This window comes from Cibotium barometz, chromosome 2 (genome assembly GCF_041138505.1).
Source record: "Cibotium barometz isolate CiBa-2024 chromosome 2, ASM4113850v1, whole genome shotgun sequence".
NCBI classification, from domain to species: Eukaryota; Viridiplantae; Streptophyta; class Polypodiopsida; order Cyatheales; family Cibotiaceae; genus Cibotium; species Cibotium barometz.
Window position 1 is genome coordinate 9,860,242 of NC_141047.1, and position 144,179 is coordinate 10,004,420.

The 144,179-nt window shown below is 42.9% G+C and overlaps 1 protein-coding gene across 1 annotated transcript; it reads left to right on the forward strand.

The window, feature by feature from the left end:
• Window positions 1-36,610: 36,610 nt before the first annotated feature.
• LOC147640622 (uncharacterized) lies at window positions 36,611-102,493 on the forward strand. Its single transcript, XM_086813575.1, has 5 exons — window positions 36,611-36,722; window positions 93,826-93,868; window positions 94,009-94,050; window positions 94,139-94,391; window positions 101,743-102,493. Exons 1-5 carry the CDS (start codon window positions 36,715-36,717, stop codon window positions 102,162-102,164), a joined length of 768 nt encoding a protein of 255 aa, XP_086669701.1. The 5' UTR covers window positions 36,611-36,714; the 3' UTR covers window positions 102,165-102,493.
• The last annotated feature ends 41,686 nt before the right edge of the window (window positions 102,494-144,179 follow it).

A 144,179-nucleotide genomic window follows, 5' to 3' on the forward strand; every position in this document is an offset into this window, starting at 1 on the left:
GTGTCTAAAATGGTTTCCCTTGAAACAAAAATTCAAAAAGAACTTTCCAATGTGCAATTGGAATTAATTGAAAAGAAGTATAAAGGACCTTAGCCTAAGGGTCTAGATTTTCAGAAATTTTTGGATTATGGTCCAATTAAGGTTCCTATAGACCAATAGGATCAATCCAAGTGTGGGGAGGAGATAAATCCAATTTATAAAAGAAAAACCCCCAAAAATGAGTAAATGCTCACATAAGATGAAGAGTTGACTAAGGACAAGGTTTATTAGTTAAAAAACTATGAGTATTACTAAAAAAATGAGATATTTTGGGTATAATGATTCAATTTTGACACCTTGGTAAGAAGAAGGGAGCTCTTCAAGGAGGCGCCTATTTCACTTGTGTGGTGGAGTTTTAAACTCAAAAATATTATGATATTTTTCTCTCTCCTCTCTCCTAGATCAAACCAAATCAAAAGGGAGCCAAACTAGGTCCAAATCTTGTCCAAATTCAGCCAAACTGAACCTGGAAAATTCTAGAAACTAGTTGGACTTGTGGTTAGAGGCCTTCCTCACCTATAAATAGATCCTTAGCCCTTTGTAAAAAAAATATGAGAACTATACCATGCCAGTATTATACTGAAATAATGATATTTTCTATTATCCTAAAATCCTCTACAATTTGAAGAGATTGGAGCTTCTCCCTCTCTTCAATATTCCTTGGAGACTTCATCAACATACCAAACCAATTGATTGGCTGGGGAAATCAAGTAATTTAGGAGGTAAAGTGTGGATTCTTGTCTTCTTTTTCTTAAATCTCCAAATGTTTCTCTTCTCAACCCCTCTCAAGCTTGAGAAGCATTAATTTGAATGGCTTTTGAATACTATTGAAGTTCTTTAATGTATTGTAATGAAGAAATATATAAATTTTCATTTATGCTTAATTTATTAAGCATTTCTCTCTCTCCCCCAAAGAATGGTCATTCCTATGACCTATTCTCAATTCAAATCGAGCTTCTCATGAAGCATTACTCTAATCTAAAAGTAATTTCTATGCTTGTCTAATTGGAGGCCAAAATAATGGCTTTTAATACTTTTATGCTATTTAATTTATGGTAAAATTAAGAATCAATCCATAATTGGATAATGATCCAATTAGTGGTTATTCTAGTCACATGAATAATACTAAACTTTATTCTTTCAAATTTATTGAGAATTATCAGTAATAGCAACGAAGCTATGGTAAAATTTCTAAAAAATAAACACATAAATCATTTTCATTTATATTATCAAAAGAGGACTTCCTACCATAATCTAGGATTAATCATCCTAGATTAATTGAATGATTCTCATTAGAATCATGGAAATTTTAATTTTTATGTTTATGCATAAATAGTAATTAGCAAAGGAGAAATTTCTAGTAATTCATTTTTAATGTTAAAAGAGGAATTTCTATGACATTTGGAAATTCCATCATTGAGATGGAAAAAGAGAAATTCCTAGCATATTGGAATTAATGAGTATTTTAATTAAATTCAAAGATAAAATTTAGATACATTTATTTTATCTATAAGAAATATTTAAATATTAAAAGAGGAATTCCTATGACATTTGGAATTCCATCATTGAGATGGGAAAAGAGAAATTCCTAGCATATTGGAATTATTGGATAATTCATTTAAATTCAAAGATGAATTTTAGATAAATTTATTTTATCTATGAGAAATATTTAAATGTTAAAATAGGAATTCCTATGACATTTGGAATTCCATCATGGGAAAAGAGAAATTCCTAGCATATTGAAATAATGGATATTTTATTTTAGATGAATTTATTTTATGAGAAATACTTGACGAAAAAAGAGAAATTCCTATGACATTGGAATGCAAATAATCAAATGCAAAAAGAGGAATTCCCATGGTATTTGAGATCCAAGAAATTAAATGGGAAGAGGAGGAAATTTTAGTATAATTCAATTTATGATTATTTACCAAAAGTGGAAATATGGGTAGAATTGATTTCTACAAATCCCATGAATTCTTTAATTCAAAAGAGGAATATTGAATATAATTCAATTGAGGAATTGAGAAGGAATATGGAAATAGTCGAGAAAAAGAACCTTTGATTAGGCCAAACAATTGGTAGAAATTTAGAAAAAGTCCCATTATCGGTATCAAACTAGAAAAAGCTATTAAAAAGTAATAGCATGTGAATGGATGTGATAAGATGTGTATGGGATGTGATAGGATGTGAATGGATGTGATAAGATGTGTATGGGATGCGATAAGATGTGAATGAATGTGATAAGATGAAAATAGGATGTGATAAGATGTGATGTAATGAAATGGATGTGGATGTGAATAATGAGATGAGAGGATATGTGAAAGGGTGAGATGGGAAGTACATGGATGTATGGATGTGGATGTGAATAATGAGATGAGAGGATATGTGAAAGGGTGAGATGGGAAGTACATTGATGTGTATGTGGATGTATGGATGTGGATGTGTATGTGGAAGAATGAATGTGGATGTGTATGTGGAAGAATGGATGTGGATGTATGGATGTGGATGTGTATGTGGATGTATGAATGTGGATGTGTATGTGGAAGAATGGATGTGGATGTGTATGTAAAAGAATGGATGTGGATGTGCATGTGAGAGGATGTGACGTCGAATGTGAGTAAATGGATGAGATGTAATGTGATGTGAATCGGGATGTAAATGAATGAGATGTGATGTCATGTGAATTGGGATGTGAATGAATGATATGTGATGTGAATGGATGAGATATGATGTCATGTGAATCAGGATGTGAATGAATGATAGGGGATGTGAATGGATGAGATGTGATGTCATGTGAATTAGGATGTGAATGAATGATATGTGATGTGAATGGATGAGATGTGATGTCATGTGAATCAGGATGTGAATGAATGATAGGGGATGTGAATGGATGAGATGTGATGTCATGTGAATCAGGATGTGAATGAATGATAGGGGATGTGAATGAATGATAGGGGATGTGAATGGATGAGATGTCATGTCATGTGAATCAGGATGTGAATGAATGATATGTGATGTGAATGACTGAGATGTGATGTCATGTGAATCAAGATGTGAATGAATGATAGGAGATGTGAATGGATGAGATGTGATGTCATGTGAATCGGGATGTGAATTAATGAGATGTGATGTGAAATAGATGTGATGAGATGTGATGTAAATTGGGATAGATGTGAATGGATGATATGTGATGTGAATGAATGTGATGTGATGGGATGTGAATCGGGATAGATGTGTATGAATGGATAAGATGTGAATGAATGTGATATGATGAGATGTGAATATGGGTAGATGCGAGTGGATGAGATCTGATGAGGATAAATGAGAAAAGATGCGATGAGATGGAAAATGATGTGATTGGATGAGAATGGGAATACATATGAAATGGATGTGGATTAAGTAATGTGGATTGATGTGTAACAATGTGGAAAGACGAGAGTTCGTTATAGAAACTGTATTTATGATCTATTTTTAAATGACTGTTTTATGTCAAGAATGCTGGGGAAGCATTTTGACTGTCTTGTGATTAAGGTCGTGGAGACCTAACTAATAAAGTTGCAACAACAACTGACGTAGAGTTAACGGAGGACGTCTCGCATAGCAAGGTCGGCCGAGGTCTTGACCAGCCTCAGTTCGATTTAAATGGTGATCTTCCGGTACGGTGGATGAGGGACCAAGGAAGCGGCCTATGAGTGAAGCGCTAGGTCACCTACGAAGGATCCTAGAGGGTGCTGACCATACGGTGCTCGGGCTCTGGGTCGCCCGAAGATACCCACACGTGCGTCAGGGAAGATATTGGAACAAGGAGTAAGAGTTGTTTTCTAAAATCGGGCATGGATCTGGTTGATTGACCTTGTTGGTCCTCAACCGATGAGTCCATGGCTCTTTTATATGGAGCTGTTGGTTGATCTTACTGATCTTCAAAACGGAGATTCCATCTTGATTTTTATAAGTGATTATATTGTTGAGTACTATGAGCTAGGAACTATTGAAAAGGCCCCTGAGGGACAGGTTGTGAGCGTTCTAGTTGCCAATGATGCCATAGGTACACCGATGAAGGAATGATTGGAAATTAGGATTCAACCGGATATTTTGGAGGATTATGATCAGTGACACTATGGTTTCATTAAATAATTATTTTAAAGATAGCTGAATCTGTGAAGAAGGCAATTTTATATTGGGTGTGTAAGTGGTGTGACTAGCATTAAATTTGCATGAATATCCAGCTAGGGGGCCTAGGAACTCTTTTCCCTGGTACCCGGGAGACAAAACCTAACCAAATTCTTAATTGGATCCCATCACTACAGTGGTTGGACGGTTGGCTAACCCATGGGACTGGGTGGGGTTAGGCTGGACTGATGGATTCATAAAATGAGACTCAATTCTGTTATAGTACGATAGATGAAGTAAATCCCAGATAGTAATTGTTCTATGGAAAAAGAATCAACGATTGTGCCTCTTGATGGGAAAAAAAGCGTTGGTTTCTATGATCCAAGTGCAAGTTTCTTCCTTGATCTGACCAAGAGACAGGTTTGGTCGGATCAGTTTGGTCAGTAATGACCCTAACTACGTCGCCCATGCTTTTTGGGCGAGGGAAGTTTTTCCGGGTTCAGTTTTTGAAGAACCGAGGGATTAGTCTCTTGTTTGGATATCCATGGGCAAGGCCCCGCGAGTGAGGGATCCTGCCGTGCGCAAGGAGTGCTACTCCCGCTGCTAGCACCCCCGAATTCGATGCGCGGAGGGGGCAAGAATCTTTCAACCCACCCTTCCTTCAAGCCCATCACCTCCTCCTACCTCCAGTTCATACTACAGAGAAAGTACCCTCCTGGAAACAAATAGGTCATACATGGACTTAGCTTTCACCCAACATGCCTGCCCTCCCCCCTCCCCCAATTGAGAGATTTATTTGGATGTGTCAATGATGATGCTTGGTGTAGGTGCTTGCTATTGTAAGTGCCTATGTATGCAAGGCATGCTTGTGAAGTGCAAAGCCATTGTAAGTAAAGAAGCCTATCATGCATGGTCTCCTCCATGTAAATGCTCCAACTATGTGCTTGTGTGTAGCCTCCTCCATGTAAATGCTATGTGCTTTTTTTAACTCTTCTTTCTTTGACATTTTAGGGTGAAAAAAATGAGGGCCATTAGGGGAAATATGGACTACAAAAAGGGCCTTGTAAGGATTAGCTTAAGTTGCTAATTTTTTGGGTTTAGAATGCTAAACTTGCCTCCATACTAGGGGACAAGCTAATGAATACCCTACTTTGGGTCCCTTTATAGACTAGTAACTCCTAGATCCTCTCCTATTCTTACTCTAGGGTCCACTCACTTTCTCTTAGATCCTCTCCTATTCTTACTCTAGGGTCCCCTCACTTTTTAGAAAAGTTACCACTATATCTAGAGTCCATTCTCATTTTTGAAATTTTTATGTGTGAGATTCCTTGGACAACTTGCCTTTTTTATGTGGTCCTACACTTCTCTCTTCCCCAAATTTGAAAAACGCAGATAAAAGAGACCCTAAAATTAGGTTTTTTTTTAAAATTTTAAATTTTAACATTTTTTAATTAAAAAAGGTTCCCTCAATTATATGTAACCTCCAAAAGTACCTTTTCAAGGTCACTTTCAGTCAATAACTACCTCTTTAAGCCCCATACCTTTTCCATCATATCTCATGTATTTATATGTGGTCCCACACCTCTCTCTTCCCCAAATATAAAAAACGAGGGTATAAGGGACCCTAAAACTAGGGTTTTTTTGAAATTTTCAAATTTAACATTTTTTAATCAAAAAAGGGTCCCTCAATCATATGTTACCCTCAGAAGTACCTTTTAAAGGTCATTTTCAACAATAACTATCTCATTTTCTTTTAATCATTTTCATCTTACTCTAATCCTTCTTTCATTGCTGACCTTTGTCTAAACCATGCCTCCTTTAGAAGATATTACTAACATAAGAAAATGTAAGATAGATCTTCATATTCGTGTAGAAGATGAATATGCATCAATGAAACGTCCTTACGTAAATGCATTCACTTCTTTACTTAGGGCTCAGGGAAAGAAACATGTAGACTTATGGGTTGATGGTGCGCTCTATGCACGTGACCCACTAACCTTAGATAACCCACCATTCACTGATCCGCCGACTAGTTTAGTACGTTACATTGGTGATGGAGAAAATGGGCTTCTTGGATATTGTAAACGTCTAACAGTCTGTGGTGTGGCGTTCATGCAAAATATATACATATTAAATTTGCATCGTCAATCAAATATTAAAGATTTAACAAAACAAGTGCAAAATCTAGAGAATAAGAAAAAAGACTAGGAGATACAAATCAAGGAACAAGAGAAAGAATTAAATAAGCTTTGACTCAAATTAGATCATTTGAAGAAAACCCCAGTTGGTGTAAGGGAACGCCAAATAGAGCTATCAGAAATTGATAGGCTTGCAATAGGTGGTGGTGCAGGAAAAGGCAAATCATGGCAGCAAGGTGATTTAAAAAATTTGAGTATTGAATAATTTTAATAAGAGTTCTACAACTAACACTTTTCTTTAATGTTTATATTTCGAGAACTTTTTGATTGATGCATCGAAGGGGAATTCACCAACACATACCCTGAATCTTTTGAAAGCTTGCATTAGGAAGCAAGACATGTTGGCTATTGTTCTTCACTCCAATTACAAGGGATTTCGTGATGTTTTAATGAAAGATATCATGAAGGACATTGAGGGGATTTTCAGTGCAAATGATATTCAAAGTGCTTGTGATGAAGCAGGTATAAGTTGCAAAGGCTATGAGTCCATCCATGCCATCACAAAGGAGGCTCTTCACAAGCGAGCGATCAAAAGCCACTTACTTCCACCTCCGTACAAAGTTGCATTGGAAAAGAAGACAAACAATACACATGTAAGATCACTTGTCGGTGAGTATTTCCATGTGGAGGGAACAAACTTAATGAAGGAAAATCAAAGGGTGAAATCAAAGTAGATTACGATGCCTTCAACAACATTTTTATGGATTTAAAGAGACTTCAACAAGCAATGATCAAATTTTATAAAGTCTCTCATGAAGCTTAGTATGAATTAAACTTTCTTATTCATGGGGTGAAAAAACAAATAGCACATTTATCTAATCATGTGTTTCTTTATGATTATAGAGTCTATGGGAGTGGTCTCTTTCGTATTGAAGCTAGATGGGTATCAAATTGTCAAAGGGCACAAATTGGAAAGAATGGGACTTACACTCATGAATGAGGCAATGGCACATGCAAAGGACAAGGACAAGGTGCCTTCTTTCAGTGTTCAATCTGAAAAAGACAATTGGTGGTTAGGATCTTTTGAGGTGCCAAAGGAGAACCATGAAATCCTAGATTGGATGCTTCAAAGGTATCCTTGGATTGTTGAGGTCATCAAGAAACAAATAAATGGTGAACAACTTGAAGTTCCAAGTGTGGATACCTTTGTAGTGGAGGAGGAGATTTGAAAACAATCAAATGTATGCTTGGTTGTGACACAAGTGCTACCTCTTTACTTCCTTGCCCTCTATGCATGAAGAAATCAAAGCAAAAGTGCAAGAAGGAAGATGAATTGTGATGGATTAATGGAGTCATGTCAATCCGTGGAAGCCATTTCCAAAGTGGAGGATCTACTCAACTCTCTAGGGATGCATGGAGGCAACGTCAAAATAGTGAAGGATGCAAAGATGTCTGGAGATAATCACATTGTGGCGCAACAAGTATCAATGAGTGGAGCAAAGGCTAGGCTTTTTTGCACAACATGTCGAGGAAAAACTCCAAAGTAAGATGGGAGTTGTGGAAAGAGTTATGCGAGTGTACTATTGATTTGTGACAAGGATGCAAATCTTTGTAAAATAAGCGGGCAAAGGTTTGGGCTTTTTTTTACAAGATAGTGTTGATCATGCTGTTGAGTACTACCAACATTGAACAATGAAGCATATTCAAGACAACAGTCATTGAGTTTACTCAATTGGTCACTTTGAACTATGAATACACATAGTTATGAACATGGGTTCATTCAGGCCATGATCATCACTTTGTTTAGACAACATCTGCTCATACACTAAAGATACGCTACATATGTTTATGAGGAACCCAGCCCAGGGCGCACAAAAGATTTACAACTATCCTCTAAATCTTTAACTGATACAGTCCGAAACCTTACCCTCCTCAACTTGAATTAGCTAATCCTCTAAAATGTCTTCTTAGGTCCGATATGACTCTTAACAACCCTGACCTTTAACCTTATCTCCTCAACTAACCTTCTCTGACCTTTTGCTAACCTAAAACCTAAACTGACCACAACTGACTCTCAGCTGACCACTACCTGACTATAATTTGATTCAGCTAGCTGCTTCTGTGACCTTTGTTAGATTCTTGTCCTCTACACCCTCAAATTTTCCTCAAGAACCAGCAATCTTCAATCCTTAAATCTCTAGCTATAGGACCCTACTGAATATGTCAATTGTCCCCTCTACTGACTCTTATTTGACTCACGTCTTACTAAACTGATTTAGATCTCCTTACCTTTGTGTCCTTTGACACTCAGAGACCTTCAAACACTTCATATCCTACAAAGATTGAACTCTACAGTCTCTTACCTCACTTTAGCTGATCTTTAGCTATCCTCTAAATCTTTGCTGATACAGTCCAAGTAATAGTTTAGTCAACTTTAGTCAACTTTAAAAACTACACAACTGTTCACACACAAGAATGCATATACTCTCACACATAAAATCATTTGATATTATGGTTATAGTTAGTGAGATTATGGATGATATATCACATTGGTTTACAAGCTTTATGTGAAAGCCATTTTGGTTTAGTAGAGTAATACTTGCATCAACAAAAAATTACAGAGTTTCAACTTGCATTTGCTCATTTGAAACACTTGACTCTTGGGTTTTCCACTTGCGCCCCTGTATTTCTTGAGTTCTCAACCATTCAACATGTTTCTCGCTATACCTGATGAATTCTTAAATCGTGCCTTTCTAACCTCACATAATATGACTCTGTGTATTGCTTGTTATCCATTGGACATAGGTTTCTTCTCCTCTAACCTTATTACTATCTTTCTATACCACCATAGAAGTAATTGTTTCATTGGATTCACATCATAGATTCCACCTCCATGAGCAGTTGTCTTTTGGAAAGCACATCGTGCTTGCCAATGAGATCTCTCCATGCCCTCTGTAGACCATATCGCTAAACTTCCTTCATTTGCAAAAAGTAAGGACCATGAGCATGCAATATATGCTACATAATAAATAACGTAATCATAGTTAGTCTCTAAAACCATATAAATTAATTATAATGTCACACTTATTGTAATGCCACACTTACCATGTAATGTGTTATACTACTTAAGTCCAGGCTTCAACAAATGATTTATAGAATATACCAATCACCTCCTTAAACTCCCTGGAATCATCTGGTCCAAATATCATCTTCTACAAAAGCACTGTCAATTTGTTAAGAGCAATCCACACATTTGCTTCTGCTACTCTAGTCTTTCCTCCATCGCTTCGATCAGGAACGGCCATATGTAACTTTTTCCATGCTTCATATTTCTCTGATTGTTGTACTAGTAGATCTCCATTTTTATTTCGTGGTGTAGAGAGGAATTTCCTTGCTTATGAGCTGCCAAAGCAAGGCAGCTCATAAGATGGTACATTGCCACTTGCTCTGAACTTTTTTCATTCTTCTTTATTTCTACCTGGCCTCAATGTAAACCCATCCCAGATAATACTTCTTCCACCCTTTTACACGTTTCTTGGGCATTAGAAGCTGGCTGCATTTTATAAGTAGAACACACATATTCATTGTAAGATTCCTCCCCAGCCCCTCAAGATGTTCAGTATCTTCCCCTGTAATCAAATCCCTCTTCAGATATATAAAAGATCTTGTTTCTACCTATTTTGGCTTAGAGAGAGAAAATGTTTTAGAGAGAGATTATTCAGATTTTAGATATTTTTGGATGGAAAAATATCTCTTCTTATTAAAATAAATTCCTCCTCTTATACAGAAGTTCAAAAAGATTTTCAGACGGTGCATTACAAATCAATTATAATCTGTTCAAAAGGCCTTATCCTAGGGGTCCAGATTTTTTGAAATTTTTAAATTAAGGTTTTGAGGGGCCAATCAGATTTATCCAAATGTGTGGAGGAGATAAATAGAAGAAATAAAGAAAATCTCCCCAAAAATGAGTAAATACTCACATAAGATGAAGAGTGGACTAAGGACCAAAGGAAATACTAAAAAAATGAATTTTTGACACCTCAAGAGTGGGGATTTCCCCTCATGAAGGAGGCGCCTATTTCACATGTGTGGTGGAGTTTTAAATTCCCAAAAATTGAGATATTTCATCTCTCCTCTCTCCTAATTCAATTCTAGTTCCAAAAAGTAAGCTAAACAGACCCAAAAATGGTCAAAAATTGACCAAACTGATCTGGAAAATTCTAGAATCAGTTTGCTTTGGTAGAAGCTCACTTTTTCCTATAAATAGAAGCCTCTCCCTTTGTTGAAGCTTAATAGTGTTTTATGCACTGTTACTCTACTCCTCCCCAGAGCCAAAAACTATGAATTTCTTAATAATTCATTAGTTTTTGACCATTCCCTCTTCTAAAGAATTGGTGGCCACTCTTGTTGCAAACAAGAGTAGATCCCTCAAACCATCAAGCCAACAAAGGAACGCTCCCGGAATTTCATGTAAGTTAGAAATCCTACTTTTTCTTATTCTTTTAATGGTTTTCTAATTTTTTGTTATCTTTAAAATGATAATCTGATGCTATGCCTTGCTGGAAAGGCTTTTCCCCTCTCTCATTCTTAAATTCATCCCTTCTTTATCCTAGTTAAGTAATCAAATTGTTTGAATTAAACTTCTCATATTGTTTCTCTTTTAAAAGTGGAATTTGATTAGCTTAGGATGCTTTAAACCAATTGGGGATGCTTTAAACCAATTGGGGATAATTTTTAAGTAAATTAAGAATAGGAAAAAATAAAAAATGGTCAGCCATACAAAGGAGGTTATGGTAAAATTTTCTTAAATTTTGTGAAATAAGTATTACCTTTTATTATTCAAAAAGAGTAATCCCCATCGTTTGTGTATTCTAAAAGTGTTATTTTCATTCTAGGCATAGAAAAATGCATAGTAGAAATATTTTTATTATAAAAGAGTGATTTTTATTAGATTTAAATTCTATGCATACAAGGATGCATATTTTTTATTATTATAAAAGAGTGATTCTCATTAGATTTAAATTCTATGCATAGAAGGATGCATATTGGTTACTTTTTTTATTATAAAAGAGTGGTTTTCATTAGATTTAAACTCTATGCATAGAAAGATACATATTGATTATTAATTTTTTATAAAAGTGTGATTTTCATTAGATTTAAATTCTATGCATAGAAAGATGCATATTGGATATTTTTTTAATTATAAAAGTGTTACTTTCATCAATATTGATTTTTATGCATAAATAAATACATAAAAGAATATTTTTTTATTATTAAAGTGTTACTTTCATCAATATTAATTTTTATGCATAAATAGATGCATAAAAGAATTTTTTTTATTATAAAAGTGTTACTTTCATTAATATTGATTTTTATGCATAAATAGATGCATAAAAGAACTTTTTTTATTATAAAAGTGTTACTTCATCATTATTGATTTTTATACATAAATAGATGCATAAAAGAATTTTTATTATAAAAGTGTTACTTTCATCAAAATGGATTTTTATGCATAAACAGATGCATAAAAGAATTTTTTTATTATAAAAGTGTTACTTTCATCAATATTGATTTTTATGCATAAATAGATGCATAAAAGAATTTTTTTATTATAAAAGTGTTACTTTCATTAAAATTGATTTTTATGTATAAATAGATGCATAAAAGAATTTATTTTTTTTAAGTGTTACTTTCATCAAAATTGATTTTTTATGCATAAAAGGATTTTATTTTATATAAAAGTGTTATTTCCATAGAAGTTGGATTTTATGCATAAATAGATGCATACAGAATTTTTATATCAAAATAAGAGTTCTCTTTAATCCTATGTTTAAGTCCCATGAATATTGGAAAATGAATAAGTAAATACTCAGTGAAGGAAAATTATACCGTTTCATATTCTCTTGGATGGTAATGAGAAAATTCACAAAAACTATACCGTTTCATATTCTCTTGGAAAATTATACCGTTTCATATTCTCTTGGATGGTAATGAGAAAATTCACAAAAACTATCGAAGTCAAAATTTTAGATAAATGATTAATTTATTCCTCATAGAAACTCGTGAGTAACTAGTTTTGAATTCAGTTTTGAAATTCGTGAGTGACTAGTTTTGAATTCCTCATAGAAATTCGTGAGTGACTAGTTTTGAATTCAGTTAAGCAAAATACTCAATGAATAAAATTCAGTAAAGTAGTAATTCGTGAGTGACTAGTTTTGAATTCAGTTAAGCAAAATACTCAATGAATAAAATTCAGTAAAGTAGTAATTGAAATATTACCCTTCGAGAAAGATAGTTCAAGGAAAACCTTTCCAAACTCAAACCCTGAATCAGATTATGACCAAGACGTAACTCCTTTGTCAGTTTCAAGAAAAGACGATGTGACCAGTTCAGTAATCTACACTCAAATCACCCACCGAATCTGAAACTAAGTTGAGACCTTTGATTTTGATCTGAGGATCAAGAATTCAGAGTTCGAGGAATTCTGCTTGGGAATCCAGACCTGTGATCTAGAAGTCTTGGGATACGGATTTAAGATATACTCATTGTATTCAAAAGAAAATCAAAACTGAAAACTTGCATAGAAACCCTGTTTTCTTAAAGGACTGTCTTTACGCCAAAATGTTGGACGAAGCATTTGGTATATGTGTTTTCAAAGGGAAGTTCGGTTGCAACAGCTGGCGGCGGGGAGTGTCCAAAGGACGGTTCACGCGCGGCAAAAACCTACCCAGGTCTTGACCAGCCTGGGTATGGTGTAAAATGGTGTGCTTTCGGTACAATGGGCGAGGGCCGACGAAGCGGTCCTTGAGTGAAGTGCCAGGACACCTAAGGAGGATCCTAGAGGATTCTAACCAGACGATGCATGGGCTCGCGGTGCTTAGGACACCCATGCGTATGTCGTGGAAGATATATATATGTTTGATGGTGAGAAAATTATTGTAATCTGTATTACTGGATCTCGTTTGCTGACCTGCTGGTCTCAACGGATAGTCCAGAGGGATACTGTTTTGTGAGAAATAAGGATTGAATGAAAAATTTGAGTTATGACATCTATAACCAATAATTGTTTTTCAATGGATTGTTTTAAAAAATAAAGTTTAAAGAGGAGTGTGTGCGTATCTGTATTCTAAAGCAAAAGTTAAGAAAGGCATTCAATTATGGGTGGGTGAGTACTTGTCTGATTCTACCAATTCCAATGCTTGGGCGGTGGCTAACCCATGGGCCGGATGGGGTTAGGCTCGAATCAGTAGAGTTTTAATAATAAAATTGATCAATAGGAATACACTTAGAACTCGAATAGTTAAATAATAACTTGAAGACTTCTCAAATGAATAGATCAGCGGCTGTGCTTGATTCAATTAGGAAAAAAGCGTTGATTGCTTCAAGTTAAGTTTGTAATAGTTTCCCTTCTATCTGGTTTATTCAGATGAAGGTTAGTTCAGTAACTTGAACTCGTTAGAAAAATTCGTTAAGAAATTCAAAATGGTGGAATCGTCCCCGTTTTTCAGGCATGGGAAATTTTCCCGGTTTCGGTTTTAGGAATGACCACCAGCTTAGTCTCGTGCCTGAACATTCGAGGGCGATGCCCCGAGTGAGAAACCCTGCCCCGTGCAAGAGGGAGTTGCTTTCGCTCTGCCCATCCCACAGCAATCGGGGATCCAATGCATGGAGGGGACAGTGGGATCTCACAGTTGGTATCAGAGCGCTGTTGTAAATTTATGTAACAACATCAGAAATTGCTTAAAATTTTAAAGTCAATCTAGGAAATAATGTTTTCGCTTTTGTTAAATTTATGTTGAATGAACTTCAAAAATTGAAAACTCATAATTTGAATTGGAAATTTATAGATGGATACCCTGAATCTATCTGGCATTCCTGAACTCTCCCAGAGTCACGATATGATAGCCTTTGCATTCGAGCACCTCATCAACTCTGCTACAACCCGAGTAAGCAGAGTGAGACTCGCACGTCATTTTGAGAGTCTTTACTTTCCTGATCCTCTTGAGCAACGTCGGTATATGTGGTTCTGTGGAGGACGATGTATTAATGTTAGTACCAGTCAGCGTCAGAGGCTCAGGCAAAATATTTCCTTAGCCATGATTCTGATAAGTCTAGGGCTTGTTTAGCATGTTCAACTCTTTGATCATTCACCCATGAACTTCAGAATTTCATGCCAAGTTTTTAGGCTTCTTAGCCGCTTTATCCCTAGAAGTAGAATTACAGCACCTCTTTCTATAATGAATCGTGTGTACCATGGCATGTCTCCTTTACAGTTTCGCTGCTTTATGCGAATACGATTGAGGTAGTGATTTTGGGAGCCGTGATGCTCTATGTATATATCAAAAACTTTTGATAATAAACGATGTTTTACAAAAAAAAATATAAATTATTTTCATGATTATGAATGGTTAATAAAATTATCAGAGTAAGTCTTGTTTCATGAAGTATGATGAAATAATTATCTGTTTAAAGAATAAATTATAAAAATTTAATAATCATAAATCTATTGTCAAAGTTAAGTTAACGAAAATCTCGTTTTGTCAGTCATGAGGCGCGCGGCCCGTGCAAGGCAACCGGATTCTCTAACCGATGGACAAAGAGTTAGATCCGGATGTTCGAAAAGCTCTGCACAGATCCCAACCTGGTCCCTTCAAGGATGAAGGGGATGTTAGATTTGATAACTAAGCTATGAAGATTGATCAAAACATCCTCAAGGTGGATCAAAGATTGTACAAGACATCATGAATATGAGAGACAAAAAATGGTATATGCAAAAAATTGATATGAGATTAACACAATAAGACTCTAATTGTGATTAGACATGAACCAAACTTACATAATCACTTGATCATGACTTGTACCTTATTTAGAGACTCCTCTACCCTATTTTTAGTTGCATGAGTTGCATGAACAACATGCACCAACCATTTGTAGGCTTTACACACCAACCACTGACCACTAGCCTATCAACCACATTTAAATTGGACTAAGGAGTTGGGATTACATTTATCCAACAATCCCCCCTTAAGACCAACTTCTTACAAAACATGAATCAAGTCTAAGAAACCTCCTTAACACAATGAGTAAGAGTCCCCCCTGAACAACAACATAGGGTAGTGTACTCTCCTCTACAACTCGTCAAGTTGGAACAGCATAAGTCTTGACTCAACCACATACATGACATAATTTAAAAAGCATATTCCTCATCTACATCTTTTATACTGAGACTAGAACAAAGATTTGTTTCTTCTTATTGGTTGACTTCTTCAACCACATGTGCCTTTGCTTGCTTTTTATCTTTTTGGTAGCACTTTGAGGATGGATGATTCGTCTTTCCACAATATTCACAAGGATGTTTGGAGAAACAATCCTTAGTAAGATGATTTGTACGACCACAAATAGTACATTTCTTCTTTGCCGATGTCGTAGTAACAGTATATGCATAAGGATCTATCACATCCTTTATAATCTTCTTGTCTTCTTCATGCAAAGAATTTATGATACTTTCCAAAGAAGGGACTGGCTCCTTCTCTTTAAGCACCGTTACAATTTGTCTAAAGCTTGAAGGTAAGCTTTTAAGCAGGATAGCAATAGCATCTTCTTCAGGAACAAGAGATTTAACATAAACTAACTGTGTCATTAAGCTCTTCAACCTGTTAATCAAAGCTGCTAAATTTTCATTACTCTCCATGGTTAGATCAAAGAGTTGCATCTTCAAACTGATCTTGCAATGCTTTGCCTTTGCACCAAAAGTACGTTCTAATAATTCCCAAGCTTCCATAGCTGACTCAACATCATCAATATAATGAATAAAATCATCTTCTAAAGCAGTAATGATAATACCAAGTGCTTGCTCATCTTTTGCTTGAAGTGCGGCCGTTGTAGCTCTTGTAACTGCAGCAGAAATACCAGCTTCATCTTCAGTAAGTAGCTTGACCATTCTCCACAGATTTTTCTTCATGAGGTAGCCCTTCACCTTGATTTGCCAGGTATGGAACTCGGTTCCATTGAATTTGTCGGGGAACTTTGAACTCATGATGATAAAATATGACCCTTGATGTTGAAAAATTGCTCACATAGATGATTTAGACCCAAATAATAAGAATATCTTCAATAAAGATCAAAATAATCATCACCATGTTGAGGGAGCAGAAAAACTAGAAAATAGGCGTCTGCAAAAACAGCCCGTACAGCAGCATGCGTGGACGAAATTCTTCAAGATTTCGTATGCTAAACTCTCATATGATGGACTAACACCACCTAAAAGGAATTAGGTCAATTCCTCAAGACATGCCCGATTTTGCCTGATTAGCAGGTCGCCTGCTGCAGATTTCATGGCGACTGGAAATTTGCTTTGTACAGCTGCTACAGTGCACCAAATTGCACAAGATTTGAGATGCACAATCTTCACTTGATGGTCTTGCTACAGCTTGAAGGAATTGTCTCAATTCATACGGACGGCGACAAATGGTTCGAATTTGCAGAAAACAATTAGCGCTGATGGCAACGGCGAATTCTCCCTGCTGCGATGAAATTGAGCGAAGAGCTTCGTTGTAGAGGATGCGTGGGATCAAGGCAAGAAGGCTATATCATAATATTAGGGTTTCATCCACTCAGGTGCACACATGGAATCAATCTACAGCAAGGGGTTCAAAACAGAAAAACTGGCTATGGTGGGATTAGGGTTTTTGGCTAATAAACTAATCCTAAATTGATCATGCTCTGATACCAAATGTTAGATTTGATAACTAAGCTATGAAGATTGATCAAAACATCCTCAAGGTGGATCAAAGATTGTACAAGACATCATGAATATGAGAGACAAAAAAATGGTATATGTAGAAAATTGATATGAGATTAACACAATAAGACTCTAATTGTGATTAGACATGAACCAAACTTACATAATCACTTGATCACGACTTGTACCTTATTTAGAGACTCCTCTACCCTATTTTTAGTTGCATGAGTTGCATGAACAACATGCACCAACCATTTGTAGGCTTTACATACCAACCACTGACCACTAGCCTATCAACCACATTTAAATTGGACTAAGGAGTTGGGATTACATTTATCCAACAGGGGAGCAGTTAGGTGAAGTAGTGGAAAAGTGGATTGAGGCAATGGAGGAATACTTTGATGTAACTGGCTACAATGAGAGAAGCAAGATGGCTCTTGCCAGGTTTAAGATTGTGGAAACGGCCAGGGTTGCTTGGAGGAATCACTGCGAGACTAACCGTTTTGACCGGAATACCCAGACCTGGACCGATCTTAAAGCTTACCTTAGAAAGAGGTTTTGTCCTCTGGGCTTCCTTGAAACTAAAATGAATGAGTTCTTGGAACTAAAGCAGGATAGCCGGACAATTGAAGAGTACCATCAAGCTTTTGCCCTTCTCCTTAAATATTCGGCCAGATTCATTCGAGGAATGAACGAGCCATTGGACACCTTAGTAAAGAATGCCAAACCTATCTCAATGCCGAAGCAGTAAGAATGGCAAAGGACTTTGCCAAAGCCTTTGTAGTTAAGGTCCCACCGAAGCTTGCACCATCTAATTTTAAAAGATTCCAAACCTCGAGAAGTACTTCAAACTTTCCTCCCCCAAAGAGACAGCAAGGCCCAAATCAGAATCAGGATACCAGGAGATTCAGAAGTGAAGGAAGACCCTTTCCACATAACACTTTCTCAGGAGCCCCGCCTCTTTCAAGGATTCAGAGAGATGAGCTCAGAAGTGAGAACCATTGTTTTGGATGTCAAGGTTTTGGTCACCAGCTGAAAGATTGCCCGCCAACTCTTGCCATGTCAACAAGGAGGGGACATGGAAGTCAAGGACCGAGAGTACAGAGACCAGCCCCTTCCTATCAGTCAAATCAGGGTCCATCAAAATCAAAATCAAGGCAATCCCAGGAGAACTCCAGCTCAGCCCCATCTGCCTCTGTCCAGAGTAGCCTCATAACTCCTTCCCAGAACTGGGGCAACCAAAGAGAAAGAGTTCTGCCTCTCAGACTGCAACAGCCAGAGCAGTCACAATAGCAAAAGTAGTGGAAGAAGAAAGAGGATAGATTTATGCAGCAAAATTGAAAACCAAGGGCAAAATCGCCAATTCTCCGTCATCCATACTCCAACTGAGTATCAAGGTAAGCCTTTTAAGCTTTTGATTGATTCAGGCAATACTCATTCTTTCATTTCCTTGCGTAAGTTAGTCTTAGATCAGAAATCAGGGAAACCTATGTAAGTTGAATTGGCAAGTGGGAAGATTCTTTTCTCACCTTGAGACAAATCGTATTCAGTTCAATCTAGATGGGAATTTAACTGACTGCCAGTTTAGAGTTATACCTTTGGGAGTTTTTGACGGGATCCTTAGAAAATGGATTGGCTCCACAAAAATCAAGCGGACATTCACTGTCATAATGGAACCATTTCCTTCGTGTTACAAGGAGAAATCGGGACAACCGGTGTTTCAATACATGTTTTAGGAAGATCAACACAAGTAGTTTTGTAGGTGCTATCACAGCCACCTTTCCTTTCTTGAAGATTTTGTGTTGACTTCTTTTGCACCCACTGATATGGACAATCAATTGTGGCTTTTGGAATCTTTCTGAAACACTCTTTTACCCCTGTCAAAGCATGGCATTTTGGAAGCCAAATTGCTGTTGCACCCTCATAATAGCCTTGTGCTTTGAGCACATTTTTTGGGACCCATCGAGTAACAATCCGAGGTTTGGGCTTGGAAATGATGTGCTTCTTAAGAGGCTTAGCAACTGGACTAGATGGTACAAGTTTGTACGCATCTTTGGGTAGCCACATTGATAATTCCTTCTTACCTGGCCTTCTTTGAGCAGCAACTAGAGTAGTTGGAACATGCCAGCCATGGCCCTCACTTGAGTACTCATCAATTATCCACATCATTTGTTTTGGAGCTTCAAGAGCAGATTTTGATTGTGCTTTGTGTAAGGTAGAAACACTACTCTTTTTACAAGATAAAGCTCGTGGATTAGCAGAGACTTCCTCTACTTGCAGTGCTGTTGTGGATGCATTCCTATAGTACAAATCATCTAGAAGGTCACGTGGTTGTACCATTCGTATAGGAATAATGTCATATCCATCTGAGTCACAAAATTGAATTGGCTTCGGTAAAGCACATGTCGATAATGTTGTAAGGACATGACTCCATTCTAATGGATCAATTAAATGCTCAGGGAAGGGTTGTGGAATGTATGCCTCGTCTGATACACTTCGATTACCCTTAAGTCTCTCAGTGTTGAAATCCCTACATGAGGCTCCACACATCCACAGATCTTCTCGTCCATCAGACAATGTAACTCTTGAGCCCTCAGATGAAGCAGAATCAAACTCATCTATTGGAGACCTTGTTACATCACGATATGAGTGATTCCTTAGGTTGACCCTTGTGATGACAGAATCATGTCGGAGGTACAAATAATTGTATCCCCAATCTTGAATCATTTTAAATTGTCGCATGAATGGTCTACCCAATATCACTTCATAGTTTGGATGTTTTCCAAAATCCACTACTGCAAAGGTGTGTTCATATTCAACCCCACATGTGGTGACCAATATGTTCTCAAGCAGCCCAAGGGGATGTTCTAAGCTTCCATCTGCTAGCTGCAAGCGCATCTTGGTACTCCTAATAGCTGGTTTGCCCCACTTTTCCCAAATGGACCTTGTCACAATGCCCACTCCTGCGCCACTATCAAGTATTGCAGTTGAAGATACTTTTCGCACTTCTAATGGGAGGGTAGCATTTCCCTGATCGTCTTCACAAAATTTTCCTACTTTGTTGATAGGAACTGGCATTACATGCTTTGTTTCAGGGTGTATAGTACACTCATGGTGACCCTTTTGTAGCAATACCTGCTCTGACAAACATGTGGCAATATCATTCCACAACTCAGGTCGAATTTTTATCAAATCAAGCAAAGGTAAGGTACAAGCCACTGGTGCTGACAAAATAGCCTGCACCATACTCATATCTTTCTCCTTTGTCAACCTTTTATGCATGGAGGGTATCCTCAAGGTTTGAGAACAGTTCTCATATTCTCCCAGATATGATGGTAATGTTTTCATTGTATACTTACTTCTAGGAGAAACAATTGTTTGAACTTCCTCCTGGATGCTTGGGTGTCTAAATTTATTTTCCGTGCCCCTGGTAAAATCCACCTCAGAGAATGGAGGCGAACTAATAGAAGACATGTTCTCATTAACTTTCTCATGAACTGCAGCCCACATCTCATTTGCCATGTCCTCATTAGCATCAATAACTTCATCATTGCATGGGAAGACAAGGCTAGGTGGTGGCAGATTACCCCCTTTCAATTGGGTGTCAATTGGTGCAGACCTTTCGCTATGAGCTTGTGAAATGAGTTCACTTTTCATTTCCCGACTTGACGACACTTTTGGTATGGTTTCTAATGTTGGCTTAAGAGAGGTTGGGCCCCGAGGAATAGGTGGTGGTGGTCCCTCAAGTATTGACTGAGCTTCCCTAATGAGTTGCTGATGTACAGCTAGATTGATCTTCTCCCATCGAGGGTTTGGGTATTCTTGAAGCTTCTTGGGTAGCTCAGATAAAGCTGCAATGCGACTTCTATGAGCATCAATGATGGTCTCTAGAGTCTCATTCACTTTATCCACAAAAACAGAACCCCCAGAACTATCCTCAGTCGTACTAGCCTCATTTTGTTTAGCACTAGGCTCAGGTTGAGGTTGATGTTCCTCACGCACTTCCTGGGATGTAAAAGTTTTATCCCTTATGTTTTGTTTAGAGGTTTCCTGAGAACTAGTGGATGTACTTTTAGTTTGTTTGTTTCGGTTCTTCTTTCGCCGAGTGGTTTTTTTTCTACTGGACTGTAGGGTCTTGTCCACTAGATTTGTCTTTGCATCCCTAGTTCGAGGTGTCTCATCAGTCTGTATTTCTGCATTTCGTGTCTGTGATCTAGTCATGACTCTAAGTGGCACGACGTCCTTATTCTCAGATGAAGGTGGCGATGGAACTGTGCCTACAAGGTTGAGTGAGACCTTTGGTTGAGAGGTGCCTTCCTCATGTGGTTTCAGCAGACAGTCTTTTGGGAAGTGTTCTACACAACACCCTAGACAATATCTTTCAATCGGTGGAAACTGTTGTACTGTTGTATTTGACCGAGATGCTTGCCTTGAGCGATGTGGACAATCACGAGCCCAATGGGGTTCTCCGCACTCATAACAGGGGCCCATTGGTTTGGCCTCTACTTTCCTTGGCTGCCATTGACCTGAGGGGCCTGGAGTCCTAGGTTGGTAGCCGCCTAGCAACATTAAAGAGTTTTGTTCCCCTGGTTGAGCGTCCAGTGCTGGGCTTGGGTATGCGGGACTTTCAAAGATATTTTCCTTGGATGAATATGATACATATTCCTCCTCCACATAGCCTGGGTTTACCAATTCTCTACACATATTTGAATTGTCGTAGTCAACAACCCTCACAGGAGCAGTCCCTGGAGCAGGAGGTTGAGCACCAAGAACAGGTCGTGCTTGTTCTTGTGTCATCGGTGGCTTACGTTCAAAACTAGTATACTGTTGATACATTTGTGGAGCCACTCCACCCCTCGGCTGCTCACGTTCCTGTCTCATTCTCGCGATGCGAGTACATTCCTGTGTGGTGTGGGTAAAGTTCCAAGCACAGGCTTGGCACCACTTCTTTGTGGGTTGGTTTGTGACTAGAGGAGAAAAGGTATTACAGTCCTCTGTTTTATGGTCACCGCCACATGCTCCACAAAGATGAGGACCTGTAGGAAGTACACTCCTCATTCTCTGCTGCTGTTGTTGTGGCTGCATGGGTGGACGATAGGTCTGTCCCAATCTCCTTAGTACTAGGTTAGCTATCTGGTCTGGATTTACTAGCGCGCTAGACCCTGAACTTTGGTCGTCACCCCACTGATCTCGAGGTTTCACCTCTGGGCCAGAGCCATCTTGGAACTTGAAGTTATCGGTGAAATCCATAGCATCATGGCAACACTCATTGAAATTTGTATGTTTCTTCGCATAGAGATGTGTATGCAGTGTCGAATTTTTGAGTCCTTTTAAGAAGAGAGAAATTAATCGACTTTGGGCGGGCTTCTCATCTTCTGGGCAACGATTAATGTACTGCTTCATTCTATTTACACAGTCTCTAACACTCTCATTCTCGCCTTGTTTGAAAGAGTAGATGTGTGCTACCGTGTCATGTTGAATTCCCATCAAGGAAAAAGCAACAATGAATCTCTCTTCCAAAACTCGCAAAGAAGATTTGTCTGAAGCCTCTAATGCCTGAAACCAAGCCAGGGCTTTTCCCTCAAGAGTGAGTCCAAAGCCTTCAATTTGAGTATGCTTATCAGCCACTTGCTCAGCTCGAACTGCTTGCCTAAATGCTGCTACATGGTCGTATGGATCTCCCGACCCTTCATACTTCTTTACCAGTTTCTGAAGAGTTGATGGCCTTACTTGTCTTGAATACTCATCATAGGGCCTACAGCCTCTCATTCTCAGTGGGAATTGTTCCTCTCGTTGGAAAGATGGTCCACATGTTTCCAAAATTGGTGTGGGTACCCTATTACCAGCCTCACCAAACCCTTCCAAAGATCTTGTCACCCGCATTTCAGGAGGTGCATTTATGGGAGGCCGAGTTGGCTCCCCTATCCTCCGATTGTTATAGTGAGAAAGATGTTGGTGTGGTGTGACCTGTGGTCGCACATTTGGTGTAGGACGATATCTTGGTGCTAGAGTTGGGCTACTAGCTGTGGTCCACTTGGATGTTGAAGGTCCCTCTCTAGTGAACTCTCGTAGGGGAGGAGCAACAGTTTCTCCAAGAAAGGCTGTCTCTCCTGGTTTGGCTGTATTTGTTGAGAACACTTCCATAAATAATGGTTGTCCTTTCCACGTGAGTTCCCGAATCTCCTTCCAATCTAAGGTTCGGTATTCATTGGCCCATTTATCAATTATTCTGTTCATGTGTCCTGCAAGCTTCTCAACTACCACCACATGAGCTAGAGGAAGATCCAGCTGTGGCAATCTAGTTGTGGCATAATATCCCTCTAACGAGTCCTTATAGACCTCTTGAAGTGGGTCATCCTGTAAGACCTTTGTCACAGGAATTTGTCGTACAAACTCCCATTGGCTTTCAGCCCCCTGATCCATTTTACTCTTGCCTTTCCTATCCCTTTCCAAATTTAGATCTACAAGAAGTAAATCATCTATGGTGGATGGCTTTGAGGACTGGGCATTGGATGGTCCAGGCATGTCCGGCTCGATGAGCCAGCCATCTCTAGACACCCTTGCTCTAGAAAGTTCTGATAAGTCTAAGAACTCGGTTTTAGAGAGCTCCCCTAATTTGTCTACCTTTTTTGGATGGTAGGTGACATCGTAGCGAACACCATCTCCACCCATATACATGTTACCCTGGTCATTGACTAGAGGTGCTCTATCAAGTTCTGAGAAAATGTCTGCGATCTTAACAAGATACCGTTGTTGTGGATCCCTAAAGATCTCAGCTCCTTGAGCATTTGTGTAGACATATTGGAGTCTCACATTGAGTGTTAACCCCATGGTGTCGGCTTCAAATGGATTAAAGGATCTTGAGGGTGTCCTATTTGGGGCTACGGGATGACTATTTGTCGGTCCTAGATTGTCCATGGACACTGAACTAGTTGTTCTAGAGGAAAGGGTATCGGATTGGGATTCAGAAAGGTTTTCAGCAATATCTGCCAAATTTCCTACCGATTGGGTCCCACTTTCCTGCGTAGGTACTCTAGAAGGTGCCCTAGGCCCTATAGCAGAATCTACAAGACGTCCCGACCGCAAGTTCATAAGGTCAAATTTTTTTTGGTTTTTTATGTGTTTTTGTTTTGTTTTGTTTTTGTTTTTGTTTTTAAATAAAATATATATATATATATATATATATATATATATATATATATTTATTTAACTACCTAATCACTAAATGTAACTAAAAGGAGTATGTGTGGTGTACTATCTATCCTTTTTTTTATTATTTGTATTTTCTTTTTCTCTTTTTTTTAAAAAAATTAATAATGATTTTATGATTTTTATTTTTTTTTGTTTTTTTTAAATTTTACACAAAAATTATGAATCACATTAAAAAAATACTATTTATGTACAAAGGTACAAAAAATTAAAAAATACAAGAAAATACTAATTATGCAAAAAATTTAAATGAAGAATTACAAAATATGCACACAAAAAAAGACTCCTAAAAAAACACTTAATTTATTTTTATTTTTGTTTTATTTTTGTTTTTTTTAAACTAATAAATTACAAATATATATATATATATATATATATATATATATATATATATATATCTACTAATTATGCACGTAATTACAAAAATAAAAAATAAAAAATGCACGCTACTTTACTTATGCAAAAATTTAAACAAGGAACAATGGTTTCAAAAAATAAAAAATTGTTTTTTTTTCTTTTTCTTTTTTTTAAATTTCTTTTTCTTTTCTTTCTTTCTTTTTTTCTTTTTTAATCTCTTTTCTTTTTTTTTCTTTTTCTTCTTTTTTTTTTAATTTCTTTTTCTTTTCTTTCTTTCTTTTTCTTTTCTTTCTTTCTTTTTTTCTTTTTTAATCTCTTTTCTTTTTTTTTCTTTTTCTTCTTTTTTTTTCTTTTTCTTTTCTTTCTTTCTTTTTTTCTTTTTTAATCTCTTTTCTTTTTTTTCTTTTTCTTCTTTTTTTTAAATTTCTTTTTCTCTTCTTTTTTTTAATATTATTTTGTTGTTTTTATTTATTTTTTAAAAAAAATACAAAAATCATGAAAATTAAATAAAAAATAAAAAAAATAAAATAAAAAATCCACTAACCTTATCTCCACCACTCGCCGCTCCCTCCCGGATTCTGCGCCGATTCTTCAGAGGCCCTCCACGCTCGTCTTCAATGCTTCTTCTTCTTTTTCGCCGCCTCACAGCTGGCTACTGCTTCGCCCTTCGACTTCTTCTTTGCTGCGGGTGAGGCAGAGACGGCCAACCCCGTCAATGCCTGGGCCTCCCCGCCTTGCTTCTTTACTGCCGCCGCTCTCCCCTAGCCCCTTCTGCTTAGCTACCTTCGTTTCCACCTTCGCCTAAGCTTCTTCTTCTGGCTGCAGCGCTTCAACTCACACCTACAACTCCACGCAGCCCACACGCAACGACGTCCTCCTCTTCTGCTGCGCCCGATGAAGACACCCCCCACTGCGCCTCTCCAAGCTGCTTCTCCTTTAGTGTATATATATATATATATTTTTTTTTCTTTAACAGCCAGTGGCCACTCACAGTCAGGCTCTCCTTCACGTCTGCCACACAGCCACCTTCGCCTTCTTCCAGCCGCCTCTGCAGGCCGCGCCCGCTGTGCCTTCGCTTCCCTCTTCGACTTCTGCTGTGGCCCGCCACCACCGCCTTCGCACCGGCCAGTTCAAGTTTTTTTTTTAATTTTTTATTTTTCCTTCTGCGCTCGCTTTACCTCCACGCTAACCTTCACCACCTTTTCTGCGCCTTTGCAGCCACCTTCACCTCCACATTCAGCCGGCCGCCCGCACTGCAAGGTATAAGCCGGCCACCCACAGCTACAGCGCTTCTGCGAATAAATATATATTTATATATATATATATTTTGATTTCTTTGCTGCTGTTGCACAGTGTAAATATATATATATATTTTAAAAAGTCGCCTCCAATGTTCTACCTCCCACAAGCCTTCGCTATAAGCCGGCTGCCCAACCGCCTACAAGGTATATACATATGAATATATATATATATATATATATATATCTCTTTATTTTTCTTTGCGGTGCCTCCAACGACACACCTCTTACAGCCCCTACGTCGGAAAACACAAGAAAAACAGAAATCACTTGAACCTACTTAATGGCGGGATTACTCTACCGCAACGGGGTTTTAATTAATTTTGCTTCTAATAAAAAAAAACGAAAACACACAAGGCGCCCTTGAGATCACACACTCAATGCCCTTGCAAACTCTACTCTAATCTACCCTAATCCACGATTTTGCAATCAATGGAGCACTTAGTAAGAAGTAATGGTTAACACCCTTCACTAACTTAGGTGTGCGTTCCCCGGCAGCGGCGCCATTGTTTGGGACATCATAGCATAGCGGAGGCTACACTCCAACCCACACACTTGTCAATCCGTGAATGCAACCCGGTTAGCGCATAGAGGCTATCCCGAATGGGAGAAGAAGAGTTAACCACACACTAATGACCTCTAGTTCTACTCAATCCTTCTCAACACTCAAGCAATCAATCTTACATAATCAAAGCATCAAGATTAGGCTACACTTAAGCACACAAATGCAACTTATGCAAGGAACCTAATATGCAAAGAGCTATCACACAAGCCTCAACTACACATTATTTCAAGCACAAGCTTCATCACAAGCACTCTACAACTCACAAATCAAAACATCATTAAGAAATCTAGATTAGCAAGAGTGTAGACCAAAACCTCATATCATTGAAAATGTAAAGAATAGAAAGTACATGATTGAAACAAGAATGGAGATGGAGAGCCTTGGGAGAGCACTTGAGAAGGAGCTATGGAGCAAGCTCTCTCTATGAGCCTCTCAACCAAATGACCAAAGAGACCTCTAGCTCTCAAATGAGCCACCTTTTATACAAAAATTCTAGAACTCTCAAAAGTTCCCATGTGGGATTATTGTCAAGCCCCCTCCCACATTCATCTACAACTTTTAACTCTTTTCAAGAGCCCTAAGTGTCTTTTTTGTTGCATCCTTGTATTGATCTTCATTTGTCATGCAACAGATACAGGATAGATTCTTTGGCCCTATTGCTACCCTACTTATGCAGGAAAGCAAAACTCCACAGGAAAGGAACCGAGTTCAAGGGTACAGCCTGGATGATGGAATTATGTATTATGATCGCAGGCTATGCATTCCCAATGATGAGGGAACTAAGGGTCAAATTCTGAATGAAGCCCATGAGACAGCCTTATTGCAAGACATCCAGGTTTCATCAAAACCTACATGTATGTGAAGAAAAGCTTCTTAAAAGGATGTGCTTAATCATGTACGTCAATGTCTGACCTGTCAGAAAGTCAAGGCCAAGAGAGTAAAAATGCCTGGGAAGTTACATCCATTAGACATCCCCCAGATGAAGTGGGAATGCATCAGTATGGATTTTATTACTGGATTACCCTCAGTGCAATCAGGTTACAACTCCATCTTCGTGGTAGTTGATAGACTAACCAAAGTTTCCCATCTGATTCCAATAAAAGAAACCTACACTGCAGTGGACGTGGCTAGAGTGTTCCTCAAAGAAATCTCCACATTGCATGGCCTACCTAGAAGAATAGTAAGTGATCGAGATCCCAAATTCACGTCAAGATTCTGGACTGCATTTTTTGAAGTAGTAGGAACTTTCTTGGATCTCAGCATAGCTTACCACCTTGAGACCGATAGTCAAACTGAAAGGGTGAACCAAGTAATCGAAGATATACTTCGGTCATGCTGTGGCAGGGAACCCAAGAAGTGGCTAAGCTATCTGTACCTAGTCGAGTTCACCTACAATGCTTCTTATCATAGAAGTATTGGGATGAACCCTTTCAAAGCTTTGTATGGACAAGATTGCTTAACTCCATTAACTTGGTCCGACCCATTGATTAGGGCCGAGATGTCCAGACAGATGCTTGATGACATGGAGCAGCAGATGCAGTCAATTCGCAAAGATATAAAAGCTGCCCTTAATAGACAGAAGCCGTATGCAGATAAGAAGAGGTCAGATAGAAAATTCAAAGAAGCAAATATGGTCTTCATTCGAGTACGTCCCAAAAGAAGTTCTCTATTTCTTGGGAAGTACAAGAAGTTATCTCCCAGATATTGTGGACCATATCTGATCACAAAGAAAGTAGGTGACTTAGCCTACGAGCTTCTTCTGCCTCCTCATCTCAAAGTACATAATGTATTTCATGTCAGCCTTCTTAAAAAGTATATACCAAGCCCAAATCATGTGCTTGATGATGAAATCTTAATTTCTTCAAAACCCAAGGACAGATGGAACTCCAACCTGAAGAAATCCTTGATGTTCGAGAAAAGGTTCTCAAGAATAGAATTCTGAGAGAATTATTGGTTAAATGGAAGTTCTATCCTTTTGAAGATGCCACCTGGGAGAAAGAAGCCGAACTGTTATGGGATTACCCCCAGTTTGCGAGATGAGAACATCTCGAGTTTTTCAAGTGGGAGAGAATGTAAGATTCCTCCCCAGCCCCTCAAGATGTCCAGTATCTTCCCTTGTAATCAAATCCCTCTTCAGATATATAAAAGATCTTGTTTCTACCTATTTTGGCTTAGAGAGAGAAAATGTTATAGAGAGAGATTATTCAGATTTTAGATATTTTTGGATGGAAAAATATCTCTTCTTATTAAAATAATTTTTCCCAAAACAGAAGTTCAAAAAGATTTTCAAAAGGTGCATTAGAAATCAATTATAATCTGTTCATAAGGCCTTATCCTAGGGGTCCAGATTTTTTGAAAATTTTAAATTAAGGTTTTGAGGGGCCAATCAGATTCATCCAAATGTGTGGAAGTGATAAATAGAAGAAATAAAGAAAATCCCCCCAAAAATGAGTAAATACTCACATAAGATGAAGAGTGGACTAAGGACCAAAGGAAATAGTAAAAAAATGAAATTTTCACACCTCAAGAGTGGGGATTCCCCCTCCGGAAGGAGGCACCTATTTCACATGTGTGGTGTAGTTTTAAATTCCCAAAAATTGAGATATTTCATCTCTCCTCTCTCCTAATTCAAGTCTAGTTCCAAAAAGTAAGCTAAACTGACCCAAAAATGGTCAAAAATTGACCAAACTGATCTGAAAAATTCTAGAATCAGTTTGCTTGGTTAGAAGCTCACTTTTTTCTATAAATAGAAGCCTCCCCCTTTGTTGAAGCTTAATAGTGTTTTATGCACTGTTACTCTACTCCTCCCTAGAGCCAAAAACTATGAATTTCTTAATAATTCATTAGTTTTTGACCATTCCCTCTTCTAAAGAATTGGTGGCCACTCTTGTTGCAAACAAGAGTAGATCCCTCAAACCATCAAGCCAAAGGAAAGCTCCCAGAATTTCATGTAAGTTAGAAATCCTACTTTTTCTTATTCTTTTAATGGTTTTCTAATTTTTTGTTATCTTTAAAATGATAATCTGCTGGAAAGGCTTTCCCCCTCTCTCATTCTTAAATTCATCCCTTCTTTATCCTAGTTAAGTAACCAAATTGTTTGAATTAAACTTCTCATATTGTTTCTCTTTTAAAAGTGGAATTTGATTAGCTTAGGATGCTTTAAACCAATTAGGGATAATTTTTAAGTAAATTAAGAATAGGAAAAATTAAAAAATGGTCAGCCATACAAAGGAGGTTATGGCAAAATTTTCTTAAATTTTGTGAAATAAGTATTACCTTTTACTATTCAAAAAGAGTAATCCCCATCGTTTGTGTATTCTAAAAGTGTTATTTTCATTCTAGGCATAGAAAAATGGATAGTAGAAATATTTTTTTTTATAAAAGAGTGATTTTTCTATGCATAGAAGGATGCATATTGTTACTTTTTTTATTATAAAGGAGTGATTTTCATTAGATTTAAATTCTATGAATAGAAAGATGCATATTGATTTTTTTTTATAAAAGTGTGATTTTCATTAGATTTAAATTCTATGCATAGAAAGATGCATATTGGATATTTTTTTAATTATAAAAGTGTTACTTTCATCAATATTGATTTTATGCATAAATAAATGCATAAAAGAAATTTTTTATTATAAAAGTGTTACTTTCATCAATATTGATTTTTATGCATAAATAGATGCATAAAAGATGTTTTTTTTATCAAAGTATTACTTTCATTAATATTGATTTTTATACATATATAAAGATGCATAAAAGAAATTTTTTTATTATAAAAGTGTTACTTCATCATTATTGACTTTTATACATAAATAGATGCATAAAATAATTTTTATTATAAAAGTGTTACTTTCATCAAAATGGATTTTTATGCATAAATAGATGCATAAAAGAAATTTTTTATTATAAAAGTGTTACTTTCATCAATATTGATTTTTATGCATAAATAGATGCATAAAAGAAATTTTTTTATTATAAAAGTGTTACTTTCACCAAAATTGATTTTTAAGCATAAATAGATGCATAAAATAGATTTTTTAATTATAAAAGTGTTCCTTTCATCAAAATTGATTTTTTATGCATAAATAGATGCATAAAAGGATTTTCTTTTATATAAAAGTGTTAAATCCATAGAAGTTGGATTTCATGCATAGATGCATACAGAATTTTTATATCAAAATAAGAGTTCTCTTTAATCCTATATTTAAATCCCCTGAATATTGAAAAATGAATAAGTAAATACTCAGTGAAGAAAAATTATACCGTTTCATATTCTCTAGGATGGTAATGAAAAAATTCAGAAAAACTATCGAAGTCATAATTTTAGATAAATGATTAATTTATTCCTTATAGGAATTCGTGAGTGACTAGTTTTGAATTCAGTTAAGCAAAATACTCAATGAATGAAATTCAGTAAAGTAGTAATTGAAATATTACCCTTCGAGAAAGATAGTTCAGGGAGAACCTTTCCAGACTCAAACCCTGAATCAGACTATGACCAAGACGTAACTCCTTCGTTAGTTTCAAGAAAAGACAATGTGACCAGTTCAATAATCTACACTCAAATCACCCACTGAATCTGAAACTAAGTTGAGACCTTTGATTTTGATATGAGGATCAAGAATTCAGAGTTCGAGGAATTCTACTTGAAAATCCAGACCTGTGATCTAGAAGTCTTGGGATACGGAATTAAGATATACTCATTGTATTCAAAAGAGACTCAAAACTGAAAACTTGCATAGAAACCCTGTTTTCTTAAAGGACTGTCTTACGCCAAAATGCTGGACGGAGCATTTGGTATATGTGTTTTCTAAGGGAAGTTCGGTTGCAACAGCTGGCAGCGGGGAGTGTTCAAAGGACGGTTCACGTGCGGCAAAAACCTGCCCAGGTCTTGACCAGCTTGGGTATGGTGTAAAATGGTGTGCTTTCGCTACGATGGGCGAGGGCCGACAAAGCGGTCCCTGAGTGAAGTGTCAGGACACCTAAGGAGGATCCTGGAGGGTTCTGACCAGGCAATGCATGGGCTCGCGGTGCTTAGGACACCCATGCGTATGTCGTGGAAGATATATATATGTTTGATGGTGAGAAAATTATTGTAATCTGTTACTGGATCTTGTTGCTGACCTGCTGGTCTCAACGGAGAGTCCAGAGGGATACTGTTTTGTGAGAAACAAGGATTGAATAGAAATTTTGAGTTATGACATTTGTAACCAATAATTGTTTTTCAATGGATTGTTTTAAAAGTTAAAGTTTAAAGAGGAGTATGTGCGTATCTGTATTCTAAAGCAAAAGTTAAGAAAGGCATTCAATTATGGGTGGGCGGTGGCTAACCCATGGGCCGGATGGGGTTAGGCTGGAATCAGTAGAGGTTTAATAATAAAATTGATCAATAGGAATACGCTTAGAACTCGAATAGTTAAATAATAACCTGAAGACTTCTCAAATGAATAGATCAACGGCTGTGCCTAATTCAATTGGAAAAAAGCGTTGATTCCTTCAAGTTAAGTCTGTAATAGTTTCCCTTCTATCTGGTTTATTCAGATGAAGGTTAGTTCAGTAACTTGAACTCGTTAGAAAAATTCGTTAAGAAATTCAAAATGGTGGAAACATCCTCGTTTTTCAGGCATGGGAAATTTTGCCAGTTTCGGTTTTTGGAATGACCACCAGCTTCGTCTCGTGCCTGGACATTGAGGGCGAGGCCCCGAGTGGGAAACCTTGCCCCGTGCAAGAGGAAGTTGCTTTCGCTTTGCTAGCAATCGGGGATCCGCCCGATGCGCGGAGGGGGCAGTGGGATCTCACATTCATAAACCAATTTGTCTATGATCCTCACTAGTGCATGCAAAGTGCAAAAGTGTATTCTTGTCAAGGGGATGCCAAGAATAGGATCCCACTTAGGATTTACTCGTACCATTTGGCCCCCACGGCAAACAAATTGATCACGTGTAGGACACCCTTCTCTGCCTGTTTCTTCCTATTGTTTCTTCTCATTCTTACCTTTCTTTCTAGACCGCATACAATATATGCAAGGAAACTTTGCATTTGCTGCATTTGACACACCAAGCATGCACTTCAAAGTTTTGAGATCTCCAGCAAGGTGTCTTTCCACTTGATACTCACCATAACCTTCCACGTGCAAACTTTTGACGTTGCACTGTATTAGGTATCTCTGTCAAGTTAAAGAAAATCTTCAAAATCTCATGATCTTCCTTTGGTACTTCAAATGCAACAAGCCACCAAATTTCATTCTCAGACTATATACTAAAGTAATCAGGAGGATGACCAAGCAAGATGTTAGGATCCAGTGCTCTATTCATGAGAGTTAGACTAACACGTTCTAACTTCTGACCTTTGATAGCCTCACTTTTATCAAGCTTCAAAACAAATTTTAGCTTGCCTTCACATTCTGCAACAGATATACTGTAGAATTTTACCATTAGAGATTGTAACTTGCATACATATAATACAAAATTGTTATTTGTGTGCAAGACAAACTGCACTTCCTTTGACCCATACTTGCATACATGTCTGTGACATAAGTGCATTGGCTCACCAATTAATTGTTCCACCTTACTGTTTAATGATTGGTGTGCTACTTGTATCTAAATGTTTAAACCTTACTGTTTAATGATTGGCGTGCTGCTTGTATCTAAATGTTTAAACCTTACTGTTTAATGATTGGCGTGCTGCTTGTATCTAAATATTTAAACCTTTTCTTTTGCAACACTTATTTAAACCTTGTATCTAAATGCTTGTATATCATGCCATAAGACTAAGAACTTATTCCTACCTTATCTTATATTCCCTGCATATCATTTGATGTGAATGAATCACTTACCTCTTCTAAGAATTGTATGATGACTTCACTAAACTGACTTAAACTTTGGGCATTGAAATGCGGACTTCACCATATCTTTAGTGAGTATCTTTTCAATTCCTTGATTCACTTCATTTTCTAGATTGCTAAACATCTTTTGCATGTTATCACGTTGTGCATAGATCCTTCGCTTGTATTGTCCACCTATGTTTGCTAGCATGTGCATAGGTTTATATGACCTTTGGTGTTCACGTACCTCCCATGTCGTTGTGGGCCCAGAAGTGACAGTCTTCTCTAGCATTGTCTTCATCTTCTTATTCCTAACTTGTAAATCATTAACCTAGTTAATCAAACTGGCAGTTCATTACAATGTCATGCATAGCATCTTGCAAAACATTTTTCATTACCATGTCATGCATAGCATCTTGCAAAACATTGTTCTCTTCTTGTTTTGCCAACAATGATATATTAAGTTTCATGATCTGTTGTGTAGAAACATGGGCTTAGGTTGTAAGTCTCCAAGTATAACCCTGTAACCCTGAATTACCCTCACAAACATACTTGACAAATGATGTTAGTCATGAGAATTGGGGACATTGTTGTGTAATAGAATCAGGTGCATATATAGACCCATCAACCCAAAGATCTATACGTTTTTTCCCTGCACCGATGGATTCATCATTAAAACCTCAATTCTCTTGTACAATGGGGCATACTCTTCATCTAGCTGGAAGTGTATACTTCTCTTCTTAGGGCTTCTTGCTTCCTAAAACATCAAAAAACTAGAAACACTTAGATACATCACTATCTCCATAGAGTACAATCAATGCCTACAAGAAAACTTACACAAAATTTCATGATTATTAACACATATGTGTAACTTAACACCAACTTTAACACATATTATTAATATTAACCAATAATAATGCACATATTATTATTATTAACCAACAGTAAACATATCTTACTATTAACTTTATTATTTACGAATAGTAATGCACATAACCAATAGGAAAACATAACTTATAGAACTCAATTGAACATAACCAACATCAAAACACTACTAGCCTCCATTTTTGTTCTCTGTTGCTTCTCTGTGTTGGCTCTTTGTTGCTTCTTTCCTTGATAGCAAGATTAATGAAGAGGGAAATGGTTTGTTGGCTCCAAGAAAATGGTACCAAAAAATCAAATCACTCTTCATTCTCTAGCTTTGTAGAGTGAACAAGTGCAATAGAATAGGAGGGAAATACAAGTTGTTTGGAGATGGAGGGAAATACAAACTGTTTGGAGATGCAAATTTGAAAGTAGAAGAAGAAATGAGATATGGAAAGAAGAAATGACCTAAAGAGAAGAAGAAGCTCTATTACAAAAAAAAGGAAAATTCATAATGCACTATTCTCTAAAATAATAAATCTAAACACATTCTTAAAATCTTTAAAAAATGTCTATTCTCTTCAAATCTCTATAAAAAAACATAAAAATGCACCAGAATGTAGATAAAGCACAGATCTACGTACTTGTAAAAAGAAATTATGAAATACACAGTACAAATCAAGATATTCCATTTTTAAGATAAAATCCTTCTAGAATCACGAAATGATTGTTTCTTCATCATAAATGAATCTGGGCCCTTCTGATTGTCAAACTAGACTCAAAATAGATTTCTCTCAACCCAAAAAGACTGACTCTATTCTTTCACACCCTCGGGTTCTGACACTCACCTGACCTTGTCAAAAACTGATGACTCTCAACTGATGCTATCAAACCTGACTCAACATACTTCATATCTTCACTCACAAGTGTTTTTACAGTCTTACTAAGATTATTACGATCTTACTGAGTTCTGAGAGTCTGTTTCAAATAGAAACATCTTATTGAAACCTACAGGGTTTAGCTCTAGGGGTGCTACTCCTTAGAAATTGTATGCAGGTTTGCTAGTTACATAGCAATGAATACTTTTCTATCTTCAGCTCACTTGGTCTACTCTTACTGAGAGGAAGTACACTCCCCTTTCACCTATTGGATTTGGTTTTGTTCAAGCAATGAATACTTTTCTATCTTCAGCTCACTTGGTCTACTCTTACTGAGAGGAAGTACACTCCCCTTTCACCTATTAGATTTGGTTCTGTTCAAGCCCTCCTTCTATGTATGTAGTTGGATTTCAAGATTGATGGTGGAGACATAGGCTGTGGCGGCTTATAAAAAATTCATAAGATTTGCAAGATATTAATGAACTTGCTAAATGGAGGGAGTTAAGTGCTACTTGAACTTACATAATTTAGCTTGGTTAGGCTTCTTTGTTTTTAACTTGCGCAGATAGGGTGACATCTATAACATGTGGATAGGTCCACTGACACCTATGATACACATTCAGGCTAACAAATTGTTTTGTTTATTTGTGTGGATACAGGTAACAGGACCTACCTTCTCTTCTCTTGAGGTTAATTTCAAACAAGCTGCTATTTTAATTTTATTTCCACTAGATGCAACTTGTCATCATCGACCCTAAAATGTACATGACTCATAGTCGAGCTTGTTTCATGTATAACATTTCTTTAAATCAAGATGGTATGGCTTCATGAATAGTTTTTTCTATTCATCTATGGATATTGTATATGTTTTAAACTAGCAACACACACGGGCGTGCGCACATGCGTAAGCACACGCACACGTACATGCACACGTACATGCACACGCATGCGCACGTGCACACACCCACACACACAAAGTGCACAAGGGGGGCAGGGGATGTTGGAGACTCAATGCAAGGGCGATGGTGTGAGAGTATCTGCTGTACTAATCAAGGCATCTAGGCAGAAAAGTGATATTGGGTGGTAGACATAATAAGAAAAGGGATGAAAGAAAGAAGGCTGCTACATGAAGTATATAAGTAATTTGTGACCATAGACTTGTTCCTTGTTGCTAGAATCCAAGATCTATGAGATTGATGGCTGCAGATCAATATGAGCGTGCCATCGAGAGATAACAGAGAGAGAGAGAGAGAGAGAGAGAGAGAGAGCTTGTTTGTCTCGCGACGGTTCATAGGAGGGCCTACATGCTGTGTGGAGAGGCATGCACAGGAGGGGAGAGAGACGAACACGCGTCCAAAACAGCCGTCAAAATCTACTATAAATGGAAGAAATAAAATCCATAACTTATAGTATTGCAATCTACAAGGCCTAAAAACCTGAAATCAAAAATACCTTACAAACAAAAACGAGCAAATTAATAAATTTAGAAAAAAACGTTTTGGGGCCTTATTATGAGAAAGTTGGTGGAATTTTAATATTATACTTGGTGGGAGAATTTCTGTGTCCCCTTTATAAGCGAAAATTAGTCTCATAAATTCCTTGTATGTATTTCGAGAGTCTATAACCCTCATAGCGCGCGCGACCTAATTTTTCTGAGACAGAGGGTTCTGCTACAAAAGAGTTGCCAGCATGCCACGGTAGGTAGTCTGTCTTTCTGCTTATGTGTTGTACGCGTTTTTTGCGCAAACATAAAGACGTCTTTGTTTTGAGGATCACATCGTAATGGGACTTGAACCTGATTAGATATCGGATGCAGAGAAGATAAGGGTTCTGTCGATGCAGTAATTGTGTGTGACACACACACACACACACACACACACACATATATCATCTAATCTAAATGTGGCTTACCAAAAGAAAAACCATCCTACTAATCAACTAGTAGATCCACGATACCAAGCATAAAAAACTATCATCCCGGTGTGTATTGGTGTTTATTTTAGTTTGGACTCATGAAAATTCTCAATGAGCGCTCTTCCCTCACGATACACTACCCACTTGCCTTCTTTCCGAGCTGCTCTGACATTGGCTGATTCTGCATTCTTTTGCTTGAGTTGCATTGAGGCTAACGAGAGAGAGAGAGAGAGAGAGAGAGAGAGAGAGAGAGAGAGAGGATTAAGTGTTTGTGTGGTTTGCACAAATGTATGTTTTATGCAAAATTTGCTTCATTGCATGCTGTTTGCAATGTCTGCATACACATTTCTCAAGCATATTACGATGCCATGCAGCAATGAGATATTGATCAAATGTATGATGACATGCCAGCAAGGACACATTGCAGTGTGTCTCCCCAATGCATGCGATGTATTAGTCACGTGTAAGAGACAGCTGTGTATTTGCCTACATGTGAAAGTATAGCACGTGATCCTTTGTCCATTATGTCGTGATATGCCCTGATTGATGCATACACACATCGTTCTTGCAGCCCATTCAAAAGGGCAAAGAATTATTTGTCCAAAATTTTTTCCCCAAACACCTCTGATGACTAGGGTTCTTAGTGTATGTATGCTTACTTCTTCGAGTAGTTTCGCCTTTGGGCAGTATTTTCTGCCCCCCCCCCCCCCAAAAAAAAAAAACACACAGCAAAGGAGGGTGATTCAGTTGTGTGTGGTGCAGCCGACAAGCGGCCTCGACGGTCTTGCCTCTTTCATGGCTTCCTTCCCTACTGTTTGGGTGTTTCTGGTGAGTTTTTGGGCCTGTTTTTTGCTGATGTCCAGCCTCTAACTTTCTCAGATTTGAGAGGGGGATGATTGGTCCTCGTGCTTTGCTCTGTTGGAAAGTGCTGGAGAGAAGTCTTGGAGTGCTAAGATTTGCGGTTTTTGTTGTTGCTGTGGATATGGCTCCCCCCTTACGAACAAGGAGGACAAGCTTTATGGGACAAATTATGTTTATTGGAATCTGAATATGCGGGTTTGGTTCATTCATAAGGGTTTGTGGAATATTGTTCGGGGCAGTGATTGAGAAGAAGTCCGAGCGTCCTCAAAACTCGAGGCGTTGGACCTAGGTTGTTCAGGAGGATGAATTTCTTGCTGAAGATGGGGAGGATCGTGATTCTAAGGCAGACTTAGCGCTTGTGTGGTGATACACATGTACATGCTAATCTCATGAGACTAATCCTAGAGTGCAACCAGATAAAGAAGGATTAAGAACCAGATAGAACCAAGATTTTGGAGCATGGATGTACAAGTTATGGCAAGTGATGGATTGGAGTGGACATGATGACCTGTCGGTTGCGTGGAATGCAAGAAGAGGTTGTGTCGGCTGCATTAAAGCAGGTCGGGTACTTCAGTAGTGATATTGGTGTCTAGGCGGCTGGTCAACCAGTAGTCGGCCAGATCTCTAGCTTTTCCCAAGGCCTATAAAAGGCACTTTTGCTCATCGTTTTATTCATTCACTCCATCTTGGGTGTGGGTCTAGACATAGGACTAGTGTTAGGGTATTCTACCTTTTCTAGAAGGCAGCCCATGGTTGCAAGGATTCTTGTACCTTTTTGTACTATATGATATACTGAATTCCCAGCTCTCTCTCTCTCTCTATCCACTCTCTTTTCTGTTTGCGTTTTTGCATCAGCATGTTCTAGATGGTGTTTAGGGCTGAAAGAAGACTCTCAGAGCTTCCGCATGTAACATTGGTATCAGAGCATCAGGCTCAGCAAGGCTAAACATTGATTCAGTCCCGTATGAAGGTGTACAGGTCCAAGGTAAGGAACACAAGACATGGAAGAACTCCTAGATGGTTGGTTGGGGGTGTTCCACAAGACCCAAGGGGACTGGCAGTCCTGTGAGTTGGATGCCACTTGGGGCATACCAGGAAAGGCTTTTAGGCAACGGTTCCAAGGGAGGATGGTCCTCCAAAGGGTGGAGTGAGAGTGCTAGACTCATTTCTCAGGAAAGAAGACCAAGACAGTGTTCAGAGACAAGGCAGGAACGGAATGGGGACTCCATGGAATAGATACATAGATCTTCTTCAGAGTTAGAGTGGATTTGGAGACCGGGCTAGGTATTCAGTGAAAAGGTTGCCAGAGTAGGAAGGATGACAAGGGGATTCTGGGAATAGAATGGGATGATGACAGTCATCCAAGAAACAGATTGGAATCCCGACATAAAGTTTAGCAAAGGGGGATGTCATGTGCATATACATGTACATGCTAATCTCAGGACTAATCCTAGAGTGCAACCAGATAAAGAAGGATTAAGAACCGGATAGAACCAAGATTTTGGAGCATGGATGTGCAAGTTATGGCAAGTGATGGACTGGACCACACAGGGAATGGGACTTCTTACTCAGAGGAGAGCCCCGTTCAAGATCTTACTTTGGGAGACCATCAACCCTTCTACATCAACTCACCTTCACTACCTTTGCCTTCATGATCGCCCTCTTTGACTTCATTAGACTTTGTTTCCAAAGGGAGATACATTCCTTCTGCTAGTGTGTCAATGTGGGACCTTGGCATCCTTCATCTTCTCTCATGGTCCCCTTTTTGGCTTGAGAGGGGTGTTTGAAAATGGCATTTTGTTCAGGCCTAAAAAGGGGATATATCTAGATTATTCTAGATTTATTAGATTTTATCCATCTTTTTTGTGTCGTGCTGCTGGCCGACTGCCCTTTCACTGGCCGGCCAGCAATCCCATTGATTATACAGAGCATTGCCTCTTCATTCAGTCTTTTGTACCACTTCATAGATCATATCAGGTACCACGTGAACTGCTGCTGCTATCAGCACTTGCACATCATCTACTTCCAGCTCCAGCGCATCAGCGTTTCACATCATCTCATAGGACAACCCTCTTTGCTACACAGAGCATACCTACGTTATACATCTGCTTATGGGACAGCAGCCCTCTCTGCTACACTTCAGCACATCAGCGTTTTATCTTTAGTTTACACTTTGGGACAACAGCCCGCTCTTTGCTACACAGTGCACCTTAGCGTTTTATCTTCAATACATATCTTGTGACAACAGCCCACTCTCTGCTATAGTTCTTCATCATTTTTCTTCTATAGTTTACCTTGGGACAGCAGCCCACTCTCTACTCACCACTACACCACTCGGGACGGCAGCCCTCTCTGCTCCTCCATCCCTCAGGTATTGCAGCACCCTTGTCACCAGAGCTTGCACCACTACACCACTCGGGACGGTAGGCCTCTCTGCTCCTCACCACCCCTCAGGTATTGCAGCACACTTAGTCACCAGAGCTTGCACCACTCGGGACGGCAACCCTCTCTGCTCCTCACCACCCCTCAGGTATTGGAGCACCTTTTTCACCAGAGCTTGCACCACTCGGGACGACAACCCTCTCTGCTCTTCATCACCATTCAAGTACTGTAGCATCCTTTTCACCAGAGTTTGCATCGTCATCGACATCATCATCACTTCACCTTTCGTTGCTCACTACCACCTTGGAGTGCCGCTGCATCCAATGGCCTGAGCCTTCGACCCTGATCTGTTTACCTAATGCTAGGGGACCAACCGCATATATCCTGGGACGCCTTGAGCATGGGACCAACCAAGTCTCTCGGAGATTGGATTGCACATAGGCAGTTACCTCAGGAGGAGCAGGAGAGGCCTGACAGGGATCCAGGGTAGAGACAGTCTCAGCATTGACATTGACTCAGCTATTCCTTAGGAGTTGCTGACTCCTATTCTAGACCCGACTCCCCTGATATGGCTAGGCGTGTTTACCAGACACGATATCCTCGTGGCGGTCCATGGAGCAGATGAGGACAGTGGTTTGCTCACTTTTTCTATTGGATCCCATGGCAAACTAGAGAGATTAGAGCACCCCTTGGAGGATTTCAGAGGCTGCACCTTGTAGAGGGTGAGGGTGATTGGTTTTCGGGCACGGGAATGGAACATAGATCCAGCACCGGCAAAGGTGGCCAGGGAGAGACTACGACGGCTATGGATTTGGGAGAGCCGACCTCTCACGCGGCTGTAGTGGGACCTTGGAGAGTGGACTTAGCATGATCCCGTAGATCAGGAGGAGACTATGGATGCCCCCTTCTTTGCATATATAGCGTGGTTGGGCCGCAAGATCCAGATGCCTGAGATAGATGGCACATTGGCAGCATCAACACATTGGCAATCTCAGGGCCTATCACAACGCTTTTTGGAAGAGGCTTTGGGACAGCTTTCGGCCGAGGAAGATCAATCTCTTTCACACAGGAGTTTGGCGGTGGTTTGCAGTCGGAGGTCGGATCAGCTTACCCGAGGTGTGGCCACCCCCAGGAGTCTTAGCGACATTGCCTTTGGGATTGCCTGAAGGCTCAACATATTTGGCAACGGATTCTCTGCATCTTCGCTATGGACAGGGCATCGACCCGGATCATCACTTGGGGTACTGTCGCTTGGGCCACCGAGGCTAGAGTGGTCAGGACTTATGAGGAGGATGGGGGAGGACTAGCCCTTCAAGTCTCCCACCATCGTATTGCAGCAGTACTAGTCATAGTGACAAGTGATTGGCGACCAGGCTCATGCCAGAGATGGGAGATTTGCAGTAGCATAGCAGCCTGGCACATCTGGTGTGCTAGATGCAGCGAGGCCATCGAGGGTACTCACACTCCGCCGGCTGAGACCATCAAGAGCATATGGCTCGATATCATTCACACCCTCTATGGTCAGTGGGGGAAGCTGCAGGGAGGTTCTGACTGCATGCGGAAGCAGCAGGAAGCCTTCTTGAGACTTTGGAGGCCTGGCCCTTTCCTCACAGATAGAGGCGGTGACCCCATTTGGCATTATAGACCACCTGTATGGTTGTCTCCCCCCCCCCCCCCCCCCCCTTATGAGATAGCCTTCTCCTCACAGAGCGGCCAGGCGAAGGAGAAGCATCTCTTCCCCCTTTGATCATTTGTTTCCCGCCCTTATATGAGGCGAGTTTGTATCTAGCCCGTTGTGGTTGTACTTAACCCTTTGCAGTTGTTTCTTCTTTAACTAATTGAAGGATCTTTTTCTCAGAAAAAAAAGTATGGTTAGGGCTGTGGATCGATACAGCAAGGCTTTCGCGCATGCAACATTGGTATTAGAGCAATCAGGCTCAACCCACTAAGCTATGTCCCAAGGAAAGTGCACAGTTCCAGCAGGAAGGATGCAGCAGGGTAGCAAATGGAGTGGTCTGCAACAGGTGAAGCTAGAGGGATGCAGTCCCTGAGGGTAGGTATGCAGACCCAACCCCTCAGTAAGCTCTCAGATTAGTTCCAAAGGCTTAGCAACAAGCATGATCAGTTCCGGCAAGTGACCCACCGTTGTGTCAAGGTTAAGGGAAAACAGGCATGTGGACAGTAGCGAACAGATACTCAGTTCTTCATCAAAGACTTGGAAGTGGAGATCAGAAGTGAAGGTGTTCAGACCAAAAATATCAGTCAGTCAGTAGAAGTCAAAGCCAGTAAGCAATAGTAGTTCAACGTCAAGTCTAGGGAGGAAGGATGACAGAGTGTCCACCCCGTCATTAAGTTTAGGAGAAGGGAATGTCATGTGCACGCCCGCTAGCCGACATACCGCGCCCAATAATCTCCCAGAGCAGAGAACTGTGAACACATCACGTCCCAAAAACCTCGAACAATGAACTTGGAACACATCCTGTCCATAGTCTTTGCTACACCAAGCAATGAATTTGAAACACATTCAATCCATAGCTACCAAAGCTTACCTTGTCCTGCTAGATTTTTCATGCTTGGAACTCCGACTCACGGTTTCCATGCACCAAAAATTGGAGTTGCTAACAGCCCCCTCTCCCACCCACAAGCCTCCTCTGGCTTGCATTGGAAGTAGAAGAATTGGAGTCACTTTCTTGTTCTTTGTCCTTGCCCTTCTTCTTTGATGAAGACTTGTCCTTGACCTTCGCTTTGTCCTTCTTCTTGGACAAACAATCCTTTACCAAGTGACCTTTCTTCCCACAAGAGTAGCACCGGCTCCGACATTTCTTTTGCACTGTAGCAAGTGCCTGATTGTGACCATTAAGAGACATCTTGACCTTACCTTGTGAAACGAGGAGGGACTCTTCTTCCAAAAGAAGGGAGCTAAGGTCATCAAAAGCCAACTTGCTTTCTGTGACCTGGCACCGCAAAGCCTGAGAAACCACATCGTACTCCGGAAGAAGCTTCATGAGGATGAGTGCAACTAAATGAGTAGAGGACAAGGCAGCACCCATTGCCAGTAGGTCATGGATGCATAGTAACATGGGACGGGGAACATAACGGGGAACGGGGATGGGGACAGGGATTCCTGGGAACCGGGATGGGGGATGGCATGGGACGGCATACAAAATATGCAATTTTAAGTAAGCACTCATTTAAGAAACTTAACAATACTAAAACAAAGTCACTTTACACTTCCAAAGCATCAATATTAAGTCATACTAGCAAAAAAATGGGTGTTACAAAAAAGGAGATCGGGCACCTAGGACCCAGTCGCCAAAGGCTAAAGCAAAAGACAAGGGCAAAGGCCTAGGCCCTAACCACATAAAGTGGCATACAAAAAACAGACTATCACTAGAGTAGTACATATGTCAAAAAGCCTCAAGGGGCATGTGAAGTGCTGGCCTCACGATCATGGGTCCCTGCAATGCCTGCAGGCTCCATAGAGATGTCCTCCACTTGCTCCTCCAACTCCTCATCATCTTGAGACATCTTCCACTCGGTAAATGCATCAGCCTTTGGAGTTGCACTCTTGCAAAGCATTCGCAAGTTTGCACTCACAAAGACTAGATCATTTGCCCGTTCCACCCCAAGACGGTTCCTGTTCTTCGATGCAATGTGACTGTATGAGCTCCAAAGTTGCTCTAGGCAAGAGGAACTCACTGCTTGGCTGAGAATGCGGATGGCTAGATGCTGAAGCTTAGGTCCATCCGAACCAAAATCTTCCCATCACAAAGCAGTCCCAACTTTGAAGCGATCATCCTGTGCATCCATGTCTCCATAAGAGCCCTGAAAGCTCCTATACTTGGACAACTGGTCACGGATCTTCCGCCTAACATTTGGGTCAGGCACAAGTCGAGTCAAGACAAGTCTCCATAGCTTGCTCACCTCTGCGTCACTTTCTGGCCCTTTACCCTGAAACTCAGGGTCCACCACATAGGCTGTTGCATGCAAAGGAGAGGAGTAAGAGTTCCACCTACGCACACATAGGGCACGGATCTCCTCGTACCTGTCCTCATCTGGCTCCAAATCCCTCAGCTTCTCTATCATGTTGCCCATAGCGTCATATACCTTGCCGATGCATGGCTTCATACCATCCACAAGCCTCATCAAGTGGACAATAGGTTGAACCATAACATCAATGCACTTCACTTTTTCCCAAAAATCAAGGCTCTCTGTTTTTTCCTTGCATAGAGCTCCTTTCTCAGTGGAAGCCAATGGTGAAGAAGTGAACGCGTCACTAATGAACAACTGTCTCAATGCACCACTACACTCTTTCAATCAGTGGAGCATCAAGAAGTTGTAGGCAAACCTCGTATCTGAGTATTTGAGGAGTTGATGGCTAGATTTTTTGGAGAATTCATGGCGTAGGAATTGATGGTTTGTGACAAATGTCACTATTTGGCTGCCCACTTGGATGATAGGCCGGATCCATGGCAAGTCCCCAATATCCTTCAAGAGATTATTTAAGCAATGTGCCATGCAAAATGACACGGTGATGTTGGGGTACATGCTCTCAATGATCGCTCCGGCTGCTCCGTTTGAAGCCTCCCCATCAGCAACAAAGCCCACAACTAGGTCTGGGCCAATGATCTCTATGCCACTAGCCCACTCTGCTGCTAGCACATCAGCACTCTTCCCGGTCCCAGAAGCATCATGTGAGGCGATGAAGTACATCTCACCGTGGGAATATGTGACAAGGCCATGGATGGACCTCTTCCGCGTATCACTCCATCCATCGGCAATCAGGGACACTCCATTCCTTGCCCATTGTCACTTTGTGTTTTCTGTTGCTTGCTCCACAAGCCTCTTCTCCTTCTCTAGCAATGTGGTGTGCAAGGACTCCGATGATGGGGGCGTATAGTTTGGACCATACTCCCCTATCTTCTTCACCATGACCTTGAAGTAGTCCGATCTATCCACAAAAAATGAATAATTTAATAACCGATCAACTTCAAAGTTCAAAGTTCAAGTAACTTGTAAGAGGAACATTGTAAAATGATAGATCTTAAGCTAGACATCTTAATTCTTGATTACCTGGCAGCATGGAAAGCAATGTGGTCATGAAAGAAGAAGTGGGCTATGGCCGTATCCACCTCTTCCTTCTTCTTGGGGTCCCAACTACCCTCAAGAGTACTTTGCCGGCGTGAGTGTGTGGATGCGGTCGGCATGGAGAAGGATGGTGTTGGGCCCGTTCTTGTGGGGTGGGTGATGCGCCCGCGGGTGCCGATGAAGTGGATGCACATGGGGATGCGGAACCTTGGGATGGCCTCACTAGTGTTGCAGGATCCACGGCCACATGCGGCACTCTCCTCCTTGAAAGCAAGGCCTCATTTGCGGCAACACGTTCAAGAAGCCTCCTCCTCGTCTCCGGTGTGACCTAATCACAAAATCGGACCTCATGACCGGGCTCATGCAAGAGGTGAGCTCTCACTTTATCCGGCCCACCCGTTCGCCTATATGGACATAGCTTGCAGGACCATGGGCGAGAGCCTGCTACACTTCCGGGATGATCGGAGTTGACCTCTTCCCACCAAGACCAACCTTCGGTCCTCCTCCCTCTATTCGTATTGGTGCCGTTGGAACGAGGTGCGGGGGATGGTCGCGATGAAGATGCCATGGAGGCAAGTGCCAAGGAGGCTTGAGCAATGGAGGTGAGTGTAGGAGAGATGCAGGAGAGGCTAAAGCAAGAGGAGGTGAGACCGTGAGTGTAGGAGAGAGATGTAGGAGAGGCTTGAGCAATGGAGGTGAGAGTAGGAGAGAGATGTAGGAGGGGCTTGCCAATGGAGAGGCTAGAGCAAGAGGTGAGTGTAGGAGAGCAACAAGACTACAAGTGACAACTTGAAATTACAACTTATCCAAGGTCCCAATGCCACTTGAGCCTTGAGGCTTGAGGAGAGCTAGAGCCTTGCCGGGTTGCCCAATGCCCACTTGAGTCTTGAGCCTTGAAAGTTGAGGAGTGTTGAGCCAATGAGCTTTCCACTTGAGCCTTGAAAGTTGAGGAGCCTTGAGCCTTGAGGCTTGAGCTTGAGCCTTGGTTGAGCCTTGAGGACTGTTGCAAGTGCCAAGGAGGCCCAAGGTGAGTCTTGAAGACTCGAAGACTTGAAAGTTTCCTATAGCATGTGCCAATGGGGGCTCTTCTTATAGCCATGGGCCAAGTGGGGAGGGTTGCTCAACGGCTACACGGCGCCCAATGGTTACAGGGCGCAACGGCAGACTAGTCAACGCTGCGCAACGTTCAGCTGACCGTCCCGTCCCGTTCCGTCCCACACGAATCGCTGCCCCACAGTCCCGGAATAGCCGTCCCCTTATTACAGCGTGGGCTCACACGTCCCCTGGCCGTCCCCTGTCCGTTTCCGTTCCCGCACGTTATGGGATGGCGTTCCCCCGTCCACTGTGACTATGCATGGATGACCGGGCCTTCATTAAGAACGTCTGCATAGAACTACCTGCAGAAAACTCCAGACTGTAGAGCTGACCTTGCAAAGTACCTATGTCACATGCACTCTGCACTGTAGTGCATGGTGACAAACTGGCTCATCATCATCAGTGCAACATTGTACAGTATTAGTTCCATTTAGGATGATATTTGTCATACGCCATGACTCCATTGTAATCCTCAGTCCAGGATAAGTGAGGCACGAGCTATGTAGGTCATTCTCAGCCATAACAAGTTAGTCAGTCAGTCTAAGTCCCTTAACCCACTTAAAGAGACGCATTCATGCATATATAGTCCGTAGAAACCTTAGGGTTTGCATTTGAAAGCATTTTGCATATTGCACATCATTCATACATTGCATCTAGACCATGGCAAACACCCAGATATCATCTCATCAGGTCCACATTATTGAAGCTGACATTCCAAAAACAGCTTTCCGAACAAAGCGTGGTCACTACGAGTTCGTAGTCATGCCTTTTGGGCCCCACAACTCTTACGACCCTGTGTTTTTCTCAGGACAACAAGCAGGTGGGCACGGGCACAGGCACGGGATGGACAGTGTGAATAGGCATCAGTTTGGATGTGAAAAGGAAATCCATATGTGTGGCCAGCCGAAGTGTGAAAGGGGACAAAAAAGGATTTTAAAGTTTTAAAGGTTTTTAAACCTTTGACGATTTAAAGTATTATTATTTATTGGAAGCATGCCTTTTTGCTATCCGCTTTTGTTTTTTTTGGAGAAAGCGAATCACCTCTTTATAAAGCGAAGGGTGGCGGAACTGGAGGAGAGTCATCGTGTGGTACAAGCGGGCGCATCACCTTGGAACAGGCCACGCATGGGCGACAAACGGGTTGCGTATGGGCTACAGCCAGGCGGGCTGCAGCCAGCAAAGGGCGCCAGACGGGCTGCGTATGGGCTACAGCCAGTCGGGAGACTCTCTGCAGCCAGTCGGGCAGCCAGGCGGATGTGAGGTGGGAGGCTCTCTACGCCAGGTGGTGTTACGACCCTGTGTTTTTCCCTCTGGACAACAAGCAGGTGGGCACGGGCATGGACAGTGTGAACAGGCCTCAGTTGGATATGAAAAGGAAACTCATAGATGGTGGCCAGCCCAAGTGTGAAAGGGGACAAAAGGGAATTTTATTGTTTATAAGGTTTAATAACCTTTGAGGCTCAAAAATATTATTATTTTTGAAAAGCATGCGTTTTTTTTTAAAATCTTTGCTTTTGGCGTTTTTGAGAAAAAGCAAATCGCTTCCTTATAAAGCAAAGGGTGGCGAGCTGAAGGAGGGTAGGTCGTCGTGTTGTCGTCGCGTGGGGCATCGTGTAGGAGCATGTGGAATACGCGGGCGCATCACCTTGGAGATGGCGGCTGTGCGTATGGCTACCAGGCTGCTGCGCGTAAGTGGGCTACAGGCAGGGGCTACAGGCAGGCTGCGTATGGCTGAGGGCGCCAGGTGGACTACAGCCTTTGATGCGCACATGGGCCACAGCTGAGCGCTGCTGCTGCATGGTCTACAGGTGGCGGTGCAGCGCTTGGGCTACAAGCGGCTGGCCCTGCTGCGCATGGACTGCAGGCTGTTGCACATAGGGAGGCCAGGCAAGTGCTGCGCATGGGCTTTAGGTAGGGCAGCTGTGCACATGGCTACAGGGCGCTGCTGCGCACATGATTACAGGGTGTTGCTGCGCACATGACTTCAGGGTGCTACTGCGCGTATGGGCTACAGGCAGTCGGGCTATAGTCAGCTAACGGGCGCCAGGTGGGCTGTAGCCAGTCAGGGCAGCCAGGCGGGTGTCAAGTGGAGGCTCTCTACGCCAGGTGGTTGCATGTATGGGCACGTATGGGCTTCAGCCAGCAACAGGTGCAAGGCAGGAGACTCTCTACAGCCAGTCGGGCAGCCAGAAGGACTGCAGGCGGTCACAGAGGCGCAAGGGCTGAACAGCACACTTGACTCTCTCGGAAGGAGGCGAGCTGAAGGAGGCACTGAGGGGCCAACAGCCAAGGGGTTTCTCTCTCTCTCTCTCTCTCTCTCTCTCTCTCTCTTCGCGAGCAGGTTTTTGGCACCGTGACTGGATGGTGCATATGTGGATTTTTCTCATGGAAACAGGACATTGGTTTTTCGAGAAGAAACAGGACTTTGGTAACGAGGAAACAGGCCTATGGTTTATGGATACATGTCTATGGTTTATCGGATACAGGTCTTTGGTTTCATATGGAGAACATGTCTTTGGATTCAAGTGAACAGGTTGTAGTTTTCTCGAGGTTACATGCAAGCTGTGACTATAGGAAGGACATGAGGTTTGGTACAACCCTACTGCTGTTTGGGAAAGGGTTGTGGGATCCATGATAAAGATAGAGAAAACCTTTTCAAGCAGGGAGGTGGCGTACAGGTGTGCCTTCTCTATGGAATGCTTTGCTGTAATAACGAGAGTTTTTATTTGGAAGTCCTGGGTGAAAGCTTCAAGGGATCCTATTGGTAGAGGATTTGACAAGTTATACTTTGTACTCAAATTTTGTTCAAGTAAAGAAATACCGCAAGGGGCGCCACTGTGTTTTGGGGCCAATCGGTGTCCTTGTACTATTCGTAGGAGCACTCTAGCTCGCCTGTTTGTTTTCCTTTTCCAAGTTCCCATGGCTGATGAAGTGTTTTGTGTGCGAGTGTTTGTTTCACCGCCTGTCAGATTTCTGAAGGCCAGTTTCATGGTTCCATCGCCGGGATATCGTCAACTACTTAAAGGAGGCGAGCCCGTGGTTGTCACATCAAAAGCTTCAACATGTGGAAAGTGAAAAGGAAGTGCAGGAGGCAGTGCAGGATTGTGTCTTTGCCTATATAAGGTGAAGAGCAAAAGCTAAAGATGAAGCTCAGGAGAAAAGACACCAAGGACCAGAAGGCCAAGAACAAGAAGCAGTTGAAGTGTTATGGTGCAAAAGATGGGTTGAAGGCTATGGCTTTCGACACTTTGTCACCGGTGGTATCTTTACGGAGGCTTCATGGGTTCGGAAGACAAATTCTTTCTATGTTTAGCAGTGGTGATCTACTATGCTTCATTGGGGACTTGTGCTTACCACTTGGGTGGAGTGCAAGCAGGTTTTGGGTGCCTGAGGATGTATCAGATGAGGCTCAGACGGAAGAGGAGGAACTTTATGAGGTTCTTATTCCCGAGCAGATACTGGCACATAAGGAAAGAAGGTACGAGGCAATGTTTCCTATCGCTATCTTGTGAAGTTCAAGAACTATTCACTGACGGATGTGAAGTGGATGGAGGAGGGTGACTTAGTAGATTCACCTCAGGTATTGCAGCTTTATCTTGATGCCTTTGAGTTGGAGCCGACTCTTGCGATGACTCATTCAGGTTCAGCAGAGCTTGGGTTTGGAGCATTGCCTGATGCTCAAGAGGGGGGTAGCACCTCCGCTCCCTTGTTACAGACAGGCTCGGTTGTTATCTAGGAGTCGCTTGGTGACATCTTTGTATTCACCCGAAGGTAGTGAGATTGACAGTACATCTGCTTATGGGACTTCTATGATATTGTGTACTAGTCACATGAGATGGTAAAGTTGGGTATGGTTTAGAGTCGGCCGCACCATGAACTATAACTGCAACTATGGAAAACTCTGTCTACACTTATGGTTAACAGAGATGGTTTTTTTTTTGCCTTTGGAACTAAGGTATGACTGAGGAAGATTGGGACATTGATCTTTGTCATATGGTTCTGGCTGTTCTTGACCATAGGATGGGTCAATTGGATATTGAGATGATGTTATTTGTGGAGTTGATCTCCTTTGGAATGGCATGATTTGGTTGAGCTCAAAGTTTGCAGCAACTTGAGCTAACACTTCGAGACTCTATGGAGGGCATAAGTCTTGTGAGCAGTCCTAGAGTTGGTTTGGTTCATGGATATATGGATCGAACTCTATTTGTGTATGTATGCATACACTTTTTGAGGTATTATTATATTCTGGTGCCATTGGATCCTGGTACCCTTGAGAATACATTGGGTAATACTCTGAATGTGTCAGGATGAGATGCATGTATGTTGGTATGATACATTAGGTACTTTACCATGTTCATGGTGTATCACTGAGTGTGGCTCTTGCGGGATGGCCATAAGTAGAGTGGGTTAAAGCATCAAGAGGGACATATATGGGAAGTACTTAGTGGATGTATAGTTTAGATGCATTGAGTGCTTTCATATGCTCATGTTGTACCATCAGTCGTGGGTTTTGTGGGATATTCATGGGTGTAAGGCTTGCGAGCAACCCTGAGACTCTTATTTTGGAGTAGGTAGAGCATGTTGAGGAGCATATTGTTTGCGAATACATATATGTGTCATGCATATGTTTGTCATATGTAGAATGATGCATGGTTTTTTTTTTTTTTTCCGAGAAAAGATCCTTTCATTAGTTATGTAAAAAAAACGCCCGTAGGGCTACAAAAGAGATCTCTCCTGCTCCTAACAGAGAGAAGAGCAGTGAATACATCATGGCAGCCCGGGAGACTCTCCCTAGGTGCTGCAAAATACAAACATCAGTCTAAAGGACTGAACGGCTAAATCATACAATGGGGGGGGGGAAGAGCCAAACAGGTGGCCTGTAGTGCCAACGGGGGGATCCCGTGTGTAGGGTGTAGAACGGGCCGCAGCGCCAAGTGGTATGAAAGGCCTGGCGCCGTAAGATCGCCTCATCCGAGTCTCCCCGGATGCGGTCGTACTGTCCTCGCAGGGTGTGGATCAACTCCTGCCAAATCCCTCGAACAGTCTCTGCTGGTGGCTCCAATCTCCCCTCAAAGGCCGTGAAGCACCGGGCCCTCCAGGTGAACCAGATGGTGAGGCTGCTGAGGAGCTCCCATCGTAAATCCCTCTCCTGTGTCCAGCTGGCGGACGAGTAATCCGGTGCCGGAACCAGGCGAGGCTGGCCCCTAATAAAGCTGATGGCCTGACTGCCCTGCTCCATCTCATAGCCCATAGCAGGCCCTGACGAAGTCGACCAAGCAGCGGCACCCCACGTAAACATACCCTCTGGAGAGAGGGGGGCCAGAATACGCAGCATCCGCAGCCAAATCTGCTGAGCCTGAGGGCAGTCCCAAAGGCAATGTCTCTGTGTCTCCATAGGGTGGCCGCATCGGACGCAGGCCGCCGGAAGACCGCTGTAAACAAGCCAAGTGCCAACTGCTGAGCCCCTGTGGGCGACCAGCCACTGAAAAGCCGAGATCCTGCGGGCCTGTCGACTAGCCCAGAGCCGAGCCCAGAAATCCTCCAGGAACTCCTGTGATAGTCCCTGCAATCGCCAATGCCCCGATGCCGCTGGAGAAACCGTCCTCCTCGCCGTCAAGATATGCCGTCCCAGCCGAACAGTATACTGGAAAAATGTGATCTCTGTGGCCTCAAGGGATGCATAAGGATCATGCCACTCGTACTCTCCGGGGTCCCACTGCAGCCGGGCCAAGGGGCGCGCTGCATATGCCCATATGCGCCAATCCGGGAGCACGTCAGCAGGGTCGGGGTCAATATGCCACTTCCGAGAAGCGGCAGCCACTACCCGAATCCTCTGAAAGGTGCACTCTGCAACCAAAGGCGACTCCACCTCCACTCTCTGGAGTCGGCCCTCATCCTGAATCTCATAATAGAGGCATCTGCCATCCTCAGTGCTAGCTCTGACAGCAATCAGGATCTCCAACTGTGTGAAGGCACCCATCCACCGTGGGGCCACTGGCTCGAGAGGTGTGAACCACTCCTCTGTAAGTGCCTCCCGAATATCATCCCTCATAATCAACCCCCCTCTGAAGTGACTCAGCCTCTCCACCTGGGTCTCCTCTGGTAGACTGCAGAAAGCCTGCCAGTCTCCAAAACTACGAGCTGGGCCTGCCGCTAAAGGTCCCCAGGCTAGACGAGGCCGAGAACCCAGCATATGACCCTGCTCTGTACGAACCGCTGGGCTCCAGATGAGCGGCTGCCTGGCCCGCTCCTCAACACAAGATGGAGGCCGCTGAGAGAGCCCCGGTCTCAGTAGCTCCCAAGCTCGCAGGATACTCAAAGCAAATCTGTCCTCCCATCCTCTACTGAGGCCTGTCCTCCTCATCTCTATGAATATCCAGCGAATCTCTGGTGCCCAAGTACCCCCTGCAGGAGGCGCCCGGGCCTGCAGTCGCTGCAAGAGGAGCTCTTTCCAAGGCTCAGCGCCTGGAAGCAACCCCCGAACAATAAGCTTCCCCAATAAGGCTCTACTCTGATCGACTGGATCTATAATGCCCAAACCGCCCTGAGCCAGCGGAAGTGTAATAACTGCCCATGCAACCTTTGCCCGGGCTGGCTGACCGTCCCGCCCAGACCACAGAAAGTTCCTGATCAGCCTCTGTACCTGGCTGATGCAAGAGCTCGAGAAAATCCAGCAAGACGTAATGTACCACATAATCGCTAACAGCACCTGATTTGCCACCACCACCCTCCCAGCCAAGGATAGTCGAGCTGTACTCCAATACAATAGCTTCTTCCGAATGCTCAGAAGAAGCGGGGCAATCTGCTGCTCAGGTGACAAATCGAGGCCAATCTGGCATCCCAAATACCGCACTGCTGTGCCGGAGGGAATCCATCTAAAACCGGGGTCCGGACTCCATGCCGGAGTGGGAGCACTACTGATCCAAAAGGCCACTGTCTTGCGCCAATTGATCAATGCTCCCGAAGCTGCACTAAAAACCTGGAGCGACTGCTCTGCCCGAATAAGATTGGCCTCTTGGCCATGCAAAAATAAGCCCGTGTCGTCTGCAAACTCTGCATCAAGCAAATCCTCCCCCCGGACTGGGAGCTGAAGTCCTCTCAAACCAACCTCCTCTGCCGTCAAATACATACTCATAGCCTCCGCAAAGAAGAGAAAAAGGAAAGGGGCGAGAGGACACCCCTGACGGACTGATCTGGTCAGCTCAAAACTCGGCCCCCGACCTCCTGCAATCAGCACCTGGCTGCGAGCTGTGGAATACAAAGCTGCCACCCCTCTGATCCATCCTGGCTCAAAGCCCAGGCGCAGCATAGTGCCCTCTAAGAATCCCCAATCAACTCTATCGTATGCCTTCTCAAAATCGAGAAGCATCACGACCAAGTCCTCGCCAAGAAACCTAGCTCGGGCCGTCGCCTCCCAAAAAGTAAAGATGTTGTCAAGGATACTGCGCTCCTTGACAAATCCTGTCTGAGTAGCATGAATCAACTCCCCCAGGAAGGGCTGGATCCTCAAACTCAAGGCCTTTGCCAAGACCTTGTATACAGTATTGAGGATCGTAATAGGCCTCCAATGCCGAATGTCATCCGATACTCCCTCCCCCTTGGGGATAAGATAGATCAAGCCCTCTGAAAAGCTCTGCGGCATCACCCCAGTGTCCAAAACATGCTGAAAGCCCCTGCGGAGGCCTGGCCCCAAAAGGTCCCAATAGCGCATAAAAAAGGCCGGCGTCAGTCCGTCCTCCCCTGGGCAACTATGTCGCGGCAGGACCCTCAAGGCCTCGGCAAGCTCAATCTCTGACAGAGGCGCACCTAGAACTGTGCGCATATGGTCTGTGACCCTCCTCTGCACATGGGCCCACACTGTCTGTCTGCATACATCTCGATCCTCAGTGGCTGGCTCTGCTGAAAGCAAGTCACGATAAAAAGCAGTGGCAATGGCTCTGATCTCCCCGAGCTCAGTAGCTATCGATCCATCCGGTCTACCAAGCTGGCGAACCCCTGCTCGCGCATGACGGGGTCCAGTGATCTCAAAAAACTCCCCAGTCACTCTATCACCAAGCTGTGTCCACTGAGAGGCCTGTCGACGATAGTAAAACTCATGTCTCTGCTCCTCTGCCTCTCTAACCTCCTGGCGTGCCTGGCTCAGCTGGGACGCCACCCACTCACATGCAGGCTGCTGCTCCTGAAGGCGCTGTAGCGAAGCAAGGCTGCGTCTCAGCCGTTGCTCCCGCTCGCGAATCTCTCCCAGTCGTGTCAAAGCTGCAGCGTGTAGAAAAGAGCTAAGATCAATGAGTCCCTGGGCACACTGGCCCGCTGCATCCTGGTCAGAACACTGACTATCATGCCAGATCCTCTCAATGTCCTCAGCGAGACTGGGGTCTGCAAGTACCCTCTCTGGGATCCTCAACTGCAAGCTGGGCTTCCGTGTCCCCTCCTCCAAAGTCAGTATAACTGGCGCATGATCTGAAAATGAGGTGCCAGCAAGAATGCCGACGGAGCCCCCTCGCTCCCCCAACCAATCGCCCACATAAAAGCGATCAATCCGAGATAGATTAGTCCCTCCCTGCCGGCGATCCGACCGAGAGAAACTAAGACTGTCCTGAGACCGGGAGAAAGCCCCATGCTGCCATGCATCCGTGATCCTCAATGTCATACAAAACCGGTCCCAAGCTGCAAGCTCCGTGCCGTGCACTGTTACATGACTGCCTCCCACCCTATCTGCCGGGTCCTCAAGCATGTTGAAGTCTCCCCCAACACACCAATGTGCGGCCTCTGGCAATGCATCTGTAACCTGAGTCCAGAACTCTGCTCTGGCACTAGCATGATTGGGCGCATAGATGTTGAGCACACCCAATAGCTCATCATGCATCCTCAGAATGACATACTGTGCTCTACCAGGCACAATGATCCCTCGATCCACAATGGCCTGCCGCCATGCATCTGCAATAACCATGCATACTCCTCCCTGTCCTCCCAAAGGACCAAACCCTGCAGACCAGAAAGTATCCCATCTACCAGGCATCACCGAACCATATCTCCGGATCCTGCTCTCACCCAAGTGATGCTCCTGCATCATCAGAATGTCAATGCTGCCACCAACCAGGCATCTCTGTAGCTCCTGCCTCAAGCAGCCTCGATAGCGTATAAAGTGTGCTCCGCCAAGGCCCTGTACATTCCATGAGATGATCCTCATGGATGTCCTACTGAGGTGGAGGCTGTCTCAGCCGTGCGGCGGGCCTTCGCAAGCGGCTTGGATGGAGAGTAGTCCCCATCCGAACGGCTGCGAGTCTGCCCACCCGGTGTACTGCAAGTATCCCGGATCAGGCGCCAGTGGCTGTGACCCATGACGACTGCCTCCTGCTCGGACATAGTAACCTCGTGAATACTCACATATCCTGGGTCGCGTGCCAAATCTGCAACAATGCGCACGACCAAATGCCGAACCCCGGATGTATCCACTCCCTCGGGATCCAAGACAAAATGAGCCAACTCCCAAAGTCGGCCTAGCACATCTGTAACCTCCAAGTCGCTCATGTGATGAGAAAACTCAACTGCCTGAGTCTTCAACGTGCTGAGAGCGAGCTCTAGAGTCCACTCCCGATCACAAGGTCCACATAGAGGGAACGAGAAGGCCACCGCTGAGTCTAGTGCCTCCTCCCCGCGGGCCGGGGGTATCACTACATGCACTCGGATGGGTGCTGGCTCATGGGGGCCCTCTGCTCCAAAAAGCCGTGTGAAGGTATAATCAAACGCCGCCGAGCGCTGTCGAATGCCGAGACGACTCAGCCGACTGCGGATAGATGAAATCCGTGAAGCCCTAATCGGCATAGGTCTCCTCTGTGATGCTCGAGCGAGGTCAGTGCTCAGCGCCCTCCGGACTGCAGGTGAGCGCCAGGGAGCTGCCAGAACCTCCCGGGAAGGCGAGGCGGGCGGAGGGGGAGGAGGGGGAGGCGAGGGAGGAGGAGAGGGAGCCGCTGCCGAGGCCGGAGCGGGGACGGGAGGAGGCGAAGGTGGAAGCGAGGCGGAGGGAGGGGATGGGTGTGGGGGAGGTGAAGGAGGGGGAGCTGGCATCTCCTGGTCCTCGGTCGCTGCAGGGGTCTCCTCCTGAAGGGGAGCAAATCTGTTCCTCACGGGAACCCAGTGAGGCTGAGACTGTTGCTGCTGCTGCAGCGGTACCTGGGCGTGCTGCTGTGGCTGTCTCCCTCGACGGCGCCCCTGTCCAGGCTGCCACTCCGAGGTCTCTGTGGCCTGAGCAGGTGTCCCTGAGGCAGCCTGCCGAGCCGAATCTGTGGGCGGGCCATCCGTGGCCTGCTGCTGTGGTGAGGGCCGAGGTCTCCTGCGGGGGCAGGCCTTGGCCAAATGACCGACCTGCCTGCAAATGAAGCACTGGTTCGGGAGCCCCGAGAACTCCACTCTCTGATCTATCCACCCCCCCCCTATCCTAGGTAGCTGAATGACCTTAGGAAGGGAGGAGATGTCAGATACCAACACTCTGACCGAAGGTAGCCCAGCTGCTCTGGCCACCACTGAAGCTGCTGAGGGGCCCGTCTCAAGAACCGAGCCCACCAATGCTCCGAGCCTGGAGAGGAGCGGAAGATACTCCCGGCGGAGACCAGGGAAACAAACTGTAATATGGAAGAGGCGCTCTCCCTGCTCCGCCGCAGCTGGGTCAAATCCATGCTGCCAAGGCCTGAAGAAAGCCCGAGCACCCCTGATATCCAGAGGACTCATGGCAAGGACCTTGGCAACGCTCTGGGCGGCCTCGAACTCGATCTGATAATGTCCCCGGCCCAAGAGCTGTACATCAAGGATCTTGCCCACATCTGCAAGAAGGCGAGCCTGAAGTAGATCCCTGATCTCCCCTCTGCTGGGGCGAGTGCCGACTATACGGCAGATGGTGGAGTGAGCCTGAAGGCGTTCCACCTCTGCGGTGAGGCTCGCTTCCTCTTCCGGCGAAAGAGAAAGCTTGATGGGGATGACCTCGGGGGCGGGCGAGGGGGCTGCGGAAGAGTCCCTCTGAGGCGAGGCGGGAGGAGTCTCCATCAGAGTCTGAAGCTCAAGCGAAGGCGAGGCGAAAGCGAAAAACCCCAGCAAGAAGCGGGCTGCACACCAAGAGGCGGAAGACGGAAAACCCCCAAGGGGGGGAAGGCAGCGCGACAGAGGAGGGAAGGGGGGGGGCGGCGAACGCGAGAAGGAGAGGGGGGGGGGCGCTGCTGAATGGAGGCGGCGAGATGAGAGCGAGGCGGCGGGGGGGCCAGCAGGCGGAAGCGGGGGGGGGATGGCGAGCAGGTGGAAGCGGGGGTGAAGGCGAAAAGGCGGCAGCGGGGGGGGGAACAGGCGGAAGCGGGGGGGGATGGCGAGCAGGCAGCAGCGGGGGGGGCAGGCGCAATGGCGCAGTGGGGAGGGGGGGCGAAACAGGCGAAAAGGGGGGGGGCGGCGTAGCAGCGAGGCAGGAGAGGGGGGGCGCAGCGGCAAAAAGGGGGGGGGGAGCGAAGGTGCGCAGAGCTGGGGGGGGGCGGGAGCTTCAGCGAGCGGGCGATGTAAACAGCCGATTGGAGACCAACTCTTATGCCTGTGGTTTACAAACTGGTTGCAAAAATGCTCAATGATGCATGGTTTTGTTTTTGGCTAACACAGGTTACATGTTTCCACTTGCTTTTAGACTTTTGCTGCAGGTTCTGAAGGAACAAGCAAGAGTCGTTTGTCACTTTGATGTGACAGTATGGCCTTATTATCCAGGATGATTGTTTCATCACCCAGATGCACTGGAGGGGCATTGCTTTGGTCATATGGGGAATCCTTCTTCATTGGATGCTTATTGTGTTATTGAGTGCAATCGAGGACGCTTGCTATTTTTCAAGAGGGGGTATGTTACGACCCTGTGTTTTTCTCTTCGGACAACAAGCAGGTGGGCACATGCACGGACACGGATAGTGTGAACAGGCCTCAGTTGGATATGAAAAGGAAACTCATAGATGGTGGCCAGCCCAAGTGTGAAAGGGGACAAAAGGGAATTTTATTGTTTATACGGTTTAATAACCTTTAAGGCTTAAAAATATTATTATTTTTGAAAAGCATGCGTTTTTTTAAAAATCTTTGCTTTTGGTATTTTTGAGAAAAAGCAAATCGCTTCCTTATAAAGCGAAGGGTGGCGAGCTAAAGGAGGGCAGGTCGTCGTGTGGTCGTCGCGTGGGGCATCGTGTAGCAGCATGTGGAATACGTGGGCGCATCACCTTGGAGTTGGCGGCTGTGCGTATGGCTACCAGGCTACTGCGCGTAAGTGGGCTATAGAGAGCAGATGGTAGGGAACTTGGGCACTTGAGAGGGTAGTGTGGGTTGCAAGTCTACATCGACAACCACTTGTTTGCAATATTGTATTCATATGCATTGGCATGGAAATCTGGTCAGAAATGCCCATGACACTATGTACTTGATTCTCCCAAGATTAATATGCTTTATTTGAGGGAGGGTTCGACCGTTCTGGCTCATTGTGTGTCTCTTGTCAATTCAGCAATTTACTTCTTGTATTTGAGCAAGTGTCCATCAAATCTTAGTGTATTTAAGTGTATTGATTAGCATTGTGTTCAACCAAGTTACACACTCTCTCTCTCTCTCTCTCTCTTTGCACACGCACAACATGGATATCTTCCATCCTCCATAGTTTTTGTTCTATGCTTACCCGAATACCTAGACTTCTCTTACTCTTTGGCCATCTTCTTGAAGCATCGGTTCTCTGTGTTTGAGCTTTTTGCAGAAGTTATGTCTGACAATTTTTTTCCCTTTCCCTTTGTGAACATGGTCCTATCTGACTCGAAAGAAATCTTAGATTGCTCTTTGTGGTTGTCTTCGTCTATGAGAACCACAATCATCTCATCATAAGTCATTTCTGAGCCATCTTCGTCTATGAGAACTGCAATCTCATCATAAGTCATTTCCCGAGCCACCCTTAGTACAATCAAGGTTTCGTAGAATTTTGAAACACTCTTCTATACTTGATAGAAGCACAGCTTTTCTTGTTATCCTCATCCACTGCAACTCCCAAGCCAGTGAGTTGTTGTATTATGGAGCCTAGATTGCTCAACTCTCAAACTAGAGAGTTGTTGCATTATGGAGCCTTGATTGCTCATATCAGTCCGTTGTTTGGTTTGACGTACGTGCCATTGACCACATTCCAGACGCCATCTCGCATCATCAAGAGACACATCTTTAATTGCCATGTTGGGAAGTTGCTTTCATTGAACTTTTCAATTGCCAGGCTGGCTCTGTTGGTCTCCATGATGCTTTGCTTGAAAGATATTCCAAATGTTATGGATGTTGAAGTGGGTAAATTAGACAAATGTCACCTGATTCATGGAGAGCCCCAGAATTGCGTAGGTGGTAACTGCAACAATGCTAGTCTGCGAGTGACAACAAGATAAGGGACTTTCTTGGTTGTCTAAGCATTAGTATATCACGCATAGGGTGACAAGTTTTATGATTCATCACACACTCTCGTGATGGCCAAATGATATTGATGCATGAGGCAGCCTCGGTCTAGCCATTGTACTTGTTGTACCAGTCTTTGTACCTGCTATACCAACCATTGTATTGGCTGTACCAGTCCTTGTACTTGTTGTACCACCCATTGTATCGGTTGTACCAGCTATACTAGTCACTGTACATGCTGTATCACCATTGTACTTGCTGTACTTGCTATACCAGCCATTGTACCTGTTGTACCAGCCATTGTACCTGCTATACTAGCTGAATGGAGAGTTGTACTTGTTGTACCAGCTCTATTGCATGAAGACCCGTGGTTTTTGGGGAAGAATCAGTACCCACACGGAGGTATATGGATTATATTGTTGGCTCGGCATTTCTACAGCCTATGTTCCGGCTTGGTAGGCTCGTGTTGAGCTGTGTTATGGCATTTGTATATGGATAATCCGGCATCTCCCGTGGGGAGAGTAAGGCCCTCAAAGCTTGTACATGATATTATTCTCCTTGGGTAATAAAATACTCCAAGGGGGGGGTCGGCCCATTCCAGCCTCTATGCGGTGTCACACGTGCAAGCTCCATTTTCAGCATTTGTGGATGTTTTGTCTAGCTTTTATGTTTTATGCAAAGTGATGATGGTGAAGGGAGAGAGTCAGGGTTTCATGTGGGAGACATACACAGAGAAGAAGGGGGGAGAGAGAGAGACATGTGGGGATAAGTCAACTCGCAGTATATGAGTGTGTGACTCCCCTATCACATGTATATTTGCTCTAGTACACATAGTGCACTTAGTACATTAAAAGTACTAAGTGTACTATGTACTATACAACTTATGGGCTAGTACACACTATAAGGGTGGGCATAATGCCTTTACCCCAACAACCTCCCACTTAAAGGCAAAGTGTCCTTAAATGAAGGAAAAGAAAAAATCAGCATGTACATGATAATATACAAGGCCATATCAAGGCTGAAACTGGCCTCATCCAATGCCCATCAAGTGTCTGCAATGAGCAAATCGCTCTGGAGGCAAACTCTTTGTCAACAGATCAGCCGGGTTGTCATCCGTATGAATCTTGACAAGCTGAATTTGCTTGTTCTCTATCACCTCTCTGATGAAGTGATACTTCACATCCACATGCTTCGTCTTTGCATGAAAGACAGGGTTCTTTGCCAACTGGATGGCACTCTGACTGTCACAATGCAACAATGGAATATCCCCTGTATAACCCAAATCAACCACTAACCGAGATAGCCATAATGCCTCCTTGCAAGCCTCTGTGGCTGCAATATACTCGGCCTCTGTAGTAGATAAGGCAGTGCACTTCTGCATCCTGGATATCCATGACACAGCACCTCCTGTGAATATATAAACACATAACCGGTAGCAGACTTCCGGTTATCTGGATGACCGGCATAATCCGAATCCGTGTAACCATGCACTAATGTATCTTGTTTGCCAAAGCAAATGCACATATCCTGTGTGCCCTTCAGGTATCTCATGACACCTTTCACTGCTTCCCAATGCTTCTTGCCAGGGTTGGCCATGTATCTAGAAACCACTCCCACTGCAAATGCAATGTCCAGCCTGGTAGCAACCATGGCATACGTGAGACTGCCACAAGCTGAAGCATACGGAATCTTGGCCATATCAGCCCTGTCACTATCCGACTGTGGGCTGTCCATAGCACTGAGTTTCACATATGGAGGCAAAGGAGTACTAGTCTTCTTCCCCCCATCCATATTGAACCTCTGCAAAACTTTGCTAATGTATTCCTTCTGAGACAAATACAACACATGGTGATTTCTGTCCCGAAGTATCCGCATTCCCAAAATGTGATTTGCATCTCCCAAATCCTTCATATCAAAGGTCTGATGCAGCCTCTTCTTTAAGGCATCCATCTCTTTACGAGATTTCCCGGCAATCAACATATCATCAACATACAAGATGAGGATCAATAGATTGCCATCCAAAGCTTTCTTGGTGTATAAGCAGTGATCTATGTATGTCACTTCTCCTGAAATCTTGGGATTTCATGAATGTATCAAATTTATGATACCATTCCCTAAAGCAGTCTTCACATCCATCTGAATCAAATCCAGATCATCATGAGCAACCAAAGCTAATACAGCTCTAAGTGTGGTCATTTTGACCACTGGAGAGAAGATCTCAGCAAAGTCCACACCATATTCTTGCTTGAAGCCCTTAGCCACTAACCTGGCTTTGTATCTTGGCTTTGCATTAGGTGCAACTTTGAGCCTGTAAACCCACTTGCATGGCAAAACCTTCTTGCCTGTAGGCAAATGCACCAACTTCCATGTTCCATTTTTGTGCAGAGAATCCATCTCTGACTTCATAGCACGCTCCCAAAGAGCCTTGTCTGCCCTCTGTAAAGCCTCCTTATAACATGAGGGCTCCCCACAGTCAGTGAGCATCAAGTAGTCAACCCCTCGAACAAACCTGTCAGGGATTCTGGAGGGTCTTGTGGACCTCCGTTGAAACCGGCCTCTGATAGAAACCAGAGTGCGGTGGACTAGCAGTCACCCGTCCACTTGTAGTCTAGATGTGAAAATGAAATAGATTGGAGCTAGAGTGCCCAAATCTGAAAACAAAGCGACACCTGCTGGCCCCAAAACTTGGGGCCCCTTGCGATATTTCTTTATTCAATTTCAAAAGAATGAAAGGTTGAGTACAACAAAATCAGCCAAGAGATTACACCTGTATGTCCAATCTGACAGCCCACAATAGCTCTTAGCACAGAGGATTCACACACAGATCTGTGTCTCAAAGCAACACACTGTGCCTCCCTCTGATCAGCCAAGACCACTAAGCAGGGCAGCCATGAGCATACATCTGGCATATCTCAAGCACATGATTCAACATCTCAGCTCATACATACATTCACTGTTCAACCTCTGTCTCCACCCTTTTCAATCTGCCATACCCCTCCTCTCACAAGGGGCCAGATAGCTCAAATCTGCAATAGACATAAAGCAATAGAAAGAGAGAGAGATGAACAGATGCGGAGCTTACCAAAATCAGCTCGTGGATCTGCATCTGAGGAAGTAGCGGTACCAATCTGTACTTGCAGGCACTTGTTTCAACAACCCTGCTTCACACGTGTGAATGTACTTGTCTGTACCTTCCTCTTTGCATCCACCTCAGTGCTGTACTTGACTGTACAGACCTGAAAATTCTGCATTGTACCAAGGAGAGCGCTGCCTGCAACTGTACGGCTCTATCTGTACCAAAAAGCACGCCGCCTGCAGCTGTAATGATGCGCCTGCTCTCAGTTGTACCTGACTGAACCTGCTGTATAGCCACCTGTCAGCAGTCGTACAGGTGACTGTACCTGCTGTACGGCTTCTGTCAGAGTGCTTCTGTCCTGTCCGTACAGCTGTCTGTACAGCTGTACCTGCCACAAAGCCTGCAGCAGCAGTTCTGCACCTGTGCGCAGCCTGTACCAGCAGATATACCCGCAGCAGCTCCTGTGCGCAGCCTGTACCAGAGCATGTACCTGCAGCAGCCTGTCCGTACAGAGCTGTACGGCTGGTTTGCACAGAAAAACAGCAGCCCAAAAATCTGCAGCAGCCGACTTGCTCTCTTCCTGCTTTTCCACGCTTCTCCACAACACGTTTGCTCCACGTTTCTTTTTCCCAAAAAGAAGAGAGAGAGAGAGAGAGAGAGAGAGAGAGAGAGACAGAGAGAGAGAGAGAAGCATACACTCCAAAAGTGGAGTTGCCCCCTCCCCATAATAATCCTAGGGCTCCAACTTTAATTGTTATTAAAGTTCCCTAGGGGCCACTAAGGCCTAGGGGCAACTTTCAATAAAACATTAAAATTCTAATGTTCCAGTTCCCCCCTTCACACCTAGGGATGTCCACACATCATTAACTCTGTCCGGGCACCCCCCATGTGAATCATTCAATATTTTGACTCAGCAACCACCATGCCCACACTTGTGCTGTTCCATTTTCACAGGGCCATGACATACCCCCCTCTTGAAAAATGGCAAGCGTCCTCGATTGCATTCTGGTGATACAGCAAAATATCCAAAGTGAAATATACAATATGGCAAGATCAGCGTCCCAATCTCTCTAAGCCATGCATATGTATCAACATTCACTGCAAACCAATGGCATAGTAATAGTCCAAGTTGTATACCACTGTGAACCATACATATCCACAAAATCCCATGTGACTAGTACACATATATCATAGAAGTCCCATAAACAGATGTACTGTCAGCCAATCAGTACCTTCGGGTGAGATAAAAACTGCACCAAGCGACCTCTAGATGTCATCTGAGCCTGTCTGTATCAAGGGAGTGGAGGTGCTACCCCCCTCTTGAGCAATAGGTAATGCTCCAGACCCATGCTCTGCTGAACCTGAATGAGCCACAACAAGAGTCGGCTCTAACTCAAAGGCATCGAGATAAAGCTGCAAAACCTGAGGTGAATCTGTTTGAGTCACCCTCCTCCATCCACTTCGCATCCATCGGTGAATAGTTCTTGAACTTCACTAGATAGCGACGGGAAACTTTACCTCGTACCTTCCTTTCTTTATGTGCCAGTATCTGCTCTGGAATCAGAACCTCATCAAGTTCCTCAACTTCCGGCTGAGCCTCATCTGATACATCCTCAGGCACATCCCCACGGAAAGGTCTAAGGAGACTCACGTGAAAAGCATTGTGAATCCTCCAGTGATCTGGTAGCTTCAAACGATAGGCTACTTCACCAATCTTTTCCAATACCTGAAAAGGCCCATAGTAACGCATGCTCAATTTAGGGAATAAGCGCTCTTTACCCTTCATCTTCTTGAGTCTAGCCTTTTCAAAGCGCAAAAGAACCCAATCACCCAATGCAAACTGTAAATCACGTCTGTGACGGTCTGCGGCTTTCTTTTGCTTCTGCTGAGTTTTCTGCTGAGTTTTTTGGAGTGCCAACTTCACCCTCCGATAAGCTTCATCCAAACTCTCCACATACTGATCAGCCTCAAAGATCTTATCCTTTGTATGCAAAATGGGTGGCACCTTCTTCCCTTGTTCCACAATCTCAAAAGGCGCCTTGCTTGTCGAGGTATGAACAGTGTTGTTATATGCAAACTCCACCAAAGGAAGATACTTTTTCCATTGTTGCTTGTGCTCTGACACATAACACTTGAGAAGATCCAATATGGTAGAATTAGCCTCTTCTGACTGACCATCTGTTTGCGGATGAAATGACGATGAAAACTTGAGAGTTGTACCCATGTTGTCAAACAACCCTCTCCATAATAAACTCGTCATCCGTGGATCACGGTCACTAATGATAGACGTAGGCAAGCCATGATATTTGAAGATATTCGCCATGAACAACTTCACCATATGGTCCACTTTGATCGTCTGACGCACGGGAATGAAATGAGCCTGCTTACTGAACCTGCATATGATAGTCCAGATGCTATCATTTCCCGTTTGTGTCCGTGGAAGATCAAATATAAAATCCATGGCAATGCTCTCCCAAGGTCTATCTGGAATAGGTAAAGGCTGTAATAACCCTGGTGTCTTTTGACGGTCAAACTTTACCTTTTGACATACGATGCATTGTCTCACAAAGGCATCAACATCTCTTCTCAAGGTTGGCCAATAAAAGAAAGTCTCCACTGCTTTGACCGTGGCGTCAATACCTCTATGACCTGCATACGGTGGAGCATGACTTTCAATCATAACCTTGAGTCGCAATGGCCTGGTAACACACAGTCTGCCATGCATCAATAAAAACCCATCCCTGAGAGTATAGTGCTCATGCCGCTGACCCTCAGACATCTGATCATACAACCTTTCAAAGTCCTCATCATGGGCATACTGCTCTTTCATTTCATCAAGCTCATGATGATAAGCAAGTGAAACTGCAGAGACCTGTGGCTTGCGTGACAAAGCATCTGCCACTACATTCTTTTTGCCTTCCACATGCACAATCTGGAAATGAAACATAGACAAAAAGTTTGCCCAACGTATATGCTTCTCTGAAAGCTTAGTCTGCGTGAGGAAATAACGCAAGGTCTGATGATCTGTCTGCACAGTGAAATCAACCCCAAGCAAGTAGTGTTTCCATGTAGAAAGAGCGTGAATTACAGCCAACATCTCTTTCTCATAAACCTGTAAATGCTTCTCAGCATCTTGCAATATTCTACTCTCATAGGCTATGACATGTCCCTCTTGCATGAGAACTGCACCAATGCTACTTCCACATGCATCACACTGGACAACAAAAGCCTTTCGGAGGTCCGGTAACACCAATACTGGGTCCGAAGTAAGCTTTTCTTTGAGCTTTTTGAATGCTGTAATTTCCCGATCAGCCCATCTAAATGGAGTTGCCTTCTTTGTCAAGGCATGAAGAGGCGAAGCAATTTCAGCAAAGTACCGTATGTAACGCCTGTAATAGGAACACAATCCTAGAAAGTTGCGTACATCATGTACGGTCCTCAAATCTGGCCAATTAAGAATTGCTTCCACCTTTGGTGGATCCATACGGACTCCATGCTTAGACACAATATGCCCCAAGAAATGTATCTCCTGCAAAAAGAACTCACTCTTCTTGCCATTAACAGCCAGCCTATGGTTTCTGAGTTCTGAAAACACAATGGCCAAATGCCTTCTATGCTCTTCCTCAGTTTGTGAATGCACAATCATATCATCAAAGAATGTGTCCACAAACTCTCTATGAGGCCTGAAAATCCTGTCCATCATTCTGTTAAATGTGGCAGGCGCATTTGTCAAACCAAAGGGCATAACCAAGAACTCATACAACCCAAATGTGGTTCGGAATGCTGTCTTATGCACATCCTCAGGTCTAATTTGTATCTGATGATACCCGCTTTTCAAGTCAGTACGACTAAAGACTGTGGAGCCCTGTAAGCGATCCAAAATGTCATCGATCCTCGGTATGGGGAATCGATTCTTGATGGTATTCTTGTTCAGCGCCCTGTAGTCAATACACATGCGCCAAGAATCATCCTTCTTCTGCACCAAGAATACAGGTGAGCAAAAGGGTGATGAGCTAGGCTGTATCAACCCTTTATTCAAAAGCTCCTGCACCTGACTCATAATCTCTTCCTGCTGGGCTGCACTAACACGGTACGGCGGTCTATTCGGTGGAGTACTACCAGGAATCAGATCAATGGTATGATCTTTTGGCCTCTCAGGAGGAAGTTCTCCCGGCAATGACTCAGAAAAACAATCTTGAAACCCACATAAGAAATCAGTTCTGTCCTTATCTAACATAGACAAATTAGACTTAGACTCATCATCCTGTGCATCCTTTACATAAATCAAGTACGCGGAAAGATGCTTTTTCATTACTGATGAAATCGCCGAAGCGGATACAATAGGAACAGATTCCCCTTTGAGTTTTATATCCAATACATGTTCTTTCCCTCTATGAGTCAGAGTGATTTTTCTATTGTAAGTATCCACCACTGCATGTACTCTGTGGCACCATGGCATCCCCAACAAAACATCACAGCCATCAAGTGGCATGATAAAGAACTCTTCGCTGTCCACATAACCGTGCAAATGAAGCCGAAGCTTCCCAATGATAGGAGTAACGGGTTCTGCATAGCCTGGACAAGCCATATTAGCCTCATGTAACGGCCCCATCTCCTCTGCGCGAATCCCCAATCGGCCAGCCAAATCTAGTGAAATGAAGTTGGCTCTAGCACCTGTGTCAAAGAATATCAAGGTATTCTGATCTCTCACTTTGCCCCATGCCCTGCACAACTCTGTTGCTTCACCACCTGGCTGTTCCCCCACAAGATCAGGAACTAACTCCGCAGAAGGTTTTGGTTTCTTTGACTTGGGCTCTCCTTTATTGTCAGAGTCCTTTTGGGACAATTAAATGACATATGTCCCTCTTCTGTACAATAAAAACATTTCCGAGCATCTCTCAAAGCCTGTCTTTTCTCATAATTCTTCTTGGGCATTGGCAACTTCTTATACTTCGTCTCTGAAGACCCTTTAGCATCTCGAGAAGCATGCCCAGATTTTTCAGCTTTCTTGCTCATGTTCTTACTGCCTTTAAACCCAGATGATCCACCAGTGAGTAACGCATTAGCTGTCATAGCATTTTCAATCATCTTTGACATGTTCGTTACTCTTGTCTTGATACAATAATCTCGCACCTCTTTGGGCAGCCCACAACAATACTTCTCTACCTGCTCAGACAATGGCACTGCACGATGAGAAGTCACTGGGAGTAAAGCTTCCCAAAACTTCTTGTTATAATCTTTCAAATTTTCACACTTTGAAGCATCCAGCTTGTGCCATGCGGTCATAACATCCACCTCAAATGTAGATGTGAGCCATACGGAAGAGAAAACCTGTTTAAATTGTACCCAAGTGGTGGGTGCTATGCCCTGCAAAAGAAGAGTAGACCACCACTGCAAAGCATTCCCCTTGAGAAAAGTGGCAGCTTTCCTCACCTTAGAGGACTCTGTGTAATTCCCACCAGAAAAAGCAGCATCAAAATGCTGTAAAAAGGTAAGTGCTTTCAATTTATCTTTGGCCCCACTGAATGTATCAAACTTCACTGCAGCTCCCCCTTCCTTGTAATCCTTCGCCTTTCCCATAGGCGTTAGATTATCATATGGAAGTGGCTTCGCAAGATTGCTGCCCCCAACATTCATGCCCATCATTGGGTCAACATTTCCCATTCCCACACCAGGCATACCATACATTCCAGCCATGTTTCCAAACATTCCGTTATGCATACCTAGCTGCATACCACCAAACATATTGCCTTGCATTCCAGGTTGCATGCTCCCAAACATATTTCCTTGCATACCGGACTGCATACCACCATACATATTCCCTTGCATACCAGGCTGAAAATTAGCTCCAAAAGGCCCGTGCATACCCATGCCTCCCTGAGGATAACCCCCAGTCATGGATTGGAACACCGAGCCACCACCAAAATAGCCTGGATGCATATTCTGTTGAGGAATTGATGGCTGTCCAAAGAAGGAACTCTGTGAGTTTGCTCCATAAGCATGCTGCATGTTCGGAAACTGGCCAAGAGATGGTTCCTGTGGGATGGCACCACTATGACCCTGTGGAAGATTCTTAGAACGAACCTTCTTCTTCTTTTTCTCGGGCTCTGTGCGGGATCTCATAAATTCAGCAAATCTGTCACTCTGTGTGAGCTGCATAAATACATCCATAACACTAGCCAAACGATCTTTGAACCGAGCATCATCATCCTCTTTACCATGTACATCTTCTGGCTGTGTTACATCCTCATAATGCTCATCATCAGCAGCCTGTTCTCCTGCTTGAATATCCTCAGATACATCTCTCTCAGGAGAAGTTTCTTGCTCTTCCTCTTCATGATAGAAGTACTCATCCTCTGTATGAGACATGTTTGCTGAATTTTCAGCGATGGTTTTCTTCGAGGCAACCATGAGCTCACTCTTCAGAAAGTTGATGATTGGTCCCGGCAACGGAACCTTGAAACCGGCCTCTGATAGAAACCAGAGTGCGGTGGACTAGCAGTCACCCGTCCACTTGTAGTCTAGATGTGAAAATGAAACAGATTGGAGCTAGAGTGCCCAAATCTGAAAACAAAGCGACACCTGCTGGCCCCAAAACTTGGCGCCCCTTGCGGTATTTCTTTATTCAATTTCAAAAGTATGAAAGGCTGAGTACAACAAAATCAGCCAAGAGATTACACCTGTATGTCCAATCTGACAGCCCACAATAGCTCTTAGCACAGAGGATTCACACACACAGATCTGTGTCTCAAAGCAACACACTGTGCCTCCCTCTGATCAGCCAAGACGACTAAGCAGGGCAGCCATGAGCATACATCTGGCATATCTCAAGCACATGATTCAACATCTCAGCTCATACATACATTCACTGTTCAACCTCTGTCTCCACCCTTTTCAATCTGCCATACCCCTCCTCTCACAAGGGGCCAGATAGCTCAAATCTGCAACAAACATAAAGCAATAGAAAGAGAGATAGATGAACAGATGCGGAGCTTACCAAAATCAGCTCGTGGATCTGCATCTGAGGAAGTAACGGTATCAATCTGTACTTGCAGGCACTTGTTTCAACAACCTTGCTTCACACGTGTGAATGTACTTGTCTGTACCTTCCTCTTTGCATCCACCTCAGTGCTGTACTTGACTGTACAGACCTGAAAATTCTGCACTGTACCAAGGAGAGCGCCGCCTGCAACTGTACGGCTCTATCTGTACCAAAAAGCACGCCGCCTACTACAGCTGTAATGATGCGCCTGCTCTCAGCTGTACCCGACTGAACCTGCTGTACAGCCACCTGTCAGCAGTCGTACAGGTGACTGTACCTGCTGTACGGCTTCTGTCAGAGTGCTTCTGTCCTGTTCGTACAGCTGTCTGTACAGCTGTACCTGCCGCAGAGCCTGCAGAGCAGCAGTTCTGCACCTGTGCGCAGCCTGTACCAGCAGATATACCCGCAGCAGCTCCTGTGCGCAGCCTGTACGAGAGCATGTACCTGCAGCAGCCTGTCCGTACAGAGCTGTACGGTTGGTTTGCACAGAAAAACAGCAGCCCAAAAATCTGCAGCAGTCGACTTGCTCTCTTCCTGCTTTTCCACGCTTCTCCACAACACGTTTGCTCCACGTTTCTTTTTCCCAAAAAGAAGAGAGAGAGAGAGAGAGAGAGAGAGAGAGAGAGAGAGAGAGAGAGAGAGAGAAGCATACACTCCAAAAGTGGAGTTGCCCCCTCCCCATAATAATCCTAGGGCCCCAACTTTAATTGTTATTAAAGTTCCCTAAGGCCTAGGGGCAACCTTCAATAAAACATTAAAATTCTAATGTTCTAGTTCCCCCCTTCACACCTAGGGATGTCCACACATCATTAACTCTGTCCGGGCACCCCCCATGTGAATCATTCAATATTTTGACTCAGCAACCACCATGCCCACACTTGTGCTGTTCCATTTTCACAGGGCCATGACATCCGTACCCAATGACCATCATTTGCAGGTTGCTGTCCAGCCTGCATATCACCTATTGGTGGCTCCTGTTCCATGCCATAAGGTTGAAAGATCATGCCCGGTATCTCCTCTAACTGTGGGATATCCATAGGGATATCTTCTGCCATCTCTGGCTGTCCATTTGGACCATTTTCAGCACCATTTAAGGGCTGGTTTTGTTGCTGTAATGGCTGATTTACAGCCCTTGGTTGTTGTCCATGATGTCCATCATCATCAGAGATGACTCTGCCAGGCTCCTGTTGCCTTGCAGGCTCCTTATACATGCATGTTTCATCAAAAATGACATCATTGCTGCGTATAATCTTTCTATTCACGGGATCCCAAAGTCTATACCCCATTTCATCTCTGTCACCATATCCTAGGAATATGCATTTGTGAGAGTTAGGATCAAGTTTGGTGTGTATTTCCCTGCGTATGTGCACATACGCAACGCAACCAAACACTCTCAAGTGCTTGTATGACGGAGGCTTCCCTGTCCATACTTCCTCTGGCACTTTCCCACCAAGCCTCGTGTTAGGTGACCTGTTTATAAGATGAACGGCTGTCATAACAGCTTCAGCCCAAAAACCATGAGGTAATGCAGCATGTGACAACATAGAACGGACCTTCTCCTGAATGGTCCTGTTCATTCTCTCTGCTGTCCCGTTTTGTGGAGGATCATAAGGAGTAGAGAGCTCCCTCTTGATGCCTTTAGCATCACAAAAGTCCTGAAACTGTTTGGACATATACTCTCCACCATTGTCGGAACGCAAAGACTTCAGTGTTTTGCCAGTTTGATTCTCAACATGAGCAACAAACTTCTCAAACACTGAGAATGTATCACTCTTCAAACAAAGAGGATAAACCCACACCTTGCGTGTGGCATCATCAATAAAAGACACAAAATATTTTGCCCCTCCCAAAGAAAGCTGAGGCATCTCACATACATCTGTATGCACAAGCTCTAACTACTATAAGTTATGTTTTCCTATTGGTTATGTGCATTAGTATTCGTAAATAATAAAGTTAATAGTAAGATATGTTTTACTATTGGTTAATAATAATAATATGTGCATTACTATTGGTTAATAATAATAATATGTATTAAAGTTGGTGTTAAGTTACACATGTGTTAATAATCATGAAATTTTGTGTAAGTTTTCTTGTAGGCATTGATTGTACTCAATGGAGATAGTGATGTATCTAAGTGTTTCTAGTTTTTTGATGTTTTACGAAGCAAGAAGCCCTAAGAAGAGAAGTATACACTTCCAGCTAGATGAAGGGTATGCCCCATTGTACAAGAGAATTGAGGTTTCAATGACGAATCCATCGGTGATACAATTACACATAATAGCAGGAAAAAAACATATAGATCTCTGGGTTGATGGGTCTATATATGCACCTGATCCTATTACACAACAATCTCCCCAATTCTGTCCAAGAGCTTTCTTGTGGGGGCACTGGAGTTGCCTGCCATATATACAATGCTCACAAAACTGAAAACTTGAGAACTTTAGAGAAGGCAAGTAACCAAAACGAGACAATTACTCCATTCCTTTGACACTCATGTGTCCCAACCGGCTATGCCACAGAGAGATTTCCGGCAGCTCGGTTGTATTTACATTAACATGGTGACAAACACCAGCATGCATGAAGTAAAGAGTGTCCACCTTAGAGCCTCTGGCAACAACCAGTGAGCCCTTACTAATCTTCCACTTTCCACGACCAAATGTGGTAACATAATCAGCATTATCAAGCTGTCTAGTAGAAAGCAGGTTCTTCTTGATCTCAGGCACATGCCTGACATCATGGAGCATAAGCTGTGAGCCATCTGAAAACACAAGCCTCACATCACCTCTGCCAAGAATCTTGCATGCATGGTTGTCACCCAAATAAACTACTCCTTCATTGCCAGCAGTATACCTGACAAACAAGTCTCTGCAACCTGTGACATGAAAGGAGGCACCTGAATCAATGATCCATGAGTGCATACCATGACCATCTCCTGCAAGGAGTGAATGGGCATCAAGTGAAGACGTGAATAGGACTTCATCCTCACTGTCACCTTTATGTGACATATTGACCTCTTCAATCTTGACTCCACTTTTGCCCTTTGGCTTTGCATCTTTGGCTTCATCTTTGTCTTTGTCTTTTCCTTTGCCCTTTTCCTTTTGATCATTCTTCCATTTGTAGCATTGCTTTTTGATACGTCCCTTCTTGCCACAATAATGGCATTCCAAGTCTTTTTTGGAGCGAGACTTGCTCCTTCCCCGTTCTTGGCTTTTACCCCTTTGCTGGGATCTCCCACGTGCATTCATTGCATTGGACTTTCCAACAGAGTTGTTTTTCCTATTCATCTCCTCTTGAAGGAGAGCACCCTCCACATCTGCATATGACAGCATAGCATTTGAATTGCTAGTGGCTGTCGTGAATGTGTCCCAACTCTCTGGCAAAGTGCATAAGAGAAAGGTGGCTTTGAACTCATCGTCCATTGCCAACTTTTGATTGATGACCTGGCTGACAACACCATTAAACTCATTTAGATGGGCTGTCATAGATGCCCCTTCCTTCATTTGAAGACCTATGAGTTTCTTCAACCAATACACTTTGCTTGAGGCACTTTGCTGGGCATACAAGTCCTGCAATCTCTGCCACATTCCCCAAGCTGTCTTCTCTTCACGTATGCTGAAAAGTAAAGTGTCTGACACAGACAACATGATGGTGGATCTTGCTAGCTCATCCATATCTTCCCATTCTTCAGCAGTAAGAGAAGCGGGCATTACACCCCTTTCTTTGGTGGGCTTGTGCTGCTTCTTCGGGAGCAACACATTATAGCACTGGGTTTGCCAAATGTCATAATTATGTGAGCCTTCAAGCTTTTTGATGTGAAGCAACGAAGAGCTCTCACCTGTGGTGCCATAGCAATATGCAACCTTTGTCAATGCCCGACTCCCTGCAAGATGTGCAAACACTGCACCAAAGCACACAAAGTGCTCACAGTTGTTCTCCCAAAGTTTATCTCCCACTGCGGAAGCACGAATGCAACTCTTTTCCCACTGAATGTGATAAAATCACCAAAATCTGGTTGCTGCAGATTTATGACAGCACCTTAGATGTGCTCTGTTCCCCTTCCAAAGTACTGTACAACAGTACTAAGTGCTCACCAATGATGTACCAAATCTGTACCGGCAAGTACAGCAACTGAAAATGAGCCTTTTCCTCACTCAAATCAATGTACAGCCATGCCAAAACTTGTACAAAGTTGTACCAAATCTGTACCAGCAAGTACAGTAGCAATAAATGCTCTCCTGGCTGTCCAAATGAGTGAAAATCAGACCTTGACAGTCCCCACCACTGCATACAACAGTCCCGGACAGAAATTGGGCAAAAGCCCCTTGACTGCAAGTGGATTTCTGAGGGTTCAAGGCATAAAAATCTTCCCTGCTGCTTTGCCAAGCTCAACAAGCACAAAATCTTGAAAAGCCCCTTGATTCAAGATCAATTTCTGATCATGAATGGTACATTAATGCACATGAAGGCATCCAGAGTCTTCACAATGCTTCCCCTTGGCCACATATACATCCAATACATAAAAGCCCCTTGATTCAATGGCACATTGAGTGTTTGACAGGCATCAACACATTGCCCAAAGCATCAAATGCCAGTGCCTGCATGCAAATCAGCCCAATTGGCACAAAAGCCCTTTGATTTGCACTCCAATTTCTTGCAATTTTGCCCCAAATGTGAGATTGTTCACATCATACAGCATGTATGAATGCCCAATGGCACAATTACATCAAAGGCCCCAAATTTTGACACCCCATTTCCTGCAATTTTGACCCGGAATGTGACCAATGTCACCCAATTGTTGCCAATTGTGCTCAAATCTGAGCAATTTGGACCTGTACCTGCTCAATTGATGATAATTGACATGCAAATCCCAAAAAATTGAAGCAAATACCTCATACAAATTTCTGATTTCTGTAGGGCAGCAAACGGCGGGTTCCTCAGGCGGGAGTATGGTTGAAGGCTTGATACTCTGATGTAAGCTGCAGCTCTAATGTGTGCAAAGCTTCTCTTTGTGCAGGCTCTCTGTAGACCACCGACAGCAAAATTTTCTTTGGCAGAATCCCTTCAAGATGTATGCTGCCAGTGTTCTGTGTAGGTCTTGCAGGTTGCAGGTTAAGGCTTCTCCTAGCTGCTACAGACGAGGTGCACCAGTTCTGCACACGCAGCACATGTAGGCGACCAGCGACCAGTTCTGCACACGTTACAAGGCGTTTGAGCCGGTGCTGCTGCTGGGGCGCAATCGCTTCGCGAGTGTGGACTTTGTTTGTTGACGCCGCCTCCGCCTAGTGGCCAGCGCTACACGCGACGGGGCCTTGTTTGTTGCCGTTGCCTCCACCTAGTGTCCAGCGCTACACCCTCTTGTGGCCAGGTGTCTGACGCCCAACGCCTTGCTGCAACGCACTGCTGCCACTCCCTCTCACTGTCTTGCAGCGCACGTGCTCCTTGCTGAGCACCAGAAAGCTCCAAGCAATCTCCTCTGTCGTGCCAAGCTCAAGGCTCCATAGCCGAGCTTCTTCTTCGCGATGAAGACGACTCCGCACACCCGCACACACACGGACACACCCGCTCTGATACCAGTTGAAGGGAGAGAGTTAGGGTTTCATGTGGGAGACATACACAGAGAAGAAGGGGGGAGAGAGAGACATGTGGGGATAAGTCAACTCGCAGTATATGAGTGTGTGACTCCCCTATCACACATGTATATTACACATAGTGCACTTAGTACATTAAAAGTACTAAGTGTACTATGTACTATACAACTTATGGGCTAGTACACATTATAAGGGTGGGCATAATGCCTTTACCCCAACAGATGGATATGTGTTAAGGTTGTGGCCATGTTTAAGTGTTTTGATATGCATTGATGGTATCAACAAGTGTGTCAAAGGCCCTAGTCCCCCGGGCATCGCTGCGAGTTACATTGGTATCAGAGCATAGGCTTTCTTGGAAGCGGAGGCTTTCTTCTATCAATAAGGAAGAGAAAAGATCTCAAGTGGGGACCACACTTATCATCATTGCTGTTAAGCATGGCCAGCCGCTTCATAGCTTATGAAGTAAGAGCATGAGCAGTAGACAGCTTGTTGGTCTAAGGATTTATGAATTCACAGAATTTATCTTGGAAGTATGGAGTTGGCTTTATGTGCACACGTTTAGCACTCTTTCCATATGGATATTGTGGATTATATTATCAAGCTTACATGCAACCTATATGGAGATATATCTCAGGATATCGGAAGGATATGGTGACGAGAAATTTCTTTTGGCTTCATGATCATCTCATTGATATTGGTGATTGAGACACAATTGGCTCTTGTGCCTGTGTCTAGCATATCTTCCATGGAATTCTCGCCCATTTATTTTGGGACATGATTTTGATATTGGTATTATGGAGACTTATTTAGTCTCACCCATTTCTTTGGGACATAGATTCTTCAGTTATATTGGATTTTTGAGACTGTCTTGTCTCGCCCACTTAATGGGACATGATTATATCTTGAATATATGGCTTGAAGATTAAAGTTGTGGACAACTTTTAAGAAGCTGGGGAGGATGTCACCAGCCTGGACATTTCCCAGTATGAAAGGGGTATGGTGGACTCCAGGATGTCTAAATATTTGGAAAGTACAAGCTTTGGGAATGGGGGATTATCCTAGAATACAAAGGACCACACTCCTAAAATTTAGGAGAGTTGCTATTTTTGGCCCAACACCGATGGAAATTCTGTTCGCGTCATTACATCTGGAATTGAGCAGATACCAAGAGTTGGCAAAGTGCCTATGACAGAATGTCTACCAGTTGGGATATTTTTAGAGATAAAGTTTATGGAAGGATCCATCTCTTAGATTGGGACATGTGGTAAGAAAGTGGACCAAAGTGAGACAAGTGGCCTGACACTTGTTAGAAAGTGGATCAAAGTGAGACAAGTGGCCTCACACTTGTCATATTGTGTGGCTCTCCACTTGTCATTGTAGCCTTCTCTTGCCATTTTAGCTCATGGGAGGCCCAAATCTATAAATTGGAGCCCTCTCTCTTCATTAATAAAGGCTCTCTTGTTGCACACTAGCCTCTACCACCGTTACAGGCTGCCTGAAACCGATCCCGTCAAGTGGGAAAGACTCCGTTGGACACCCACACGCTTAATAGCACAACTTTAAAACCACAAATTTGAAATGGACAACTTAAAACAACTTGAAATTTAAATGAAATGAAATGGAAAGATGGACACCAGCACTGGGGCCGGAACGGGCCGACCCCCCCCTCAATATATGATATATTTATTGGGAGTATTTAATAAATACAATGCTCCATGGGTTCCAAGAACCAGATAATGTCCATGTACATATGAAAACAGTACCAAACAAATAGGCTCGAAGTCGAATTTCGATGTAGAAGCTTGAAGCAGTACGACCACTAGTGTGGTCCAATCTCTACGGTCCTGTGCTTTCACTGGACTCCGCGGAGAGCGCCTCACTGGTGTTCCGAGACCACGCACAAACAGGCGCTCTCGTACTAACGCCTGGCTCTCCCGATCTCAGCACCTTTAGACCGAGGTTCGCCAATATAGCTTGGACAACCCGGCACCGAACGGGTGTTGGCCGAGCGGGATGAATCCCTTATCAGATTTAAACATAAAATACTTTATTGAAATCTGAAATTCACTTACTTGTAGATGGTTGATGGAAAACCAATACTTGTGGTGTTTGTGTAGAATATGAAGCCACCCTTGTTGAAGAAATAGTTGCCTCGTGTAGAACCATCAAGACAAGCACCACCACAAAGGGTACAGCCGTCTGCTGTGAGAGAAGAAGCATCCACTTGCAAGGGAGGAAAGGCTTGACCGCAGTGTAGAGGAGCCCAAACAGAGTTGCCTGAGGGCAGTGTTCTACTGGCTGGAACACAAGCGCATAGCCATAGCAGCCTGTAGGGACATGCGTAGCTTGGAGAGGTGCAGCTGGTAGAAGATGGGCAGCCTGCAGCCGGTAGAGGATGGGGAACCTGCAAGTACTGTCGCCTGGGAGAGTAGCCGCCTGTAGCAAGGGAGATAAAAGGAGAGAACACCCGCAGCTGCCTGCAAGAGAAGGCAGCGCAGCTTGCAAGGAGTAGCAGCCAGTCGCCTGCCGAGAGGAGCACACCTGGTTGCAACCAGTTCTGGCCGCCTGTAGAGGATCACATCCGCCTGGTTATTCAGAGACGCAGCCAGCAGCCTGGTTGCTGTACATAAAAATTCAGCAGCAGCCGCCTGGGAGCATGTTTGGTTGCAGCCAGTAGTGCAGGGGAAACAGTCGCCTGCAACAATACTCAGCCACCTGTAGAGAGGCAGGCGCAGCCAGCAGCAAAGGATACTGCAGCAATCGCCTTCATGAAAAGCATGCGCCAGAGGAAGAGGTGGTCGCCGGTTGTCACGTAAGATGGAAGCGATGATGATCCACGCTTGAAGGAGGGGGTATTCTTTTGTAAAATTTAAGTGGAGTCTTCTCTAGTGAATTCCACGCATGGATGTGGGGGGGTTAGTGTGGGTAGGTGACCATGCCCACCCCCACACTCACTTAAAAGTGGGGCTCCCCACCTTGGCCCCTAAGTGGGTGCCCAAAGGGGGTGCCCACTTTTAAATAAATGTGAACACCTAACCTTATAAAATAAAAGGTTAGAATATAAAGCATTAAAACAACAAGTGTGACATACTTACCACTTGTTCACATGCACCAAAACTTGTCAGAATACAGAGCAGACTTCACGACTCATTGGCAGGCGTCCCCGCTCAGTAAGTAACACGTCAAGCAGGCAAACACACAAATACATGTCATGCGAAAACAGTTTCAAACATGCAAAATATGTGTGCATGTGCAAATAGTAACATGGACATATCTCCCGTTCATGGAACAAGTACAAAATATCTGTCGGCACAAAACTGGCATGACATAAAAACATAAAACCTGGTCTTCCTATGGAGTGACAGTCCCATAGGTAAGACACAGTTCCAGGCACGAGTCTCCCTATGGTGTGACAGTCCCATAGGCAAAACACGGCACGAATACTGGCTCTTCCATGGCATGACAGTCCCATGGGTCGAACACAGTCCAGGTCATAGACGGGTGGCACTGGTCTGGCTCCCGTCCATATGACACCATCCTGCTAACACACGGGTGGCACCAGTCTGGCTCCCATCCATGTCAGCAAAATACTGGCCTCTTCACATGAGACACCGGCCTGGCCTCAAGTGAACGAGACACAAAATCTGGAGATGGACCAAATGGTCGGCCAATTGGTGACATCCCCCCGGGCTTCTAAAGAGTTGACCTCAACTGAAAAGCCTTAAGATATGCCTGCAACAACTGCGGATAATTTGCAAAATAATCCTGATTTACCCACTTGGCATCAATAGGCAAATAATTCTTAAACTTCACAAGATATCTCCTGGAAAGCTTTCCTGCAGGTAGCTTTCTCTCCTTGTGAAAAACAAGCTGTTCTGGCTGGAGGATCTCCTCAAGCTCTTCAATCTCTGGCGGATCTTCTGTGACAGGCTCATCAGGATCTGGCCCCACATATTTCCGAAATAGACTCACATGAAAAGCATTGTGAATCTTCCAATGACTAGGTAAAGCAAGCCTGTAGGACACTTCATTGATTTTGTGAATCACCTTGAAGGGTCCATAATAGCGAGGAGAAAGCTTAGGATATGATCCTTCTCGTCCTGGCCTCTTTTGAAGCCTAGCCTTCTCAAATTTCAGCAATACCCAATCACCTTCTTTGACTTCCATGTCCCTTGTATGCTTGTCAGCAGCCATTTTATGCTTATCCTGAGATCTTGCTATGGCTGTCCGCACTTGACCAAAGGCAACATCCAAGTCACGAACATATTGATCAGCTGCAAAAATCTCATCCTTTGTACGAAGGATGGGTGGCAAGACCACTCTGCCATAAATAACCTCAAACGGAGCCTTTCCCGTGGAAGCATGGATCGTATTGTTGTAGGCAAACTCAACAAGTGGAAGATACTTCTCCCATGCACTCTTTTGATCTGCCACATAACACTTCAACAAATCCAAGACGGCTGAATTTGCAGCTTCACTTTGGCCATCCGTTTGGGGATGATAAGCTGATGAAAACTCAAGCTTAGTACCCATATTATCAAATAAAGCCCTCCAAAAGAGGCTTGTAGTCCTGGGATCTCTATCCCCAACAATGGATTTAGGCATACCATGATGCTTGAAAATATTAGCAAGAAAAAGCTTTACCATATGATCAGCTTTGATGGTTTTCTTGACAGGCAAGAAATGAGCTTGCTTGCTAAACCTGTCCACAATAGTCCAAATAGCATCATTCCCATGCTGGGATCTAGGCAAATCCATAATAAAATCCATCGTGTTACTTTCCCAAGGTGCGAATAGGCAATGGCTGAAGCAAACCTGGAGGCTTTTGCCTATCAAATTTCACCTTTTGGCAAGTGATACATGCACGCACATAAGCCTCAATGTCTTTACGCATGCTTGGCCAAAAGAAATACCTCTGAATCATGCGAGTAGTAGGCATAATACCTCTATGACCAGCATAAGGTGGAGCGTGACATTCGTCCATAACCTTTGGACGCAAATCCTTCACCACACATAGGCAATTATCCTTCATGAGGTAACCCTCGTTGATAACATAAGAGGCATGTGAATGACCAGCCATCAAATCAGTCCATATATGGCAAAAATCAGCATCCGAATGATACAAATCTCTCATAGCAGATAGATCTCCATGAGAGGCCACTGAGACTGCAGCAACATAAGGCCTCCTAGATAGTGCATCGGCCACCACATTTTTCTTTCCTGGAGTATGCACAATCTGAAAATGAAACATGGAAAGAAAATTTGCCATTCTCATCTGCTTCTCTGAAAGCTTGGTTTGAGATAGAAAGTATCTCAAGCTTTGATGATCTGTCTTGACTACAAATTCAGCCCCAAGAAGGTAATGTTTCCAAATCTTTAAGGCGTGAATTACAGCCAAGAGCTCTTTCTCATAGATATCCATATGAAGTTCAGCATCATGCAAACGACGGCTCTCGTATGCAACTGCATGTCCTTCTTGATTTAGGACAGCTCCTATGCAATCACCACAAGCATCACATTCAACCACGAATGACTTGTGCAAGTCAGGAACAGTCAATACTAGACCACATATGATCGCATGCTTGAGCTGCAAGAAAGCATCCTGTTCCTTTGAAGTCCATTTGAAAGCAGTTTTCTTCTTCGTGAGATCATGTAGAGGAGTGGCAATCATAGCAAAATGCCTTATGAAACGCCTGTAGTACGAACATAATCCCAGAAAACTATGTACTTGATGTACGTTTTGCAATTCGGGCTAATTCCGAATAGTCTCTATCTTTGCAGGATCCATTGTAACTCCATCCTTGGATAGAATATTTCCCAGATAATGAATCTCTGAAAGGAAAAACTCACTTTTCTTGGCATTGACGAAAAGTTTATGCTTCCGCAACTCTTCGAACACTGTGACCAAATGAGTTCTGTGTTCCTGCTCATTCTTGGAGAAAACCAAGATATCATCAAAGAAGACTCCTGTAAACTTGCGATGGGGTCGGAATATCCTATCTAAAAGTAGCAGGAGCATTGGTGAGACCAAAAGGCATTACCAAGAATTCATATAATCCGAAGGTTGTCCTGAATGCAGTCTTATGGACATCTTGTGGCACCACGCGTATCTGGTGATAACCACTCTTCAAATCAAGTCTGCTAAAACAAGCTGAGCCATCAAGCTTATCTAAGATATCATCAATACGTGAAATTGGGAACCTGTTCTTGATGGTAAGCTTGTTCAAAGCTCTATAGTCCACACACATACGGAAGGATCCGTCCTTCTTTTGAACAAGAAGCACGGGAGAGCAGTAAGGTGAGGAACTGGGTTGAACCAAACCTTTTTCTAAAAGCTCGTTTACCTGCTTCATGATTTCTTCTTGTTGTGTTGCACTCACTCGGTATGCGGGTTTGTTAGGTGGAGAACTACCTGGCACAAGATCTATACGGTGATCTTCGGGCCTTTGGGGAGGTAATTCACCTGGCAACGAGTCAGCAAAACAGTCGTTGAATGCATTAAGAAAATTCAGCCTATCATTAGACATAGCATCCACATTTTGATGATTTGGCACAAGACTATCACGAACAAAAACCAAGTACGCTGAAAGACTCTTTTTCATTGCTTTATTAATTTGGATGTGTGATACAAGTGGGATGGAATCCCCTTCTTTGCCAGCATCAATAAAATGCATGCGGCCTTTATGCATAAAAGAAATCATATTAGACTTGTAGTCTTTGCGGGGCTCAAGCCTATGGTGCCACGGCTTGCCCAACAATACATCACATCCGTTCAGTGGAGCAACTAGGAAATGCTCATTATCAAGGTAGCCCTGTATATGGATGCACAACTTCCCAATCAAAGGGGTAACCTGCACCTCTTTACCAATAAATGCAGCTTCGGCTTCAATCTGAGGTCCCATGTTTTCAACCTCAATACCCAATGCAGCTGCCATTTGCATAGAGATGAAATTGTCAGTTGCACAGTCATCAAACATGAAGAGTGCGGGCTGATCCTTGATTTGTCCCCAAGCCTTGCAAACGATACGCTCTTTTGCATCATGACTTGTATTACTTTGCACATCAGGAACTGCATGTACATTAGCTTTGGTGTGCTTGTCCTCGTGCTTTGATTTGCGATCTGGGCATTGCCGAAACATGTGGTCTTTGCTACCACAAGAAAAGCATTTTCCATCCTTGGCATATTGCTCTCTTTGCTCCGGAGTTAAGCCGAATTTGTTCTTTCTTGGGCCCTGTTCTTTAGATGTGTTATTTTCAGCTTTACCACCCTTGTAAGGCTCCCGGAAGTTCTTTTTAGGTGGCTGTCCACCCTTTGCCTGATTTGGGACAGCCTTGTCCTTTCCTTTGGAACCTCCTTGATCTTGCTTAATCTTGAGCACCAATTGCTCCGTAGCAAGAGCAGAAGCTGTGAGTTGTTGCAACGTATGTTTTGGGTGCAATTCAATACCCGATCTATATGCTGGTTGCAGTCCAGAACGAAACTTCCTCTTTCTTTTATCCTCAGTGATTTGCATGAAGGGAGTCACTTCCAGCAACACTTTCCAGAATTTGTTAACATACTGTTGCACACTCTCATTATCTTTTTGTTCCAGCTTGTCCCACTTTTGAGTGAGAGTTTGCTCTGCATTGGGTGGCAAGAACTGAGCATAAAATCTATCCTTGAATTCCTTCCAAGTAGAAATGGGATCCTTGGCGATCTTTTCAGTGATCCACCAATGAGCAGCAGTCTCTTTCAAAAACATGCTAGCATGGCGCACCTTTGACTTTTCTGTGAAATCCTCATCGCTAAAAGCAATGTTGAACTGTGTCACAAATGCTAACACCTTAGAAGCATCATGTTCACCATGAAAGACATCAAATTTGACAGATTTATCACCTGCTTTGAATTCCTTGAGCTTCCTGGCATGAGGCTCATGGTCTTCTCTTTTTCTTTTCCCCTTATCCAACGGGGTAGCCCTATCTGCATGGGCTCCATGGGCCGTCATAGAAGCTTCATGGGGCACGGTGGCATGTGCTCCACGAACTCGAAACTCAGATGCATGTGACTTACCTGCATATGGCATGGTCTCTCCATGAGACAACTCAGAAGGCAAAATTTTTCTGGAAGTAGACCTGTCACCATGAGATACATGTTTGGCATGCATGTGACTTTCATGCCCTCCATGAGCACTGGCATACATATATCTGTCAGGCTTAGTGCCTTGGGGAGAAGATGCAAGTCGAGAGGTGACAGTCACCTCTTCCTTTTGCATAAAAGATTTCAGCCTCTGGGATGCGGGATCTCCATGCTTCAAACGAGGTGGATTTCTGAATTTCAGCTCTCCGTCATCCCCCTCTTTGATATCACCTTTGCGAAGGAGATAGGCAAGTGTCAACTCCCTTGGTTTCTTGCCCACTTCACGAGCCATTGATTCAAAAGTTACATCAACCATAGCATCAGTCTTCCTGGCTTCAATAACACTTTGCAGATGGGGATCTTCATGCAAAAACTTTAATTCTTGCTCTTGAGCCTGCAAAAGTTTTCTCATATGTTCCATTTCAGCCCTCATAGCATCAGGCTCTTGTTCAAGCATAACTGTCTTCCCTGGAGACAGTTGACCCTTGGATTCACTATCCATAACCCTTTCAAGGGGCTTGTGCCTACCACGCAGGGCATCAGACCCACGAGAGGCACTAGATGGACCCCTCGAATTTGCCACTTCCAAAGGGTTGCCTTGGCTGTCCATTGTGTTTTAAGTTTGCTAAAAGCGGGATGTCCAGTACACAGGTTCGTTTCCCCACTAGGAAGAGGGAAACAACCGTGCTCTGATACCAATGAAACCGATCCCGTCAAGTGGGAAAGACTCCGTTGGACACCCACACGCTTAATAGCACAACTTTAAAACCACAAATTTGAAATGGACAACTTAAAACAACTTGAAATTTAAATGAAATGAAAAGGAAAGATGGACACCAGCACTGGGGCCGGAACGGGCCGACCCCCCCCTCAATATATGATATATTTATTGGGAGTATTTAATAAATACAATGCTCCATGGGTTCCAAGAACCAGATAATGTCCATGTACATATGAAAACAGTACCAAACAAATAGGCTCGAAGTCGAATTTCGATGTAGAAGCTTGAAGCAGTACGACCACTAGTGTGGTCCAATCTCTACGGTCCTGTGCTTTCACTGGACTCCGCGGAGAGCGCCTCACTGGTGTTCCGAGACCACGCACAAACAGGCGCTCTCGTACTAACGCCTGGCTCTCCCGATCTCAGCACCTTTGGACCGAGGTTCGCCAATATAGCTTGGACAACCCGGCACCGAACGGGTGTTGGCCGAGCGGGATGAATCCCTTATCAGATTTAAACATAAAATACTTTATTGAAATCTGAAATTCACTTACTTGTAGATGGTTGATGGAAAACCAATACTTGTGGTGTTTGTGTAGAATATGAAGCCACCCTTGTTGAAGAAATAGTTGCCTCGTGTAGAACTATCAAGACAAGCACCACCACAAAGGGTACAGCCGCCTGCTGTGAGAGAAGAAGCATCCACTTGCAAGGGAGGAAAGGCCTGACCGCAGTGTAGAGGAGTCCAAACAGAGTTGCCTGAGGGCAGTGTTCTACTGGCTGGAACACAAGCGCACAGCCATAGCCGCCTGTAGGGACATGCGTAGCTTGGAGAGGTGCAGCCGGTAGAAGATGGGGAACCTGCAAGTACTGTCGCTTGGGAGAGTAGCCGCCTGTAGCAAGGGAGATAAAAGGAGAGAACACCCGCAGCTGCCTGCAAGAGAAGGCAGCGCAGCTTGCAAGGAGTAGCAGCCAGTCGCCTGCCGAGAGGAGCACACCTGGTTGCAACCAGTTCTGGCCGCCTGTAGAGGATCACATCCGCCTGGTTATTCAGAGACGCAGCCAGCAGCCTGGTTGCTGTACATAAAAATTCAGCGGCAGCCGCCTGGGAGCATGTTTGGTTGCAGCCAGTAGTGCAGGGGAAACAGTCGCTTGCAACAATACTCAGCCACCTGTAGAGAGGCAGGCGCAGCCAGCAGCAAAGGATACTGCAGCAATCGCCTTCATGAAAAGCATGCGCCAGAGGAAGAGGTGGTCGCCGGTTCTCACGTAAGATGGAAGCGATGATGATCCACGCTTGAAGGAGGGGGTATTCTTTTGTAAAATTTAAGTGGAGTCTTCTCTAGTGAATTCCACGCATGCATGTGGGGGGGCTAGTGTGGGTAGGTGACCATGCCCACCCCCACACTCACTTAAAAGTGGGGCTCCCCACCTTGGCCCCTAAGTGGGTGCCCAAAGGGGGTGCCCACTTTTAAATAAATGTGAACACCTAACCTTATAAAATAAAAGGTTAGAATATAAAGCATTAAAACAACAAGTGTGACATACTTACCACTTGTTCACATGCACCAAAACTTGTCAGAATACAGAGCAGACTTCACGACTCACTGGCAGGCGTCCCCGCTCAGTAAGTAACACGTCAAGCAGGCAAACACACAAATACATGTCATGCGAAAACAGTTTCAAACATGCAAAATATGTGTGCATGTGCAAATAGTAACATGGACATATCTCCCGTTCATGGAACAAGTACAAAATATCTGTCGGCACAAAACTGGCATGACATAAAAACATAAAACCTGGTCTTCCTATGGAGTGACAGTCCCATAGGTAAGACACAGTTCCAGGCACGAGTCTCCCTATGGTGTGACAGTCCCATAGGCAAAACACGGCACGAATACTGGCTCTTCCATGGCGTGACAGTCCCATGGGTCGAACACAATCCAGGTCATACACGGGTGGCACTGGTCTGGCTCCCGTCCATATGACACCATCCTGCTAACACACGGGTGGCACCAGTCTGGCTCCCGTCCATGTCAGCAAAATACTGGCCTCTTCACATGAGACACCGGCCTGGCCTCAAGTGAACGAGACACAAAATCTGGAGATGGACCAAATGGTCGGCCAATTGGTGACACTGTCCTAAGGATGGCTACTCTCTTTCTCTCTCTCTTGAAGGCTGCCCATGAAGAATACCGGCTGTTGGGGACTGTTTTGGAGGCTTCCATCGCGAAGAAATACTGAAGGCAAGGGTATTTAATAATTTATTATGATTTCTAGCCATTGTACTTGTTGTACCAGTCTTTGTACGTGTTGTACCAGCCCTTGTACTGGCTGTACCAGCCCTTGTACTTGTTGTACCACCCATTGTATGGATTGTACCAGCTTTTGTACTTGCTGTATCAGCCACTGTACCAGTTGTAGTAGTCACTGTACATGTTGTACCACCATTTGTACTTACTGTATCTGCTGTACCAGCCATCGTATCGATTGTACTAGCCACTGTATCGGTTGTACCAACCATTATACTTGCTGTACCGGCTGAATGGAGAGTTGTAGTTGCTGTACCACCTCTATTGCATGAAGACCCGTGTTTTTTGGGGAAGAATCAGTACCCACACGGAGGTATATGGATTATATTGTTGGCTCGGCATTTCTACAGCCTATGTTCCGGCTTGGTAGCCTCGTGTTGAGTTGTGTTATGGCATTTGTATATGGATAATCCGGCATCTCCCGTGGGGAGAGTAAGGCCCTCAAAGCTTGTACATGATATTATTCTCATTGGGTAATAAAATACTCCAAGGGGGGGGGTCGGCCCATTCCAGCCTCTATGCGGTGTCACACGTGCAAGCTCCATTTTCAGCATTTGTGGATGTTTTGTCTAGCTTTTATGTTTTATGCAAAGTGATGATGGATATGTATTAAGGTTGTGGCCATGTTTAAGTGTTTTGATATGCATTGATGGTATCAACAAGTGTGTCAAAGGCCCTAGTCCCCCGGGCACCGCTGCGAGTTACATTGTTATCAGAGCATACGCTTTCTTGGAAGCGGAGGCTTCCTTCTATCAATAAGGAAGAGAAAAGATCTCAAGTGGGGACCACACTTACCATCATTGTTGTTAAGCATGGTCAGCGGCTTCATAGCTTACGAAGCAAGAGCATGAGCAGTAGACAGCTTGTTGGTCTAAGGATTTATGAATTCACAGAATTTATCTTGGAAGTATGGAGTTGGCTTTATGTGTACACGTTTAGCACTCTGTCCATATGGATATTGTGGATTGTATTATCAAGCTTACAGGCAACCTATATGGAGATATATCTCAGGATATCTGAAGGATATGGTGACGAGATATTTCTTTTGGCTTCATGATCATCTCATTGATATTGGTGATTGAGACACAATTGGCTCTTGTGCCTGTGTCTAGCATATCTTCCATGGAATTCTTGCCCATTTATTTTGGGACATGATTTTGATATTGGTATTATGGAGACTTATTTAGTCTCACCCATTTCCTTGGGACATGGATTCTTGAGTTATATTGGATTTTTGAGACTGTCTTGTCTTGCCCACTTAAGATTAAAGTTGCGGACAACTTTTAAGAAGCTGGGGAGGATGTCGGCCATTTCCCAGTATGAAAGGGGTACGGTGGACTCAAGGATGTCTAAATATTTGGAAAGTACAAGCTTTGGGAATGGGGGATTATCCTAGAATACAAAGGACCACACTGCTAAAATTTAGGAGAGTTGCTATTTTTGGCCGGACTCTGATGGAAATTCTGTTTGCGTCATTACATCTGGAATTGAGCAGATACCAAGAATTGGCAAAGTGCCTATGACAGAATGTCTACCAGTTGGGATATTTTTAGAGAGAAAGTTTATGGAAGGACCCATCTCTTAGATTGGGACATGTGGCAAGAAAGTGGACCAAAGTGAGACAAGTGGCCTAACACTTGTTAGAAAGTGGATCAAAGTGAGACAAGTGGCCTCACACTTGTCACTTCAGCTATTGTGTGGCTCTCCACTTGTCATTGTAGCCTTCTCTTGCCATTTTAGCTCATGGGAGGCCCAAATATATAAATTGGAGGCCTCTCTTTTCATTAATAAAGGCTCTCTTTGCACACTAGCCTCTACCACCGTTACAGGCTGCCCTAATGATGGCTACTCTCTTTCTCTCTCTCTTGAAGGCTGCCCATGAAGAATACCGGTTGTTGGGGATTGTTTTGGAGGCTTCCATCGCGAAGAAATACTGAAGGCAAGGGTATTTAATCATTTATTATGATTTCTAGCCATTGTACTTGTTGTACCAGCCTTTGTACCTGTTGTACCAGCCATTGTATTGGCTGTACCAGTCCTTGTACTTGTTGTACCACCCATTGTATCGATTGTACCAGCTTCTGTACTTGTTGTACTAGTCACTGTACCAGCTGTACTAGTCACTGTACATGCTGTGTTTTCTCTTTTCTGATGTTGAATTGTCAGGATTTTGTTCTCTCTCATGTGCGTACAAGTAGACGTTGATCTTTATGAGAGTAAGTCTCCGGGACGGATTTCGGATTTGGAAAAGCAGCTTATGAACTTGTTAGTTTCTGCCTTTCCATCTTTATCTGCTTTCATCTCGAAGATGAAAGATCTCCGAGACAAGCTTGCTATTTGTGGCAAGGATATCTCTACAGAGGATATGGCTATTCGGCTTCTCTCCAAGCTTCCAGAGAGGTTTGATGCTTATTTTCAGTCTCTTGTTTCTTCTCCTCGTCCTGTTCCAGCTACTTGGGAGGAAGTTCTCCCCTCCATTATGTAGATTAAGTCTCGCTTTGAGGAGCGGATTGGCACCTCTGGTGGTTCTGATGGAGCTTTGGTTGCACGTGTGGATTCTCAGTCAGATGATGACTCTGCTCCTCCTCCAGCGAGTTCGAGCATATCTGTGCCTGGATGGTATTTTCAGACAGTTCGTGATTCTGGGTTACGTGAGCTTCCTTCTGCTCCTCTGCCTGATTCTCTCAGGCAATCTGGTGTCCGTTGGATCTTCAAATCAAAGTTCCGAGTTGATGGCAAGGCGAGGTTGGTTGCCAAGGGTTATGCTTAGCGCCCTGGAGTCGACTTCGATGAGACCTTCTCTCCGACGACCCATATGACTACCATTCGCACCGTTCTTGCTCTTGTAGGACATCATAGATGGCCCGTATTCTAGATGGACGTCAAGTCAGCTTTCTTGAATGGAGAGCTTACATAGGAGGTTTATGTTGATCAGCCGCCAAGATTTATTGTTCCAAGCAAACAGGATCAGGTGTACCGGTTGAAGAAAGCTTTATATGGTTCTAAGCAGGCTCCGCGGGCTTGGTATCAGCAGATTGATGAGTTCTTTCAGAAGCTCGTCTTGCGCCGTTCTCATGCAGATTCAAACCTTTATATCCTCCTTGAGAGGGGGTTGATTGTTATCATTGTGGTCTATGTTGATGACCTCATCTTTACCGGTTCTTATTCTGTGAGGATCCGTTCAATCATGGATGCTTTGGAGACAGAGTTCTCAGCAGAAGTACACATGGGAGATACTTGACAAATTTCAGATGACTGGATGCAAACTAGTATCTTCTCTTATGGATACTAGTAAGAAGCTTTCTCTTCTTGATGCTTCTCCAGGGATTGACCAAGGAAAGTATCGGGTTCTCATCGGTTGTTTGGTTTGGCTGACCTACTGCCGATTGGACGTGTGTTTTGCAGTTAGCTTATTGAGTTCCTTCTCATCCAAACCCCGTCAGCACCATTGGCGGTGTGCTCTCAGAGTTCTTCGGTACTTGCGTGGCACTCTAGACTTTGGCATCTTCTATGGCCAAGGATGCACTCTTCTTGGATGGTTTGATTCAGATTGGGTTGGAGATCCAGATACTCGGCGTTTGACCACCAGTTGTGTTTTTTTCACTTGGGTCTGGAGCCATTTCATGGAGTAGTAAAAAGCAGCCTATTGTGGCGCTTTCCTCTACATAGGCGGAGTATCGTGCGGTTTGTTATGCTGCATGTGAGGCAATCTGGTTGCGGAGATTATTGGGGGAGCTTGGCTGTTCTCCTACTGGATCTACTCTTCTTTGGTGTGACAATCAATGGGTTCTTGCTAGAGATTTGTGTTTGGAGTATTGTCCTTTAGCGGTGAATGCAGCAGATTTGTTCACCAAGCTGGTTTCTCAGGCTTCCTTGGCTCCTCATCTTCGGTTTCTAGGAGTATGTTCAACATCTGGTGCTGAGAGGGGGTGTTAGCACATTCATCCCCAGTTTCTGCTCATATTTGGTGTCCCTTTTGGTCCCTTTTCATGGCCCCTTAATTGTGGGCTGGCCACCCCTTTGTTGTACATTTTTCTGGGATTTTTCCCATGTCGGGTGCCTTTTTCCCAATCGGCCAGCATCACCATGTCCAGTCGACCAGGTGCTCTTGTCCAGTCGACCAGCCCCTCTTACCTATAAATAGGTGGGCTGGCCTCTCACTTTTCTCATATAGTCTAGTCTCTCCTTTTGCTCCCTCACTTATGAGACTCATCTTGTCTCTTGCTTAGGACTGTATCATTTCAGTATATTCAGCATAGTTGCTCCATATCTCTCTTTCTCTTGCACTCTCTGCTCAACACACTCTAGTGCTTGTTTGCTTCCGCTCTATGCACTCATTCAATTTGGTTCCTTCACCAGTCTTGATCAGTGTTTCACACACTGAGCGGAACCAAGGGGGATTTTCCACAGAAGAAAGCTGGAGTATTCACTGGCAAAGTTTGGCCTAAAAGATGGCCACAGAGCATGAGCAGCATGGGATTTTATTCATCAAAGTGGCTTATAAGGTTTAGAAGTCGGTGTGTTCACACATCATTAAAATTGGGCTGGACTTATTATTATTTTGGGCATGTATGTGTGGATAGAAGGAGGCGCCTAGAAAAAACTTGGGCATCAAGCTGGAAAAAGCATAAGTTGATATTCTGGGCAACTCAGCCACTTTTAGCAAAAAGGAAAAGCACAAGGCCAAAAGTAGAGTTGCTCGACTTTATAAAAAGCTGGGAGCTGCTTCGCTTTCGGATCATCAGGTGCATGTGTATGAGGGCACATGACCTGCTGCAACATACACTATTCTCTCTCTTCTCTGCTGGCCGATTGCAGTTTTCTCTCTCTTCCCTCAGCGCTGGCTGTACAACAGCCTTCTGGTGGTGTTGCTTGTACTGGTCATACAACAGTTTTCTCTCTTCTTCCAGAGCTGGCTGTGCACTATTTTCCTCTCTCTACTGGCTGCGATGGAGGCAGGTTGTATAGTGGTGGATTCTCTTACAGTCTTGGCCTTGCTATGGGCAGATTTGGGGGTAGTTTCTGGGGTTGTTTTGGAGGAATTTGGGACAGTTTTGAGAGCTCTTCTGGGGCTGATTTGTGGCTCTGTTTGGCACGGAGTTCGGGGCTGTTTTTGGCTCCATACCGGGCTGTTTTGTGGACTGTTCATGAGCTGATTCATAGGAATATTTTGAGATAGTTTTTGGATGGCTTTTGGTGCTGTGTTTTTATCTTGGCACTGGATGGATGTCTGGGCAAGAGATTTGCTGATGCTTTGTGGAAAATCTGGTGCTGTATGCACCCGCACCTTGGTTTATTGTGAAAGCTTCTCTATCTGAATAAAAAAGTTTCTACAAGGGGACCGGCCGTTCTGACTCAGTGCGGTGTGATTATATTGTTTATGGTTCTTCCATTGTGTTTTTCATGCTCTGTGTCTGGCACTTGAATTGTTGGTCCATCGCTTCGGGTCCCCTATTTGGTTACAGTGGTATCAGAGCTGTCACAAGAAAAGGGGGACCCGGAACAATAATAGACCAACACTTCAAATACCAAACAAAGCATGAAGACACATCGGAGGAAACCATATACAATATAATAACACCGCAATGAGCCTGAACGGCCGGCCCCCCGTAAGAACTTCTTTATTCAGATAGAAGCTTCTACAATAAACCAAGGTGCGAGTGCATACAGCACCAGATTTTCCACAAAGCATACACGAGACTTTCATAGAGTTCTCTTCTCAAAATCAAGACAAAACAGTGCCGCAAAACAGTCCCAAAACTGTCCAAAAACTGTCTGAAAACAGTCCATAAATCAGCCCTAGATCTCTGTCAAAAAGCCAAGATTCAAACAACACCAAAGGCTGTCCCAAATCAGTCTATAAATCAGCCTTGTAAGTGATCAACAGAAGACAAGTTCTACGCAGTTGCAACTAGCAACTTGAAGAGCAACCTGCAAGTGAGAGCACACGCAGCTGTTCTGCCTTCCTTGTACACAACCACAAGAGAGAAGAAAACAGCCTGCTGTCGGCCAATAGAGAGAGAGCTTCACACGCTGATATCGGCCAATAAGAGGTAAACACACTGCTGAAAAGCCAGCTAGAGGGCGACTTAATACAAATAGGGTAGTTGTACACATGGCCAGCCTGTAAGCGACCAGCTGGCAAAACAAGGAAAAGGAGAGAGAAGAACTGGTTACTGTTCGGCCAGCTGTAAGACCAGCTTGGAGGCGGCCAGCAGACGAGAACTGCACAGCAGCTGCCGGCCCCTTTGCACATAAAAGAGAGGAGGAGTTTTCAGCTCTGCAGTCGGCTTGTGTGCATCCCCAAAAACAGCTTCCTCCTCCCACTTTTTTACGATTCAGGCCCTAGCTATATATGAAGTGCTTTTCCCTTTTTTTTCTAAAATAGGTGAACTCGCCAAAAAATATCGACTTTATGCTTTTCCCAAGCTTGCTTCCCAAGTTTCATGTAGGCGCCTCCTTTTTTCCACTGTCCATGCCCAAAATAATAATATGTCTAGCTAGATTTTAATGATGTGTGAACACATTGACTTATAAACCTTATAAGTCACTTTGATGAATAAAATCCCATGCTGCTCATGCTGGGTGGCCATCTTTCAGGCCAAACTTTTCCAGTAAATGTTCCAACTTTCTTCTCTGGAAAATCCCCGTTCACACCTTGGCTCCAATCAGCGTGTGAAACACTGGTCAAGACTGGTGAACGGACTAAATGGTGACAATGGGGGGTAGGATAATCACCCTCCAGGCCACTTTAGCTCGCACAAGTCTCCAATCCCATAGAAAGTTCATAATCAGACGCTGCACTTTCTCCGAGGCATGCCGTGGAGAATGCCCAAAAAGAAGTGATGCACCATATGTAGCCATGAACACTTGGCTGGCCACAATCGCGCAGCCAGCAAGGGAGCCCTATTATCAACTTAAAAGCCTTAGCCCTTGTAATAATCTTGCTTTTCCTAATCCCTGCTCCCCAGATTAGGTCGACTAACCCTATGGTCAGTGTTAAATACATAACGTAAGGGGGGGGGGGTGGAAAGAGAGAGAGAGAGAGTGATTTTGGGTGAGAATGCGAACTGCAAGTGCTGCTGTCATAACGAAGTGAATGACAATAAGTGGCTTTGTGTGTTTTTGTCCCTTAGTCTAGTTATTGTCAGTGGTGTGAACACTGTTTTTCCTCTCAATGCAGGTATTATTGTGACTATTGTGACACCTATCTCACTCACGACTCGGTAAGTCAAAATTTTCAATTTATATTTGGCACTTTACTCTACACAACAATTATTGTTATTTTTCAATGTCAAGGCTTAGTTGTTGTAGTTGAAAATTTGACTCATGTCATCCTTTTCTCTCAATTTGCCTGATGCTGCAGCCATCTGTAAGGAAACAGCACAATCAGGGGTATAAGCACAAGGTTATGTCTTTGAGTTTATTTTAGTATTTTCTGCTTTCCATTTCCTCTTCATGTGTTTTTTGCTCAAGAAATATGGCTTGCACGGCAGGCTAATGTTCGAAGTTACTACCAGCAATTTGAAGAGCAGCAGACGCAAAGTCTTATAGATCAGAAAGTCAAGGAGCACCTAGGACAGCACCTGGGCGGAGGATTCATGTTGCCGTCTGGACAATACAGGACTCCCCCCGTTTTACGCCCTCTCTCGCTGCCTGTTCCAGGTTCCAATCCTGCAACAAATGCCCCATCCTTGTTACCTGCTGGACACCCTCCTCTTATGCGTCCTCCATTGGGCATGAGTACAGGTATGCTGATTTGATGCTTTTGCAGGTAATGCCTACTCACAGAAGTTACGTATCCTAGCAGGTATTTTATGATAGGTGAGGCGGTGATGTTTGTGGTGGTGTTTTTTACAAATACTGATTGTTGGTGGAATATGTGAATTTAATGGATTTTGAGGGATTTTAATGTGTAATGGCATAAGGGCTCAAAAATTGCACACACGACATGCCCCTAACACTAGGGCTCTGATAAGGATGTTGAAGCATCATGTTGTCTACTCTCTTGCACCATAGTCTACAGCTTTTTGTCCTTTATATCTTCATTAACTTCCAGTAGATTTTAAAGCTTAAAGCAAATTTTTGTTATCACACTGCAAGGAGATGTCTGCAAAGATGTCAAGGTGCTCTCTTACAATTTTTTCATATGCAACTAAGTCTCTTAGGCAGAATTGTGTTTGATTGTGAAGGAAGAGGAGGAGAATTCTCAGACACAATAAGTACTGCAGTCAATTATTTCTTAGCTGATTGTGTTGCACAAAGGACAAGTACATGGAGAACCTAGCTGTTAGAATTTGATTGTGCACAGAAGGTGCTGACTGGGTCAATATGACCATTCTGTGCCCAATGTGACAGTTCCACAGCTTCTGAGCCTGTCCTGGTTCTTTTTCATGTTTACTATAGCAACAAAATTAATTTTTCTTTGCTTAATATCGTGGCTCCCTTTTCTCCCTTTCTTTCTCTCCCTCCTCTTCTTGTCCAGGTCCCCTCCCCCTCCAACAAGGTAGGCCTTTTGTGTATCTTCACTTAATTTATTCGAAGGTCACCAATCAGAAATAGGGTGTTATTTCCGGCATGTGCATGGTTTATGAGATGAGTACATCGCGACGCTTGGGTTGCAGGTATGCATTTCATCAATCACCTCAATTGATTAGCTTATTGTCTGGAGTTGTTGGTAGAGTTGCCCAAGCTTTCCATATTTTCCACCGGAAGAAGTCCAAACAAGAACTGAAGTCATGCAAAGTGTCACATGCATCTACTGCTTTCTTTAGAGGGATGACAAATTGAACCCCTTAGAAAGGGCAAGTCCATTGGTTTTTTCTATGAGGCGGACAGAACAACGAAGAAGAAGAAACACGATTTGAGCCAGTATAGAAGGGACAACAAAGAAGAGCAGTAGCAGCCAACAATGAAGGTGAGCCCAAAAGCATGCTGCTCAGCAACTGTAAGGGCCTTACTTAAGCCAGCTTTATCAAAGACCCATCTTCCCAGTTTTGCTAGTAGTAGGTTTCAGATCGTTTTGTAGGAGCACCATTAGTCCTCCAGCTCAACCTCAGGGGATTTAAGAGTGTCAGCGAATGGGCTTTCATTCTTGACAAAGAACACACTAACTGACATACTGTTATTCAATTTTACATTTGGTCAGGAGTTGACCCCTCTGAGGAGCTCTTGGATTCCTGGCTCCTTATGGTCATAACCTTCGCAGTGCACTGTACGGTCTACCTATGTGCATTCTGTTATAGAGTTTGCTCTTGCAAGCGATAAATTATTCACTCAATCAAAACCAAACTAGAGAATGTGGTGCCTACAGTGTATTACAGGTGGATGCTGTGCTTGCGAGTGCGCACTAGGAATTGAAGATGGGCATATTCCCCTGTTAACATGTACAATGCTTTGTGCGGTTCTGGCAATGGCCTCTTGCCCAATACCACGAAAGCAAAACTACAATAAAAAAGATTCGATATTCAATGTCGAGTCTCGGCATGTTATGTTTGACTCCATAAAGGAAGTGATAATCAAAATAAAAAAAGGGGTGGTACTCTCCTCCCTAGGTCGGCCGTTCTAGGGGGAGGGGGCTACCTCATACAATGGGGGGGAGGGAACAACCAAACGGTGGTCAGTAATGTCATGTGGGCTCACCACTACTGATAAGGAGAAACGGGCCTTGCCGCCAAGTCCACAAGAAGGCCTCACGGTGCTTCCGCATGCAATCAGAGCGCCACTGTAGAGTTTCCCCCAGTGTCCACGGAGAGTTTGAATGATGTTGAGCCATATGCTCTGGATGGATTCTGCTGGTGGAGTGAGGGTGCCCTCGATAACGAGCTTGCCAAATATGGCCCACAGCAAGTGTTGCAAATCGAGCTGTCCAGATCCGATGATGAGCAGCTTGGAGTGCCAGTCCCCCACCATCTTCCTCATATGCCATGGCAGTCTCAGCCTCGGTGGCCCAAGCTAATGTGCACCAAGTAACTGTGCGGGGGGGAGCCCGGTCCACGGATGGGGTCCTGAAACGGAGAAACATGTTTCTAGGGACTGAAATGGCCGTTTCGTGTGACTATGGCTACTTGCCAATAGAAAAGAGTCTTCTACGGCCGAAAATTGTCCCATATCCTCGTCCAAAAATTTGAAAGGAATGGAGGAGGGAGGTCCTGGGCCGCCGCTGCTGCTGGGGTGCCCTTAATCTCAAGTATCTGAGTCCTACGGCCTAGCCGTGTGGTGTGCTCAAAGAAGGGGGTGTCGGGAGCCTCCTCTTTGGCAAAGGGATCTTGCCATGTCCACCCTCCTGGGTCCCACTAACGGCGTGTGAGCGGGCGGCCCTCCCATAACCATAGCTGCCAAAAGTCCTCTTCGGCCACCTTGCCTGGTGGAAAGTCGATCTGCCAGCCATATTCATGGAAACCAATCACCCGTACTCTGTGTAGAGCACATCCGTTGAGATCCTTGGAAGGGGGCTTTGCTCTGACAAGTTTGCCATGAGGTTCAGTAGAATAAGTGAGGAGGCCTGACCTCTCGTCTGCACCATGCACCACTAAAGGTATGTAATGTCTTGTGAACACTCCCAGCCACTGTGGGGGAGGCCACTGTGGGGGAGGGGAGTTTGGGATCGGGTAAGCCACTTTGGGGGGATGGAAGAATCAATGTCAAGGCTAAGTCTGTCCCTACCTCGTATCCCAACAAGGCTCCTCGTGTGGACCAGAGGAAGCTGTTTGAAAAGTAACCAATCTCCGAGGGACTGTGTTGGCTCCATGCTTAGAGCTCTCCAAGATACATGTGGACATGCACCTAGCGTGTGACAACCAAACTAAGAGGGTTCCATATCAAGGGCTATCTGTCACCATTGGTGTCATGGGACCCTTTAATCTTCTTGAAGAGAATAATCAAAAACTCATAAAATATATCAAATATTAAAACAACTACTTGAATTAAATTGAAAATTAAAGCATATAACAAAACATAAGGCAAGAGAAAGAAAAACATCACCATCAACACAAGACTGGGTGCAATCTTCCCCCTCCTTGTGCGTGGCCTTCTCCCCACACAAGAGTATTTTTATTAGCTTTCAACCAAAAATAGGCCATAGCTCCCAAAAATATACAAAGTGTGCTTTTAGAGAGCACGACACTCTTCCACAACAAAAATAGTGTGTCCCAAAAATTGGGGCTAGGGTAAAGCCTTTAGGCTTTAATAAATTCAACATTATAAATGTATTTTTTTCAATGTATCAAAATGGAAAAATCAACTACTAAGGTTACAAGCTACGCTTGTAAAAATAAATATGATGCGCATAAGAAACATTCTCCTCAACATTATTCATCAATCCTCGTAATCTTCATCACCTGAAAATATAAGCCCAATTAATAATTAAATTAATCCCACAAATATTAAACAGGCACAAACCATAACCAACTCATGACTACCAGGCGTAAGTATCCGAGGAATCACCCTGCCATACAAACCTAATTGAAATAATCATAGACGGCCCCAAGCATACGTCATATACCGCACGTATTAATATTTATAGTGGTGTCACCCACGATATTAACCTAGCCGGCATGACGCAAGAGTAACCTAGGCGTCCCCAACAAATTACTTAAGAGGGAAAAATAATATTCTTAAAGAGGACTTAAAATATATTCTCATGACATCCCTCTTGCTTGAGTTTGCAATTGCCCTCAATTGCAGGTTTGTTGGGTTTAAAAAGAACGAAGGATCTCAGGATAAGCTCGGAAAAATTTCTCGGGCATTCATTTTGCATCTTCTTGAGGATGGTTTTTGAATGTCAAAAGATATTTGATTAACATGGATCATAACAGTCCCCCCTGTTGGGAATCAACTGTCCTCAGTTGCGTAATCACTCGCTGGTGAAAGATAGAAGACATAGATACGTCTGGTGTAGCCATGTAAAACCAATCTAATGTCCCATACCATAGATTAACTCCACACAACACTATCTTAAGAACAGAAGTTTGAGACGGAGTAGCTAATTCCCTCTGAAACTTTCATTCTGACATAACTTTTCTCTATCCTCAAAATTAGACCACAAGTCTTAATCCAAAAATGAATTAGGTCGAAATGGAAATTCTGATCAACTTAAGATTGAAAAATAATCACTGGACGAAAATTGAGAGATTAGTCTTTAATTAATCATAATTGCAATTCTTGAATAAATCTTGTTCTTAAGGGGTTTAAATCTTATGGTTGAATATATCTTTGACTTAGAGCAATTCTTGGTCTAGAAAGAATCTTGTACTTGGATAGATCTTAAACTAGAACACTTGAAAATTTAGACAAAACTTTACTTGAATTGGTATAAACTTCGTAATTGTGATTGGCATACAACTTAAGCTTGGTTTCTAGTCACTTGAGAGCTATTTCTTTACTTTTCTCATCATCTCTAAATTCGATGGTGAAGGCTTTAATAAATTCAACATTATAAATGTATTTTTTTCAATGTATCAAAATGGAAAAATCAACTACTAAGGTTACAAGCTACGCTTGTAAAAATAAATATGATGCGCATAAGAAACATTCTCCTCAAAATCCTCGTAATCTTCATCACTTGAAAATATTAGCCCAATTAATAATTAAATTAATCCCACAAATATTAAACAGGCACAAACCATAACCAACTCACGACTACCAGGCGTAAGTATCTCAGGAATCACCCTGATCTTCTACAAGTACCTGTTCGTGTACTTGTAGAGTGTGAGCACTTGTTTGTGTGCCTACACTTGGGAGGACCGAGCCTGTTCCTCTGTGAGTTGTGCAAGCCAGGCTCTAGTACAAGAGTGCCTGTTCGTGTGTAGTCTCGGAACGATAGTTTCGTGTTCACACAACTCTAGGTGTATGAGGAGTTAGAGCTGGTTGTATCGACTCATTCGACGAGTACATTCTTCTCTAGCAAATACGTGTTTGGGTAATATGCCTTCATATTATGCATTGCATGGATTATTTGGCTAGGAAGCCCTTGGAACTTTGTACACAAATAATATTCTTCAGTATTGAGGGGGGGGGGGGGGTCGGCCCATTTGTGGCCCTAGTGGTGGTATACTGTGCAGTGCTTCTCTTTTGCAGATTGTCTTAAGCAATGATGTATCTTTCATCTTCCTCCGAATGCTCAAAAGAAGAGGGGCTAGTTGCTGCTCCACGGGAAATGTCAATGCCAACCTAGCATCCAAGATGATGAACAAGAGTGCCGCTTGGGATCCACTAAAAAGCCTCAATTGGCCTCCAAGTCGGGGCGGGGGATAAGCCAACCCAATAACCACACGACTTGTGCCCGTTGATCTATGCGTCGGATGCGCGGTAGAAGATCTCGATTGTATCAACGAATCTCTGGAGATTCCCCGCATCTCCTGACAAGTATGCTGCTGTCGTCGGCAAACTCTGAACGAATAGGCGGCCCCTGTAAAACTGGTCTCCTGGGCAGAGAGGAAATTGCTCATGGCCTCGGCTACAAACAAGAAAAGGAAAGGTGCGAGAGGGCGGTCGTGTTGGACTAAGCGAGAAAGGGGGAACCTGTCTCCTCGGGCCCCTGGATGAGCACTTGACTATGAGAGGTAGAGTAAAGTTTGGAAACACCTCGGACTTGCTCCACTAGAAATCCCATCTGGCACATACTCCCCTCCAGAAAGCCCCAGTCCACCCTGTCATAACCGGGCCCTAGAGTAGGCGTACTCTAGACTCCACCTGTCACAATGAAGGTATTTGTAGGAGGGGGAGAGGGGTACCGCCATCGAGACATGAAGAAAAACGAAAAGGAGCACCTCTAGTAGGCTGGAGGACACCAACTCCCCACTATGATCCTTGTGGCCAGAGCCTCCCAACTCCATCCGCACCGTGGCCAAAAATGAGTGAGCATGTCAGTAATCCATAGGTCCTGCAGATGGTGGGAGAGCTCTACCGCCTGCCAGTGAATGGTTGCAAACACTGACTCCAAGGTTCCATATCATCCCTGGAGCCGTGCTCGGGGGGGGGGGGGGGGGGGGGGGGAAAGGATAATCGTGCCACTCTCTATCCGGGTTGGACATCTTGGAGTGATGCAGAACCACACAGATGCAGATGGGAGTCGCCATCTCCTCGAAAATACCAACTTCTGCAAATGGGAAGACATTGAAAGAAAGTGGAATCCACGGGCTGCCCCAAAACTCCGCCGGGGGGTGGGGGGGGGGGGGGGGGGGACCCCTCGGGGGAGAGCACACACCGGAGGGGCAGCGATGGTCATCTCAACCAACTCAGTAAAATGGTGTATCAGTCGGTGCACTGAGCTAGTTAGCTGTCTCCTTCCCGGGGAGTAGGTGAGGGTAGAGGGACTGTCTCCTTCCCGGGGAGTGAGAGGGAACCGGTGGGAGGGGTGAGGGGGCATCGGTGGTTGAGGAGTCAGGTCCATCGGGGGGGGGGGGGGGGGTGTTAGGGCCAAAAGATGACCGAGGTGCCAGGACAGGGCAGAGGATCGTGATGAGGCAATAGTTTCTAGAAAGGGGGGACTGGCGCCAGGTCCTGAGACGTGGTGTGGGGGGGTATCACCATCCGGGAGTTGCTGCAGCCTGCTATAAATGCTCAAAACTGTTCTCTGACATAAACCGTATCCTCGACCAGAGAAGCTGACTTGTGCCGATAGGAGAACAACCTGGGCGAACACCTGTGCTGAGAAGACAAGGGCGACGAGGCTATGTATGAGGGAGGGGCAGGCGGAGGAGGTGGCTCAAAGCAGTGCGAAGGATTGGTGGTGAGGAGGGCAAAGGAGGCGGGAGTCAGCAGGGTGACTGGTGCGCAGGGCGGGGGGTGGGGGACAGGCAGGCAGGGGGGGTGCTCCAGCTTTCAACAAGACCTCACTGATACCGTTCGAGCACACTTATGCGGCTGCTTTGTCCACACATGCTCACCACTCCTTTCCACACATGCACACCCCTCCTTTGGTTTCGCACTTTGCTGATATTTACATTCATCAGTCACGTCATAAATTTTCTTAGCAAATGGTGAAAGACTACAATGTTCTCCAAGTTTCTATCAATCGTGCTGCTTGTTATGATTACATCAAGTTTGTATAGCCTCGTTGTCCTTTAACATGTCATTATTGTCACCCTTATTGGCACAGGATATGTTACACCTCCAACTTTTAGACCACCTATAGGAGCTGCAGTGCAAGCAAATGGTTTGCCTCTACCACCAGCTGTGCCTCCCTCAGGTATGCCAGGGATAAGGCCGGCAATCGCTACACCCCCGAATGGTTCTTTACCTAGCTCTGGTCCCCCTCCTGGTTACTACCAGCAGCCTCCTGCAGGTTCGGCAAGTTCTTACAATTATACATCGCCAACAGTTGGGGCTCCAGGTGGGTATTCTCAACAGCAACCTAATATCAATGCTACACCGGCTTCACATCCAAACTCAGGGTTTGGATCTGCACCACCGGGAACCATGCCGGCAGGTAACTTTCAGAGCTCACAAGGTGCACCAGGGTCAACACCTAACTCATATGGACCCACAACTGCAGGAGTACCTTCTGGTTACAGGAGCTGATCTGGTTTGTTTTCAGTGATTTCACTTCCAAATCTTTAGCTTTCTTTGCTAACCTGGAAGTGTATGGAGGTCACAGAAGAGGTTTGCTCTAAAGAGGTCCACAAAAAAACAGGTTTGATGATGTGATCATGTTTCTTTCTGTCAAATGTAAGTGTATGGTAATTGCATTATGGGTAGTTCTTATGAGGTAGGATAAATTTACAGGCTACATCACTTTTCAAAAAGGGTTTGTCAGTAAGTGGGAATATGCAAGTTATTATTATGCTGTTGTGTTCGGTTTGTTGAGATATTGTGACATTTTAAAAATTTGAAGGAAACATATATTGAGGTGATGGATTTGGGTATCTCATAATGCATATAAGTATTTTAATTCTTGTTTAGGTTACTTTATGGCTATATCATGCTCATCCAGCAGGCTCTTTGTTCTCTTATGGATGTATACCCAGCTGTGGTCATGATGGTGAAGCCGAAGGGTGCATGAGTGGTGTCTTGCTTGCTTTCATAGGGAAAAGGTATTTTTTTAGTAATGGTGTTGTGCACTTGAGTGATTATGCATTTGGGACTGTGGGCAATGGCATAACCTTGTACACGTGGGAAATGCAACTTGTCATGAAACCACTGATTGATTGACTGATATCAATGGAGCAGCAAGAAAACTGGTCTAGGTGTTTTCGTTGCCAGTGTTGCAAGAGTGGAACCATACGCTTCTTGTATCACAAAGCAACTACATGGCTTCCAGTTCATATTTTTAGTCACATATTTTGGAATCGAAGTTTGGGACAGCAATGGTTGAGGGATGGCATGAAGGCATGTATCCAGTATTTTTTTAAAGAAAGAGAACTCCCACCATCCATTGTGAATAGATAATCTTGATTTTTTAAGATTGTACCATTAATAGCTTGTAAGCACTTCCATAGCATATTGGGGTCTTGTCAGGAAGAGGAGAGAGTCGAAGAGCTGAAAGCTAGAGACTTGGCATGCCTTTCTTCTTTAGACATCAGCATTCATCTTTACAGATCTTTACAGATGCACTGAGACACTTCAAAAGCAGTCCTGGTTTCAAGTATCCAGAAGAACATTTCTACTTGGCTGCCCGTCCTGAGGCGGCATGGTCTCCCACCCAGGCGTGGTACAGTTGTGGCCGCAAAGCAGCCTGGATGCCAGTCCAGGATTTGAACAGATTGATAGGAAAACCATGTCCAGGGCATGTCTTGATGTAGATGTGCCCCGCACTCAATGAGGTGAGCCATCAAGTTCAAGCTAGCATGAGGTCCTTCTGACTAAGCTTTGCAAGGGTCAAGTGGTACATACATTAAAGACATTTTATTAGTCATGAAAACAAGGTGGTCCTCCCATGAATAAATAAATCTTGTGAATATTAGGAGTGCCACTAATTTGCATGGTATTGTCTAGAAAGTGCTACAGCTGCCTTCTGTTTTGATGATCTATTTAACTAGTTTCAACAATTTTGTGGTTGGAATTAAGTAGGTGGGTTGATTCTAAAAATTTTCAGATTTGAGAGTAGACTGATTACCGTGAGAAGTCAATTGTTTGGAACTTGCATCTTTCTATCATGTTATATATGAACAAAAGCCACACTTTTTACCTTTCCTTGTATCCCCCAATCCTTTAGCCTTGTAAACCATGCTGTTTAGCATTGTGTGTGTGTGTGTGTGAGAGAGAGAGAAAGAAAGAAAGAAAGAAAGAAAGAAAGATTTTATTAACGTCTTCCAAAAGACCGAACTCGGCCTATGAGACAAATCGGAGTACCTGTATGGGGTATCCTCTGTCATCCCAACAAAATGAAAAAGTACTGAATAAAAAAGCTGAATCTGGGTGTGCAGGAGAGAGAGAGAGAGAGAGAGGTGTGCGTGAGTTCATCTGCCTGTCGAGACATTGAAGATCCGTTCGAGTGACCTGTAGAGCAAATGCACGAGCGGTTTCTTTCAGTTGTGTGCGGCTTCGCGCATGCACGCGCGCGTGGTGTGTTTGTCTATACACGTATGCAGTTCAGTTGTTTCGCTGCTTGTTGAGAGGGTTGTCGCCTTTTTTGGCTGTGCTGTGTGTCAACTAGGACGGAAGTGTCTTGTAGTTGCTCTAGAGGGTGGTCGCCGATTGTCGCTATTGGATGTCGTCTATACTTGTTGGATGTCATTTTTACGTACTGGTTGTGGCCTTAACTGTTTCCACAGTCCTTCCCTTCCATCTTGCTAGCTGCTCCTAGTTCTTGTTCATAGCCTACCCTTTGCTTTCTGTTCCACCTCAAGGCTTGTGTGTGTGTGTGTGTGTGTGTGTGTGTGTGAGAGAGAGAGAGAGAGAGAGAGAGAGAGAGAGAGAGAGAGAGAGAGACTCAGTGTGTGTACAGAGATGGGTTCATTTGAGCATATTCATAATGTATATACCAGATGCCACTCTGGTCCCAAAGGAATCAGCAGCAAAACAAGCCACACTTGCAGAGAATCCAAAAATTCAATTTCTCTATGATGTATTGCACAAATATTATGAATTGGCACAAAACAAGTGGAGCAAGGCAAAACCGTATGTGAAAGTGGTGCAAAGAGAAACCATAATACCTAGCTTGGGGATTTCTCCACTGATTTACAGGACGCATTGTCGCATATAGCTTATATATGAAAAAAGTAGTGTGTGCACCTAGAATCATGGGCAATAGAAACAAATTTTGTGTGTTGTGGAATACAAATGTGCCAACACTTTTAAGCATTGAAATTGAGATTGTTGACATTCCCATGGAAAAAGTCACATATTAAGTTGGTCTCCTTTTGTTGGGTCATGTTGTAAATGTCACAAGTTTGGGGATTTTGCGTTGGAATGTTTGGTATTGAAATTGCAACCCCTTGAGAATTGAATTCCTCCCTCATTGGTGCGAAAGTGACCACAACAAAACATTGATGGTAAACGTGGTGAATGCAAATGCGAAAGAAAGTATGGCAGAAACTAAAGGGAAAGTAGTGTGACAAGTACAAAATAAAAGCAATGTGCAAAACAAACAGATCAACCAAAGAAATCATGTTGATGGTTGGGTAACATCAAATGCTTGAAAACAATAGCTTTGAAAAATAAGCCATTGAGTGTGAGACACTGGGATAAAATAACTATGGCCTCCATCTTGGGTGAATGAGCCACGTGCACGTCCATGAATTGGTTGAATGCAATGAAGGGAGGAATTGAATACTTGCAAGGAGAGCTACAAGGAGATTTAGTATATCAGCAAATGATTATATGCAAGTTGCATGATGGACATGACACCATGTAAATATGTAACGGTGTGTATAGAGCTTGTTTGATTTAAATAAATGGAGGTTGTTTTGGGATTATGTTGTTTCAACAAATCCGAATATAATCAACATGCTTTTATTGGAAAAAGTAGGAGGAGTTTGTGTATTTTATGTAGGAACTGTTGATTACTCATGATTACTCAGGCACATGCGTAATGATACAGATAACTTTGAGGCCCATGATCTTCTATAATGATCCTCTCAATAGATACATTGTGTTGCAATGTATACTAGATAAGCAAATGCATGAATTTGCGAGTGTATATGCAATGACAACATGAGCTAGAAGGGCAAAATGTTGGAGAAGATTGGTTGTCTATTTGTTTGGATGACAAATATATTTATGTTAGACTTCAATAACTCTACATCATTGCAAGATAAATTCACACATGATTTTGCAAGAGAAAAAGTGGCTTGGCAAACATATTGTAGCAATGGTTATGTGGAATTTGAATTGTCCTAATAAAAGAGGATTTATATTTTAACATAATGCTAGGTCAGAGTATCAAGGGAGAGCTGACAAATGCTATGTGTTAAATGTACACAATGGAGATCTAAGCCTTGCAAAGGTATGGGTGGCTTATTTCACAATTATTGGATCATTATCTATTATGGTTGGGAATGCATTTTGAATTAGCTATGGAAAATGCAAGACTATCATGTAAATGATTGTGTATAGTTAATAGCTCTATCAGTCACATGATGTGTATTGAGAAAAGGTGTACAAAATCATTGCATTACTTAGAGAAAGTTGAAAAAATAGCAAATATGAGTGTGGCAAAAGCGTTTACTATCGAAATAATTTTTCAAAAGCAAAGCATACATTGTGTGCATAAGCTTGATGTGGTTAGTGAATCAATGATGTAAATAATCTTGAAAGGGAATGCATGGCACATTTTCAATCAGTCTTTGTTGCACCACATTACTTTTTGCACGAGAAGAGTTCAAAGTGAAAGCGAGGATGCTTATAAATGTGACACCAATTCTTAATCAACAAGAAGTTGCACAGATGGAATTCCCTTTCACAAATATGGAATTGCGAAGTAAAGTGTTATTACCAAATTGGATAAGTGTAAGTCACCAGGATGGGATGGATTAACTGTGGATTTTTTTCAACATTTTCGAGAGGAATTGAAAGACATTGTATTGGCAATGATAAATGTTGCATGGTTACAAAGAGTGCTGCCTGCTTCTTGGCAAAAAGGCCTTGTGAAGTGGGTTCCAAAAAAGGATGTATGCATAAATTTGGCTAATTGGAGACCTATAACTTTAATGCGAGTGCTATATAAATGGTAACAAAGATTATCTCCAGTAGAATAGCCAATGTGCTTGACAAAGGGTCGCATCTTGCCCAATACGGGTTCATTCCTAGATGACAACTAATAGACAACATATGTAATGTTTATGTGGGAATGGAGTATGCAAAATATGCTCTCATGAGGTGTTGTTATTGTAGGTAGACATTGCAAAAGCATTTGATATAGTGCATTGATACTTTATTGTTGCCACCATAAAATGTTTGGGATTTGGTTTAAAAATGACATAAGTCATCTACTAGTTGTATGCAAGTAGCACAGCTAGATGTATCATTGGGAAAGGATTATCATCACCATGGACTTTGGGAAAATCGATTAGGCAAGGTTGCCTATTAAACGTAATGTTGTATACAATTGCCACTCATCCTTTGTTGATGTATATGGATATTCTTACTCGAGAAGGAGAATTACATGGATTGGTGTAGCCAAATGGATCATCAATAGTTGCACAGGCATATGTTGATGACTCTTTTTCTTTGCGAAAGATACTCCAAGGGACTTGATAGTGATTATGGATGTTTTGCAATTGTTTGGGATATTAGCGGGGCACAAAATCAGCTTTGCTAAGTTGAAGTTACTATTATTACTAAACATGCTTATGAGCTTAGTATAGTGTGACCGGGAGATATACTACCCCCATGCAAAATCACTGGGCATTTGGGATACCCTTTGGGTTGGAACATATCTTTGAAAGAAGCAGTTGCATGTAAACAAAAGATTGATTATTGGCACTTGTCTACATGGCCTTTGCATGTCAGGTTTGCGAATAGTACAATCCATCATAATGGCTTACTTATAGTTCTTTTCTGTCATTGTTGAATTGGGGCAAAAAATTGATCGACACATTCATGTCATCAACAATGGAATTGTTATGCAAAACAAATATTGATAGGAAGGATTGAAAATGGAGCATGTTTTGCAGTCCTAAAATGCATGGTGGGTTGAATATCTTAAATGTGCATTACCATGTACTAGCTCGCAAAAGTACCATGATAATAACTTTCTTGGAACAAGGACATCCATGGGCACGAGTGCTGGTTGCATGTTACAAGGTTGATTCTTTTAGGCATTGGAATCTCTCCTACTGGGATATCTTAATACTAAGCAATTATTGCATGTAGCTTAGATTATTTTATGTTTGTTTAAGTCAATAGTTTACCTTAGATTTTGTCGAAACAAGTGTTGTTTTGTCTTGCCTTGGAGTTGCATCCTCAATGTATTATCACATTGATGCTTCCTTGGCCATGGGACTGAAGGTAGAGCTTTCTTTGTCTAGAAGGAGGAAACGAGGAGATAGCCTTCACGGTGATTCTCAAACAAGAGAAGAAGCTAATATGTGTGTGTGTGTGTGTGTGTGTGTGTGTGTGTGAGAGAGAGAGAGAGAGAGAGAGAGAGAGAACCCTATGCTGAATCTTATTCATGCAAGCAATCTATCAGGCATGCATGAATGCAACATATTACAAGCAAGCAAGAGGGTAGAGAAGAGGGAGAGATCACAAGTAGTCTATCACAAGGAAATGAATGTCTATAAATTGACTTATATACAAATGGTTAGTGTTCAAAACTTAAAAATAGTCTTTGGCTACTAGTTCTAGCTTTAAGCAAGTATATACACAAAATTGTCACTTTTCCATTCGTATTATTTGTGTAGATCCCATTCAACATGCTTTAAAGCTACATTGCCATAGAGTGCTAAAAACTTACATAACACATGAAAAAGTGCTTGGATTATAAGGATAAATACTTGGGTTTGGTGACTGAAGGGATGGACTAGAACAAAGTTGTACTGCCTCACTTCATTTGGGATCCAAAGAATATGGAAGACAAGAACATTTTATTGCATGTTGTAGATGCATTAGTGTTCAATGGTGTCATGGCTTCTCGTTTGTTCATCAAATTTTTAAACATTCATAAATGACCCAAATCTTACAATGACAATAGGTAGGACTTATTTCCTTGATTCTTTATTTGCAATTGGATAATAGAAGCAGCAGGGAGAATAAGAATCAAGTGCAACTTGTATACCTTAGCATGTTGGTGCAAAAGATTAAGTTAGAATGTTTACTGGTGGGTCATCAGATCGATTGAGTTAGAATTTTTGCTGTTGCTGGTGGGTCACACACACATGATCAGATTGATCCAATGTTAAGCAGGTTCTCTGTCTGATTTGATTTTAATATTCCAAAAATATGTGAGGTGTTAGAAGAAGCGTATGTTTCCAATCCAGAAACTTCAATAATTGAGAAAACATATGATTTTTAGGCTTTTGCCATGGGAGCAACAACATCAGGTGCCACTACTTTTGCAAAACTCAATGATCATAGCTTTTAATATCAATTCAAGATAAAAGAAAATGATAATAATGAGACTTTACTTTGGGAAAAGAAGTACTTAACTTTGAAGCCTAGTGTCTTACTAAGGGATTGAAGTTTCTTTTGTTCATTCCAGAAGACACAATTCATAGAGGTGAATACATGCTTCTCATTGCTATAAGAGATTGAGAAATCTCAAAGAGAAAAATGTAAAGTTGACTTCTCCTAATGCCTAGATGAAATTGAAGAAACAGTGCATGATGCGGATGTATATTTTCCAGTAGGCACATTTGAATGGTGGGAGGGCTTTTTTGACCAACAAAGAGAAGTTATCACAAACAAGGGAAATGAGTTCTTTCATTAAAGGTTCTTTTTTTGTGTGGCCTTTAAGTGGGAGGGCTTTTTGAGCAGCAAAGAGAAGTTATCACAAACAAGGAAAATGAGTTCTTTCATTAAAGGTTCCTTTTTTGTGTGCCCTCTAAGTGAGCTTTTCGTAAACCAACAGTGATCTTGTACTTTCTATTAGTAATCAACCTTCTATTCATGATAATCTCATGCTTATGGTGCATGGATAAACCAATGGAAATGAATGTTTGTACAAGAAAGACTTCAAAGTGTTATCAACTTGAAAAACAAATGTGGGAAGGAAGTATCAATGAGTTTTGTGTGCAAACCATGATTATAGTCCTAGATTTAGAGGATGATAATAATTGTCCATTTTATAGCAAAGGCTTATATTAAGGAGAACAATGTTGTGAATGTAATTGAAGCTCACATCAGACAATTGCAAATCATCCATTCACTCGAAAATATGATCTTGAGATCATTAGTGGTAGCAAAACAACAAAAGGGTAAATCCCCGCTCATCAATGTACTGACAAGTTAAGTCTTTACGATGTTCAAATCCTTGTGTATGGATTACTTTACAGTTATTTGGTTAGCTAAGAAGGAAAACAATGAAAACTTTGAAGCTTAAAGTGAACAAATTATCTTGAATTAGATGTTGCTTATAAGATAGTTTTTCTCTTTTTACTTCTTGATAGTATGATTATGGATTTTTATATTTCAAAATACTGGTATTGTTTTTGTAACAATGCATTATGATCTAATTTTATGAAAAATGGGGTGTTTTTTAACTCTATTTTCTTAAAAAAGCACTCATAACCTTAAACATGGTATTTTTAATGAAATTTTTAAGAATGTGAAAATATTCATTTCCACGATTTAGTTATTGTTTTTGTAAGACAATGTTTCAACGCTTTACGAAGGGAATTCCTATGTTTGGTTTCGAGGCCAAGGAAACCTTATGCAGCCTTATCGTCAAAAGCTAAACCAAAGATGGAGTGGAGACCTGAAGCCATGCCTCCGTTTAAGCATGGATAGAGAGCAACGGCTTCCACCTCGATTCATGCACCAGCACCACCTCTGAGGAAGGTAGAAGCTTCAATGGTGGACACTAAGCAACATGAGGCATCACCAAGTCCATGCGAGGTGGTCTTACCGAATTCCATTCTCAGCAAAGAAGAGACACCTCTATGGTGCCAAGCCTCCAAGAGAGCCGGGTATAAATTTCCATGGCGGCACAACCAAGCGATCCCATGGCTCAAGGGGATCACCATGGTTCCATAAAACCCCGTGCGCCATGCTGATCGTTGCCAATTGGAACTGGAAGGATAAAGCTCAATTAAGCGTACTAGCAAAGCCAATGGTGATGGTATCAAAGCTTTCGTTCATGAATGGGCAAGTGGTTTTCCACCTTTGCTCATTGAACTCACAAGGTGAGCCGAAAGCCTTAAAAACTTATTTGTACATATGTAACATAATACCCCATATCAATTGTACAAACACATAGACTTGGGAATGATGTAAAAAAATTTAAATTTAAAAACAAAAATAAAACATATACCTCCCCTATAAACCTCTTCTTTATTCCTACCAGACCCCCCTCCTCCCCACCCCCAATACACACCTTTTTGAATTAATCCCTCCCAACATTTCCCCCTTATTTATTTATTTTTGGCTTGGCTGAAAACTTGAAAGTACACTACTCATCACGAGTTTGAGAATCTCCCCCTTGTTGCATTAAACCCGTCTCTCCACTTGAACAACCGCAAATGCACTCTCTCACTCACACCCATACACAAACCAAAACCAAAACCAACACACACACACCCCCCTTTACCACCCCCGCCCCCCAAAATTTTCATGCCTTAATTTTTCATAAAACACCCCTCGTCCCCCCTAATTATGTTTTTCTTTTTATTAAAAAAAATAACTATTATTATTATTTAGCCTATGTTGACCCTACCAGTGTGCGTTGCCATGTGGACGCGCGCGGACTAGGCCATGCAAACCTCATGACTAAGTGACACATCATGAATCAGGATGGATCTATGGTTGGAAAGAGGCGTCACGATTGGGATTTGATCAACACCGTTGGATTCCTAAGTGAACTACGAGTGAACGACAAGTAAACTCGGGGGTAAACTAGGGGTGAACTAGGGTGAACTAGGGAGACCTTTTCTGGTAAGAAAGTGAACTAAGGAAACATTTTTTGATAAGAAAGTGAATTAGGGACCAAAATATCAAGATTTAAATTTAGAAATACTCTCCACAACCTGCTGGAAAGTATATCATAGTGGTTATGTTGAAAACTTGAGTGGATGGTTCCAAGTTCGAATCCACTTTTGCATTGAGCTTAACCCCTCTCCAGAATTTCCTAAGTCCCAAAAATCCCCATGGTATACCCTGAGTTCACCCCTAGTTCACTTGTCCGACGGGAATCCGATGGTCTAGATTAGGCAAGATCACGACACCTCTTTTCAGCCTTAGATCCCTCCTGATTCATAATGTGTCATTTAGTCCCGTGGCCATGCAAACACGCGTGACGCACGGTCACACAGGCGGGCCAACCAAAGAGGCGCAGGGAAACGGCCCCAGCCAACAACAACCCAATCACGCAGGCAAGGTAGGCTGCGACGCCGTTGGGCCACAAGTACGTTAAGCATCTTTGACGTCAACTCGGTGAATTTGGTGGGAATGGGCAGCGATGCCAGTGGAAGGTGTAGCAGACTAGGGCATCATGACACGCATCGGGCTTGACCATCTTTGGCTCTAGGCGCTATAAGGGCACAACGTCGGCATAGCCATGGCGGGCTTAGGCGTCGAGGGTGGCTCCATAGGAGCAACATGACGAGGCGGCGCCATCTGGCTGAGCGGGCCAAGCGGGCCAAAAATCACGAAAGAAGGGGTTTTTTTAAAAAGGTCGACAGCGATAACAGCACTAAGGAACAAAGAAGAGAGAAGAGTGCAAGAGTAGGAGAAAAGAAAGAAAAAGGCAAGAAGCAAAGGGAAGTGCAGAAGCAAGAAAAGAGAGTAAACAAGAAAGCAAAGAAAATGTGAAGAAGAGGAAAAGAGAGTAAAAAAAGAAACGTGAAGAAGAAGAAAGTCCCCACTCTCATACCCTTAACAAGCCTCTGCTATCCACAGTGTTTCTCTTCACCACCATGTTACACTTTTATCCTTTCATATAGAAGCATTGTTTATGCTTATGCTCTCTCCTACTATAACATACAACGGTGGGTCCATAGTGTGAACCCGATTACATGAGCTAGCACTATAACTATGTCATAATTCTAGTACACCAAAGTGGCTCTCACATAGCTATAAACCACTGGCAGCATATCGCCCATAATCTCACCCACCCGACGAGTGGTGTAAGTGTGAAAGCTATCACCAAGGTAGGGCATCATTAGTTGAGCTTGATATCACAACAATGTCCTCACAATGTCAAGCAAGCTCATGGGAGGCTTCATGTTAAAGTTTTTTAGCTTTTATATAAGATTTATGTGCTCTCATGATCTCGAGTATGTGTATCACATGAGCTTGAGTCTATATAAGCACTCTTGAGGCCATATGTAATCATCCTCTAAGATCCAACAAGATGACAGCCATCCAGGTACATCCTTGGATGTGGGGAGGCCGTAGTGGGTGAAAGCCTAGTCCATATTGCGACCCATTGCTTAAAGACCCTCAACACGTGCATACACAAGCAATAGTCCTCCCATTCTTTTTGACAACCCAATCTTGTCAAAGCAACGAAACCCTCAAACGACAAACCTCAGCATGAAAAAGGTCCTCATTTTTTCACCCAAAAGAAAAAAACATCAAGAAATCATAAATAAGAGTAAAAGAAAGCAAAAAAGTTGACTTAAACTACTACAAAATATTTATGCACCATACCCTTGTCTCATCATTGGCAACCATCTAGGTATATCTTGATATGGGAAGGACCATGGTGGGTGAAATCTTGGCCCATGGTATGACCCATCGCTTTTTGGAATCCCTCTCTAGGTTCACACACACACTCTTGTCATACCATTCTTTTTTACAACTCAACCTTGTCAGCAAACCAAACCCTCAAACGATAAAAGACTCGCAACAATGAGAAAGTATCAGGGAAAATATGGACTACCAAAAGGGCTCTTAAGGATTAATTTTAATGACATTTGAATGAAGTTTGGACCAATGGGAGGGGGGAGAAGTGCACATTCTATCCACTAGCTTTAGGACCTAAAGTAGGAGTATTTATTGATATGCTTTAGGCTTGTCCCCCTAGTAACTCCAATCACATCACCTTTTTTATCTAGTAGCTCCACTACTGTCACTTTATCTCCCTTAGGCCCCACCAGACCTGCACGGCTAAAAAGTGACCCTAAAAATTGGGGAAAAAATCCCTCCAAAAATGTTATTTTATCTCCAAAAAAGTGCTTCCATATTATTCTATAGTGAAAAAAGGATTCTCCAAGTTTCCTAGCCCCTTTCTATGCTCTTAAACTAATGACACATGTAAACCATTAGTCCTAGAGCTCTCTAATCCCTCTCATCTTGCCTGTAATCTTCTAATCTCTTTCTAATCTTTGCTGTAAGCTTGTAATATCTCTTCAATCCTTTTGTATGTCTTTAATCTCTCCTTAATCTTGCAACAAGTTTCAAACCCTCTTGCAAGCTCCCATATCTCTACTATTCTTAATATAAGCTCTCTAATCCCTATCTAATTTTACTTGTAACCTTCTAATATCTTTCTAATCTTTGTTGTGAGCTTCTAATCTCTCTCCAATCCTCTTGTGTGTCTTTAATCTCTCCTTAATCTTGATGCAAGTTTCTGACTCTTGCAAGCTTCCATATCTCTACTAATCTCGCTATAACCTTTTTAATCTCTCTCTAACCACTTGTAAATCTTGTGGCAAGGTTGAATGGCTCTCTAAGCTCTTGTCTAATCCTCTAGCAGCCTTCTAACCTCCCTGTTTCTCTTCTTATCCTACTTAAGTCTCTTTATCCTCTTGTAAGTAAGTTCTTAGCCATGGAAACATCGAATAGGAGACCCATTGATTCCATCTCTGAGTATGTTCTTAACAACTCTAGGAATGAGCAAGCTATTTGGGTTGGAGAGAGATTCAGGGTTAATATTGGATTTACTTATAGCCAAGCTTAAGAGGGCCACATAGAGTCAAAGCTTGTGGTGTTTTGGAACATCATTGGAAGGAAAGATTGCTAGCTTTCAAGAGAGAAAACTCGAAATGAAGGCATGGTGGCAGTGGTTCAACATGTCTACATGGCTTTAGACATTCATCGTCCTCCTCAAATGGCAAAAATCAATTTTCCTTGTAATTGTAAGTATTTTGTCACTAATGTGGTTCTATTCAAATCATTTTGTTATACCCTTGTTGTTCACTTCTCTTTTTTTGGTAGTTTTGTGTATGCAGACATATTCCCATCAAGTTATATAGAGAAACAACCATTGAAGAGCATAACAAGGACCTTCAGTGCTTTCCATTCCACCATAAGTGAGGTTTTATTTCCTAACAAGAACCCTAGGACACTTCTTGCTAGTAGAATATTCTTTTTCACACACTCTTACATAGTTCCATCTAGGCCTAAAGACTATGGAAGACTTGAAAAGCTTCCATTTTCCTTAGGTCATATAGAGTGGCCAATCCCAGACAAATGAAGTGTAGATGCCTTCAAACAAAAGATGATTAGTGATATGCAATCCTCTTTAAAATTAACAAAGCCCTCTCGATCAATAGGTCTTAGTTGGCATGCTCCCATTCATCTTTTTTTTTCACGTGTTTGGTAAGCTCTTGCCACAAGCCACTCCAGCAATGTTTATTTGCAAATGAATGTTTTATTTGGAAATGCATGGGATATAGTGGAAGGGGTGCATAAGGGAGATGTATATTCTTGTAGAGTTGTGATTTCAAGTATCACACTTCGATACTTGAAAGCACGCTCAAATTTATACATCCGATTCCACTATGAGCGATGGATGAAGAAAAAGGGGGAGTGGATACCATTGCAGTCATGTGAGGGTGTTGATGCACCCATAGAACTACTGTGGTCAAACTACCCATTGCAGTCATGTGAGGGTGTTGATTCACCCATAGAACTACTGTGGTCAAACTACACAATAGCACCATTGACCTTGTCAACGCTAGCAAAGAATGGAGCTTAGTAGACGTTCGAGAACACTTGACCTAATTTTCTTTTCTTTTTTTTTTTAGATGATGCAGGCTACAATTCTGGTCATCGTCGTTCAGCTAATCATGGGATTTGAGGAAGTACAAGATGCAAGCTTCAAGATAGAACGTTGAAAGGTATTAGCTTTTTCTCATTTGTTTTTGAGTTGATTTTTCTTAACCATCCATGCTTTGGTGATATTTGTTCATATATGTTTGTGTAGATTGGGAGACGTATGGAGAAGTCTTTCATGGTTCGTGGAGGGATGGGGGTGTGGAATTGCAATTAGGAGTGTAATTGGTTCATGTCAATGTAATTGTTTTTCGTTGTAATCCAACTTTTTCTTTTTTGGTCGATAATGTAATGAATGGCACAGACTATTTGGATCAAGCTTGAATGATCGTAATAAGTTTAATTTGGATAAGTTTGTACAAACTTATTATTTGGATACGTTTGATTAAATATATTACTCGGATTAAGTATTATAATTAAAATGACTACATTTAATAAAGTATTTTGGGCGGTCGGCCCTTTTTCGTTAAGTGTGAAATTGTCAATTTCAAACCCTAATTTTTTTAATAAATAGGAAACCTCCCTCATTTTTATCATTTGTATCACCAGCACTCGCGTGAACTTTGCTAGCATATATTTCCTACATTTTGTCTTTCACTCTCATCGCGATCCTAATGGATCATTCCATGGCATATGAGAACTTTCTTGCATTCCTAGAGTGAGGATTGAGTGGGTTGGCCAGCAAGAGTTATTTCACATTTTCTCTTGCACCATTGACTTTGTAGCAACTATCCTCCTCGCTGAACATGACTACAAGGAGACCTTGGAGTACATGGAAACCTACATAAAGCCCTTTTCTATGATCATCCCTGACAGTAACATTCTCTAGGTCCCTTGCGAGCTTCTACGCTACATCAACAAAACTGATGCAAATTATCCTAAGAGATTGCGTAGGTACCAACAAGTTGTACAAGAAGATGGGCAATTCAAGGTGCTCTCCGCGCTTAGAAGATGGCTACCCTTGGTAAGGGAAACATCGGCACCAACTTTTTGTCATGGATCTCAACATTCATTCTCATGTTGAATGAACAAGACTCTGATGTGATGAGGTTGAGGTTGGTGACGTTGCGGTATGCGATTTAGTTAAGGGAAAGGAGCCCGAGCTCCTTGATCAAGTGGCGGAGCAAGCTCTGGCCTTGCTTCTTATTCAATAACACGAAGAGGCAGAAACACCTGAAGGTACCACTTCACCGGCCAGTGGAGAAGGGTCATCAGCAATGGTGGCTGTGAATGCACCCATGAATGAGATCGATGAGATAGGGGTAGCACACCAGATATGCCCGAGTTAGCACTAAGTATGATTAGCTCCGTAGTGGTAGATGGAGAGGAGTTTCTCTTCTTGTCGCAGGACTTAGAAAAAATGCTTAAAGTAAAGCAAGATGAGTGTTTGTCTCTCCTTGCCATTGGGTTATATTTTCCACTTGATAACAGATCCTTTCAATACACGACGAAGCAACTTGTACTAGTTGATGGTATGGTACTAGAGAGTGTACAATTTGTTCATGGGAAAATACAAGAAGCTGAGTAGGGTCAGGTGCCCAAGGAGGAATTCAAAGAAGTACAAGCTAGCTTGCCCCAAGTTAGCTTGGTGCATTCGCCTCCTCAACAATTGGAGGAGCACAAGTCATCAATCAACATCGAGCAGCCAGATGTGATAGCATCTGATGAACTACACTCGGTAAGTTAATAATCCTCGGTTGTTTACTCCTATTCATGAAAGGATGTAGGGGGGAAGAGAGCTTGAGCTCTTGCAAGCACACACACACACACACTCACAAAACCCTAATAGAGAACACACAAGGTGAGAGGCTGAAAATCTTCTTCTTCTTCACTCAACACTCAACACACCATATACAAAGATAAGAGTACAAACAATATGAAAGGTACTCAACCAAATACATACAAGGGTTCTCTATAGTGTGAACCCAACTAAATGAGCTGGCGCTATAACTATGCCAGTCTCTAGAATGGCTGTCACACAGCCTGTCATCCCATTGGCCGCATATCCCACTGATACCATGAAAGGATGCAGGGGGGGAAAGAGCTTGAGCTCTTGCAAGCACACACACACACTCACAAAACCCTAATAGAGAACACACAAGGTGAGAGGCTAAAAATCTTCTTCTTCTTCACTCAACACTCAACACACCATATACAAAGATAAGAGTACACACAATATGAAAGGTACTCAACCAAATACATACAAGGGTTCTCTATAGTGTGAACCCAACTAAATGAGCTGGCGCTATAACTATGCCAGTCTCTAGAATGGCTCACACAGCCATTCATCCCACTGGCCGCATATCACCCATGATCTCACCAACCATGCCAGTGGTGTAAGTGTGGGACCTATCCCCCAGGCAGGTCATCAGTGTCCACTGCCTCACTAGATGAGCTCGATATCTCAACACTCCCCCTCGAGCTCAACTCCATCTCATGTACACCAAGCGAAGCCCTGAATCTGCGGAGCTTCTCTGTACCCAATGCTTTGGTGAAGATAGCTACCTGATCCTGTGTGCTGACATAAACAAGGTCAAGGTCTTGGCTCATCTAGTGAGGCGGTGGACACTGATGACCCGCTTGGGGGATAGGTCCCACACTTACACCACTGGCATGGTTGGTGAGATCATGGGTGATATGCGGCCAGTGGGATGACACGCTATGTGACAGCCATGTCAGCTACCTGATCCTGTGTGCTGACATAAACAAGGTCAAGGTCTCTATGGGTGATATGCGGCCAGTGGGATGACACGCTATGTGACAGCCATGTCAGCTACCTGATCCTGTGTGCTGACATAAACAAGGTCAAGGTCTCTACCTTGACCTTGTTTATGTCAGCACACAGGATCAGGTAGCTGACATGGCTGTCACATAGCGTGTCATCCCACTGGCCGCATATCACCCATGATCTCACCAACCATGCCAGTGGTGTAAGTGTGGGACCTATCCCCCAAGCGGGCCATCAGTGTCCACCGCAGCCATGTCAGCTACCTGATCCTGTGTGCTGACATAAACAAGGTCAAGGTCTCCTGATCCTGTGTGCTGCAAGGTCTCCTACCGAGACCTTGACCTTGTTTATGTCAGCACACAGGATCAGGTAGCTGACATGGCTGTCACATAGCCTGTCATCCCACTGGCCGCATATCACCCATGATCTCACCAACCATGCCAGTGGTGTAAGTGTGGGACCTATCCCCCAAGCGGGTCATCAGTGTCCACCGCCTCACTAGATGAGCTCGATATCTCAACACTCCCCCTCGAGCTCAACTCCATCTCATGTACACCAAGCGAAGCCCTGAATCTAAGAAGCTTCTCTGTACCCAATGCTTTGGTGAAGATGTCAGCTACCTGATCCTGTGTGCTTACATAAACAAGGTCAAGGTCTCTTGCCAAGACCTTCTCTCTGACAAAATGGTAGCGGACCTCTATATGCTTCGTGCGAGCATGAAAAATTGGGTTCCTGGCCAACTGTATACTGCTAATGTTGTCACAGAAAATGACAACTTGTCTATCCACTAATAGACCCAAATCTGCAAGTAGCTTTCTCAACCAAGCTACCTCACATGCTGCCATAGCAGCTCCTCTGTACTCGGCCTCCGTACTTGATAGAGCAACCGTAGGCTGCTTCTTGCTGCTCCAAGTCACAGCAGCACTCCCCAAAGAAAACATGAAGCCACTGGTAGATCTTCTATCTGAGATACTACCAGCCAATCAGCATCTGTGTACCCATGTACACATATCTCTATCCCAATTTCATAAAACAATCCACAATGCAAAGTAGACCTCACATACCTCAGTATGCGTCTCAATGCATCCAAATGTGGTTTCCGTGGAACCTGCATAAACTGACTCACCAACCCAACAGCATAGCTCAAATCTGGTCTGGTGATCGTCATGTAGATCAAACTTCCTACTATGCGCCTATACATAGTAGGATCCTCCAAACCTGAATCTGCACTCAACTTGCCATTCTGATCCAATGGCATGGAAATAGGCTTACAGCCTGTCATACCATACTTGGTGGACAACATGTCTGAGCCATACTGTCTCTGCAATAATCCAATACCATGTGGTGACCTAATCACCTTAATGCCCAAAAAATATCTGAGCTCACCCAGATCCTTCATCTCAAACTTCTGTCTAAGCAAGATCTTTACATCAAAGATCTCTGCATCATGGTCCCCCATAATGATCAAGTCATCTACATAGATGAAACCAAGCACAACCCCTCTATCACCGTGTCTCACATACAACGAGAGATCCGCATTGGCTACATGAAAGCCAATAGTGACAAGATAGTCAGAAATCTTGTCAGACCATGCTCTTGGTGCTTGCTTTAAGCCATACAAGGCGTTCTTCAACCTACAAACATGCTCAGGGTGACTCACATCCTCATAACCAGGTGGCTGCAACATATACACCTCTTTCTGCAAATCCCCATGCAAGAATGCATTCTTTACATCCATTTGATGTAAAGACCATTGTTTTAATGCAGCCATTGCTATCACAACTCTCACTGTTGCCATCTTGGCAATTGGGCTGAAAGTTTCCTCATAATCAATGCCATATGTCTACGCATATCCTTTGGCTACCAATCTAGCCTTGTACCTGTTTATGCTTCCATCACTGTTATGTTTAACTTTGTACACCCACTTGCATCCAATGGCTTTCTTGCCTTCAGGCAATTGCACTAAGTCCCAAGTTTCATTTCCATATAGTGCATCTATCTCCTCATCCATAGCTTTCTCCCAACACACATTTCCAACAGCCTCATCAATGCATGTGGGCTCAACAACCTGCACAACTTTTGCCATATATGCATAGAGATGTGCCACATAACCATCATAGGTAAACCTCTGCACAGGGTTTTTTACTCTCCTAGATCTTCGCAGCTTTTCATTCATGGCTTCCATAGCCTTCTTTACACCAGGTGTTCTCATAGCTGGGATCCCAAGCTCCTCATCAAGGCTCATCTCTGAGCCACTAGACTCTCCATCAACATGAGAATGCCCTGTAGAAATGTCAGGCATACCAAGGGGCTCAACCACTTTCTCTTTTCCTTTACGTGATGTACTAATCACATTTGCAGGACCGGTATTATACGCAGCTTGCCACTCCATGGTCTATCAATAGACCTAGTAGATGAGGACTCTCCTGGTCCACTCAAAGACTGTGATTGCTGACCTGCATTCTGTGCAACCACACTTCCACTCACATCAGCCCCAACAGCTTCTTTTTCAGCAACATACCAGCTGCTCATCTCATCAAAGACAACATCCTTGCTTACCCTCATCAAAGGCAACATCCTTGCTTACCCTCAACTCACGTGTAGCAGGGTTATAACACCTGTATCCCTTTTGCTCAAGGGAATATCCAATAAACACACATTTTTCAGCTTTTGGATCCAGCTTAGTTCTTAGCTCATCTGGCACATGCACATATGTAATGCATCCAAAAACGTCATCCTACTTTAGTGTACAGTTTGAGAATAAAATTTGGTGGCTTGCTACATTTGAAGTACCAAAGGAAGATCATGAGATTTTAAAGATTTTCTTTAACTTGACAGAGATACCTAATACAGTGCAACGCCAAAATCATGGTGAAAAATTGCACGTGGAAGGTTATGTTAAGATATCGAGCTCATCTAGTGAGGTGGTGGACACTGATGACCCGCCTGGGGGATAGGCCCCACACTTACACCACTGGCATGGTTGGTGAGATCATGGGTGATATGCGGGCAGTGGGATGACAGGCTGTGTGACAGCCATTCTAGAGACTAGCATAGTTATAGCGCCAGCTCATTTAGTTGGGTTCACACTATAGAGAACCCTTGTATGTATTTGGTTGAGTACCTTTCATATTGTGTGTACTCTTATCTTGTATATGGTGTGTTGAGTGTTGAGTGAAAAGAAGAAGATTTTCAGCCTCTCACCTTGTGTGTTCTCTATTAGGGTTTTGTGAGTGTGTGTGTGCTTGCAAGAGCTCAAGCTCTCTTCCCCCCTGCATCTTTTCATGGTATCAACTACTCTTCCCTATTTGTGTTGGTGACTACACCCCTGTCGGGAGCTCTACGGGAGGCACCGGCAAACGATCTCTGATTGAGGAGCTTTCTTCACAGGAGTAAAGCTATAGGCCGAAAACGCGTTTCGGGCGCGTCTGGACCTCCGTTTTTCAGAAAGCAGGCGATTTTGAGCACTGCGGGTAAGTCATCGATTCTCTGCAGAACTCTGTTTTAAGAACTGCAGGAAGACAGATTGACTGTGCAGACACTGTGGGTGCTGCAAAGAGGTCAACAGTTGCCATTGGGTGTATGTATGCACATTGAAGTCACTGGTTGTGACATTTGAGAGTACTACAGTACTGCTGCAAAAAATACAACAGTTTGTGCAGGACAAACCAGAGTGCTGTTTCTGGTAAAATTGTGTGTCTGGCAAGATGTCAAATGATGGGATAACCCAGATTGTGGCTGAGAAGCTTGATAAGAATAACTTCCATGCTTGGAGGTTCAGGTTGATGAATTTCCTGATGGGAAAGGGCTATTGGGACTACATAGAAGGTGAGCATGAAGAGGCACCGGAGATACCGGACATAAATCCGACTGCTGTGTAGATGTGAAAGAGTTTAAAGACTGGAACCAAGGAGCCAGGAAAGTTATGTATTGGCTCTCCATTAGTATACAGGACACCATGATTGGGCACATTCAGGATGCCAAGTCCCCCAAGGAGGCGTGGGACATCTTGGTAAAACTCTATGAAACAAATACCAAGGCACGTAAGATACAGTTGAAGAATGAACTTCATACTATGGAGAAAAAGGGCATGTCTGTGAATGACTATGCATTGAAGATAAAGGGTATTGTGGAATCCCTTGCATCTATTGGTGTGTCAGTAGATGATGATAATGTGGAAGTCTGTCTACGTGGTCTCGGGCCACAATACAAGGCATTCAAGACGTCTATTCAGACTCGGGAAAACATTCCCAACTTTACAGATTTGGTGTTTATGCTGATTATAGAAGAGAAGAGCTTGGGTGAAGACCAACAGTCTTCACAAAACAAAAACAGTTCAGAGCAACAGGCCTTCTACACAAGTTCAGGTAGAGGACGAGGTAGAGGAGGCCGTGGACACGGCCAAGGAGGTGGCCGAACAGGTAATCAGAATTATGGCCAGCAGCAGCAGCAACAACAACGGTCCCAGAATACACAACAACAACAATAACAACACGCAGGTGGAAGAGGCAAATTCAGAGGCAGGGGGAGTCAAAGAGGTCATGGAAATTGGCAAAGGTAGTATAATGATGCACATGAATGCTTTTATTGTGGTAAGCCTGGACATGTGTAGGTAGATTGTTATAAGAAGCAGGCTGACATGCAAAATGGGAAATTGCAGCAAAACAACTATGCATCCTCAAGCAAAAATAATGAGGATAATGAAAGGTTGTTTGTTATGCAGCATGTCATGAATGCCATGTCTGAAAATGTTGAAGCAACACAAAAGGATGATGTATGGTATGTGGATTCAGGTGCTTCGAACCACATGACAAGTCATGGGGAGTGGTTCAAGGAGATAAAAAACCCGGAAAGACCAGGTTTTGTGGAAACAGGGGATGACCCTGCTCATCCAATTGCCCATGTTGGAGATGTGCCATTGTCTATGCAGGATGGCAAAGTGAAGTACCTTGCAGATGTACTTCACGTTCCGAACATAACAAAGAATCTAGTTTGAGTTGGCCAGATGATTGAGCAGGGTTTGCAAGTTTGGTTTAACCCTGATGGTTATTATGTTGAAGACTTTAAAGACAAGACTTGCAGGTTGGTTGCAAAAGGTACCAGAGTGGGCAGAATGTTTACGTTGAATGTAGACATGCCTGAAATGAGTGCTGCGATGTTTGCAAATGGTTCAAGAATTGTTGCAGACACAGACATTTGGCATAAAAGAATTGGACATGTGAACGTGCAGAGAATGAAGTCTATGCAGACTAAAGGAATTGTGACAGGGCTGCCAAAGTTTAAAGTGGAAGGTATGCAGAGAATATGTGAAGCATGCCAATTTGGAAAGCAAACAAAGCATGTATTTCCACGTAACAGATATGTGAGCAGAAATGCACTAGATGTTGTGCATTCAGATGTATGGGGTCCTACGAAGACCATGTCTATGGGAGGCTCTGCAGGTATTATGTGACATTCATTGATAACCACACAAGGAAAGTGTGGGTATATTTCATGAAGGAGAAGAGTGAGGTGTTCACTCACTTTCAGAATTTCAGAGTTTTGGTTGAAAAGCAAACAGGGAAATATGTAAAGTGCCTAAGGTCAGATGGAGGAGGAGAGTACTTCTCCAATGAGTTCTCTGAATTTTTGAAGAAGAATGGTATTCGGAGACAGTTTACATGCAGATACACTCCGCAGCAAAATGGAGTTGCTGAGCGAAAAAACAGGCACATTGCTGAGATTGCGCAAGCATTGATGGAAGAGAAGAATATGCCGCATAGCTATTGGGCTGAGGCTGTTTCTACAGCAGTATACATCATGAACAGGACTCTAACTGCAGCCATACATGATGTAACTCCAGAGGAGAGGTTTACTGGCAGAAAACTTGATTTGTCTCATCTGAAAGTCTTTGGATGCATTGCATATGTGCATGTGCCAGATGAGCTGAGAACTAAGCTGGATCCAAAAGCTGAAAAATGTGTGCTTATTGGATATTCCCTTGAGAAAAAGGGATACAGGTGCTACACGTGAGTTGAGGGTAAGCAGGGATGTTGTCTTTGATGAGATGAGCAGGTGGTATGCTGCTGAAAAAGAAGCTGTTGGGGCTGATGTGAGTGGAAGTGTGGTTGCACAGAATGCAGGTCAGCAATCATAGTCTTTGAGTGGACCACGAGAGTCCTCATCTAGTGGGTATGTTGATAGACCATGGAGTGGCAGGCTGCATCATAATACCAATCCTGCAAATATGATTAGTACATCACGTAAAGGAAAAGAGAAAGTGGTTGAGCCCCTTGGTATGCCTGACATTTCTACAGGGCATTCTCATGTTGAAGGAGAGTCTAGTAGCTCAGATATGAGCCTTGATGAGGAGCTTGGGATCCCAGCTATGAGAACACATGGTGTAAAGAAGGCTATGGAAGCCATGAATGAAAAGCTACGAAGATCTGGGAGAGTGAAAAACCCTGTGCAGAGGTTTACCTATGATGGTTTGTGGCACATCACTATGCTCATATGGCAAAGGTTGTGCAGGTTGTAGAGCCCACATGCATTGATGAGGCTGTTGGAAATGTGTGTTGGGAGAAAGCTATGGGGATGAAGAGATGAATGCACTATATGGAAATGAGACTTGGGATTTAGTGCAATTGCCTGAAGGCAAGAAAGCCATTGGATGTAAGTGGGTGTACAAAGTAAAACATAACAGTGATGATGGAAGCATAAACAGGTACAAGGCTAGATTGGTAGCCAAAGGATATGCATAGACATATGGCATTGATTATGAGGAAACTTTCAGCCCAGTTTTGCCAAGATGGCAACAGTGAGAGTTGTGATAGCAGTGGCTGCATTAAAGCAATGGTCTTTACATCAGATGGATGTAAAGAATGCATTCTTGCATGGGGATTTGCAGGAAGAGGTGTATATGTTGCAGCCACCTGGTTATGAGGATGTGAGTCACCCCGAGCATGTTTGCAGGGGCTGAAGAAAGCCTTGTATGGCTTAAAACAAGCACCAAGAGCATGGTCTGACAAGATTTCTGAATATCTTATCACTATTGGCTTTCATGTAGCCAATGCAGATTTCTCGCTGTATGTAAGACATGGTGATAGAGGGGTGGTGCTTGTTGTCATCTATGTAGATGACTTGATCATTACAGGGGATCATGATGCAGAGATCTTTGATGTAAAGATCTTGCTTAGACAGAAGTTTGAGATGAAGGATCTGGGGGAGCTCAGATATTTCTTGGGCATTGAGGTGATTAGGTCACCACATGGTATTGGATTACTGTAGAGACAGTATGGCTTGGACATGTTGTCCAAGTATGGTATGATAGGCTGTAAGCCTATTTCCGTGCCATTGGATCAAAATGGCAAATTGAGTGCAGATTCAGGAGAGATTTTGGAGGATCCTACTATGTATAGGCGCATAGTAGGAAGTTTAATCTACATGATGATCACCAGACCAAATTTGAGCTATGCTGTTGGGTTGGTGAGTCAGTTTATGCAGGTTCCACGAAAACCGCATTTGGATGCAGTGAGACGCATATTGAGGTATGTGAGGTCTACTTTGCATTGTGGACTGTTTTATGAAACTGGGAGAGAGATATGTGTACATGGGTACACAGATGCTGATTGGGCTGATAGTATCTCAGATAGAAGATCTACTAGTGGTTTTATGTTTTCTTTGGGGAGTGCTGCTATGACTTGGAGCAGTAAGAAGCAGCCTACGGTTGCTCTATCGAGTACAGAGGCAGAGTACAGAGGAGCTGCTATGGCAGCATGTGAGGTAGCTTGGTTGAGAAAGCTACTTTGCAGATTTGGGTCTATCAGTGGATAAACAAGTTGTCATTTTCTGTGACAACATTAGCAGTATACAATTGGCCAGGAACCCAGTTTTTCATGCTCATACGAAGCATATAGAGGTCCACTACCATTTTGTCAGAGAGAAGGTCTTGGCAGGAGACCTTGACCTTGTTTATGTCAGCACACAAGATCAGGTAGCTGACATCTTCACCAAAGCATTGGGTACAGAGAAGCTCCGCAGATTCAGGGCTTCGCTTGGTGTACATGAGATGGAGTTGAGCTCGAGGGAGAGTGTTGAGATATCGAGCTCATCTAGTGAGGCGGTGGACACTGATGACCCGCCTGGGGGATAGGCCCCACACTTACACCACTGGCATGGTTGGTGAGATCATGGGTGATATGCGGGCAGTGGGATGACAGGCTGTGTGACAGCCATTCTAGAGACTAGTATAGTTATAGCGCCAGCTCATTTAGTTGGGTTCACACTATAGAGAACCCTTGTATGTATTTGGTTGAGTACCTTTCATATTGTGTGTACTCTTATCTTGTATATGGTGTGTTGAGTGTTGTGTGAAGAAGAAGAAGATTTTCAGCTTCTCACCTTGTGTGTTCTCTATTAGGGTTTTGTGAGTGTGTGTGTGCTTGCAAGAGCTCAAGCTCTCTTCCCCCCTGCATCTTTTCAGGTTATGGTGGGTGGTGACTATCAAGTGGAAAGGCACCTTGCTGGAGATCTCAAAACTTTGAAGTGCATGTTTGGTGTGTCAAATGCAGCAAATGCAAAGTTTCCTTGCATATATTGTATGCGGTCTAGAAAGAAAGGTAAGAATGAGAAGAAACAATGGGAAGAAACAGGCAGAGAAGGGTGTCCTACACGTGATCAATTTGTTTACCGTGGGGGCCAAATGGTACGAGTAAATCCTGAGTGTGGGATCCTATTCTTGGCATCCCCTTGACAAGAGTACACTTTTGTACTTTGCATGCACTAGTGAGGATCATAGACAAATTGGTTTATGAATATGTGTGTTTTGCTTATAAAATGCAGCCAGCTTCTAGTGCCCAAGAAATATGTAAAAGGGTGGAAGAAGTATTATCTGGGATGGGTTTACATCGAGGCCAGGTAGAAATAAAGAAGGATGAAAAAAGTATGGAGCAAGCGGCAATGTACCATGCAAGCCTTGCTTTGGCAGCTCATAAGCAAGGAAAGTCCTCTCTGCACCACGAAATGAAAATGGAGAACTACTAGTACAACAACCAAAGAAATATGAAGCATGGAAAAAGTTACACATGGCCGTTCCTGATCGAAGCGATGGAGGAAAGACTAGAGTAGCAGAAGCAAATGTGTGGATTGACAAATTGGCAATGCTTTTGCAGAAGATGACATTTGGACCACATGATTCCAAGGAGTTTTAAGGAGGTGATTGGTATATTCTATGCATCAATTATCGAAGCATGGACTTCGAGTAGTATAACACATTACATGGTAAGTGTAGCATTACAATAAGTGTGACATTACAATTAATTTATATAGTTTTAGAGACTAACTATGATTACGTTGTTTATTGATGTAGCATATATTGCATGCTCATGGTCCTTACTTTTTGCAAATGAAGGAAGTTTAGCGATATGGTCTACAGAGGGCATGGAGAGATCTCATTGGCAAGCACGATGTGCTTTCCAAAAGACAACTGCTCATGAAGGTGGAATCTATGATGTGAATCCAATAAAACAATTACTTCTATGGTGGTATAGAAAGATAGTAATAAGGTTAGAGGAGAAGAAACCTATGTCCAATGGATCACAAGCAATACACAGAGTCATATGTGAGGTTAGAAAGGCACGATTTAAGAATTCATCAGGTAGCGAGAAACATGTTGAATGGTTGAGAACTCAAGAAAGAGAGGGACGCAAGTGGAAAACCCAAGAGTCAAGTGTTTCAAATGAGCAAATGCAAGTTGAAACTCTGTAATTTTTTGTTGATGCAAGTATTACTCTACTAAACCAAAATGGCTTTCACATAAAGCTTGTAAACCAATGTGATATATCACCCATAATCTCACTAACTATAACCATAATATTAAATAATTTTATGTGTGAGAGTATATGCATACTTGTGTGTGAACAGTTGTGTTATTTTCAAAGTTGACTAAACTATTACTTGGACTGTATGAGCAGCAAAGCTTTAGAGGATAGCTGAAGATCAGCTAAAGTGAGGTAAGAGACTGTAGAGTTCAATCTTTGTAGGATATGAAGTGTTTGAAGGTCTGTGAGTGCCAAAGGACACATAGGTAAGGAGATCTAAATTATTTTGTAAGACGTGAGTCAAATAAGAGTCAGTAGAGGGGACAACGGACATATTCAGTAGGGTCATATAGCTAGAAATTTAAGGATTGAAGATTGCTGGTTCTTGAGGAAAATTTGAGGGTGTAGAGGACAAGAATCTAAAGAGGTCACAGAAGCAGCTAGCTAAATCAAATTATAGTCTGGTAGTGGTCATGGTCAGTTTAGGTTAGCAAAAGGTCAGAGAAGGTTAGTTGAGGAGATGGGTTGTTGCAAGATCAGGGTGTCCAGTTTTATCCAGTTTATGCTGGACTGGGACAATGCTTAGAGAGCAAATTTTGGGAGACAAGGTACTTGAAATGAGATCAAGCAAATAATAGAAAATATTCTTGCCCTTAAATTAACCCAATATAACTTAAATTAATATAAATTAGTCTAATTAATTAAAATTAATCAAAAATATGATGAATTGATAAACAAATGATCTTTCCATACTTAGAGTGATCCAATTTATTTTTCCATAGATGCACCATTACAAGTACACTAGTCCCTAGAGGTTTTAGATGATTCACATGAAAAATGTAATTTTACTAATTAGATTATTAATATTTACAGGCCTTCTGATAGTCTGGAAGAATTTTGAGAAAGAGATTATTAAAAATCCAACCATTGGATTTGCAATTTTTACTAACCACCACATTCTACTAATGTCTCAGTATCTACACACTCTTTTGATCTACAAGATTGAGGATTTTAAGCGGTAGCTATTGTGGGTACAAAAAGTGGCGTATATTATAACATTTTAAAGACCTTGAAATATTTAAATAAAATAGACAAATATCTTAAAATTTTCTTAAAAAATCAAGTTAAGCTCCATATTATGTGAAGATCTAAGGTACAAAGTGGGAATCTCATATGAGTTTATATGTAAAAGATATTAGCATTTTATGGAATCAGTTCAAATTTGGGACAGGGTGTATACATTGACTTTGTACCTAAGAAAATGAGGACTTTTGACTATCTAATGCTTAATCAAATTATGCAACTATATTTCCAACTTTGAATATGATGTTCCAACAAAAGAACTTGCACTGTTACTCTACACCCCAGAGCCAAAAAACAGTGAATTTATTGATAATTCAATAATTTTTGATGTGATGCATAAAAGAATTTTTTTTAAAATTATAAAAGTGTTACTTTCATCAAAATTGATTTTTATGTATGAATAGATGCATAAAAAAAATTTTAAAATTATAAAAGTGTTACTTTCATCAATATTGATTTTCATGCATAAAAGATTTTTTTTAAAATTATAAAAGTGTTACTTTCATTAATATTGATTTTCATGCATAAAATGATGCATAAAAGAATTTTTTTTAATTATAAAAGTGTTACTTTTATTAAAATTGATTTTTTAACATAAATAGATGCATAAAAGGATTTTCTTTCATGTAAAAGTGTTATTTCCATAGAATTTGATTGGTCATCCTATGCTAAAAGAATGATTTTCATCACATTCATGGAAACCTATTTTTTAGTGTTTATGCATAAATAAGTAATCAAGAAAAAGAGGCAATTTTGGTAATTTTATTTTTATGCAAAAAGAGGAATTCCCTTGATAATGGAGATCCATGTAATTAAATGGAAAAAGAGAAATTTTGGTATATTAAAATAATAAATATTTTATTTAAAGAAATTTTAGATAAATTTATTTTATGCATGAGAAAATTCAAATGATAAAAGAGGAATTTCCATGAAATTTGGAATTCAATCTTTTAAATGGTAAAAGTGGAATTCTTGGCAGATTTGAATTAAGGGATAATTTTATTTAAATTAAAGAGGAATTTTGGATTAATTTATTTTATGCATGAGAAAATTTAAATAATAAAAGAGGAATTCCCATGACATTTGGAATTCAATCATTTAAATGGTAAAAGTGGAATTCTTGGTAAAATTGAAATAATGGATATTTTTATTAAAGAAAAGAGGAATTTGAGATAAATTTATTTTATGATGATAAAAGAGGAATTCCCATGACATTTGGAATTCAATTCTTTAAATGTAAAAAGAGGAATTCCCATGATATTTGAGATCCAAGAAATTAAATGGAAAAAAGAGAAATTTTTAGCATAATCCAAATTATGAGTATTTATCAAAAGTGGAATTTTGAGCATTATTGGGAAATATGGGTAGAATTGATTTTTGTAAATCCCATGAATCTTTTACTCAAAAGAAGAACATTGAATATAATTCACTTGAGAAATTTGAGAAAGAATATGAAAATATCCGTCGAGAAAAAGTACCTTTAACTAGGCCAAGCAATTGGCAGAAATTTAAAAAATGTCCCATCATCGGTATCGAAGTAGAAAAAACTACTAAATATGAATAAATGTGAATAGATGTGAATAAGATGAGAATACGATGTGATAAGATGAGAATGAGATGTGATAGGATGTGAATGGATGTGATAAGATGTGAGTAGATGTGATAAGATGTGAGTGGATGTAATGAGATGTGGATGGGATGTGATCTGATGTAAATGGATGTGGATGTGGATGTGAAGAGAGGTGGATGGGATGTGATGTGATGTAAATGGATGAGAATGAGATGTGGATGTGATGTAATGTGGATGGGATGTATGTGATATAATGTGGATGTAATGAATGTGATGGATGTGAATGGATGCGATGAGATGTGAATGGATGTGAATGTGATGTAATGTAAATAGATGTGAATGTGATGTGATGAAAATAGATGTGATGGATGTGAATGGATGCGATGAGATGCGAATGGATGTGAATGTGATGTAATATAAATAGATGTGAATGTGATGTAATGTAAATAGATGTGAATGGATGTGAATGTGATGTAATGTAAATAGATGTGAATGTGATGTGATGAAAATAGATGTGAATGGATGTGATGTGAAGTGAATGGATATAGTGGGATGACAGGCTGTGTGACAGCTATTCTAGAGACTGGCATAGTTATAGTGCCAGCTCATTTAGTTGGGTTCACACTATAGAGAACCCTAGTATGTATTTGGTTGAGTACCTTTTCATATAGTGTGTAACTCTTATCTTTGTATATGGTGTGTTGAGTGTTGTGTGAAGAAGAAGAAGATTTTCAGCCTCTCACCTTGTGTGTTCACTTTTAGGGTTTTGTGAGTGTGTGTTTGCTTGCAAGAGCTCAAGCTCTCTTCTCCCCTGCATCTTTTCAACTTTGGGATAGGAAACAAAGAGAGGATGTCGGAGGCAGGTTTTAGCCTGTTCTGTGTCACAGCTGAAGGTGAGTTGAGTCATCTGGGAGTCATCTGGAGTTAGGAGAGGCTGTTAGGAGATAGATCAAAGTTATTAGAGGTGACCCTAGAGAACATTTTGAATAGACTAACAAACTGAATAGGGAGGTTAGGAGAGTGTTGAAGTTTTCTTTTGTGTGTGTCAGATGAGGGTCAGGGGTTGTCAACTGGGGTTGTTAGCACCCTCTGGTGGTCTTTTTTCTTGGTTGTGGTGCTTATGATTGCTTCCTCTTATGGTGGTGTGCTTTGGACGACGGAGCTATAGAGGCAATGTCTCTCCCGAAGCCATCATTGTTTTGGTGCCTCCATAGAGGAGGGATTCAAAGGCATCCTTCAGACTATTGGTACAATATGAGAAGTGTCGACTATAGAGATGTCTTCAATGATGTCTTATCCCGTGTTTCACGGGCATGCTAACGAGGATCCTAAGGAACTCTTGGATAGGATGGAGATGGCAGCTTTTACATATGGGAAAGATAGAGATGAGAACAAGTTGACCTTTTTGTCCATGTGTTATTGAAAGGGGATGCAAAACGATGGTTCCAGACTTGGAGGGGTCAACCACATCAAGGGCGAGTATATGAGGATGTTAAAGGAGCTCTAGTGCAACATTTCAAGAAAGGTGAATCCCCGGATGTTATTTGGTAGGATATACAAAAACTAAAGCATAGTTTGTCATATGTATTTGATAGATTTGTAGATCGTTTTGAGGATTTGTGGGGCAGATAGGATGCTTCATTTAGAGCAGAGCACCCACCTGTACTCTTGTGAAGAAGGATATGTTCATTCAATTCCTTCATTGCTGATCTGAAGAAGAAGGTAGAGTTAAAGAGACCAGGTACATTTGATGAGGCTTTGAGAATTGCAAGGGAGAAGGAATGGAAGCTTCAAAGGCTAGCTCAGAAACAAAAGGAGATTCCAATTGAGAACATACCTATTATGGCTGGAGAGAGAAGGACATAGGATGGGAGGACTGCTCCAGTTCTAGTGGCTTCTGACCAATTAATACAAGGTATTAATTAGTTAACTCAACAAATGGAGAATCTAAATCTGAGTTTTTTGCAAGGAGGTAGGGCTGCCCCTAGAGCAAGAGAAAGAGAAGGAGAATCTAAATCTGAGTTTGTTGTAAGGAGGTAGGACTGCCCCTAGAGCAAGAGAAAGAAAGGAATGAGAGGAAGAGGTAGAGGAGGCCCTAACTTGAATGTTCAATGCTTCAATTGCATGGAAAAGGTTCATATCTCCCCTCGGTGTCCTAGGAGAATGGGAGGAGATGTATATCCTCTAGCACCTAGAAGGGAGGAAAGACAAGATGTCAGAAGGGAAGAGGAGATTCCAAACCCACCGGGACCTTAGGGTTAACCACAACTAGCAAATGGGCCTAGGCTAGGTGAGGTCAATCTGATTGGTATGGATGAGGAAGCTGATATGTTAGCTAACAAAAGAACTAGGGGTGCAGAAGATGAAGATGAAGCAAGACCATCTAGAAGAAAAAAGGGTAAGCAAGTAGAAGACCATTTCAAAGAGGGTAAGAAGAAGAGCAGACCCAGGAGGCAGATTGGAATGCAAGATTTTCCCTTAGGGGTTCATGAGGAAGAGTATGATCTGAAGAGGGATCTCCAGCATAAGGGACCCACTATGTCTTGGCCCCAGTTGTGTAGATGTGCCCCAAACTCAAAACAACATGGAGCAAACTGGTTAGCACAAGGGTTTCCAAGAAGGAGAAGAAAGCAGGGTAGCTGAATATTGTACGTGTTAAAGGAGACAAGGACTATCTACCTGTTATGGATGCCTGGATAAACAGGTTCAAAGTTCCCAAAGTGTACATTGATGGTGGTGCCCATGTCTGTGTGATGAATCGGCAAACTATGGAGGCCTTAAGGCTTAAAGTGAGTGCACTTTCTGAGTTTAAAGTTAGAATGGCCAATAACATGAAGGTTAGATGTCTGGGAGTGGTGAAGAGGCTGCAGGTGACTATTCTTGGGCTAGAAGCTGAGCTGGATTGTTCATGTCATGCTAGTAAGAACATAAGCTTATCCATTGATTTTGGGGGGACCATGGTTGATAGCAATGAGAGCAAGACAAGATTGGTGGAGAGGGCACCTTATTTTGGGTCTGGACCAGCCTGCTAAAAGAAGCAAGTTAGATATGACATGGACAAGGGGAGAGTACTTTAGAAGAGGAGGATGAGATGAGGTTCAGGAAACCAGTTCCACAAAGGACTTTGAAACAGAAGAGGATAGTTCAGAGGATGATGAGGGGAAAGTTCAATTGTTGGAGCTAGATATAGATCTCATGTGCATGTCTCTATAGCTGTGCAGCATAGGAGAAGGGGAGAAGGTGGAAGTTGAGGTTGAAGAGCAGTCGGATAAGGAGGAAGTTTTATAGAAGATGCTTGTTGCCAAGGATCTACCAGTGGTTGAAAGGAAAACTCGTACTACCTGACAATGTTACAGTAGTTTCTAGATCTGTTTATTTCTTCCTATACTAAATTTAGGGGGGTGTTAGTAGCTATTCAACATGAGATACAATTGAAGCCTAAAGCTAAACTAGTGGTGCAAAGACTGAGAAGATTGGGGGTAGTACAACAGATCAGGTACTGAGAGAAGAGGTGAATAAGTTGTTGAAAGCAACCTTCATCTTTCCAGTTGACAATTTTGAGTGGGCCTCTTCAGTAGTGATTACTCCCAAGAAGAATGGAAAGTGGAGAGTTTGTGTGGACTATAAGCCTTTGAATGCTATGACCAAGAGGGCCATTACCCACTACCTTTTCAAGATGAAATCTTAGATAGTGTAGCTAGGCATGAGAGGTATAGTGTCTGTGACAGGTATTCAGGCTACTTCCAAATTTTAATTGCCTCATAGGATCAAAAGAAAAAAACTTTTATTACCCCATGGGGGTGTTTTGCGTATAGGGTGATGCCCTTTGGGCTTTCAAATGCACCTGCTACTTTTCAAAGATTTATAAACCTGGTGTTTGAGCCCTATTTGGGGTCTTTCATCAGACATAGTGTTCATTGATGAGATTTTTCTATCTATAGTGGTAGATTGGTCCACTGTGAGAAGTTGAGGATGGCATTGAAGAGGCTGGATGAACTGGGTGGACAGTTGAACCCTGACAAGTGTCATTTAACTCAGGCCAAGGTCATCTTGCTTGGAAATATGGTTTTTGAAAATGGAATTGACGTAGATCCTACAAAAGTAGAAGCTTTGCTCTTACGAGAGGAACCCCAGAATGTGAAGCAACTGATGACATTCACACATAAGGTAAGATACCTGGCTAGTTTTATCTATCTTTTGTCTCAAGCTTTGTACCCATTGCAGTAATCATCCCACAACGAGACCCCTTTGTATGGCAAGACAAGGAGGAGGAAGCTTTTCTATAGGTTAAAAGCCTTACGAAGTTTACATACATACTCTGGGTAACTTGTATCCTCAAAACCAGGTGGCTGATCCATATACACTTCTTCTTGTTGCAATTCACCATGCAAGAACGCATTTTTTACATCCATCTAATGTAAAAACCAGCCTTTAGCTATATCCACCACAATCACAACTCTCACAGTTGCCATCTTTGCAACCAGGGCAAATATCTCCTCATAATCAATTCCATGTGTGTGCATATCCTTTGGCTACCAATCTAGCCTTGTACCTACTTATGCTACCACCACTCTTATGTTTCACCTATACACCCACTTACAACCAATAGCTTTCTTGCCTTCAAACAATGGCACGAAATCCCAAGTCTCATTTCCATACAATGCATCCATCTCCTCATCCATAGCTTTCTCCTAACACACGTTTCCAATAGCCTCATTAAAACATGTGGGTTCTACGACCTGCATAACTTTTGCCATATAAGCATAGTGATGTGCCACATAACCATCATAAGTCAACCCCTCCACAGGGTTTTTGACTCTTCCAGATCTTCATCGTAACTTTACATTCACGGCTTCCATAGCCTTCACACCAGGTGTCCTCATTGCTAGAATCCCAAGCTCCTCATCAAGGCTCATCTCCGAGCCACTAGACTCTCCATCAACAAGAGAATGCCCTATAGAAATATCACGCATACCAAAAGGGGCTCAACCACTTTCTCTTTGCCTTTATGTGATGTACCAACTACATTTCCAAGATTGGTATTATGACGTAGCCTGCCACTTCATGGTCTATCAACACAACCACTGGATGAAGACTCTCTTGTTCCACTCAACGACTGTGATTTGCTGACTTACATTCTGTGCAACCACATTTCCACTTACATCATCAGTCCCAACAGCATGTTTTTCAGCAGCATACTAGCTACTCATCTCATCAAATACAACAGCATACCAGCTACTCATCTCATCAAATACAACATCCCTGCTTACCCTCAATTCACGTGTAGCAGGATTATAGCATCTATATCCCTTTTGCTCAGGGGAATACCTAATAAACACACATTTTTCTACCTTTGGATCCAGCTTAGTACGCAACTCATCTGGCACATGCACATATGTAATACATCCAAAAACTTTCAAGTCAGACAAATTAGGTTTCTTGCTAGTAAACTTCTTCTCTAGGGTGTTACATCATGTATGGCTGCAGTAGGAGTCCTATTCATGATATAAACTGTTGTAGACACAACCTCAGCCCAATAGCTATATGGCATATTCTCCTTTGCCACCATTAATGCTTGTGCTATCTCTCAAATGTGCCTATTTTTCCACTCAGCAACTCCATTTTGCTGCGGAGTGTATCTACATGTAAATTGTCTCTGAATTCCATTCTTTTGCAATTCATAGAACTCATTGGAGAAGTATTCTCCCCCTCCATCTGACCTTAGGCACTTTACATGCCTTCCTGTCTGTTTTTCAGCCATCACTCTGAAATTCTGAAAATGAGTGAACACTTCACTCTTCTCCTTCATGAAATACACCCACACTTTCCTCATGTGGTCATCAATGAATGTTACGTAATACTTTTGCAGCCACCCATAGACATAGTCTTCATCCTCACAAGACCCCATACATCTAAATGCACAACATCTAGTACATTCATGCTCACATTTCTGTCATGTGGAAATATATGCTTTGTTTGCTTTCCAAATTGACATGTTTCACATACTTTCTGCATACCTACAACCTTAAACTTAGGCAGCCCTATCACAATTTCTTTAGTCTGCATTAGACTTCATTCTTTGCACATTTACATGTCCAATTCTCTTATGCCGAATGTATGTATCTACAACAATTCCTGAACCATTTGCAAACATTGCAGCACTCACTTTAGCCATATTTACATTCAATGTAAATATTCTGCCCACTCTGTTGCCTTTTACAACCAACCTGCACTTATCTTTTAAGTCTTTTGCATAACAGCCATCAGGGTTAAACCGAACCTACAAACCCTACTCAATCATCTGGCCAACAGAAACCATATTCTTTATAATGTTTGGAACATGAAGTACATCTGCAAGGTACTTCACCTTACCATCCTGCACATAGACAATGTCACATCTCCAACATGGGCAATTGGATGAGCAGTGTCATCCCTTGTTTCAACAAAACCTGGTCTTTCAAGACTCTTTATTTCCTTGAACTACTCACCATGACTTGTCATGTGGTTTGAAGCACTTGAATCAACATACCATACATCATCCTTACATGCTCCTACATCATTTCCAAACACATCATTAACTACATGTTGCATAACAAACAACCTCTCATTATCCTCATTATTTCTGCTAGAGGACGCATAGTTATTTTGCTACACTTTTCCATTTTGCATATCACTATGCTTCTTATAGCAATCTACGTGCACATGTCCATGCTTACCACATTAAAAATAGCCTCATGTACCATTATGCTTCCTTTGCCAATTACCACAACCTCTTTGACTCCCCCCCCCTACCTTTAAACTGGCCTCTTCCACGTGTGTTGTTGTGTTGCAAATCCTGGGATTGTTGATGTTGCTGACCATAATTCTGATTACCTGTTTAGCCACCACCTTGGCCACGTCCACGATCTCTACCACTTCCTCTACCTGAACTTATGTAGAAGGCCTCCTACTCTCTGAACTGTTTTTGTTTTGTGAAAACTGTTGATCTTTACTCAAATTCTTCTCTTCAATGATCAGCATTGACACTAAATCTATGAAGTTGGGAATGTTCTCCCAAGTTTGAATAACACATTTCCACCTTATCATCATGATCAACAAAAACACCAATTGATGCAAGGGATTCCACAATGCCCTTGATCTTCTAGGCATAATCATTCATAGACATATTTTTCTTCTTCACAGTATGAAGCTCATTCTTCAACTGAATCTTTCGTGCCTTGGTGTTAGTTTCATACAGCTTTACCAAGGGGTCCTATGCCTCCTTAGGTGACTTGGCATTCTGTATATACCCAATCAATCTCATAGTGTCATGTATGCTAATAGAAAGCCAATACATGACTTTCCTTGCTCCTTGATTCCAATCCTTGAATTCTTTTACATCTGCTACAGTTGGATTAATCTCCAGTATCTCTTGTGCCTCCTCATGTTCACCTTCAATTTAGTCCTAGTAACCTTTTCCCATCAAGAAATTTGTCAATCTAAACCTCCAAGCATGGAAGTTATTCTTGTCAAGCTTCTTTGCAACAATCTAGTTTATTCCATCATTTGACATCTTGTCTGCAACACAAATTTACCAAAAACAACACTCTTGTTTAACCTGCACAAATTGTTGTATTCTCTACAATGGTACTATACTGCACCCAAACTGTCACAACCAGTGACCTCAATTTGCATATATACACCCAATGGCAACTTTAAGACCTCATTGCAGTACACACAGTACAGTGTCTGCACAACTGATCGCCCTTCCTCTGCAGTTCCAAAAACAAAGTTTTGTAGAGAATCAAAACTTACCCGCAATGCGCCCGTGAATGCCTACGAACTAAAAACGAAGGTCCAGACGTGCCCGAAATGTGTTTTTGGCCCCAAAATTGTCCAACGAACAATATAGTTGCCCTATAGCTCTGCTCCCGCGAAGAAAGATCCTCAATTAGAGTTCGTTTACCGGTGCCTTCCGAAGAGCTCCCGACAAGGGTGTAGTAGCCAAAACAAAGGGGGAAGAGTAGATTAAGCTCTTACCCTTGTACTGCTTCCTGTGCTTCTCTTGCTCGCTCAGCCCTTAGCATGAACCAGGCTCTGATACCATGAAAAGATGCAGGGGGAGAAGAGAGCTTGAGCTCTTGCAAGCACACACACACTCACACAAACCTTAGAAGAGAACACACAAACTGAGAGGCTAAAAATTCTTCTTCTTCACAAAAGAGGTCTAAAAAGAAGATAAAGTGACTAACACACATAATAGAGTATATACAAGTGGTCCATAATGTGAACACGCTAAGTGGAGTGGGTAAGTGTGGACTAGTCAGTGTAGTCCAGCTATAGAATCTCTAGCGAAGATATGTCAGTGCCAACCCGCCAGTGGTGTAAATGTCGAACAGTCATGCAGGCGCCTCGTGAGTATCAACTCATGTTGAGCTTGACATCTCAACAGGAAGGTCCCTTTAAAGTTGTGCACATGTCATGATAGGATTTTTTAAGGCCAAGAGGACATGATCAATGGAAATGCCCATCCCAACTCCTAATCATAATATCCTCTTCAAGCTATCCATAACAAAACGACTAACTCTAACTTACAATAGGGTAAGAATTCAATCTATGCAATCATGAATGACCAATAACCTCAATCACATGATGACATTTATGCAGCCACATAATCTCACCAACCATGTTAGTGGTGTAGATGCGGAAGCTATCACCCACTAGTTGAGCTCGATATCTCATTGGGCATGGTTAGGGACCATAGGAAACATAGGATTCTTGCATGGATAGATGCGCACTTGTAGCTAGTTGTACTAAGCTGCTGCTAGTACTACTGCATGGGTGAATGGACGACATGATTCAGTAGAGTAAGTGAAGATATGCATGGAAATAGAGCATAGTTGCACACAAGGAGAACGGGGTAAGAGTAGTATGTAGAAGTGTTCTTGGGATTTTTGTAAGTGTGAGAGCATTGTGTAGAGAGCATTGTGGGAACTTGTGTTGAAGAAGAGTTTGCTAAGTTTTGGGTTGTGAGATTGCTATGAAGCTGGTTATCTCTGTGGGTTTGTTATGTGTGAAAGGTGACATGGGGCTTGTGAGAGAAGACTCATATCTATCTAGAGCAGAGAATGTGTTGGTTGAGGGTTCTTTGTGGTGAATGGTGTCCAAGAGCATCACTGTTTGAACTTGGACCCGATTTGAGGATTGCTCAAGCATCTCCCGTTGTATTAGCCTGTGAAGCCTGCAAGTAGTGCTACTGCAGAGTATATTGTTGTTGATGATCTTGTTTGAATTGAGAACATATATATTGTTTCTTTTGTGATCAATTGTGTGAGAGATTTCTGGTTCTATGGTTGTTTTCATTCGTCTGCTCCACTCCTGGTCTCAGTATTTTTTGTGTGGTGCACAATCTTCTTAATATACAGAGAGAATCTAGCAGTGTGGTATTAAAGAGTCTTTTCTCTAGTTTTGGCTCAATTCTATGTTGCCTTGTTGGGGTTCTTTTGAAGACAAGGTTGTAAATGAAGGACTATTTATGATTGAGTTTGTGTTAGTTAGCCCGAGTAAGAGTCATATGTGTGTCAGCCTGACATAAGATTTGTCAGCAGAGCAGCAGACAGCAGCTGGTGGTATAGGGATGTTGATTTAACTTGTTTGAGTTTAAGGGAAGCAATTCTAAAGCACAACTAACAGTTTTGGATCTGTCTAAAAATAGTTGTCAGAAGGCTTGTTGTTTTACAAGGTTTCTAGGTGGCAGTTAAACACTAGTGGTCAGCTGACTGATTTTGGAGTTGGGTATTGGGTTTGTTTAAATGTTTTGAGGCTCATGTGGTGTCAATTGACTCAAAGGAGAGGGAATCTATGTCAGCCAGCGGGTCAGTTGGCAGTTGAGTGGAAGTAACTCATTGTGGAGCCAGCAGGTCAGTTGGCAGTTGAGTGGAAATAACTTATTGTGGAGGCAGGTGTGGGTTTGTAGCAATCAATAGAGAGTCTCTAGTGTGATATCTCTTGAAGATAAGTGTAGCCTGAGGGTTTGGAGCTGTCAGAGGACACTTGAGGAAGATTCTGTGTCAAAGAGGGCTTTTTTCACCCCCACCATCGTCATGCTCATTTTCCAAAACACAGTCTCACTAACTGATCCCTCCATCATCATCTGCCTCCCCCATCACATCCTCAGCCTCAACCTCCATGCATGGTGTAACATCCTCACATACACTGATTTCCTGGAGGAAGGCGAATTCCTCAAACTCTTTGTCCCCAACTTTTGCCTCTACCCAACATCGACAACCATCATCACCAACGCGCCATCTAATCGATGTTCACTACTAATGGCTAGCACATGGTGGATGACACCTACCATCATTTAGCCTCAAAGGGCATTAAGGTCTACAAGCCCATTGGAATATGGAAGCAATTCTAACTAATAAAGGATCCCCAGCAACACCTGTTCATCAACACACAATCCATGTGCCCTACCCCTAGGATGCCTCAGATGATGAAAGTTCTATAGGTTGATGACGCTGATAAGATTTTTTATGGCCAAGAGGACATGATCAATGAAGATGCTCATCCCAACCCCAAGAGAATGTAAATAATAATTGGGCATGGTTAGGGACCTTAAGAAACATAGGATTCTTGCATGGATAGCTGCGCACTTGTAGCTAGTTGTATTAAGCTGTTGTTAGGATTGCTACATGGTGAATGGCCGATAGGCTTGGGTAGAGTAGGTGAAGATATGCATGGAGATAGAGCATAGTTGCACAAGGAGGATAGGGTAAAAGTAATACGTGGAAGTGTTCTTGGGATTTGTGTAAGTGTGAGAGCATTGTGGGAGCTTGTGTTGAAGAAGAGTTTGCTAAGTGTTGGGTTGCGAGATTGCTGTGAAGTTGGTTATCTCTATGGGTTTGTTATGTGTGAAAGGTGACGTGGGGCTTGTGAGAGAAGACTCATATCTGTTCAGAGCAGAGGATTGCTGTGTTGGTTAAGGGTTATTTGTGGTGAATGGTGTCCAAGAGCATCATTGTTGGAACTTGGACCCGATTTGAGGATTGCTCAAGCATCTCCCAGTTGTATTAGCCAGTGAAGCCTGCAAGCTGTTGCTGTAGAGTATATTGTTGATGATCTTGTTTGAATTGGGAACATATATATGGTTTCTGTTGTGATCAATTATGTGAGAGCTTTCTGGTTCTGTGGTTGTTTTCATTCGCCCGCTCCACTCCTGGTCTAAGGATTTGTTATGTGGTGCACAATCTTCTTAATACACATAGAGAATCTAGCGGTGTGGTATTAAAGTTTTTTTTTTTGGTAGTTTTGGCTTAATTCTATGTTGCCTTATTGGGGTTCTTTTGAAGACAAGGCTGTATATGAAGGACTATTTATGATTGAGTTTGTGTTGGTTAGCTTGAGTAAGAGTCAGATGTGTGTCATCAGATTTGTCAGCTGGTGGTATAGGGATGTTGATTTAACTTGTTTGAGTTCAAGGGAAGCAATTCTGAAGCTTGAGTAAGAGTCAGATGTGTGTCATCCTGACATCAGATTTGTCAGCTGTGGTGGTATAGGGATGTTGATTTAACTTGTTTGAGTTCAAGGGAAGCAATTTTGAAGCACAACTAATAGTCTTGGATCTGTCTAAAAATAGTTATCAGAAGGCTTATTGTTTTACAGGGTTTCTAGGTGAGCAGTCAGACACTAGTGGTCAGCTGACTGATTCTGGAGCTGGGTTCTGGGTTTATTTAAATGTTTTGAGGCTCCTGTGGTGGCAGTTGACTCAAAGGAGAGGTAATCTATGTCAGCTAGGTCAGGTTGGCTAGTTGAGTGGAAACAACTCATTGTGGAGGTAGCTGTGGGTTTCTAGTAGTCAGCAGAGAGTCTGTAGTGTGATACCTCTTGAAGATAAGTGTAGTCTGAGGGTTTGGAGCTGTGAGAGGACACTTGAGGAAGATTCTGTGTCAGACGGGTCTATGGCAGATTGTTGAGGTAGAAGTTAGTCGAGTCTAGTCAGAAGGTGGTCAGAAGAAGGTTGATAGGACATCGAGGAAGGTTGAGGGATTGTGTATAACTTCTACAGACGTTGGAGGACCGTGGAGGACACTGGAGGACTAATTCTGTATTGGGGTAAGCCATCCAAGTTCGCAAGGAGAAGAGAGACAAAATCTGACTTGTTTGAGTCAGCGAGGAGCCAGGGCAACTGCTTGGTTTTGAGGGGTTTTAACACTAGTGTTTGGAGCTAGCTGACTGTGGAGGACACTTTGGGGCTCTGAGGACAAGATTTTGACAGAAAACAAAGAGAGGACGTCGAAGGTAGGTTTTAGCCTGTTCTGTTGTCAGAAGGTGAGTTGAGTTAGCTGCGAGTTAGGAGAGCCTGTTTTTTAGGAAATATATCAAAGACATTAGTGATCAGTGTTGACCCTAGAGGACATTTTGAATAGACTGACAGACTGAATAGGGAGGTTGGGAGGGTGTTGAAGTTTTCTTTTGTGTTAGCTGGGGTTGTTGGTGCCCTCTAGTGGTCTTTTTACTGGTTGGGAGGGTGTTGAAGTTTTCTTTTGTGTTAGCTGGGGTTGTTGGTGCCCTCTAGTGGTCTTTTTACTGGGTTGTGGTGCTTATAATCACTTCCTCTCATGGTGGTGTGCTTTGGACGGAGCTATAGAGGCAGTGTCTCCTAAAGCCATCAATGCTAACACCCTCTGTGAAGGAAGAAGATGAGGAGAGTAGTGAAGATGTCCAAAATGAAGATAAAGATGATAGTAGAAGCAGCCCCCAACAGAAAACAGAAAAATGTAGGCTCAAATGCCAATGGCCTAAGCAAGGCACCTCAGGACCCTCCCCCATTAGGCCATCTTCGGACACACCAATTATAGGAGCTTCTACTGCCTAGAGCAACACCAAAAAACTTCACACCCCTAACCATTAACCTCATTTGCCTCTCCTGTCGCCTATACTTCAACACCTGCCACCCCAGTGATGGTGGTTACACCCCCTGCCCCTTGAACACCACCATCCCCACCTTTGTCTCCCTAACAACTCCCACCCATTACCTCCCTAGGGGATGACCACATTGATGACTTGTTACCTTTTGATTACAGTCTCGATGCCTCCCTCCCATGGAGGGTCATGGTCATGATGATATGCCTCGGTTTGCCTCACGTTCTTTGAACATTAATGACTTGCCACCTTTTGATTACAGTTTCGATGCCCCTCTCCCTCCCACATACAGATCAATCACCTCATCCACACAGACTTGATTAGATTAGTAGACACCCACACCACATGGTTGGGTCCATAGGAGCTCTACCTCCTAAATCTTGCTTCTACAAAGAGCACTTCCCCAAGTGCACACTAGT

Excerpts from the sequence above, each read along its gene's own strand:
- LOC147640622 (XM_086813575.1), top strand. Across the intron at positions 93,869-94,008 it reads CCTATCTCACTCACGACTCG|CCATCTGTAAGGAAACAGCA; the intron begins GTAAGTCAAAAT and ends CTGATGCTGCAG. Across the intron at positions 94,051-94,138 it reads ATCAGGGGTATAAGCACAAG|GCTAATGTTCGAAGTTACTA; the intron begins GTTATGTCTTTG and ends CTTGCACGGCAG.